Source organism: Megascapheus bottae, chromosome 6 (assembly GCF_031878675.1).
Source record: "Megascapheus bottae isolate mThoBot1 chromosome 6, mThoBot2.hap1, whole genome shotgun sequence".
NCBI classification, from domain to species: domain Eukaryota; kingdom Metazoa; phylum Chordata; class Mammalia; order Rodentia; family Geomyidae; genus Megascapheus; species Megascapheus bottae.
In genome coordinates this window covers 37,834,700-37,978,878 of record NC_143514.1, presented here as the reverse complement: position 1 = coordinate 37,978,878, position 144,179 = coordinate 37,834,700, and positions in this window count along the sequence as shown.

Here is a 144,179-nt window from a genome sequence, read left to right as displayed (position 1 = left end):
TTTTTCAGACCTACTGATTGTTTCTTTACCATTATTCAGTGTTCATTTTGTAAGCATGTCACTGGAAGCTGCAAAGTTCTGTTTAGATGACTCCTGTGTACTAATGGTCACTTTGAGCAAAGTTTAAAAAAAAAAAAACAAGAAAAAAGAGACAAGAGGCTATAAAGCAACAGGAATATGCTCAAAGCCCAAGGCTCACTGTATATATCTGAATCTATGCAGTTAAGGGTAACTTACCATTTCATGTGGGAAAACTACAATAAATTCAGAACTAATCCTTTCATGGGAGCTTTTAGATTATGTCATACTGAATAATTTATTGGCCATCTATAAGCCTTTGTAAAGGGTTATTTAAGAGTATAGAGTGTTTTATAATTTTAAAAAAGTTTTCACCTCTCTTGATTCTCCAAAACCCCACAATTCAAAGAGTGAAACTTTTCATCTCTACCTTTCTAATTTACAACTGAAGGGCAAACTAGGGAAAGATGTTGATTGACTTAGAGCATTGAATCTAAAAATTCTTCATTTTTCTAATTCCAGTGATATTCTCCATCTGTATCTTTGTGTTCCTTCATGTGTCACTAGTCTTTTAAAGCTTATTTTTACTAGGAAAAACCTATTTGCCAATGCATCTTACAACATGGGCCACCAGTATCTATCTCTGCATTTAGAGAGTTATCTTCTAATTCTTCTGTGTGCTTTCCTCTTACAATTGCCATGGCTTTTCTTCTTAAAAGGATACAAGGCTTCAGAATCCAGAAGGATGGGGTGAGAACATTTCCACTGTGTCTTGGATGTCTTCCAGATCTAAGAAGGATATTATTTTCAGTGTCATGCTTCCAGTTTCCCTGGAAAGATCTCACGTCTTTTCTCACATGCTAGCTCTGCCTAATCTTGCTAGCTGGACTCTGAATGGTCTCTGTCTTTTCTTTTTGGGAAAATGTAAATCCTTATCAGAGGTATACTATGATCCTTTCTTTTCCAATTTTAACATTGATACTAGCTCCTGCTGGTTATCAAGATTGCAATCACACACACACACACACACACACACACACACACACACACACACACACACCTCTGATTCCCAGTTGAAAGTCTGGATACAGAAATTGGATACCAATCTTATTTGCCATCCTTGTGTTGCTTCTAAGGTACAAAAGGCCACACATTGATGTTTACTAAAAATGCTATAATTCAACATGATTTGCATAATGGAATTAATTTCACTGCCATAGCCTTAGGTCAAAACCCCATTACTATACTGTTGACAATTGCTTCCTAACTGGCCCTGCTGGCTCATTTAAAGGAGTATTTCTCAGGAAGATAAATAGAATTATTTTCCTGAAATGAGAATATCTCATTGTTTTCTTATTTAAAACATTTCAGTGTCTCAAAACCTTTTAGGATTTGATTGCACACCATGTAGAATTCTATCAAATTTCCCACTATGTGATCCCTGGATACCTCTTTAGCCTTCATCCCCTCCTTGAATTCTTCTTTTCATCTCTGTGTACTTGTAATTTCCTAAATATAACATGCTTTCTATTTTACTCTAGGATTTGTATTGGCTCTCTTGCTTCTCAGGATACTTTTACATTTGCCTAGTGTGGAGGAGTTACCTTATTATTTTTTTGCCAATCTTGGGGCTGGAACTCTGGGCCTGAGCACTGAGCTTTCTCAAGGCTAGAGCTCTACCACTTGAACCACAGCACCACTTCCGACTTTTTCTATGTGGAATGGAACCTGGGTCTTTGAGCATGCTAGGCAAGTACTCCACCACTCGGCCAATTTACCTGCCCCAAAGTTGCCTCAGTTTTTATCACCAAAACTCTATGGATTTGGGGAAGGTTTTCCTTACCTGGACTCCTGCATTGCCACAATTTGTCCAGGTTGAGCTCAAAGGCTCTCAAGTAGTCATCTCTGTGTCCTACAAAGTAAGTGCTTATGAAGTAAGCACTCTGATCATATTGAATTATTTACTATCTATGCTCAGTATGTGATAGCATACAGCAAGGTGACCTTCTCAGAGATAAGTTTTCTTCTTTAAAAAAAATTATTTTATTGTTGGAGTGGTATATACAGGGATTACAGTTACATTCATCAGGCAGTGGGTGCATTATTTCTTGAACATTGTTACCCCTTCTCATATTTTTCTCCCAGTTTCCTTCCCCCACCCCTTCTCACTTTTCTTGTTTCTCCCTTAACCTCCCATTTTCAAATTCACAAATAAATGTATATACAATATACAAAGTACCAAAGTCAGATACAGTAACAGCATGAGATAAACCTTAAGGGGAAAAGAAGAAAAAACAATAACTTCACATAGTACACTAAAAACAACAATCAGAAAGCTGTACCACTTGTTTCCATATCCTGGAGTTCATTTCCCTTAGCCTCATCCTATATGGCCATAAGTATATAGCTTTTGAGCTATTGTGATCATCTGCTAGGAGAATCCTAAATGTATTGTTACAAATGAGGGAAACCATGGAGCCTATGTTCCTTTGAGTCTGGCTTACTTCACTTAATATGATTTTTTCCAAGTCTTTCCATTTCCTTACAAACTGGGCAAGGTCATTCTTTCTGATGGCAGCATAGAATTCCATGGTAATTAAGTACCACATCTTCTTGATCCATTCATCTACTGAGGGGCATCTGGGTTGATTCCATATCTTAGCTATGGTGTATAATGCTACAATGAATATCATTGTGCTGGTTGTTTTAGTATAGCTTTGTTTCTGGATATTTGGGTAGTTGCCCAGAAGTGGGATGGCTGGATTATAGGGGAGCTGTATGTTTAATCTTTTAAGGAACCTCCATACTGCTTTCTAGAGTGGTTAGACAAGTTTACAGCCCACCAACAGTGTAGTAGTGATCCCTTCTGACCACATCCCCATCAGCATCTGTTGTTACTAGATTTCTTGATAATGGCCATTCTAACTGGGTGAGGTAAAAGAGTTTTCTACTAGTACTGATCAAAAAGTTTACCATCAAGCTAGGTGTGGCCTAGAAAGTCCACTTCTTATTACTGATAGTACAACTCATTGCCTGAATCCTTATTTTAGTGACAAATTTCAAAGCACATATACGTGATTTTACTGACTATAATAGGTATTAGCTCTGCTCTCATATCCTGAAATTGTATTATGGGAGACCAAAAAAAAAATCAAAACCCAAAACCCAAGACAAAACAATGAAATGAATAGATTTATGATGCAAATCAACTTCTTATAAGCATTATAAAAATGAAATTGATTAAAGGGGTTAAAGAAACACGAGTATGAAATTTTAAATGCAAAGCTCCCTGAAAGCATTTTTGGTGGGGTATTTTAATCAAGACCTAACAGAGGCAGTAGAGTGAGCCTACACTGTTTTGGCTAGAAAAATATGTAGAAATATTAAAGAGCCTGCTATAGCTCACTCTCAGAGTAGCATAGGTACAACCACACTGCCTGTGGTTGGAGCACAAAAGTCATATTCATGAGATGGACTTGGTACTTAAATATGTTGCTAATTCAGAGCATTTGTGTTCAGTCCAATAGGCTACAAAATGAATTGCCTGAAATGTACTGGAATTTTCCTTTTAGGATTCAGAGAGCATTGCAGCTTCCTGAGAGCCCGAGGGCCACTTGTGCCTGCATCTATTTATCTGTGCAATGCAGAGCCGATAAAGTGACAGTTCATAGAATCTTAGGTGACAGATTCTTGAGTTGTAGCAAACTTCATCCTTCCCTCTGTTTGGTGTATCACTGATCCATCTATCCTCACATCTATTCATCCAACCATCTTCCTCTTACTCATCAAAGAGTAGAGGAATTAAGATCTCAATAACCTCTGTCTGTTAGCTGACAGACACTGCTGTGTGTCTGCTATGACACTGCTATGGAATATTTCTGGATCAACAGAAGAGGCTCCCAAATTAGGTTACATTGGACAGGTCAATGTTATAAACTGATAAGAAGTGATAGGAAAAAAAGCTGAGGAATTATAGTCAAAAGGCCCTTAAATGTTAATATGATGCTGTAAATGTTGTTTAGAGAATCATTAAACTTATCTACATACATATATACATACATACATACATACATACATACATACATACGTACACAAGAAACATGATGCCAGTTACAGCTAAAATCCTAACAACTAAGGATGCTAGCATCTTAGAATTGAAGTTTGAAGCTTAGGCACACAAATACAAGATTTTCTATTCCCCCCTCCAATTGGCTAGAAACAAACTGGAAGTGGATGTATGGCTCAAGTAGTGAGCCATGAACAAAATAGCTGACCCAGAATGTGGGACCCCGAGTTCAAACTCCAGTACTGGAAGAAGAAAATAAAGGAGAATTTACACATTGGGAAAAGTAGTTACAGATGAGGTCCCTATACAAGATACTAAAAGCCAGTTTCTGTATTATAAACATTTATGGATAGGTAGAGGAGTGATAGGTGGAGGTTGTATACAATACAATCAATCATAAAAGGGGAAGTAATGAAAGCCTTGCTTTTTGAAAGGTCTGGGTAAGAAATAAAAGAACAATTTTTCCTTATTTCCTTTACTTCCTCTTTTCCCATTTTTCTTCTCTGAATCTATCCTTTTTACTTGCATGACCTAAAGTGAAACAGGATACAATCCACAGTGATAAAGCTTAGAATACAATTTTCTTTCTTTAAAACATCATTTGGAATTTAATATAAACTAGGCCTTCTCTTTTCTTGTAATCTTCTCTTTTACGTTATCCCCCCATTTTCCCCAGGTGACACAGATATTTTTCCAACTGTGACATTCTTAACACTTTCTCAATGGTCAGAAAACACAGTACCGTCTGATATTTTAAGTGTAGTCTTCCACATAGCAACCCAGATAAACACAATGAGTACAAAGGAGAAAGCAAACTAGGAAAATGGGCAATAGGGTTCTTGTTCCTTTTTTTGCCTACTTCAGCAGGACCAGAGAAGTGATTATTAGGCTTTATGTGCAAAGGTTCAGAATTAAAACCAGTTAAGCAAAGTGAAGTCAATCTATCAGCTGGAGTGGCCCGTGGCTACCTCAGAAATAAATGTTCCCTGCCAGAGGAAAGAAGATCCTGATACACCTGACTCTCTCCCCAGACACTTAAGACAGTGGGAGCAGTGGAGCAGATGTGCCTGGAGATACCAAATAGATACACTTGATGGAGGGGGCCATGGAGCAAGACAGCTTCTAGTTCTTGAGGAAAATAAGTTACAGCAATCAATGAAACTGAAATGACTCATTATGCGTGACATTTGTTATAGGACAAGGACCATCCTGAGGGAATTCTGTGCCAGAGCCTTAAGACTTTTACCCTTCTCAGGCAGTGTCTGCATCTTAAAATTGATTTTTTTTCCTTCCCCAAATAGATTAAGCTTTCTATCCTGCTTTGGAAAAAGAAGTTCTAGTGGCTATGACAGAAAGGATGGAAGATACATATATATATATATGTATATATATATATTCATCCCAAGAATTGCTTCTGAATTACAAGGAAAATATGTGTTTGCTCAGTATACTTGCCTAACTTCTAGTACTTTTTCACATTTTCTATAAACAGAAGTTAGTATTTTCTAATGGAAAGATTAGACTGTTAACCATTTTAGAAATAAAATGTCTGGCCTGGCACACACGCACGCACGCACGGTGGCTCATGCCTGTAACACTAGCTACTTAGGAGGCTGAGATCTGAGGATCAAGGTTCAAAGCCAGCCTGGGCACAAAAGAACCTGAGATTCTTATCTCCAATTAATCTCTAGAAAACGGGAAGTGGAGCTTGGCTCAAGGGTAGAGTGGTAGCCTTTAGCTGAAGAGCTCAGGGGCAATGCCCAGGCTGAGTTCAAGCCCCATGACCCACAAAAATAAATAAATACATAAATACATAAAATGTCTGCTAAATTCCGCGGTGTATGACAGAATATTTTCAGAGCCTTGAGACATTGTCCTAGTGGCATGATGTTGTCCAGTACAATGGTACCCTTGAGTCCCAAATTTCAACCCTCTCAAATTATATTCCTGAATTTATAAATTGCCTTCACCTAGACAGTGGTGGCAATTCTGCTTAGCTCCCAGTTTTGTGGAGAAGACTATATAACACTCATTAACAATAGTTAAACTGTTTCCTACTATAAAATGTTTATGACATCAGCTACATTTTGGTTTCTAAATTAGTCAAGAACAACTGTCACCAAATTTCTACATCATGGATCATTTAAAAATATGATATAAATACATCTTAAAATGAATGCAAGAAATTATTGTTAGGATTATTCTTTATAAGGATTGATTTTAGTGTTTCTGTGTCCATACATTTTTAATAGTTTCAGTTCCTGATGAACTATTCCTTATTTCCTACAATGAGCTATCCTGGATATTTGTCAACATGATGTATGGAGCTTGGACTATCTAAAATGATACTTACTAGTCACATGTTCCTACACAGCACATCAAATGTAGCCAGGGTAACTAAAAACTCAAATTCTTATTTCTCCTAGTTGGATTGTTAAAAATGGCAATCAATTCAGTATGAGAAAACTTTAAGTAAGTTTGGAACATATGAATAGATAAATCAGCTTTTATCTCTCTTTTATTAAATTCAAATATTAGTCTGTGTTTCTGAAGAAAATTTAGAATCCATTGAGATGTGCTAGATATGAAAGACAATATTTGCAAAAAGAATGCAAACATCTTGATACTATGTTGAATTGATACTACTTCATTTATTAGATAAAATATGATTAACTGCTAAAATTAATTGAGCCTGTCCCTTTTTATCATTTTTAAACACTTCTAAATATAGATACTAGATAAGTCAAAAGTAAATATGTGTCATACACTGTATTTGTGTTGGACTGCACTGTTCCATGGAATTTCTGATAAGGGTCAGTTGTTTGCAACTTTCAGTCATTACTCTGGGTTTTAAATTCAATTTAGACTAGTTGAGATGATGATGATGTTGTTAACTAAGACAACAAACATAAAAATCTTAAATTTTTATGTTTTTACATGATTTCAGTTTATGAAGCATTTTTACCTTGGAAATAATATTAAAATGTATAATTCAATGTACTATCCTAAAAATACATTAAAGTCCAGAAAAGTGCAATGTCTTATTTAAAGTTATTGTATTCATTGTTGGCAGGGTTGGTATTGGAATCCACATGCCCTGAACCTACAATGTGTTTTGTTTTTTTTTTCCCAGCACCATAATCAATTTGCCCTTTTATTTCATGTAGGGTACAGTATTGGCTGTAGTTGGATATATTTAAAAAATGTCCACTGAGCTTAATAATTATATCGTATAGATTAGTGACTGAATGTTACAATTGCTAATTAGCTGTTGGTTAAACTTTCTAATGATTTGTTTTTTTAATCTGGTCCCGGGGATTGAACTCAGGGCCTGGCTGCTGGCCCTGAGCTTTCTTTGCTTAAGGATAATACTCAACCATGCAAGCCACAGTTCCATTTCCTGCTATTTTGTTAGTTAATTGGAGATAAAAAAATCTCATAAATTGTTTCCCAGACAAATCAGCCTCCTGAATAACTAGAACTACTGAACTACAGATGTAAGTCATGAGTACTGGACTTGGTTCCTCTCTCTCTCTCTCTTTCTCTCCTTTCTTCTTTCTTTCCCCTTCCTTCCTTCCTTCCTTCCTTCCTTCCTTCCTTCCTTCCTTCCTTCCTTCCTTCCTTCCTTCCTTCCTTCCCTCCTGTCAGAGCTCCTGAATGATCTGTTGTTGTTGCTGTTGTTATTGTTGTTAGTGATTTGGTTATTTTAATTAAAAATGATCTTTACAGGGTCAGGATGTAGCCTTGCCTAGCTAGGGAAGAGTGCTCTCCTAGCATGCACAACGACCCAGATTGGATTCCTCGGTACCACATATACAGAAAAAGGCAGAATTGGTGCTGTGGCTCAAGTGGCAGAACCCTGGCCTTAAGCAACAAATGTCTAAGGACAGTGCCCAGGCCCTGAGTCAAGCCCCAGGACAGGCAAAATTAAGAAATCTGAATTTTGTTGGCTCATTCTTATAAAGTAGGCACCCAGAGGGCTGAAATTTGGAACCTTACAGTTGAAATTAACTCAGGAAGAAAAGAGACTTTGTCTAAAAAAAAACCATTAGAGTCTGTCTTCATGAAATTCTGTCTCCAAAATAATCAGTCAAGCAAGCAAGCTGAGTGAAAATGAAGCCTTGAATTCAAGGCCTATTACCACCAAAGAAAAAGTAAGCAATTTGAAAATGACAAAACGAGAAAAGAAATTCTATAGCTTACCACCCAGAAAAAAACTCAAAGGAAAGCTACTATGTATGATCATTTGTTATCTGTCTGCCAATAAATAATTGGGTGGTGGAACTGAGTTTATGATTTGTGTTTATGATTTGATATTTGGAAATTTGTAGATGGAGTATGAGGAAGGAAAATATCAGAAGTCTTACTTCATCATCTCTAGGAATAATTTAATTACCATATCCTGTACAGTTATTTCAGGAACTGGTAAGAGTGAAAAAGGAAAAGAATTTGCTACAAAGTGGTACAGCAGATGATCATAACAGATTCCTTAAACTTGTGCCCGATATATTTCATGTGTTGGGTCTGGGTGTATTGACTGTTGTGTAGGTCAGAGCCCTACCAACAAGATTTTCTGAACAAAATGAAACCCAGGGCCTGTTCTACAGAGAAATGAATGGCTGCGCAGAGCACCAAATCATAGAAACCAACTGAAAATTCTACACTGTAAGAACTGAAGACGTAAATCCAGACTTCTGAGTCATAGATCTCGTGTCCTCTTCAAAGAGGAGTGAACTGCTGTGTGGGATATATAGGACTGAGATCTACAAGCAAAGTGATTACATCTCCTCAGGCTCTGTTGCATTTAGGGGTCACCCCAAGGCTTGGACACTTATGTGTAGTGACATAGATCAGGATATCTAGAGAGAGTGAGTCTCTCAAGCTCACAAACTATCCCACAACAAACAGCAACTCCATTATACAACAAACATCCACAGTGATATCCATCAACCCATCCCCTATAGACATTGGCTAGATTTTTGCAATCTGAGCAGTGCTAGTGATCATGTTCAGTACCTGGAGAACTGGACAAAGGCTTGGTACCTGAGCCACACTGTAAAGTCCAGTGATGAGAAATAGAGCTTCCACCCAGCTCTTACATTGTCATACCTTTCAGCCGAAAGATAGCAGATGATTAAATTTCCAACAAAGATTTATTTTCTTTTTTATTACATATTATTTTTTATTTTTTTATTGTGATGTATAGAGGGGTTATAGTTATATTCGCCAGGTAGTAGATGCATTACTTCTCACACATTAATACCCCTTCTCATGTTTTTGTCCCTATTTCCCTCTCCCCACTCCCTCCCAATCATCTTGTTTTACCCCCTTCCCTTTCCTAGTTCAAATAAACAAATACACATGTATATAATATACCAGGTAACAAAGTCAGATACAGTAACAATATGAGATTAACCAAAGGGCAACAAAAGAAAAGAGAAATAACATAATACATTAAAAACAACATTCACACAAGATAAAATTTCTCCAGGATATGTATACAAGAGCAAAGACTTATTTTCAAATGCAGAAGTGCAAGCATAGAAATACACCCAATTTAAAAAAAGGCAACCTGTCTCCTCTGAATCAACAAAGTCTATGAAAGTAGAATTTGAATTTCAAGTGGAACTTCAACTGGGATTCTATCAATTCCAATGAAAGATATAAAGGATATAGTGAAATAAAAGAAATTCCAAACAATGAACTCAAAGAACAAAGCTAAGAACCATTAATGAAATTTATAAAGGACATCTCAATGTTGTTTGGATTTGCATTTCTTCTTTTTGTTTTCTTTTCTTTTTATTTGGGGGGGGTGAGTCATGTGGCTTGAATTCGGCCTGGGCGTTGCCCCTGAGCTTTTCAGCTCAAGGCTCCTGCCCTACCCTTGAGCCAAGCCCCACTTCCTGTTTTCTAGAGGTTAATTGGAGATGAGAGTCTCAAGTCCTTTTGTGCCCAGGCTGGCTTTGAACCTTGATCCTAGGATCTCAGCCTTTTGAGTAGCTAGGATTACAGGTGTGAGCCACCACACTCAACAATCTGGATTTGGATTTGCCTTTTTTTATGGCCAAAGATGTTGAACATTTCTTCATGAATCTATTGGTCATTCTTATTTCCTTTTCAGAGAAGTCAGTCTTTAAGTCTTTAGCCAACTTGTTAATGGGGCGGCTGTTTCTTTTGGGATTGTTTTTGGGGAATTTACTTTATTGAGGTGTAAGCATATTTTATATATGAGGCCCTTGTCTGTTGTATGGCTTATGAAGAGCTCCTAATATATGGGGCTGTCTTTTTTTGTCTTTTAAAATTTTAATTGTCAAGGTGATGTGCAGAGGGTTACAGTTACATACTCACATAGTAGAAGTGAATGCATTTCTTGTCCAACATTGTTATCCACTCGCATTGTTTTATATTTCTCCTACATTTCCCCCCCCCGAATCACCCCGCCACCTATAAAGTTCATTTCCAATATTTTGTCTTGTGAGTATCCCTGTTGTATTGATTCAACGTGTGTCCTTTGTCTCACCATTTTGTTGTTCCCTTCCATTTCCTAATTCAGACAAAGATATGTACAATATATCAGATACTAAGATCAAATACAGTGACAACAGAGAAAAAAATGAAAGAAATAACTTCACATAGTACATTAAAAACAACAATCACTGAGGCCATGAGTTTGGTCTAATGGGAGGGTGCTTGCCTAGCATGCACAAAGACCAGTTCCTTGGTACCACATACACAGAAAAAGCCTGAAGTGGTGTTGTGCTTAAATGGTAGAGCTCTAGCCTTGAGAAAGTCCAAGGACAGTGCTCAGGTCCTGAGTTCATGTCCCTGGACTGGCAAAAAAAAAAAAACAAAAAACCAAACAACAACAACAACAACAAAACAACCACAAAGAAAACCCTGTTGTTGCCATATCGTGGAATTCATTTTCTTAACATCATCTTATATGGTTATTAGCACCATGCTCTAACCAACTGAGCTAACTGGCCAACGCATCTTATATGGTTATATGCAGAAAATATTCAAGCACATGAAGACTGAAGTACATGTTGTTGAATGATGAGTGAGTCAATGAAGAAATAATGGTGACTATTAAAACGTTTCTAGAATCCGATGCAAATAAAAACACAATCTACTAAAACCTTTGGATTTCAGCAAAGGCAATGTTAAGGAAAAAGTTTATCACTTTTAAATAATCCTCCAACCCACTCACACATACATAGATTTCTCACTTGAATAGTCAAATGGTATATCTCTTGATCTTAGAAAAATTAAAATAGGATAATTGGAAAATTAAATAGGTGGAAAGAAATAAGTTTAGGACATAAATTAGTGATATTAGGACTAAAAACCAATAGAAAGAATCAATGAGACAAAAGTTGAAAATAATAATGAAATTGATTAATCATTTGCCAAATTGACTAAAAGAAGGAAGGTAAAGGCATCGAGTAGAAACATTAGAGATTTAAAATTGTACATAAAAGCTAATATGAATCAAATCCAGTGAATCATGAGGGAATACTTTTAAACCTATGTTCTAGTCAACTGTGAAATCTAGGAGAAATATGTAAATTTCTAGATATATTTAACCAATAAAAATTGTACTAAGAGCATCCAAAGCCAAAGCACTTAAACAGTAATATACCAAATAAAAACATTGAAGCAGTAATAAAAATTCTCAAAGAAAGAAAAGTCCAGCTATCATTCAGAATTGACAGAGAAATAAAAACCTCCCATGATAAACAACAACTAAAGGAATCTATGATCACTTTCACAATAAAAATTACTTAAGGGATTCCTAGCCCAAGAAGAGAACAATAAAAATCCATGAAATACGTGAATAAAGTAACGTGCTAGAAAAATGGAATTCTGAAAACAGAAAGAAAAAAAGAAGCAAGTACAAGCAGAGCATATATCTCAACACTCAGGTGAAACATTAATGGACTCAATCTTCCAATCAAAAGATGTAGAATAGTAGCCTGTATCAAAAAACAAGAGCTAATTATTTGTTATCTTCAAAATACATATTTCATCATCAAAGATAAACACAAATTCAGAGTGAAGAGATGAAAAAACATCTTTCAAATGCATTCTGTAAGAAAGCAGGTATAGCCGGGTTCAGTGGCTCACACCTACAATCCTACTCAGTAGGCTGAGATCTGAGGATCGCAGTTCAAATCCAGCACAGGCACTAGAGTCTTATCTCCAGTTAACCACTAGAAAATCAGTAAGGGCACTGTGGCTCAAGGGATAGGGCAGTAGCCTTGAGCTCTTGAGCTAAAGAGCTCAGGAACAGTGCCCAGGCCAGAGTTCAAGCTCTACAGCTAACAAAAAAAAAAAAAAAAAAAAAAAAAAAAAAAGGGAAAGAAACCAGGTATAACCATATTGATACTTGATAAAATTGACTTCAGGTTAAAATCAGTAAGAAGAGGAAGAAAGGATCCTTTCCTATTAATAAAGTGAAGAATCCATGAAAGAAATTACAGGTGCCTAATCGTGGCACATTCAAACTCACTGAACTCTTCTAGAGTTACATGCACTGACAGAGCCCAACACAACAATATAATAGTGGGAGATTTTATCTCTATATTGTCACTAAAAGGCAACTCAGCCAAACAAATTGTTGCCAAAGAAATGTCAGAATTAAATGACATCATATCATAAATGGATTTAATAGACTTCCACTGAATATTTTCCCAGTATTTCCATAATACATATTCTCAGTAGTGATGAGACTTTCTCTAAAATAGGTAATATTTTATGACATGCAGCAAGCCTGAGAAAATATAATTGCAATAAAACCATGTAGCTTATCTGACCAAAATGGAATTACAATAGAATTCAACAGCTAAACATACTACAGAAAATATTCAATCACATGGAGACTGAACAACGTATTGTTGAACAACAGCTGGGTCACTGAAGAAATAGAAAAATCAAAAAGGTCTTGAAAGTCAATGAAAATGAAAACATATCCCACATAGTTCCTGGGATATAGCAACACAATGTTGAGAACATTAATAGCTATCAGTGCCTGCATAAAAGGAACTGAAAGTACTTGAATAAATAACCTTATGACACAACTAAAACTTCTTAGTAAACAGGAAGAAGATAAACCCAAATTTATTAGACTCAGAAAAAATTCAGGACAGAAATGAATGAGATAGAGATTGAACAAAAAGCTACACAAAAAGTAAATAAAACAAAAGGCTGCGTCTTTGACAACAAATTAGTAAGATTGACAAAATGATTTGACAAAAAAAGAGAAGAGACCCAACTAACAAAAATATTAGAAATAAAACCGGAAACATCACAAAAAATAGCAAAGTAGCAAAGAAATCCAAAATTTCAAAGTTTATATTCCAATAATTCGGAAAAATCTAAAAGGAATAGGTGTATTTCTAGATTCATAGCTGAACCAAGATGATATAAATGTCTTAAACACAGTCATAACAAGCAATGAGATTAAAATAATAATAGTCTCTCAATAAAGGGACATCTCTTGACAGATTCATTTGCAAATTATATTAGGCCTTTAAATAACTAACATTATTACTCAAACCATTCCATGAAAGAAAAAGGAAGGAATCACCACAAAATTCATTCTATAAAGCCAACATTGCACTTATCTCAAAACCAATTAGGAACAATATCCCTTCCCCAAAAGGAAAAAGATAACTCTCAACTAACTTCTAGATACAAAGATCCTTAATAAAATACTTGCTAATCTAATTCAACAAGTAATCAAAAAATTTAATATCATCCCAAAAATTGAAAGATGGTTATATACACACATATATGTATACATATGTAATTATAGGTAAAATATTCAATCTCTTCCCATCAAGATTTACAATTTATATTTTTCATTTGTTAATTTATTAATTTAGCAAATGATTTGCTGCCAAACTCCATATTAAATGCTTGAATCTGAGTTTAATGAAGTATACTGATAGAAGTACTTTATGCATTCTTTAACATATTTGCTTAACAGTGTTCATTTTTTCAGGCACTAGTGGCTTATTCCTGTAATCCTAGCTAGTTGGGAGGGTAAAATCTGAGGATCACAGTTTGAAGCCAGCCTGCATAGGAAAGTCCATTAACTATGAATTAAAGTCAAATAACCACATTAAAAGCCAGAAGTGGAGGTGTGGCTCCAGTGGTAAAGTGAGCATAAAGAGCTCAGAGACAGTGCCTATGCCCTGACTTCAAGCCCCAGGTCTGGTAAAACTAACTAACTAAAGTGTTCTTAGGGTAGGAGGAGGCAAGGAATTTCCTCCTTCCTTAATTCTCATAATGTCTATAGCCTTAACGAATTGACATCTGACAATTTATCTTTATGCCCATTACCATTGGTTTAGTTTTTTATCTGTTTGAATTGGCAGTTATGATGTTTTATACACATATTCATATACCTCAACTTGACATTGCTATGATGGTAAGACCCCCTATAGTTGTGACTTAGAGATGGTGATATACCTTTTTAGTTTCTTCATATCCCACTCATTCACCCCAGAACTCTAAACTTAGTCAATTTCTGCAGCTTCCCAAATCATATGACAATTCCTGGACAAGATCATGCTTTTATTTCTGTACCTAAAATGCACTTGCTGGACTTCTTTCCCTAATGAGCTCCAATTGACCTTTTCAAGGCTACTTGTTTAACTTGGAATTTCCAGTTGCTTACCTTCAAAGTTGACATTAAATTGGCCTGTCTTTCACCCCTCTTTGCTATTCTTTAGTATAAGCAATAGGCATAAAACATGTTACTATGGCACTATCAGTGCCTAGCTTGACTTATTTACACGAGGGTTTTATCCTACTAAACACCACAATTCTTAGGTAGAAAACTGATAAGACTGAATAATCACTTTTAGTGATTGGTATACAGCATGTTCTTTACCTGTGTCTACTGTACAATGAATTAATAATTTTACTATCACTGCTTCACATCTTTTAGTGAATACTCACTGTAAACAAAATAAAGTATACATTCACTACTGTGCTTTATACTAGGTCATTCTTCATAAACTCATTGCATAATGTAGTCTGAACGCTTGTTGTGTCTTGTACACTTATTCATAATCCTGCTATATTCAAATAAAAGGCAACTCCAGTAATAAACCTTAGAATTTCAGGCTTCCACACCTTGACTCATCTATATTCACGGTGGAACTATTTCAGGGTTTGGACAGTCACACCATCTTTGTACTGAAGGCCAGATGAGAAAGGGCTTGGGGGAGCTCTTTGTTACCCGTGGATCTAAAGAGCGTGGGTGTGCTGAAATGTAGGCCAGCTTCAAAAGCAAAACCTAAAATGTTCTTGAACTATTTTTTCAATACCCCAGCCCATGTCAGTTCACTCTCTTTATAACTGAAAAATCCTCAATCTCAAAAGGTCCCCTTCCTTCCCCCCACATTCAGTCCTTGGTACGTGTGACTGTGTGCTTGTGTATGTGTCTGCACAAAACACTCCAGCTAGCTTCTTGCTTTCCTCTAGTTGTACCATAAAGGCCCTGGCTGTAACCTTCAGTCGTAATTGTGTCCTACTTTTTATTGCTGCTTCTTGAAAACTGACCTGTCCCTTCAGTGGCCTGATGGGAAGAGTGAGGACTGGTCAGCTCATTTTTCCATAAAACATGTGTGAGTGCTTCCTTACCCATTTTCTCACTCCATTTCTTATGAAATGAGAAGGCCTGTTTTCCAAGAGAAAAGGCTGTGCATGAGCTTTCTGCAACTCCCTCCCTGTCAGTAAGTTTACTTGTCATCCCCCACTCTACGTAGGCTGGAGCTGGCACACAGCAATGCCAGCATTTCCTCTGCTATGAACATGTAATTAAATGCTTTGTGAAGCATTTGGGGACATTCAGTTACGCTGAAAACATCCCAGAAAATGAAAGTTGACTTGGTCTTTGTTCTGTAAGGCAGCTTGTTTCTTGTATTCATTCAATGATTCTTTTTATTTTTTTCTTCAGGTACTTATTAGTCTCTGTAAGGCCCTAGTTGGACATTAGGTTATGGAGATTTTGTTTTCTAAAGTGAGAAGTTATTAACAAATAATTATATTAGTGGTAAAGGATATGCCTTTAACTTTAAAAGTGGATCAATAGTTATTCCTTATTCAGCATCTAGCTTCTGTTCTCTACAATTACTAAGTCACTAATAGTTTCAGGTCAACCTAATTTAGCTAACTCTGCTTTTCTCAGTCCTCTGTGCCAGCTTCTATCAGTTAATTATGGCAAAGTCAGAGGTAATGAGACTGTGAAGATGATAGGCTTAGTGTCTAGTTTGGTGTCAGTGGAAATGAAGTAGATTCTGTGTCATAGCATTCACTGTTACCCAGTATCTGAGCTGTGTTGTTGCTTTTATTTCCAGAAAGAAAGTTCCTTCATTTCTCTGCCTATGTTATGTGTAGCTGATAAAACACCTTTCTGACTAAACTGCCATGAAGCCTGTTCAGATCTTACCAGCTGATTCTTCTCCTTAGTGTATCCTTGATTTCCTGTCAAGGACTGTGTGATATATGTCTGCTTTCTCTGAACACTGCCACCCACTGGGTCATATTAGCTGCCTGCCAACCCACACTTTCTCAGGCCAGATTTAATGCTTCCTTCCACCTCATTGATCCCCAGCACAATAACTGACATTTTCCCAAAGTCTGCCAGGGCTTCTATGCCAGCTAGACCAAGTCTAACAAATTCAGATCCTGTCTTCTTTCATTCTACTTTCTTCCTTTTCTCCATACTTGCCATGGCCTAAATATGTCATTTAGTGAGATTAGTGGAGTCCTGGCTTGCAAAATCTCTTACTTTTTCCAATGAGAAAATATATGCCCTTTTCATACAGTTTTTTATCTTTGATATTAAAAAGTACTAGCTGAATTTTCTTTTCTCTGTATTTTTTTAGATCTAGGAACAATTATAATAGTGTTCACATTTTAAAACCTATTCATTATTTATGATTTTGTTGCTTATTTGTTGAAAAGAATATTAGAGATGGCTCTGCTTTTCTGTCCATCTACAGTCAAAAATATTAAAATATATCAATTACCTAGATCTATATAGCAATAATATATTATTTATTATATTTGTAATATAATATTTCTAATATAAATAAACTAAAATATTTATTTTAAATATAGAGGCAGGATGAAGGACATAAACATTTCATGTCAGAAAGCATAGTAATGTTTTTCATTAAAGCAGCTTTACATATTTCTTTCATTAAGGGACTGCCATACCAACACTTGGCTGTACTACATCGTACATGAAACATAAATTTCATCCAAGGATGTTCTAGTACTTGAAAATAAAGGCAGCAAAGGGACCATTGTTTTCTTAGTCATAAGAGGATCAGAAAAAATTGTAACAATGCTTAATTATATCCTTTGCCTCAATTCAGTCTAGATTACATAATGAAAATTGCCCATGTAATAGATAACTCATCTAAAAACAGTGTCCTTCTATTCAACTATCCAGGAGGTTCAAGAGTACTTACCTGTTCATATGAGAGGACAAAGATGACTCTCCCACTGCCAGTAGTCATATGCACACTGCATTCTGAAAAATCAGTAGAGAAGGGTGCAAAGGACACTTTAGGCTTCAGCTGTTATCATGTTTCATAGCACATTATGTATCATTTGATTCATCAAGAAAATGGCACTGCTCCGTAATCACACTGGAAATGGCATTAACCAGGGCAGATGCTCAAGTCATTATTTAATAACATGTTTTTTAGGTAAAAACTTCCCTCTCCACCACTTCTGTGTGTGTGTGTGTGTGTGTGTGTGTGTGTGTGTGTGTGTGTGTGTGTGTGTGCGTGTGTGTGTGTGTGTGCACGCATTCTTTTACATAGATAACACACACTCATATATACTTCTGTTGAGGTACAATAACTCATTTTCAGATTATCAGATTATGTTATTATAAATCTCACATAGTTATAAGATACAACTTTTCTAAATCTCTCAATGTTTCTGTGACTGGGAGAAAAGAAGAATAATGCTCATTTATCTATATGGTATAGAAAACACTGAATGAAATAATTTGTGTGAAACATCTAATACGAATGTAGCAACAACCATTCAATAAATTTAGTCTATCTTTCGATTCTCCTTTCCATAAAATTTGAAGGCATCTGTAAAGTAGCCCTCTCTACATGCAGTGATATATCCAAGAACAAGTCTGGATTGGGTAGATAGATTTACCACCTTATAGGCTACAAATATTACTTTATTAATCAAATTATCTAAATTGATTCTCCAATCTGATCAATTTAAAACAATCCTGGCTATACTCTCATTATCTACCTATAGTATCATATCTCACTGAGGAAAATAACAGTTCTCATTTATTAATAAACATTCATCATCTTTACATTGTAACAATTTTCTTAAGAGAATTTACTCTCCTCATTTTGCAAATGAAAACACTCAGGTACCATCAAGTAAAGAGGTATATGTAAAGGTCAAGAGCTAGTAATGCCAAATCAGGCAACAAATATTTTGCACTACCTCTCAAGGAAGGTCATTTCCATGGCATTCCATGACCTCTTTTAATATTTCTGCCTCCCTCCATGACACAAGAATTGTATTATATTCATGTTGCCTTCCTAAATGGTATAATCCTAAATGGTATAATAGATCAGATTCCCCTAAATAATTTTATAAAGAAAAATGATGATGTAGTCCAACTAATCATATAATTCATTTTAGCTCAATACACACCTCCCAAGATGTTACAACACATTCATGAAATGCTTGTATTACAATACAAAATAAAGAAAAATACCAGAGTTGTGATTTATCTAAAAATGTGAGATTCTGGGATTCTTTTTCCTGAAGAATTTGGGATTCTTACATGTATAACACTAAAGTCATGTAAGACCAAGCCTGACAAAAGAAGCAGCATCAGTTTAGGGATGTACATTTGTGTCATCTCCCTGATTTGTACTTTGGATTAGAAGTGGAATTTCAGGAAATGACATTTTTGAGCTGTAATAGATGCAGTAGCACCACTGAAAGAGCATATATATACATATATATGTGTATATATATATGTATATATATATATACACACTTACATCAGGAACTATCCAGGAATGACATACACTTGCTCCAGTGAAACCCCAATGAAACTTCAGAAGACTATCACTTGAGCTAATATTTAGAATTCAAAAATAGTGGCCAACTTTCATCAAAAAGTTTACTTTTATCTATGCCCCTGCAAGGCATGACAGGATAAAGTCAGTTATTATCCTTGACGTGTATAGAACTAGCTGAGTGTAAATTAAATGAGAGGAGCACTAAAAGATGAACCCAAGGAGAAGGAAAAAAGGGAGATCAAAGAAATCCTTGAAGTGTTAATTGCAATCACTGAAAAAGAGGTAATATGAAGCGGAAAGTAAGATGATTTGCTATAAATAGAATTTCAGTGAAGAATATTAGAAGGTCAGCAGATGGAGTTCTAGGGGTTGAAAATTATACAGAATTTCAGGCAAAGAAATAAGAGTATATGATAAAGGCCAAGAAAGGTAAGATAAGTAAATCTCTAATTCTGAGATAAACTTTTACTTTGTGGGTTAAATAGAATGACAACACACTTCACCAGCTCTCTTGCAGAAATCATTGGTGATGAACATAACTCTCAAAACAAAAGCAGGGAAAGTAGAGATTGTAGGAATGGAGTCCTAGCACCTGAGTGTGATCCAAAAAGCCAATAACATATAAATGGAAATCATCTGATTTGGGTTGAAGGCATGTGGAAATCTGCAAGCTATCTGTAGCTATTAGTGATTCTGCCACCTTGCCATAATCAGTAATAGCTTATCACCCTCTTGCCTCAGTTTTTATATCAATATAATTTCCATCATTATTCCACAGAGGATACTGTAAGAAGAGTGCCTGCCTCAGAACTAGACTGTCAGAGAACAAAGTCTTGACAATTCACCTCCTGTGAAACTTAGATATGGCAATCACCTGTCTCAACTTGTCAACTACAAGGTTTCAAAAATGACCCACACTGTCACCATTCAAAAAAATTGTGTCAAGCAGTAAATGTACAACGGCAATAGAAATAGCTGCAATATAGAATAATATTATGATTTCTGGATTGAGCAGGATTCTTAAACAATAAACAAAATGTTAAATCTTACAGATGTAAATGATGCATTGAAATGCATCAGAATTTAATCAAAGTTAATAAGGGAGTGAGAAGAAATACCAGAACCTGGGGGAAATATCATTTGTGCTACAATCATAACAAAATCAATATTTATAATAAATTGTAAAAACAAATGTAAAACCATAAATCAGATAAACCAATGGGAAGGAAAAGCAGTTATTAAGAAACCATTTAAGATCATCTTCATTTCAGTTATATTAGGGGAGTGAGAAGTTGTAGGTTCCATTTTTTAGCATGAATGATGGATATTTCAGGATCATTTTTATAATGATAAAAAGATTTTCAGATCTGAGGATGGAGGTGTTGCCAGCCTATAATCCCAACTACCCAGGATAGCAGCTTATCAGGAGGATTTTGATATGAGGCCAGCTCAGAGAAACGTAAGAATCAATCTCCATTAATAAGCCAGGTGTGGTAGTACACATCTGGGAACCCAGCTATTTCCAGGTAAAAATGATGACACCCTACCTGAAAATAACTAAAGGAAAAATGATTGGTAGTATGGGTCAAGTTGTAGAGCACCGATCTAGCAAGGATAACTAAGCCCCATTACCACCAGAAAAACAATTTATACATTCTTTGAGAACAGTGTATATTACTTAGCATGTTTTTGAAAAGGAAATTGTAACATAAAAACTTATGTCATAAGATTTCTATGAGAATAATTGAGTTAGCCTGGATAGTGCCTGGAATGGAAAGCCATATAACAAGCCATATACGGAAAAGTACCTCGGTGTCAATTTTGCCCCTGCCGTGAAAATGATTTTGCACAATATCATGGGCCTATTATTCCAGTCTTTTTGGTTCCCTGTGGACAAAGGAGCTCAGATGATTTACATAGGCTCAATGTTTTCCCTCATTTGTAATAATTAGTACTAACCTTGGACTCTCCTAGCAGAGGATTATAATAGCTCAAATCCTAGATACACAAGGCCATATAGGATTAGGCTAAATGAAATAATCTCCAGGATATGGAAACAAAAACCATATAATGTGTGTTTGTTGTTCTCAATGTACTATGTTATTTCTCATCTCTTTTGCTGTACCTTGGTTATTCTCATGTTGTTATAGTATATTACCTTGTTGTCTGATATGTTGTATATATGATTATTCGTTTATTTGAAATAGGAAAGGGAAGGGGGAAAACAAGATGAAGGGAGAGGGTAGGGGTAGGGAAATGGGGACAAAAACATGAGAAGGGGTATCAATGTGTGTAAAGTAATGCACCTTCGATCTGGCGAATATAACTCTAACCCTTCTATTAATTACAATAAAGAAGAATTTCAATTAAAATAAAAGAACTCAGATGATTTATAGCTTCACATACATATAGCTGCTATCAGAAGAACAGTGCAAATGAAACACAAATTATCTATCTATTGGCTATGCTTCCCTATTTGTAATCTAGAAATAGAGACATATCCTATTCAATGCCTCAAACCCTTGTCACTCCAGTTAGTATAGGCTTCTCAATTCAGAAAGCATCAAACTTTGTTTCTAGACCAATGAAGCAGAGAACCTAGGTCATGATCCAGCCCTGGGCTGAAGGATCTTGGTGCAGACTTTTCCGAAATCATTTCCTAACTGGAAAAAGAAAAAAAAACTAAGTTAAACTTATAAAAAAATTTACACAACTACCACATCTGAATGATACTGGAATAGTAAATAGATATCATCTACTATGAACATTTCAGTGGACTTCAATGTCCCTGTAGAACCATGCCGAGAGGAGAATTTAGAAATATTAGTTGGCAATGCCAGAGAGTTAACCACACTATGTATGTAAGTCGCATGCTTTATACAGTGGAATGATGCTTCCAACAGACTTTTCATCTATAAATAATCTTCAGATCACTAACCACAAGGAAAGGAAAGACATAAGAGAGCAAGTACTCCCTGAAGTAATAGGAGAGCACTGAGCACCAAATCAAAAACAGGAGTGATTATTTTGTATGCATTTGTTTTGGAAAGACAAATTTCAAAAGTACAGATACACTAAAAAAATGGATACTAGGTGTAGGAATGAATGCTCATTATAAATATAAGCAAAGACAATTTTCTAGGGATCAAACACTTTGTGCGAGTTAGAACATGAAATGTAGAGCTAGTCTAATTGTAGGAGCTAGGCTTAGAAATAAAATATTATCAAGCTGGGCATCAATGGGCTCAAAGTAATCTATCTATTTAGCAGGTTGAGTTCTGACAATTCTGGTTCAAAGTCATCCTGGGAAGGAAAGTCTATGAGACTCTTATCTGCATGTAAACAGAAAAAGTCAGAAGTACAGGTGTGGCTCAAGTGGTAAAGTGTTAATCTTGAGGGGAAAAAATCCCAAGGTGTGTCTAGAATCTGAGTTCAAGCCTCACCAATAGAAAACATGAGTAAAATAACATAATGAGATGTGATGTGATTACAGAATCTGGATCTGAGTACCTGTGCTTGAAAGTGGACGTGTGAGGTAATTCTTGAGATAACTGAAAGGGTTTTCTTATATGTTGAAATTAAGTGAGACACAATATGTTTTCTTACCATTATGTGATACTAGTTGAAATTAATTTCTCAAAATCTTGAGAATTTGACAGAAATAAATGGATGTTGATCAAATTCCTATTGGAGCAGATAAATTGCTCTTAATGATAAGCAGGTTGATAAACAGAAGATTTTCCCCCTCAAAATAGTTCAATGTAGTAATATTCTGTAGTAAAAAATGTAAAGAGCTTTCAGAGAATGAAGACAACTCTGGATCCTAATGTACATGCACTAAGTATGAGTATGTGAAGAAACTACAGTAAAGGGTACCTGTATTGCAAAAAGTAAATGAGGCAAGCACAATTTCAGAGCCATGAAGGAAGAGTGATGGAAAAACATGACACAGCTTCTGTAGAATAATAAGAAAACCAAAACATGAAGAACATGTTAGTATAAATGATGAGTAAGAGAATAACTTTTCATGGAAAAGTTTTAGGCATGAAGCACACAGAATTATTCATTCAGCCAGTCATTCTTAGTCATGATGCAGAAGCTAAATGGATCCTGACATAAATTTTCTATGAATATTGACTGATATCAAGACTGATCATAAACACACACACACACACATACACATGAACACACACACACACACAAGAACACACACACAAACTAGAAAGGGTTTACAAATACAAGATTATTTAGAAGACCAAGATCAGTTCCTCAAGCTGGTTCACAGAAATTTGATGAAACAGAACAAAAAGACTAATTGTGATTTTTTTCTTTTTCCTTTCTTTCCCTTCCCTTCCCTTGCCTTCCCTTCCCTTTCCTTTGCTTTCCTTCCTTTCCCTTCCTTTCCCTTTCCCTTCCCTTCCCTTCCTTTTCCCTTCCCTTCCCTTTCCCTTTTCCTTCATTTTCCCTTTCCCTTCCCTTCCATTTTTTTTCTTTTCCTTTTTGCCAATCCTGGGGCTTGAACTCAGGACCTGGGCACTGCCTCAAGCTTTCTCAAGGCTAGCCCTCTACCACTTGAGCCATCACACCACTTGCAGCTTTTTCTGTGTAGGTGAGTCAAACTCAGGGCTTCATGCATGCTAGGCAAGCACTCTACCACCAGGCAACACTCCCAGACCCTAGCTCTGATTTTTATTGCATTGAGAGTAGACTGCCGGGGCCTCCCGGCAGCAAATTGGGGTTCCTGAAATAAGGGGCAGGGACTGGAAAAATTAGAAGAGAGACAAACACATCGGGTCCAGGAGGTCTGCAGCCCAAGCAAAAACTGCCCCCTCGTTTATTCTTAACTCAAAGTTTTTATCCCTCCTTGAGACCAGGGCACTCCCAGGTGTTACATCCAGATGGTTAATCAGGGAACTGTTGGGGGTTACATTCATATGGTAAATCTCAGATCAATTGAACAGGAGAAGGCCAAAAAGCAATAAGACAATCAAGCAATTATCTGATGCAAATCAAAGTACAGTTTGATTCCACTCTTGCTCCCGACAGTAGACGAGGGTCTCCATGTGGGAAGATTGTTGCGTGATTTAAATCTGTCTGCACAAAGAAAGAGGAAGGTGTGCCTTTTATTTAGTTTTTCAGATGTTTGCTAGAGGATGAAGGGTCCCAGATGTAGACCCGTGAAAGGAAGTGAGATTTTATTTGTTTATAAAGGCAAGGTAATAAGGAGTTGGCAGGGTTTTGAGCCTTTAGAATATGATGTGACACATATGTGTAAGTTTGACTCCCGTATGTTGAAAATGGAATGGACACTACTGGAAGGATTCTGCGGCCGTTTAGAAGCTTCTGAATTGAAGAGTTATAGTGAAGGTAGGAGGAAAAGCTTATACTTTCATTTTAAAAGTATATTTAACTGGACTTAATGACAGATTGTATTTAAAATGCGATGATAAGGGTAGAGTACAGAATGATCCCTAAATGCAAAGTGTGCTCAACCATGTAAGTATTGTCTCACTGGAAGCAAGCAGGGAAGGCAGCTGTTGGAGGCAGCATGAGGAGTTGTGCTTGGATATATGTTTCTGGTACTTGCAAGATTTGGCAGTGCAGGTATCACATGGCATCTGAATATACAAGAGACAAGCCACGATGTGGGTCTAAATATTTTGAAGATGTCACTGGATGAATAGCAACTTAAAAACAAGTTAGATTTGGCAAGTCATGTAGATTCTAGAATTCTGCTTTATTTCAGCAATATTAATCAATAAAAAATGTATTCATATATTTAGGGTGAAGCTAAAATTGCTGCTCAGGCCCATTAGCCAAATAGTATAGTCTGCCTGAATTCTTGTTGAGTTCTTCAAAACATCTCAGAATATCTTTGACCCCATCTTTCTCTGTACTTTTAATAACATATTGGCTAGTGACATAATGACCGAACTGAAAGGTCAAGAGACGTTAATCAAGAATGAGAGAAAGATTTTAGAAAGTAGAGGCAATTCGCCTTACTTATTGACTGCATAATTTTAGGGTAGGATCCTTTTTACAATCTGGCAGGAAAACATGAGTTGATAAAGTTAACAGGTTACCATAAAGTTAAGATTAAAAACATATCAATCACATGTGAGTAGACTGGGCAAAATTTATATACTTTTGTTTGATTAAAGAATTTTTTTAATATTTTTATTGTAATTAATAAAAGGGTTACATGATATTTGCCAGATAGAAAGTGCATTAATTCACATACATTGATACCCTTTCACATGTCTTGGTACACATTACCCTCCCCTCCACCCCCCCACCCGTCTTGGTTTTTACCCCCTTCCCTATGATTAAAGAAATTTTTAAAAATTATTAAGGTTAAATAAATTAAAATGTTTCTAGTAATGATGGAATATGTAAAATGTCCTAATAATCACCTCTTCTGAATTCTTGGGCATTTAGAACAGTAATTTAACTTGGGAAGTGACATTTTCTCTTGAAAACTTAACACCAGTCAACAGATACTCTCATAGGAAATTCTCCACCTGAGAGCTTTCAAGCCATACTCCACATGTGGGCAGAACTGTCATTCAGAAGTCAAACACATGTGTTATTGCTCCCATTTCTCAAAAATACTACCCATCTCCTCCTTTGAAAATTGCTTTTTAAATTCAAAATTCCATTAACTTTGCCTCTGTGTGTGTCTCTGTCTCCCTAAGTTTTTTGAAAACACTTTCCTACACTTTTTTTTCTTACCTTTCAAGGGCCAGATTCCTAGATCTTCTCTGAGAAACGTTCCATCAAGTACAATTTAAACACAGCATTTTCTTCCTCTATTTCTCTTCATGATATCAGAGCGACTACCTAGTTACTAATATCTATTTTTTTTCCCAGTAAAGATTCAGGCACCACAAAGCTGAATACAGTAGCTCAGCTCACATTTATTTTGGTATTTCTGCAACCTTCAGAAAAGTAAAATGCCCAGAAGAAGATATATAACTGGGTGCTAGGACCTCAAAGCTGTAATCCTTAGCTACTCAAGAAGCTAGAAGAGATCTGAAGATCATGGTTCAAAGTCAACAGAGGCATGAAACCAGAATTAGAACTGTGGGTCAAGTGTCAGAGTGATAACTTTTAGCAAACATGGCTCAGGGACAAAACTCAGGCCCAGAATTCATGCCTCATTATTGGCACCCGAAACAAAAAAAAACTATATATAATATAGATATTGTATTTTTATATGTTTACATATAATTTATATATACTATGTACATATATATATGATATGGGAATGTGCAGAAAATAGTGTTTACTGAGCTCCACTCTCAGTCCTTTTCTTTTTTTGTATTTTCTTATTGTGACAGGATCATGGCAATTTACTCAGACTGGCCTCAAACTTCCTATCCTCCTGTTGCAGTCTCTTGAATATCTGAGACTAAAACAGGTACCATTACACCTAGAAATACAATGGATTTTAAAGCATAGCATCACTGACTAGCATTAAGATTCAATTTCTCCTTGTATTTGATTTGATATTTAAATAAATAATGGATAAATACTATAGTTTTGTGTATGTGTGTGCACACATATGTGTGTGTGTTTTCTGTGTTGCATTTTTCATTATTTAGGGAGGAAAATGAAATTTAAAGTTTGGGGTAAAGCGAAGTCCTAACTCTTCTTATTTGTCATATTTAAGGAGAAGAAAATATAGGTACATGCCCATGAATCATGGAATTTCTGAAGAAATTTCTACTTCATTCTGTTCCAGTCACATTGCAAGATGTAAAGATATTAGATTAAATGTAATGATGATTTTTTTAAAGTGAAGTGCATCAGATAACCTAACTGATAAGCATTTATGAAGTTCTTGATGTCTTCACCATAAGAGACCTATAAAAGAACAATTATAATATCATTTAGTTTCATTTCATTCTGTTTTTTGTTCCAAACCTAGAAAGCTTTATCTTTATTCTTATTTTCTAACAGTATTCAGTTTTATTAAAACAACCTGTACTTCAGAAGTAAATTATTTTAATGGGATTCCTTGAGCTGCATATCACACAGAAATATAGCAAAACAAACCTTTGATAAATGCAGTCCTTTCAAATAAGAAACAATTTTTCTATCTTTTTATTTTTATTGGCATTTGGGAAATGATTAGCCTCTTTGGAACATTCTGAAATTACTCAGTTTAATATGCTTAGCAAGAAACTAGTGTCATTTTAAGATCAGCTTGAAAATACTTCATTTTGTCTGCCTCTAACATGATAAGCTTTGGGCTAAAAGTTTGCTATACACTGAAAAAGTACCTTTGCAATGTTTTCTCTGTGGCTCCTATAGAAGATATCTTCAGAAGCAACATTTTATTTTCAATGAAGAAAAAGAAATTAATGACATGTTAATTCAATGCAAAAATCTTTTGTCAAGAACTAAGAAGTTGGCAAAAAAAAGAACTATGAAGTTGGGGAAATAGGTTTTTTTTTTTTTTGTTTGTTTGTTTATTTGTTTTTTACCACTCCTGAGCTTGAGCTCAGGTCCTGAGCACTGTCCTTGAGTTTTCTCAAGGATAGAGCTCTACCACTTGAATCACAACACCACTTCTGGCTTTTTTCTTTTTCTTTTTTTAATATTTTTATTGTAATTAATAAAAGGGTTACATGATATTTGCCAGATAGAAGGTACATTAATTCACATACATTGATACCCTTTCACATATCTTGGTCCCCATTACCCTCCCCCCACCCCCCATCTTGGTTTTCCCCCCTTCCCTATCCAATTTCAAAAAACCAAATACAAATATATCCAATATATCAGATAAGAAAGTGAGATACTGTAACAATATGATATAACCAAGGGACAGCAAAAGAGATGAGCAATAACATAGTACATTAAGGACAACAATCATTCATTATATGGCTTTTGTTTCAATATCCTGGAGGTCCTTTCAATTAGCTTCATACTATATGGCCTTATGTATCAAGGTTTTACTCTATTGCAAATCTCTACTAGTAGAGCCCAAGGATTCTACTGATTTTGACAAATGAGCAAAACCATTGAGCCTAAGTTCCTTTGAGTCTGGCTTACTTCACTTAATATGATTTTTTCTAAGACTTTCCATTTCCTAACAAATGGGGCAATGTCATTTTTTCTGACAGCAGCCTAGAATTCCATTGTGTACAAATACCACATCTTGTTGATCCACTCATCAACTGAGGGACATCTAGGTTGGTTCCATATCTTTGCTATGGTGAATAATGCTGCAATGAACATTGTTGTGCTAGTGGATTTAGTATGCCCTAGTTTCTGGATGGTTGGGTAAATGCCAAGTAGTGGAATTGCTGGGTCATAGGGGAGCTCTCTGTTTAGTCTTTTGAGGCACTGCCATACTGCTTCCCATAGTGGTTGAAGGAGTTTGCACTCCCACCAACAGTGTAGTAGTGATCCCTCCTGGCCACATCCCCTCCAGCATCTGTTGTTATTCGTTTTCCTGATCCTGGCCATTCTAACTGGAGTGAGGTGGAATCTTAGTGTTGTTTTGATTTGCATTTCTTTTCTATATATGTGGTACGGAGGAATCAAACTTGGGTTTTCGTGTATGCTAAGCAAACACTCTACCACTAGGCCAAACTCCCGGCCATAGGGGAAAGAAAGTTTTATGGAAAATAGTCCCCTCAAAATACACACATTGAAACACTGACCCTAAAGTATCTCAGAATTTGTATTTCAGAATATGGCCCTGAAAGGGGTGATGCAATTAGCAGGATGAAATCATCAGAGTACATTCTAATCTAATCTGTTTGGTGTCCTGATGCAAGTTGGACACTATGACAGGAGAGATTGGGAGCCAACAGTGGAATGACTGTGAGAACCCAGAGAGAAGGAAGCTATTCGTGAGCCAGGAAGAAAGACCACAAAAAGAACTGAAACTTGCCAGCCCCCTACAATTCTGATTTCCGGAACCATAAGAAAACACAATTCTATTGATTAAGCAACCTATTCTGTTATTTTGAGGTAGAAACCCTAGCAAACTATTACAGATCCTTCTCAATTCCTGACAGAGTTACATGCTGATAGATACTTCATACATGGAAACTACCTAAAGTCACAATTGCATTTTTGTCATTTTTAGGAAAACTTTATCTTTAATAGCAGCAAACTCATTTGCAAAAGCATGAATACTATTATTGATGTGATTTTTAAGCTATTCTTTTTTTTAAGGTTTCAGACAACTTTATTTTAAAAGACCAAGGCAGGAAAAATATGATCTTGAAATCTGTGAGTGAATGGAAAGGGCAGAAGTGAGGCAATGGGGGTGGGGGTATGAGGTCCTTAGGCCAGCTGTATGGCCAGCCGCCTTCTGCGGCCAATGTAGAAAATTATTCTTAAGTTTTGTTTTTTTCTGCAAAGAGGTTTCAATTAAATGTGTCAGTTTATAAGTATGATAGAGCTTGATCAATGTCATCCCTTTCATTCTTCTGCCCCATCTGTCCTAACTGCATCTATCTCATTTACCTAATTCCACTTCCACACAAGTAGACTGAATATTATGGATCTACCCACCTTCCTCTCTTTATTCATCTGTCCTATCCTCTTCTTTACCTATCCAAACTGAACAGCACATGTTCCAGCTCCCTGCCTTTCATTTTGTAAAGCTGTAAGTCATTTGTTCAAAAAGTTACAACTTTGAAGTCCTCTCCTGACTATATCGTAAACATTCACACACACGCACACACAATTTAGCTCTAACTGCCACATATGAGAGAAAACACATGTCCTTTTATCTCTCTGAGCTTGACTAAATTTATTTAACAGGATTTTCCCAGATCCATTCATTTTCCTGAAAACAACAAAATACTCTTCCTGATGGATGAGTAAAATTCCATTATATGTATTTGAGGGTGGGCGGTGTCAAACTGTCTTGATCCTTAGTCAGTTGAAGGGCACCTGGGCTGTTTCTATAAGTTGGTTACGGTGAATAGCACAGCAAGGACCATGAGTGTGCAGTGCATTTAATTCATCTACCCCACTGAGCACTGTAGCTCAGCCATGTAGTTCACTGAAGTAGCATCACTGGGAGAACTGCATGGCTGATGTGAGCTGCTGTTGACTGATCCTACCTAACATCTCCTGAGTATGGTGTCACATATCACTAGCCCAGGAAGAGATCAACATCCAAAACCGGAAGCACAATTTACACTTAGTGGATGCACTTGTGTAAATCGGGGACGCTGTTTACTCATAGTGTATTGAGGTAGAGGAACAAAGCAGAATATGATGTCTAGCATCATTTCACTAGCTGTGCGTGTGGTCAGTGATTTGGAAGATAAGAAACTGAATGAATATACTGACTTCTCTACTTATTTTTCTTTTTGTTGTAGTCCTGCATCCAAAAAACAACAGCAACAACAACAACAATGTATGTTCCTGTTCTGTTATTGGCCAGAGCAAATCTGGATATAAATATGATTCTCTGTCCCTGTGCCCCTGGAAATTGCCTGCCTTCTATGAGAATGCACTCTGTTTCCATGTTACAAGATGACAGTGGTCTGATAAGAATAGCTGCTATTTTTCAGTGTTATGTTTAAATTTGTTGAGTAATGGGACAAAGCTGTTAAGATCCCATTATTTTAAGACATCTTCCTAATTTACTAATCCCTTAAGCCATTATTTCAAAAAAATTATCTTCCTCTGGTTTTCTATTTTTTTTAATTTCCTTTTGGTCCAATTTGTGGATTTGGAAAGACATCATATACTTGTACATTTAAATGTCAACAAACCAGTAAATAAATCAAAGTATTCATAGGTAATCCAGATTTATTTATGACACATTATTTATTATAGAATAATTGACTATGTGTAAACACAAGAAAAGACAGAAAATGCCCCCACTTAACCCACACAATAATTCACATCAAACCCAGATGGCTTGTTGGTTAATTTATTTGACATCCCACCCCTAAAATTAAATTTCTCATTTGTGTTCACTTTTCCCTATTTCATAATTTTGGAATATTTTTACTTAAAATCCACTTTTCCCAAAGATGAATGAAATGTTTGGAAAGCAAAAAGAGAGCTAAAATCAGCCCAGTATATTTCTGCTTAAGTTCGAGAGACATATCAACATAAGTGGCATTATCATATTTATCCAAGCTATAAAATTAATGAATAATATGATGATGTTGAGAACAATTCACTGTATACCTAATGGCCAGTATGCATGTGTTCCAATACAAGGCTAGTGCTGCACATACATTTTCTAATTTAATCCTCATTATAACTTCATAGGAAAAGCATCTGCAGGTGTAAAGTACTGGATGAGTATCACTCAAATGGTAGTGATGGAGCTGAGAAATGAACCCCAGCTCTCTGATTCCACAGACGATGCCTTCACTATTACCTTGCTTCTTGCTCTATGCCTTAAAAAGGCATGAGAAGTATTAAGGAATCTTTGTAATGAGAATACATACAGACAATTCAAGGAAAATTGGTCAGCCTCAAAGACTGACTGCTAAATTAACATTTCAATTCATATAAAAACCTGGGAGATTCTTTTTTTCATATATTTTTATTGTAATTAATAGAAAGGTTACATTATATTTGCCAGATAGAAGGTGCATTAATTCGCATACATTGATACCCTTTCTCATGTCTCGGGGAGATTCTGAGACATAATCCAAACTGACTTTCTCTCATTTTCTTCTACAAGTTAACCTCCATTCCTTCATTTGGTAGAATAAAAGAAGAAAGTGCTTTGGCTAGTACTATAACAGCTTAAAGCAAATGGATGGCTTTTTAATCAAAGTTTTCATAGCTCTTGGAACAAACCTGAAACTGAGTCCAACTGATTTTGGCAGAAACACAATGTTTTAGAGCTGTAAGATTCCTAAGTAGAGTACCTTCGATAAACAAACACTAAAAACATAATACTCAGAGTCTATGGCTGTGGTTCACATCTGTAATAACAGCTACTTAGGAGGGTAAGATTAGGTGAATCATGGTTCAAGGCCAATTTGAGAAAAGTCTGTGAGACCTCACATTAGCAAATAGCTGCCAACCATTAGAGATTTCCTTAATTGCCATTGCAATCTCCTTTATTAAAAAATATACATGTGGTTTGTGAAAAACAAGAGTGCAAGTAGAGTGAGTCTTCTTTCTTGTGCTCAATGAACTAAGTATATCAACAAAATATGTATTCTCTGACCAGCTGGTCACTCACTAAAAAGATCTCCAATAAGATATGAAGATCCCCAAAAGTACATACAGAGAAATTTAATGAACACTAATGGTATTCTGAAAGAGATGCTAGACTTGTTAGTGGTAACTAGGATGCTTAGATCATGCTAATGTTAAAGCCTAACAGATTTCCTAAATGCCTTTCATGTCCAGGCGAGATTCCTGTTTCTATGGCAACCTGCAGTGAGTTAAGAGGGTACTGTTAAACTGTACTGCAATTTTGCTTAGTCTCTCTGAAAGAAAAATGTCAGAAGAAACCACTTTATCTATGATTATAGAGACCCTCCAACCCCACCCACCAATTTCTATTACTGCTCCTGAAGAACATATTAAATACAGTAAAATAAAAAAATTATTTAACAATATACTATGTTCTACATGAGCTTCAAACCCTTTTCTAGGCCCAACGATCATATTTGTAGCAATTGACACTGGCATATCCGTAGGAAGAGATCAAAACAGATAATGGTGCCAAATAACGAGAAAAGCATCTATGATGCCTAATTCCTAGAGGCGGCTTTTAAATTTGTTAAAAAACAAAACAAAACAAAAAACAACTTCCTTTAGGGAAATGCCTTTCTGTTCTTCTTTTGAAGCTGCACCATTCTTTGCATTTTGAAAGGATTGAAAATATAATGAATATTTCGGTTGTTTTGCAAGGAAACCAAATCAAAGCTCTGGCATGGGATACCCACCCACATGTTTGCTTCAGCTTTTCCTAATTCATTCATTATCATGCTACAAGCTCAAGACCAGGCCATCTCACACAGGGCGACAGAAGCAGCATGTCCACTGGCAATTATCCCAGACCATTCAAACAGAAAAATCAAAGTTCCTGATACAGAATGTCTTCAGCAGATAGAAACACACAGCCAACTGTTAGGAGCCCGTTTATTTTTCATGTCATGGAACACTTAGAGCTAACATTTACTGTGTTCTAGGAATTATGTTAAATTCTTTAGGAGCATCCTTTGGGTAGTTGTAATAAAATTATAGAACATATGAACTGTGGATATTATCTCATTTTATGATGAGAAAATTGACTAAGTAAATCACCTAAGATTACCCGTAGAAAAAAAAATTGAAAGTTATCAGAGGAATACTTTGGGCTGCCTACCTCTCTTTTATGCATTCCTCTGCTCTTTAAGTATTATATATGTATATAGAGACACATTTAATGTACCAACAAACTTTATATAGTATTGGCAGAAGTTTAAAAGCAAAGCAGACAGTGTGTTGTGGAAAGAAAGTAGACCTCTGGTGCGTCATGGGTCCATGGTGCCAGGTCCTGTTGTCATTTGTCACGAGGAAATGTTATCTCAGTATGGCCCGAATTTTTTTTGTTCAAGACAATCCACTCATCCCAAGTGTCTTACATGAACTCAATACATTTTAAAAGATGGATCCAAAAATAAGCCTGAGAATCAAGAAAAAGATTTTCCCCACCTGATTGATTTTTATGTATTACAAATCAACCAACAAGAGGTTTATCTATTGTGAGTATTGTTCTTAATATACTATGTTATTTCTCTTCTCTTTTTTGTGCCCTTATGGTTAATCTCATGTTGTTACTGTATCTGACTTTGTTACCTGGTATATTGTATATATGTTTATTTGAAATAGGAAAGGGAAGGTGGGAAAACAAGATGATTAGGAGGGGTAGGGGGAGGGAAATGGGAACAAAAACATGAGAAGGGGTATCAATGTGCGAGAAGTAATGCACCTACTACGTGGTGAATGTAACTGTAACCCCTGTTTGCATTATCTTGTCAATAAAACAATTTTTTAAAAAACAATCAACAAACGAGTGTTTGGAGATTGGCTTAGTGGTAGAATGCTTGCCTACCATGCACGAAGACCCAGGTTCAATTCTTTGGTGCTACATACACAGAAAAAGCTGGAAATGATGTTGTGGCTCAGGTGGTAGAGATCCAGCCTTGAGAAAGCCCAAGGACCATGCTCAGGCCCTGAGTTCAAGCCCCAGGACTGCCAAAAAATATCAACCAACATTCTATCCAAAAATAACAATGATATTGAAATAGGATTACCTGCAGTACCAGTGATACTTGTAGTAGTACTAATAACAGTAATAATAAATAATTCAGAACAAAATTGAAAAGGGAATAGAATGGTAGACATTAAGGAGTAGATGAAGCATCCAGGCAAATAAAGGGGAGAGTATAATAATGGAAACAATATCTGGATATCCAAGTTCCAAATTTGACTCATAGACAATGCTTTTTCTTTGATTCAGTGTTGCATCTTTATATTAAGTAGTTAATATTAGAACCGAGTTCTACTTACACTTTAATTAAATGAAATAATGTTTATTGTAATAATGTTCCTGAAACATGTATTCTATAATTTTGTCCTCTATGGTGGAATGAGTGGCATGCTGAATTCTATTCAGTTACAGGAGCGATGACAGTAAATACATCCTGCTGTTGAAGTTAGTGTCAAGTGTAGGCACGGATCTTTTTAAGACATATTCCTCCTAGGGCAGTAGCTCTGCTGTGGTTTGAATATGTCCCCTCAAAAATTCTGGTGTTAAAATTGAACAGATGTTATTACAATGTAGAAAACTAAAGGGGAAATTTAGACAATGAGGACTCTCTATCTATCAATAGGGTTAAGATACTTATAAAAGTATCTTTATTCAACATCCAACCACAATTCACTTTCATCTTCTACCACATGAGAACAAAATATTTGTTTCCTTTGGAAGATGAACAAAAGGAGTCATTTTGTGGTAGAGAAAACTAAGTGTTCTATTATGTTTATCTTTGACTTCCAAGACTCCATCATGGTGGGAGAATAAATATTTACTTCTCATAAATCATCCAAACTATAGTGTTCACTTATAACACTGAATAAGATATCAAGAAAAGCTCATGTTGGTTATCTTTTTGGCAGTAACTGTGAGACAGTTACTGGCATAAACCACTTCTAAACATGAAGTACTTATTTAGGTTCAGGTCTTTAGATGTTCCAGACCATAGCTGATTTATGTAGTTGCTTTAGAGTATAGGCAGCACAGCACACCATGGTGGGGGCATATGACAGAAGAAGTTGCTATTATCAGCTAGAAAACAAACAGATAAGAAGAAGGAGTATTAATTTTCTCTACGAGGCCACACCCCCACTCATCTCACTTCTTATAAGACCCCACACTTTTCCAGCTGCACCACAAGATAGTGACCAAGCCTTTAACATATGGGCTTTTGGAGGAGTTTAAGATCTAAACACCACACAAAACCCCTTTTGTACAGCAAGAAAGAAAAAATAGTGAAGATTACACTAAAAATATCCATAGTTGATTCTTGAAATCATTTACTTTTGATGACAGAACATCAAAATACATTATTATTTGTATAAACACAAAAGAAAGAAAATATCCAGTTCTCTGTTTTAGCATTCTCATTAATATGGATATGAACAATGCAACTCTCTTGGGGAGAGGGTATGAAAAGGGTATGTATGTGCAATACATTTCCTTGAACTTGTCCAAGGCAATGTTAGCCTTATGAATTTTGTGAAGCAATGTTATAATGTAACATGAAATACCTACACATCATTTTGTTGAAATAATGATACAAAGCAATTTCTCATGTACCACAATAATTAGTTGGCCAAATAAAAGACTCAAAGCTACATGAAAGTGAGCCTGATCATAAAAATAAATCTGAGTCCTCACTGTGATCAAGTAATATATATATACATATTATATATTTCATAAATATGGCTCCACAATTTTACAATTTTTTTCCTAACTTAATAAAGGTTTCAGAAAATACAAACTCAAGTTCTAGCAGCATTCTGGTGTCAATTGCAATTCATCTAACCTAATGAGTCTTGGATATGCAAGCACATATGAATGTAAAAAATAACTTATTTTCTGAGAATCTGAATTTGAGGTCATGGCAGAGAGAACAAATATCCCAATCTAAATATTTCTTTATTTGAATGCCACATTTCCATTATGCACTGTTGCTTATGAGGTTAGAGAAGAATATATTTGGCACTTATTCTAGACAGATACCCCTGTAAGGTCAAATGACCTAATTTTAGGTTGAAAATGTCTTAAATCATGAATATATTTAAAGCCAGAAGCCAGGTGCTCACACCTGTGATCCTAGACACTCAGGAGGCTGTGATCTGAGGATCTTGGTTTGGAGCCATCCCAGGCAGGAAAGTTCTTGAGACTCTCATCTCCAACAAACTACTCAGAAAAACCCAGAAGTGATTCTGTGTCTCAAATGGTAGAATACCTAACCTTGAGAAATAGAAGCTCAGGAGAAATGCCAAGGCTCTGAGTTCCAGACCTTGGACTGGCAAAAAAAAAATGCATTTCATAGAAATCACACAGAGTGGGAGAAGATCTTCACTAGCCAACAACTGACATGGGCCTCATATCTAAAATATACTTACAGCTCAAAAAAATTAAATCTCTCAAAAATAAATTCTCAAAGAAACAGCATCCCATTAAAAGGTCGGCTAAAGATTAAAGAGAGACTTCCTCTGAAAAGGAAATAAGAATGGCCTATAGACACATAAAGAAATGCTCAGCATCTGCAAATCAGAACAACTTTGAGATTCCACCTCACTCCAGTTAGAATGGCCATGATCCAGAAATCTATTAACAATAGATGCCAGGGCTTTTGGGTCAGAGAGAAACTCTACTGCATTGTTGGAGGGAGTGTAAACTGGTTCAACCACTCTGGAAAACAGATTAAACCTAGATGTGGGTGATGAACTCTACAACTTGGGAGGGAGGAATGGAAAGTAGGAAACATGGGAAGGGGTAAAAAATATTCAAGAAGTAATGTACTCACTAGTATATAAATGTAACCTTAATCCTGCTTTATATCACTATGACAATAACAACAACACAAAGACTCAACATAGAACTCCGCTATGATCTGGCAATCCCATTCCTGGTCATTCCCAAATGGTCATAAACAAGGCCACTTTAAAACTACCAGAACAATTGTGTCCATTGCAGCATTAATTAACATAACTAAGAGAACCAACCCAGATGCCCCTCAGTAGATGATTGGATCAAGAAGATGTGGTTCTTATACACAATGGAATTCTATGCTGCCATCAGAAAGAATGACATCACCCCATCCATAAGGAAATGGAAAGACATGGGAAAAAATCATAGTAAGTGAAGTAAGCCAGACGCAAAGACACATAGGCTCCATGGTTTTCCTCATTTATAATAATTAGTATATGTCTAGAATTTTCCTAACAGAGGACCATGCTTGCTCAATATGTATGGCCCTACAGGATGAGGCTAAGCAAAATGAACTCCAGGATATGAAACAAGATGTATCTTTGTGGTTGTACACTTACTATGTGGATTTATTTCTTTCTCTTTTGCTTTTTTTCCCCCTTGTGGTTTATCCCCTATTGTTATTGTATCTAAATTTGGAACCTAGTGTATTGTATATATGTTTATTTGTTTATCTGAATTGGGGAAAGAGAGGGGAAAAACAAGATGATGAGACAAAGGACTAAGGATGAACCAGTGTAATAAGTATTGTCACAAGACAGTATGTTTTAAATGAACTTTAAAACCTTAGAGGGGTAGGAGAGGGAAAGTGGGAGAAAAATCATGGGAAGGGGTAACAATGTTCAAAAAATAATGTACTCACTACCTTATGAATGTAACTGTATTCCCTCTGTACATCACCCTGACAATGAAATAAAAATTTTAAAAATGCATTTAATATACCTAACCAAGCCAACATCAGATGATGTGATCATGTGGCTAACTGGGCAGTGCTGATGCCTAGAGTCTTACCACATCATTAAGCCAGGAACAGTTGAACATTCAAAATTCAATGTGGCACTGCAGCTTAAATGGTAGAGTGCAAGCCTTGAACTAAAGAGCTCAGTGCTCAGGCCCAGAGTTCAAGCCCCACAACTGATCAAAACTTAAAAAAAAATGCAATGTCATGTTCCTACTGAATCCATATCACCTTCACACCACATTGAAGAATAAAATTCAGTAATTTGAACCACTCTAAGGTGAGAGATATCTGCATTGTCAAATGACAGTAGTGGTTCCTTCATTAAATTAGGAGAGTTCTAAGTAACATTCCATTTTCTTTCTCTTGTGTGTGCAGGAGAAGGTGACAATATAGAGGAGGTAGGGCATCCCTAATTAACTCTGTACCCTATACAGAGCGAAATCAAATTTATAGAGACCTTTCTTAATAGTGCAGAAAGAGAAAACCCTCCACTGTAGGCTTTCTGTTTATTTGGGCTTTACCTGACATAAAACCATGGCCACAAATCCATCCAGTATCAATTTTTGATAGAGTAAGCCTGAAAAGATTAGGGGTAAAGTCTTCCAATATAATTCAGCATAGTGAGCAAGGGCTCCAAACAGTAAGCATAATGCCAATTGGTGTATCAGTTGGGGGCCACAAACCACCCTTTTAAGTTCAATGAAAATAAACAAAACTCTGCACGAAGACCTGACTAAAGCAAATGATGAGACCATGATTCAAACTGAAAACAGATTTTGCTTCAAACAAAACATCATGTGTTTTACTATTCAGCTAATCCCTGAAGTTTCCTTTTACATTTGCAGATACCACTTATTCCCAAACCCATTATACTACACAACATTGGCCAAGCACCCCAAGTTGTTTCATATATGCAATCTTTCATGCATTTTTCACCTCGTACTTGCTGTAATGTCTCATTAGTGACCAGCAAAACCTTGCACATTTTCCAAGATTGAACCTAAGGGTTACTCCAGCAATGAAGCTTTCTAGAACTTCTAGACAAGGAAACTTTCATGCTCCTCAGATACCTTATTCATTTCTTTATTACAGCATCATGTTATGAAGGTAGCAGAATGCCCTGAGTTCTAAGACAGTCTGTGTGCATTAAGAAGGAGTCAATGTATACTTCTCTTGAGATTTTGGGTTTTGGAAAGGAGGAAAGGAAATATTTGGGTTTATCGGTTCATTTCAAGCTCTTAAGGGACACAAATAGAAATGAAAAATAGTGAAGCATGAGCACCTGTTTCATTGATCCATTATTCTTTGGTTGCATAGTTGAAAAAGAAGCAAGAGTCATGTCTGGAGACTATTTCTGAGTGTCTCTGATAACCTGGCTCTGACAGGCACTGTGTCAGAATACCCTGTTGACTAAAAGTAATTTGGATCAAATCAAGAGCTATTTCTCCATGGTCATTTGAGGCAGAGGATTGGCTTAAAGACATCATCACCAGTGTCATAGTAAAATTCACCTACGCCATTTTATGAAAATAATTGAGGTTGTTCCTCTGCCCATGTGGCTTACCACAACAATGTGTCTACACTAAAGGCCCTGACTCTGGAAGATCAGTCCATGCACCACAGGAAGCAATAACCGAGTGTACCTAGGAAACTTTTTATGCATTTTTGTAGCAGTGGTAAATGAGCTGTCAGGAAAACAACAAAACTAGGAATATTTGGGACCCTGAGTTAAATATTTCAAAAACTTTTAAAGAATAATATGCAACTGGATAGCTTCCACTGCCAAAGCAATCACCATCACTATAATTATTGTCTGGTATGTGTTCTTTTGATTGTGAACATTTGATCAAGAATACCTTGATAAACAAGTTTATAGCAACTCATGTAACAAGCAGTACATGGATGATCATTCAAGAATGAATAAATGCAGATTAAGCCTATGTGTAACACTATGTACTTTGTATATAATAAACCTTTATAAGGTTTTCTAAAATAATGAAACAGCAAAAGGAAACTGAAAATATCTTACCCAAGCAAAGCAAGTTAAACTAGTTGGTATTCATGCTTTGCAAGGTGCACAAATGCTATAAAACTATTATTAGAAAAGGTGTTTAGCCCCAGAACAAGAATAGTGCAATGGTTAAAGTATAGTGTAAGTAATTTTAGCTACTCTCAAGATCTGAGGACTGAGATTCTAATCCAGCCTAGGCAAAATTCATGTGACTCTTACCTCTAGTTATCTGGCAAAGAAAGAAAAAAAAGAAGTGAAAGTATGACTGAAGTGATAGAGTGCAAGCCTTGAGCAAAAAGACTAAGAGAAATCACCCAGACCTTGAGTTCAAGCCCTAGCACCAGAAAAAATAAGTGCACTTACAAAGTCCAGTTACCCGTGCTAAATCTTTGGTATGTTATTATTTTGTGTGTGTGTGTGAGAGTTATGGGGCTTGAACTCGGCCTGGGCACTGTCCCTGAGCTCTTCAGCTCAAAGTTACCACCCTACCCTAGAGCCAAGCCCCACTTCCTGTTTTCTAGAGATTAATTGGAGATAAGAGTCTCAGGTTTCCTTTTGTGCCTGGGCTAGGCCAGATCCTCAGATCTCAGCCTCCTGAGCAGCTAGGATCACAGGCATGAGCCACTGAGCCTGGGTTAGTATGTTATTCTTAAGCTGTGATGCTGTTCTACTGTATTTCAATGTGCTCCTTCACAATATGATAAGAACAACAGCACCTTACAGGATTGTTATATAAAATGAGGATAATAGTTTCTAGAATATACTCAATATTTATCAAGTTATTAGTGACAGCACTTGTATATCTAATATATATTCTGCTTTCTATAATTTTGGATTGGCCCAAAATATAATTTTAGCCACTTACTCTAATTCTGGGTTCCTGTATTTCTTTTTTCTTTTTCCTTTTTCCTACCTTTTGTATTTCTTATATTTCTTCTTCTCTTTTATAATATTGACACTAGATCAAGATGGACATAATGTCCTGTTTCTTCTAGCCAGAAATGTTGGGCTAAACAATTTGTCCAACTTAAGATAGATCTCTAACATTCATCTAGAAAGTTTGTTCTTTTCTTTCCTACCGCCATATTTCCTTAATGTTGACTTGCAGAATTTGTATCATGGAATTAGATTTGGCTCAACTCTACAATCCCATTTTGAATCTGCAACTCATTTTTTTCATTTTTAAATGTAATTAAAAATGCTATAATTTAAAAAAGATTGACATAATGATTATTAACAATAGTTTATGCTTAATATTCATAGCAAGTTGTTTAAAAATATCTAAAATATATTCTACCCATGCTCCTGCTCTTATGAAAAATTGTTAAATGCTCAAACTTTATTCTTGGCTTCTCTTTCTCTTGCATTTTAGCACTGCCCCTGCCATACATAGTTATTGATCTCCTGTGGAGACAAGTTTCCTGGTGCTATGTGTATTCACCCAGTTGCAAGCACACAAATTGACAGATCAGTAGGTGAGGACAACTTGTTCCAGTTTAACCATTACTCTATTCTAGAGAGTTGCAATTGGAATTCTAATCATCATATATGAGTGCACCCCCAGGGAAAGGGTTACAGAAAAGGAGGTGGGGATAGGGGGCATTTAGGAAATGCACAGCTTCATAATTAAAAACAGGAACTTTTGTTTAGAAAATGAACATTAAACCAGCTCCTTGGCCATGTGTTTGTTTCTTCTCTTTCATGGGATGCTGTTGATTCTCTGATGGATCATGTTCTAGAAATAACAGTGTTAGTCCATTTGCTATACCTTGCTGTGCATCAAAGTGAGGTAGCCACAAACTCAGCAATTACTGCCTTCTGAATGAGTCGGGCACAAAAAGTGCAGGCTTCCTTGAGGACTGGGTTGCCAGATTTCAAAGGAGGCAAAATGAGTATGCTCAGCTTTGCAAGTAAAATTACTGTGTTTGTCAGTCACTATTGTGTACTGCCTCTTCTTCACAGAACATGAATGCCAAGAGAGAGAATCCCAATTCCCATTTTTGTTGCAAGTCAGCTTTGTGTGCCATGGTGCTGAGACTGTAATTTATCATCATCGGGCTGTATTTACATTATTATCCTAAGTTGCAGGATACAACAAGACTTTATTATTGATTTTTATGGCAAAGCCATGGTTGGAAGCAAGACTTAAGAAAATTAAACACATTTGAAAAGAGATGTATCATTTGCACAAGACTATTTATTATTTTGATAATTTCAAGTCATATATATCACATTAAGGTTTTAAAATCTTCAGTAGTTTCCCTAAGGTACAGTTGTGAGTTAAAATAAACACTATTAAACTTGAATTTTAGATAAACAAATAAATTTTAGTATTAGTATTCCACATATGTTGCAAATATTGCATTAGACACTCTCATAGTTAAAATATGCTCCTCTTAAACTAAGAGTCCTGTAGTTTTATTTGCTTAAGCTGATAAACATCTCTTATGACAAACATCTATATATCCAGAGCTTTTATATGATATATCCTTTGTGTGCCTATCCAGTCCATTAAAACTTCTCATTTTGTTTGCTTCAGCCATATTGGATTTATGAGCACTTATTAAACATTTCTTGTTGGTTGTGTGACTTGAACTCTGGGTCTGGGTGTTGTCCATGTGCTCTTCAGCCCAAAGCTACCATAGCCATAGCACTACTTCCGGTTTTTTGGTGGTTAACTGAAAATAAGATTCTCAAGGACTTTAGTGCCCAGGCTGGCTTTGAATTGAAATACTCATATCTCAGCCTCCTGAGTACTAAGCATATTTTACATGGTCACATCCAAGCTTTTCATTTCTATTCTCTTAGCTCTGGACAATTCTTCCACTTATACTCTAGTCTTTATTCAGTTTTAATGAGGGCCATAAACAAAACAAAATCTTTCCTTGGTTTCATGAGTTCAGGGACAATGGAGAGATAGTACCTGGAAGACAGACAAAAGGGAATCAAGAGTGACTCATGGATGTGATTCCAAAACTTTAGGTGTATGGACTTCTACTATTGTTTTTATTAAACCTAAGTGTTCAAATTGCAGGCTTTATGCAATTGCTGCCACTGAGAAAGAAGGCAGAAGGTTGAGTTGACTATTTCCTTTCTTACTGGAGAGTTCAACTTGTCACTCCTCCTCTCCTGGGATAGGCAGAAACCGGAGTCTTCCTTTGAAAGGGTTTTTTCCAATAAGGTCAAAGAAAATTCTTTCCCCTCTCCAAAACCCAAATAAAAACTAAGAAGATGAAGTGAGTGTCTGCACCCAATGCTTCCAGACTTTTATTCTTAACTCCCTGAATTGAACCTATTAAATCTATGAGGAACTATAAATGTGTTCTGTGGGAAGAACACATGAAGTTGACATTGATGTGAAAGCCTTAGCAGAAAGAGTTAAATGGATCATATATAAAATTGGACTGATGGCCATGTATTCTATTCTGTTCAGTAATTGATATGTGATGATTTGGATTCAGTGTGGAGTGGCTTTCCTTCTTTTAATGATAACATTTTATTTTATTGTACAGGTGATGTATAGAGGGGTTATACTTATAGAAGTATAGTAATGAGTACATCTCTTGTCAGTATTTCCCTATCCCTCATTTTGTCCCACTTTCCCTCCTCTCACTTCCCATCAAGTTGTAAAGTTCATTTCCAACATAGTGAGTTGTGAGTATCGCTATTGTATAGGTTTAGACTTAGCCCTTTGTTTTACTGTTTTGTGATTCCTTTTCCCTTCCCCAAATCAGATAATATATATACAAAACATAGAGTACCAAAATCAAAAAGTGACAACAGAGGATAAACACAAGGGGGGGAAATGAAAGAAAAAAGAAATAACTTCAACACAGTACATTAAAAAATAACAAACAAAAACACATTTTTCTATAACTTGGAGTTTATTGTGATTAGAACCATTTTGTATGGTCATATATACAGAGCTATTGAACTAATATGATACTATGCTATGACTATCCTAGACATATTCTATTTACTATAAATGAGGGAAACCATGAATCATATATTTCTTTGGGTCTGACTTACTTCATTTAATATTATTTTCCCCAAGTCTTTCCATTTCCTTTTGAATGAGGCAATGTCACTTTTTCTGATGGAAGCATAGAATTCTATTGTGTATATATACCACATTTTTTTGAATCCATTCATCTACTGAAAGACATCTGGGTTGGTTCTATATCTTATGGTAATTAACGCTGCAATGACCATGATTTTATGGTAGCTTTAGGGTGGCCTTGTTTGTGATCATTTGGGTAAATGCCCAGGAGTAGGATTGCTGGATCATAGGGAGTTCTATCTTTAGTCTTTTGAAGAGTCTTCATGCTACTTTCCAGAGTAGTTGAACCAGTTTACATTACCATCAACAGTGTATTGGCCTTCCCTATTGGCTACATTTCCCCCACCCCCAGCATCTGTGATTCTAATCAAAATGAACTTGAAGATATGGAAGCAAGAGGAAATTTTTTGTTTTTTAATGTATTGTGTGAATTTATTACTTTTTTCCTTTCGCTTTGGCTTTTCCCCTGTTGTCACTGTTTTTAAATTTGGTACCCTTGTCCTGTATGTGTATTTATCTGATTTGGGTAAGAGAAGGGGAATAACAAAATGGTAAGAAACAGGACAAAGGGTGAACCTGTGCAACAGTGATACTTATTAGATACTATGTTGGAAATGAACTTTACAACTTGGTGAAGGAAGAGGTGCTGGGAGAGGGAAAGAGGGAGGAAATGAGGGAGGGATAACACTGTTTGACAAGAAATGTACACATTGCTTTCCTTATGTAATTGTAACTCCTCTGTGTATTTCCTTTACAAGAAAAATTGTAAAAATCTAATGCCTTTATTATGTATGAAAGTATGTCTGACTAGGAACACTGCAATATTTTATTTGAACATTAAATTTTAAAAAGTTTGAATTTAAGAAAAAAAGTCTTTGCCTAATGTACTTGGAGCTTGCAAGACAATAATATGCAATGTGACTCTATTTCTTCCATTAGCTATGGTAGTAAGGTACTCCTCAAAAAATGAGGTATAGCATGTTCATGGAGAAAGTTACAAAAACAAGTTATCAGATTTCATGCTGATTTTGTCCAGCTCTCTGGTGGCAGTAAGCTAGCAGTAGTGAAAATTGCACAATTGCATAGAGTTTCTTCTGCTATGATATGCACAAGGAACAATGATGGTAGCAGTAAAGATGGTACAAATAGAGCAGATCTTAATACTGGAAGACTTCAGCAGGATTGGAGAAAACAGGAATCAAAATCTCTAAGTAGAAATCCACTAGCACTATGATATTCACTGCAGAACTATTTACCATAGCAAAGATATGGAACCAACCCAGATGCCCCTCAGTTGATGAGTGGATCAACAAGATGTGGTATTTATACACAATGGAATTCTATTTTGCTATCATAAAGAACGACATCGCCCCATTTGTAGGAAATGGAAAGACTTAGAAAAAATCATATTAAGTGAAGTAAGCCAGACTCAAAGGAGCATAGGCTCAATGGTTTTCCTCATTTGTCATAATCAGTAGAAACCTTGGGCTCTCCTAGCAGAGATTTACAATAGAACAAAACCTAGATACATAAGGCCATATAGTAAGACACTAAATGAAAGGATATAGAAACAAAAGCCATATAATGAGTGATTGTTGTCCTTAATGTACTGTTATCTCTCATCTCTTTTGCTGTCCCTTGGCTATCTCATATTGTTACTGTATTTTACCTTGTTATCTGTTATATTGTATATATGCTTATTTGGTTATTTGAAATCAGATAGGGAAGGGGGGAAAACAAAATGAGGGGTGTGGGTGGGGGAAAGAAATGGGGACCAAAACATGAGAAAGAATATCAATGTTTGTGAAGTAATACACCTTCTATCTGGTGAATATAATGTAACCCTTCTATTAATTACAATAAAAAATAGATGAGAGAAAAAAAAGAAATCGTGTAAATGAAGTTGTCTACCTGTCTGCTGAAACACATGCTCAATATAGGGTCCTCATGTGTCAGAGAGTGGTCGTTGGACCTTCTTCCTTGGAAATTCCCAAGGGAAATGGAGAGGCTCAAGTGAGGTGAGCTGATTTGTAAAGCTTTTATTGCATGAGTTTAAATGCCTGTGAGATCCCATCACAAGTACCATCTGCTTATAGACTTCATGTAGATATGATGCCACAGTGACTCATCTGATCTCCATGAAATAAGGCTTATCATTCTCTTTTAATTATTAGTTTTTCTGCTTCTATCCTCATTGAATTTTACAATGTTGGACACATGGACATACCATGCCTATTTGTTTTGAAATATTCTTGTTTTGAGGCTGAATTATAATCTAGATTCTTATGTGAACATGAAATATAAACTGGACTCAAGAAAACATATTTTTTGAAAGAGACATGTCAAAACATCATCATCCAACTGGAAGTCTGATGTAATTCAGAATTTCTTTGTAACAGCATCTTACATGTATGGTCATATAGAACATTGAAAACCCTGTTTCAGTCCCTGAAACAGCCAGTTCATTTTGGATCAGATATGATCACTAAGAACATTCTTTCTTGATTTTAATTGAAAACATGCCCATTATGGCTTAGAAATTTGAAGCTGAAAAAGTCTTTTTACAAATTCATTTTGCATAATCACTTTGTTATATTGAGAAAGTCATTGAGTTTAAGAAGTTCTGTGACTCTATTATTTTCCCCTTATTGTTAGAGGTACTATGGATGTAATATTGAATGCAACATATAAAAGTTCCTAATTTGGAGAATATACTCCTTTGAATTTTTTTTTAAATTATGCATTTTTAGAAGACAATGAAGGAAAATTTGAGGTATTTAATACTAAACATGTTGTCGCCTTTGCTGAAATTCCACTTCTCTCCTTTGCTCCCCTATTCATCCTAATAACTCTCAGAGCATTGAATCAGGTTAGCCATAATTCACAATCCATCTCCTACTTATAAATAGAGTCCTTTATTAATAATTCTGTTATGGTATGTTGAATGATTTAATTATATTTCCATTTATTCATCTTCTGCAGTAGACTCTGAATTTCTGAGTTAATCAAAACATGTTAAGGTAACATAAATTCCTGAGTATTTTATTTGAATACAGTGGTAAATTGTTTAATATTATCCCCCTTTTATTCATTTGTTGAATCAGTATCTTCTAATATTGCCCATTATTACATTTATTATACTTTTATGGAGATCCATAATAGCTTACAATACATGTGATATATTTAATTGTCATCTGGGGATTTCCAAAAAGCCATTGAATATAGGATGGAAACCTGAAAAATCAATTTGGTAGGTAGATCTCCCCCCGCACCTCTCTCTCTGCACGAGTATATATTTAGTATCTGAATATAGGTAATCAGTGGATCTATGAGTCTGAATATACCAAAGCCAAGTCCAAGGACATATTTACAAAGGCTAAAGAAAGATAAAGGTTGGTGTTGTGGTGTTTTAAAAAGACTGGAAAGTGTGTCATGGTCATTTAGGAGAATGGAGAACAGAAATGAATAAGGAAGCAATATGATTCCACCTAGTCTTGGGACATGCCTAAAACCCAGGGTCTTCAGTTCAAAGTGAGACCAGTCAGCATGGATTTTGTTTCCTTCCAGTCATGGATGCAAAGACTAACATTTTAGGCATCATTAAATCCAAGTGTACAAACTATAGCTACATAGTGGAAAAAATACACTGGTAAATATTATCACATTTGTGCCTAAGGAGAAAATAGATAATATTCAGCTAATATATTAGTGAACACTTGGATTTCAAGCATATGGCTTAAAAAGATAAGTATATGTGAAATAAAATCTACTGTAGAGAAACTTGTGAAGTTTTCCTGATGAATCATTTAGAAAATGGACAGGATGTTGCTGAAATAAATGATCACAGCCAAAGGGAACATAGCCAAGGGAAAAATTCTTAAGGCCCCACAACCAAGGACATTTTATAACACAATGCCTAGTTTCTCATTATAAGTTATGTCTAATACTTCGGTGTATCACAACTCAGTTAATTTGCTTAATACTTGGTCATCATACAAACAACCTAGTGCATGTGCCTGAAATCAGACAAAAATGACTTAAAACAGAGCCCAAGAGGAGTAAAAACCTGGAAGAAGAAAACATCTAGTAAGGACCTCAAGAAGGTAAAGATATATGAATTATTAGTCATGATATAGTTTGATGATCTGAGTTATTTTATAAAAATATAAAGCATTGCAAAACAACATAACTATTTTTTTCTGAATGCTTTTAGTTTGCCACAAACACTAACAATCCTGCTCTGAATATACGCATACACACACACACACACACACACACACACACACACACGTGTGCGTGCGCACTACTTCTGTTTTTTGCTGAGTAGTTTATTGGAGATTAAGAGTCTCAGCCATCTTTCCTGCTTAGACTGGCTATGACTTGTAATCCGCAGAACTCAGGCTCCTGAGTAGCAAAGATTACAGGCACCAGCCCCCAGCTATGAATAGATTTTTTAATTAAAAGACCCTGCAAAAGAAGTATTATTAAGATTTGATTATAATAAATTCTTATTGACATACATTTTTATAGTTGAGTTCTTCACTGGGTTTGCTAGAACTCATCATTTTTTGTAAACTGCAGTTATTAAATTGCTGTCATGTCTTTCACTTATATTACAGTTAAGGAAATACAACATTTGTCATTTAGGTATCAAAACTAATGTGTAGAAAGATTAAATAGATTACCTAGTTTCCACAAATGCATGAGCTAAGGTATTAAATCTAAGTGTCTGAGATTTCTATTTTCTGTAAATTAGAGTTACTTCTACCATTTCAGAACCAAGACCTGATTCAGCCTAGTGAGCCTATCTCCATTTGCATACCCAGGAAAACATGTTCTTGTCATAGCAGAGAACATTTTCACACCTACAGTTCATCAAACAAACAAACAACAAAAAAAAACTATCTGGTTGTCAGTTTCACAGAGAGCTTCTCTGTAGTAGAGACAAAAACAAGTAGTGTATCTATCTGATTTAGTAAATAGAGCAAAGGGGTCACAAAAATAAGATAAATTTTGAAGGATGGAAAGAAATCTTATTGTCTAAGAGAATCAGAGATTTTTTTTAAAAAAGCAACCAAAAGTAATAGCTGAATTTGGAATAGGAAAGTTTCAAATTAGAAATTAGACTCAGCAGGGTGAATAGGGGGTTGGCTCTGAAACCAAAAAGAAGTGATGAAAATATTCAACTGAAGTAATTGCGCCATGTGGTAAAACCACTAGTCTGGATACAGTGTACAGCCTGTAATCCCAGCTACTTTGGAGGTAAAGGTCTGGAATATCACAGTCTGAAACCAGACCAGGAAAAAAAATAGCATGAGTATATCTCAATAAATAAGCTGAGTATGGAGATTCGTGCCTGTAATTTCAAATACTTGGAAAGCATGGAAAGGAGTCATGTAAGCTTGAGATCAGACTGGGCTGAACCAACAAAACCTCTATTTGAAAAATAAGTAAAAGGAGCCAAGTTTGCAGCTCAAGTACAACATTTTCCTAGCAGGTACAAGTAGTTAGTTCAAGTCCCTGGACAATTAAAAAAATGATACTCTCCTGTGTATTTCAATCATCACATACATTTATAAAAATATTCCTTTATTCATATAATCCATTCCAGAGAACTTAGAATTCTTAGGTTTTTCCTAAAACGTACTCCTACATTTTGAGTCTGAAACTGTTGTGTTCCAGATCTGAAGCTGTGGCAACAGAGGCCAGGAGTGTCCCCAAACTGGTATGAAATGTGTGACAGCTAAGTTACTAGAGAAAAGAAAATGGCAAGCTATACTTGTTGAATTATATCGGTGAAGCAAGGAAAGGAAGCAGCATATAATAAAAACCATCTACCCTAAGGAAAAATTGTTAATGAATTTATTATGCCAAGGAAATAAGCAACATTTTTAATCATAGAAAGTCCTCAAGAGAAAATTCTGGTTAAGCTTGCAACAGAAACTGGCAACTTCTGGATTCAAAAGGACATTTCAAGTCAACGGATAAATAAGGGCAAGTGATCTTATAACATCAGTTGTTTTTTCTTCTGTTAATACAATCATTTTTAGGAGCCTCTATGATCTGATGTTTAGATTTTCAGTTGTTAAATTTTTCTGATATGTGAAATTCTCATATATCACACAACATCCTGAAGAGCTTCGCTCCAGGCTATTAACAATGTCACCTGGACTTTGTACTGTTCTCAATTTGCCATTCTCAATTCACATCTCACTTAAAAGTTTATAACAGCTGTTTCTACTTTTCTGACTCCTAAATGATGATTGGTGTGAGTCTTCTTTTTGTTTGCATTTCTGATGACAGTGATAATGGGAAATTAATTCTTCTTTTATTTGTTTAGCTTTTGCTTTCCATTCATATTTATTTTCATCCATTTATCTACTGGGTTGTTGGGATTGTTGCTCCTGTAGCTTGAATGTGAAGTATCTTTCCAGAAAGCTTCTGTGCAGAAGGCATGATCTCCAGCTGGCAACAGTAATGAGGAATTATAGAATCATGAAGCCTTTGACCTTATCATTGTATTTTTTAAAATTTATTTTTAATGTCAAGGTGATATACAGAGTGGTTACAGTTACATATGTAAGGTAGTGAGTACATTTTTTGTCAAACATTGTTACCCCTACCCACATTTTTCTTCTACTTCCCCCAACCCCCAATGAATCTATCATTTCCTCCAAATTTGACAGCATTATTGGGAGTGATGGAAGCTGGGAAGTAAGTCTGATTGGAGAAATTTGATAATGGGGGAAGCATTTTCAAAGGATTTCCATGGCGCTTGACACTATGCTCTTGCTTTTTCTTCCTGTGTGTTCATCATGAACTAAATTACTTTGCCATATGTATCACATGCTCCATTGATAATCTGACTCACCACACACAGGCCTACAAACCGCAGAGACTAATGACCATAGACTGACATTTCTGGAAGCACAGGCCAAAATAAATCCTTTCTCCCTTAAGTTTGCAGGTATTCTATAGCAACAATGAAAACCAGCTGACATATTTGCTGACTTGAAGCCTATCAGCGTTGAATACTAATACTGGTTACATGCATTGGCAATGTTTTCTTTTAGTATAAGGTTTCTCCTTTAACCTCCAGTGAGGATAAATTTAATTTAGTACTTTCTTTGATGCTTTTACAAATTTATTTAAAATATTCTTTTCTGACAAGATATTGTAGAGTCTTTTCTCTTAAAATTTGAACATTTAAAGTATGATTTCTTGTTTAAATTGAATGACACCATCTAGAATCAAGTAAGGGATGATGGGCTCTTGAGTGCCCATTACATATAGCACTGGACTAATAACCTGAGCTGAGCAATTTACAAAAGGCTTTCAGATTTTCTGAGATTTTCATCCATGGCTCTTTGACCCTGTTGCATTGGTTTATGGTATAAGTATATCAGAGACTATGAATCAGGATAGAGTAGTGTCCTAATTTCTTCTTGAAGATGAGTCTCCAGGAATGTAAGTTCCTTCTATAAGGCATTATCTTTGAAAGGCTCTAGGACTTTCCAGTAATACTACAAGCTAGTGATTAAGCCCAGAACATATGGAAAATTCAAGGTACAAGCTTTAGAATTATGCCTCTGTTCCTCAATGGCCCATGTCTCTCTCACAATGAAAAATGGATCCAGCATTAACAGTCTTAGAATTTCCAATATTGCTTAAAAGTGCAAGTCTGAAGATCCCTTTAGGAAAATTGAGCCATGAACCCTTTCTAAAGATAAAAAAGAAGTTACAGATATACAATGGCACAGAGTAAACGTTCGTATTCTAAAAGAAAGAAGTAGAGAAAAATATAGATGAATCAGACACCAAAGTAAGACCTAACTCTAGCAGAGCAAACATTAAATGCTAAATTTTCATGTCTAAGAGAAACTCAGTAGAATAGTGTGAGTGCCTTAATACCCTTCTCCTGTCCCCTTGCAGCTTGCAGTTCACTTGATCATTGTCTTGGACTCCCTCTGTTTACACATGCAGCCACGCTCAGCTGGTGTTTCTGGCATCAAACTTTATTTTTATTTTCATAACTGCATCAATTTTCTACCAGCAACTATTTGAGGGACTCCATAGATGTCAAACCCTTCTTGACCTTCCATTTCCTTTCCACAAACTAGTTAATATAAGGCTAATTACTTTATTTATTCATTCATTAACAAGGTATTTATTGCTTGGTACTGGTTGCTCATGCCTATAATCCTAGCTACTCCAGAGACTAAGATTTAAGGATCACAGTTTCAAGTCAGCTCAGACAGAAAAGTCTGAGACTCTTATCTCCAATAAACTATACTCCATTCCAACAATAAACTAAAAACAAAAACAAAAACCTCCAGAAATGGATCTCTGCCTCAAGTGAAGAGCAATGGCTTTGAACAAAAGAAGTTCAGGGGCAACACCCAGGCTCTAAATTCAAGCCACAGTCTAACATGTGCATGTGTGTGTGTGCACACACATACACACACATACACACAGAGAAGGTATTTATTGAGTATTTTGTTGTACATTGTGCTATGTGCCAAGAATGCAATAAAAATAAGGTAGAATGGAATTCATACAGTGTCTTAGTCCCTGTAAGCTGCTTTAACAATATTCCATATATACCAGTGGTTATTTTTGGTTGTTATTCTGACTGAGAGCTGTCTTAAAAAAATGGCATTAAGAAATTACTCAGGATATCAATGTTTAAGAAGTAATGCATCCCGGGGCCGGGAGTTTGGCCTAGTGGTAGAGTGCTTGCCTAGCATGCACGAAGATCCGGGTTCAATTCCTCGGTACCACATACATAGAAAAAAGCCGGAAATGGTGCTGAGGCTCAAGTGGTAGAGATCTAGCCCTGAGAAAGTCCAAGGACAGTGCTCAGGCCCTGAGCTCAAGCCCAGGAATGGCAAAAAAACAAAAAACAAAAAAGAAGTAATGCATTCACTACCTGATGAATGTAACTGTAATCCCCCTATACTTTACCCCAACAATAAAATAGAATTAAAAACAATAAAAATAACTTGTTTTTCTAACTATATCTAATAATATGGAAAGGACTTTGAAATTAGTTTATTAAATGGGTTAGAAAAATTTAGAGTACTATGTAGAGTAACATGGTCCCAGATCAGAAGGCTGCAGTGCTGATAGAATTGTAGACAGTAGGGCTAGTGCTGACAAGGCTTCAGACAGGACTAAGTTCTTTTCATTTTTCTAATTATGCTAGAGGCAATCTTGTTGTTCAATGGCAAACAATTTGCATGCTATGCCTTGAGTTTGGAATGCCAAGCTTTAAGATGATAGACTAATTTATCTGGCAGAGAAATTTGATGGAATCAAAGCATTTTTGCCATTGTATTGGTATTATTAGATGCTTTCAGCCAAATTTACAATATATATAAGTGGCAAAAAAGGAGCAGAGCAAAAAGATTTTTCTGGCCAACTGGCCTGACGAAGAGCTCCTATAAGATATAGGGCCAAAGGAAAAACAGTTCGGTTGTTAGCACTTATTATTTTTTAGTCTAGTGTTTTTAAACTAAACAATAGGAATAGTGCCCTTGAGGGTATCTCAAAAAAATGGCAAGCGAATTCCAACTATCATAAGTTCAAAGATGAAGAATTCATATTTGTTTTACAGACTTTCCTGGAAAATCTTTTGAGAAAAAGAGCTCAAATGTGGTCTGGTCACCTAGGACTAAGTACAGATTCAATTTTCCTAGGATTTGTTTCCCCAGGTTCAGCTGGCAAGGCATTCAGAGGCAGTTGCAGCCATGGATCAAGGTGGGTCAGGCCTGATTCAACTCAGTACAGCTTGCACTGGTGACACACCTTGACCTCATCTGTAGGGTGCTGGGTTTGCAACCTTGAGACATGTGATAGGTGTAAGTCATGGAGGTGTCTCCAGCTATTCCAAAGGTAAGCCTGAGAAACTACGCAATACCCGATAGCATCAATGGCAAACCATTTGAGATAGTGTAGTATGATAACGGAATTTGAGATAGTGGAGTGAAATTGAAACTACTATGAAGAGTCTAAGAAGTTAAGCATGTGAACAATCTGGAAAATCTACAAAGACACTGCAGGCAAGCATGTAAAATCCGCTTGGGATAGTGATCTAATGGGCTGAAATTGGCAAGGCTACAGGGATAGGACCTTGGTAAGCTCTGAAGAGTTCACATACTGCCACAACTTACACTGAATACTTTGATCATGGGGCTTTGACTATTCTGCTTTTCCCTTTTGGAATGAGAATGTGGAGCACTGCTGTTTGGTCTACCATTGTACCTTGAAAATATGAAACTCCCTCTTCATGTTTTATAAGGGATCACAAATGAATATTCTTTTACTCATTTGTGGATGAGGCTAAGGCAATTTATTTGCTGTCCTTTCTTCAGAGCTAGTTATCAAACCTAGGACCTCTTGTTTTATCCTCAAATGACAAAGGTTCTTGACAACTCTTCATGTCTCTTTCATAAGGGCACTGTGCTAGGGTATTGTCGTATATATAACTAAACATCTTTGGTGCTGGACAATGGAGTTGAGAAAAAAAGATTTATTGGGTCTACAGCTCTTGAAATTTATGCACACAGTCATCCTGGCTCTCTAAAAGGTAGCATGTAAGATGGTAGCACATATTTGTAGTGCATGAAATAGAAATAGTTCACATCCCTAGACTTGATACAAAAAAGTGGTTTGAGAGATAGAGCTAGCTAATATTACAACTCACTCTTACAAGGGCAATCTCAGGGTTCCACAAAAACTATCCAATCAGGACAGCATCCCCAGTTATCTAAGGATTTCTAACTTGGCCTCACCGCTCAACAGCATTCACTACCTCCAATCATGACCATCATAGAGACTAAACTCCCACAGATGAAATCTTAGAGACAAGATGAAAATATACCCTAATCACAGTAAAAAGTCTTTCACAAGGTCTTTGTTTTCATAGCTAGCCTTATTATTTCTTGAAAGTTCTACTTCCTAACATCTTCATCTCAACTGAATTGTGGGGGAACTCGGCATTTAGTCAATTTTGTTCTGCATTTGGCCCCCAAAATCCTGCTCTCCCATGGAAAAAAGTTTAACTTATTTTATCAGTATGAAAAGACTCAACTTAGAGTCTCAACTAAATTTCGTCTAAATCAGATCTGGGTACACTAAAGGAAGAATTTGTACCATGGAAAATCACTCTCTGTGAACCTGTGAAAAAAACCTGTTATGTGCTTTCAAAATACAATCGTGTGACAGACGATTTTATTACAAAAAGGAAAATAGGAGAAGAAAAAGATCTCAAGTAAGACTAAAACTCACTAGTGCATCTTGAGGCAGGACAATAATTTTTTGATTTGATGTCTGTCCCCTAAGCACACTGGGTTGATGGCTGGATACTGCAATGCTGTAAGTACTCCAATCCCCATGGCTTTGCTGAGAGTAATACAGCAGACAGCTCTCACAAGTAACAGGTAGATACCTGAAGTTCTTTTCTTCTAGGGTGAAGAAGGGTTATTACCATCTGATGTTACTTCTTACAATAATCTCAGATAGAAGAAAATATAAGAAGAGAGTCTTAGAGGCATGGGTCTGTTTTACAAGGGCATTAATACTAGATAGGAAGTTTCATCCTGGTGACCTAACCAATTTCCGAAGCCATATCTGCTAATAGTATCACCTCGGGTTATAAAGAGTGTTCACAGAGGGAAAATGAGCTGAGAACCACAAAGAGCACAGAATTAAGAGAATAAGCTCCAGAAAGTCACATTATGACACAGAAACCTTCAAGTGTATAGCCCTCATACTGTTTATATAGCAAATGTATAGCTAGTGCATAATAAGTGATCATTAAATTCATCGGATGTGGAAGCATTGATTTCTGTGGGACAGAGTAGAAAACGGAGATAAACATGACTCTGACCATTTCAGATAGAGGAATTAACTGATGTTTATTATACAATTTGACATTGGAAATACAGGCAGGGTTCTCCAGAGAAATAGAATCAATAGTAAATAGACAACTAATAGCAGAGAGATAGACGATAGATAGATAGATAGATAGATTATTGTGAGGCATTGGATCAGACAATTGTGAAAGTTGAGAAGTACGAACCTTATAAAACTGGAAATGAAACTTTCTAGAAAAGTTCCATTTCAATTTTGAAACCTTTGAACCTCAGGTGCCAATAGTTGGAGACAAATGAAAGTCTGAAAGCAAAATAACCCAGAGGAACAGGCACCCACGTGTTTGAGGGTACAAGAAGATGGATGCCCCAGTTCAGTTCAGAAGTAAATTCTCCCTTCATTTGCCTTTATGTGACATTTAAATGCATTGGATGACACACATTTTTTTGAAACTCTGCTAAGTCTGAATGTATTCATGAAACCCACAGAAATGGTATTTTATCATCTAGCTGGTCCTCACTTAGAGGCCCATCATAGCACTCAAGAGAATTTGAAGTTGAACTAATAAAAGCAAATTTTATTACAGATGAAATATGATTGAGAAGCTGGTGGAGCTCAGGGCAAATGATACAAAATGCAGTATCCAGACATTGGAGAAGATGTAGAAGCAAGAACATGTCTCTAATCATTTTCTGCTTTCTGATCTCTCTCTCTCTCTCTCTCTCTCTCTCTCTCTCTCTCTCTCTCTCTCTCTCTCTCTCTCTCCCTCCCTCCCTCCCTCCCTCCCTCCCTCCCTCCCTCCCTCCCTCTCTCTCTCTCTCTCTCTCTCTCTCTCTCTCTCTCTCTCTCTCTCTCTCTCTTTCTCTTTCTCTCTCTCTCTCGCGCAGGACCTAAAGCCTCATTACAAAAGTGTTCTGGCTGTACTTAGAACAAATATATCCTTGTCCTAAAAGACAGGCATTTACCAGGAAGAAGCTAACTAAAAAACTTAGCTTATATTGCTACCAACTTAAGCACTCTTTTCCTAATGATCATTTATATAACATACTGTTTTCAACAAACCTCAACATACTATTACACAGATTTCAGTGATCCTTAGAGTGTTTATTTCTGAAGATTAAAATATCATTGAAAGCTCATATAAAGTAAATCATCATACTTTTCAATTGCCCATGATTCCTTTTTGTAGGAAATTCAGCCATGAATCTTGCAATGAATAAAGAATAGTTATCATTAGTTTTGTTCTCTCTACAATATCTGCCTGCCTTCTCCTTGCCTCGGGGAGTGGAAATATTTTGTCTAGAGCTGAAATGTCACAGTGTTAAAGGGCAATCCTCAGGAAAATCCTATTTACCACACCACTGTGTAGCAATTTTTCTTTTGCATGGCAAGCAAATGGAATTAACAAATGGTGAATATTTTCTATTCTTCTTACGCAAGAGATTGTCAATATGTGGCTGCCCTTTCCAATAAAGGTTGTTTGCTCCTCTGCATTTAGATAACATGCATCTGTAAATCTCTTACTCCAAGCCTTTTTACTTAATCTTTTAAGGCATATTCCTACATTTAAAAAAAAACTTGTAGAAAAATATGTTCCTTTGAATATTGAATAAGTCAAAACAAAATTATGTTTAGATGTGTCTTAATTTTTGCACAAGGAAGATAATGAAATGAATCAAAACAACTTCTCTTCTGTTGAAAGAGCTGCCCGAGGAGCTTTTCTTTAGATGCCAACAGAGATCATTCTGTGCCCACAACTTTCACTCAGTGGCCATTCCAGTGCTTCTCAGAGCATTAACAAATCCCACGTCTAAGACCGCAAAGCAATTTTGCTTGGCTATTTATTTAATGGAGAATAAAGAGAAAATGTAAAACTTGAAGATTCTGGCCAGGTGCAGTGGCTCACACCTGTAATCCTAGCTACTCAGGGGGCTGAGATCTGAGGATCAAGGTTCAAAGCCAACCTGGGCACAAAAGGACCTGAGACTCTTATCTCTAACTTCTAGAAAATGGGAAGTGGGGCTTGGCTCAAGGGTTGGACAGAAGCCTTGAGCTGAAGAGTTCACAGAGAGCGGAGGGAGCCGACAACCGAGGGGAAGTGTGAGTACCTCACTAAAAACATACTCCTCACAGAACGGCATTGGGGAGGTAGCCCCTCCCCCATCAGCAGAGAGCAGCACCATCTTGGCTTCTGGCAAGAACCCTGCCAGACCAACTAGCAGATAACTGGAGCCTGAGAAGTGGTGTCAGCAAGGCCATTTCTTCAAAGGGCAAAGGAATAGGACCAGTGTCACCATAGCTGGGCAATTGGTTCCTTGCCCTGGAGAGAGCAATTTCTCCGTGGGTGGGGCGGCTTTCCTTTCCTGGTAATCAAAGCCAGAGGCAGCCTCACCCCCCAGGCCACTCTGGCCTAAACTGGCAAGAACAATAGTGGCTCCAGGCTGGATCACGGTGGGTTCTGAAGCTCACCATAGATTCCAAAAAGAATACAACTCCATGCTCATTCAAGCTATCCCAAACAGCCATCTTTCTCCTGCAGGACACATAAAGCTCTTTGCCCTGCCAGTGAATAAGCTGGAGTGGGCAGTCACAAAGACCCTAAGCCTGTAAGGCAGAATTTTTTCTGCCGGCCAAAGCAAACTGGAAAAAAACAACTAAGCCAAAGGAAAACAAATCCTGACAGGAAGTAACAAACTACATGAAGAGCATGAATTCTGAATTTAGTGGAGACACAAGTTTCCCCCCCAAAAAACTGAAAAATACTTTTTTTTCTAATCATAAGTTTTAAATAAAACTTCACTACTCTTTTCATTGTTTTCATGTTTTAAAGTGGATTTATTTTTCTCTGTTTTTAATATTTTTTGAATTTTATTGTCGGGACAATGTATAGAGTGGCTACAATTACATTTATCAGGTAATAGGTGTATTACTTTGTTTGTTAGAAATAGGGAAGGACAAGATGATTGGGAGGGGGTGGAGAAAGGGAAACAGGACCAAAACATGAGAACAGGTGTCAATGTGCGAGAAGCAATGCACCTACTACCTGACGAATGTAACTCTAATCCTTCTGTTCATTACCCTGACAATAAAATGAAATTTAAAAAGTGTAAATGCACCTTCTATCTGGTGAGTACATAACTCTTCTATCAATTACAATTACAATAAAAATATATGGGAAAAAAGAAAGTGCAAAACTTTCACTGAATTTGGTTTATTGATGTTCTGAAACAACCAGAGAAATCAAATTTAGTAGAGAAAGGGAGAGAAAGAATTGAAATATTAAGATAGAGTATTTGAAGCCATATATCATATTTATAGTTATAACATTTGAGTCTGTATGAAGGAGCAATGAAATAAAGTCAGAAAAAGGCATAGCGGAAAATGGAGAAAGAGAAAAAGGAAGGCAGAAAAAAGGGGACAGATGGAAGGAGAGGAGATAAAATGGTCAAGGTCAACATAGAGAAAAATACTGCAGAGTCACTGTGATGCTAGAAACCTTGGAAATATTTTGTTCTGCTAATAACCATTTGGATGTTTATAAAATCACTCATGAGCCACAATACAGGCAGCCAGCCTCTCCAAGAACCAAGATCAAGCATATGTGTCGTTACTGAGAGGTATCAAATAATTTCTCAAGCCATGTTTCCTAAGCCTGGAAGAAGAGGCTGAGGTAAACATATTCTGTCCGAATATTTGCCAAACATTGGTGGCTCATGCCTGTAATCCTAGCTACTCAGGAGACTAAGATCTAGAAATCAGCATTCAATGCCACTAAAGGAAGGAACATCTATGAGTCCCTTATCTCCAATCAACCACCAAAAAAACCCAGACCAGAGCTATGACTGAACTTTGAGTTCAGGGCCAGCACTCAGTTCCTAATTTTAAGCTCCAGGGCTAGCATAGCACAACCTCACCCCCACAAAAAATAAATAAATAAATAAAAATTTCAGATTGAAGAAGCCAGTTAATGGACAGTGAGGATAAATGATTGAAAGGATAGAGACAAGGACCATTGGGAAGCAAGATCATGGGAGCACTGGGAGGTGTGAACACTGGGAAGTGTGAACACAGAGAGGTGTGACCACTGGCTCTAATTACTGACCATAAAAAGTTACTTGGTAAGCATGAATGAAACTCCTGGAACAAATATTCCAAGAGTGATTTCACTTTTTCCCAGATAATGTCAGATGCCTTGTCAAACATGAGATGACATAGAACTGTGTCTGGATGAAATATTTTTTAGACTTAAAGAAAAATCTGTTTTGCAACATCAAGTAAGAGGGTAGTGTTAGCATAATTTCCTTAGTGTCAATCTCTGACAGGTGTGGAAAGATCACAAAAATAAGCCTTTGATGGAGCCTTTCTATTCCTCAATATTTTTAGAAAAGAAATTAAACATGCAGGGTTAGTGCATTCTGGTCATAGACCTTATACTTTGAAATCAGATGTATTAGACAGATAGATTACACTTATTTTCTATCATGTTTCAAGTCCAGTTAGTCTTTAATCCTAGTTATGCTTGACCTGATTTAAAGTGAGCAAAAATTCATTTTCAACTAAGTAAATAAGAGCCATAGAGCTTCTGTTATTTGTTAGAACAAGCTTTATTAAACACCAAGCCTCTTTGCTTCTCCATTTCAATTACTGTTCAAGGCTTTAAGGGTCTAGGTTAAGTAGAGTTGTCAGGTTTTTCTTTGATGACTAATGAAGTCAGAAAAATGAATTAATAGTAACAGGTCAAATTTATGTCACATTTCCAACTTGCTGATGTACCCATTAGTTTCTTTTCTTCTGATGATGCTATACAATAAACACATCTACCTTCTCATCTGAGCAATGGGAGTCCACATTATCTTCTCCTGTAGAGTTGCTTTGAGAATTAAGTATGAATTAAGTTATTAAATTCAGGGAGTTTAAACTATGCCAGATATTGGAAAAACTGCTAAATAAATGTTGGCTGTTTTTCTTAGTACTATTGCTGTGATGAGTGAGCTCAATGTACTTTATGTCAACAGAATCACACTGAAAGGAGAGAAAAATAAATAGGGGCAGTGTCAGGAGGGCAGAAAAGTAAATGGAAAAAGAAATAAGGGATTAAATGCCAACTATACATTTGAAAGGAGCTGAATTCTGTCTGTTGGAAAGGCCATTGGGGATAGTGCCTTGTCATTAAGTAAAATGAGTTGAAGTAGATATATGAAAGTGATATTGATTAGTTTTGTAAATAAGTATTCTCCTAGTCAGCAGTTGGAGATCATTTAAATTAAAAGGAAGTATGAAAGAATAGGGCATTCTAGAGATTAAACTGAAGGTCTAAGACCACTGAACATTTGTATGGGCCTACATGCAATTATCTATCCAGGCCTGAGCTGCCTCCTCTATAGTGAGGAGCTAAATGATAATTTCTTGTGTTTATTGCATTAGAAAGCATTTAGAATCTTTCATAACTGCTGAATGTAATAAGGAAGAATCTCAACAAATTGCTCTCTGGATTACTTCATTATTTAAATATATAATGTTCTATTTTTATTTGTTGTTATTTAGTTCATTATGTTCTTTGGGGGAGGGTGATTATATTGCTTGTTAATCTGAATTTTTCTTTCCTCTATTCAGCTGCCATGATATAAAACAAATGCCCAGGGACAGACTGAAGGTGTCCTTCTTGCAGTTAGGACAGAAATATATCATGATTAACAATCTTGAGATTCTCCCAAGATACCTACAATATTCCAAGATAAACATTGTTCTGAGGCCCAGGATTTGATTTATCTTTCTCAGGTTTAAATCTCAGTTCTGTTATTTCTGTAATGGTTTTCACTTCAATTACATTTGTTATGCTTTTATTCTCTAATCTTAAAGAAAGGACACCAATTCATACACACATAATATGCACATACCGAAACATATATATCTTTTACAACATTTTCAAAGAGCAGATAAGAAAAAAAATACATGGACTGGAATAAAATCTATCAAGCTAATGGCCCCCATAAACAGGCTGGAGGTGCCATTCTCATATCATATAAAATAGGCTTGAAACTTTCTTAATAAAGATCCAGACACAAATTAAAGAAAGTTTGGATAAGTGGGACTGCATTCAACTGCAGGGCTTCTGTATGGCAAACGACAAAGCTAGCAAATTAGATAGAAAGCCTACAGAGTGGAAGAAGATCTTCAACAGCCATATAACAGAAAAGGGCCTCATATCTAAAATATATCTACAACTTAAAAAATGAATCTCTCCAAAACAAATCTTCAAAGAAACAACCATCCCATTAAAAGGTGGACTAAAGACTTAAAGAGACATTTCTCGGAAGAGGAAATAAGCATGGCCTATAGACACATGAGGCAATGCTCGACATCTCGGTCACAAAAGAAATGCAAATCAAAACAACTTTGAGATTTCACCTCACTCCAGTTAGAATAGTCATGATCAAATAATCTAATAACAACAGATGCTGGTGGGGATATGGCCAGGAGGGATCACTACTTCACTGTTGGTGGGAATATAAACTCATTCAACCATTATGGAAAGCAGTATGGCAATTCCTCAAAAGGCTAAACATAGAGATCCTCTTTGACCCAGCAATCCCATTCTTGAGCATTTATCCAAAGTCCATAAACAAGGACATACTAAAGCCACTAGCACGATGATGTTCATTGCAGCACTGTTTACCATAGTGAAGATATGGAACCAACTCAGATGCCCTTTAGTAGATGAATGGATGAAGATGTGGTACTTATACAGAATGGAATTCTATGCTGCCATCTGAAAGAATGACATCACCCCATTGGTAAGGAAATGGAAAGACTTTGAAAAAAAATCTTATTAAGTGAAGTAAGGAACCTAGCCTCAATGGTTTCCTTCATTTGTAATAGTACTTATTTAGGACTCTCCTAGCAGAGGATTACAATAGCTCCAAATCTAGGTACATTTGGTCACATAGGATGAGACTAAAAGGAACTCTAGGATATGCCAACAAGAGCTTTATCTTGTGTGATTGTTGTTGTTAATGTACTATGTTATGCCTCTTCTCTTTTTTGCCATTATGGTTAATCTCATGTTGTTACTGTATCTGACGTTGTTACTTGGTATATTGTATATATGTTTATTTGTTATTTGAAATAGGAAAAGAAAGGGGGGGAAACAAGAGGATTGGGAGGGGATCAGGGGAGGGAAATGGGGACAAAAACATGAAATGGGGTATCAATGTGTGAGGAGTAATGCACCTGACAAATGTAACTGTAACACTTCTATACCTTATTCTGACATTAAAAAATAAATAAAATAAAATAAATTCCCCAAAATATATTTGTAAATACTGTCAAAGTAATTAAAATATTAAGATAATTATTAGCTATTAAGGATTTCTCCTCGTATTCCTTATACATGGTATAGTCTAGAAGAATGATTTCGGGGTTTTACCACAAAATACATTTCTTATAGACTTAACACACTGACTCAAATTCAGGATACAAAGTCTTGTATTTGAGAACAAGTGATTATCACCAAAGTTTTTTTCTATAAAAAAGAAAACCAGCAAGGCAAGGTTTCGTTCTGCAGCAGGATGCCCCATCCATGGGAATCTGACAAGAAAGTATATGAAGCATGCCAGCTGCTCTTTTATCCCTAATGTGACAGGGCTTTCCCCTTTACCTGGATTGGTTAGGTTTATGGTTCATAGTCTCTTTCTATTGGCTAATACTCAGGATTTGAATCTAGGACAAGGAAGTTCCTTGGCAAGCTCTTAATAAACAAAGAAACAAAAGACCGTATATGAAATCTTGAGAAATATCTGGCAGGCTTACAACAGTCTGGCAACTGTCACTGACACTACATCTCAGTGAGTAAGTTTCACAAAGGGATGAGGGTTTAGCAAAGTAAGAATTTGAAACAAGAACCCAAGAATAAGTAAAACATGGAGTCATACAAATGAATGAACCTTGATTAAAAAAAGGATTGTCGCTCCAGAAGACAGAGTGGAGCAGCCCGCCAGCCAGGAGCAGCCCGCCAGCCAAGAGCAGCCACGAAGATAAAGTTTCTCTTCTGAATCTGGGCAGAGACAGCACTTCTCGGCAGCGCAGACCGGCCGGATGCAGACAGAGCCACACAGAGCCTGCGCGAGCCCAGAGCAAACACCCGCCGAGCACGGACCTGCCAGCTTCATGGAACCAGAGAATCCAGCAATTTGTGAGTACCTCTGAGGAATGGCATTGGGAGGGAGCCACTCCCCCACCAGCTGAGAGCAGCGCCATCTTGACTGCTGGCAAACACCCTGCCAGACCAACTGGAGCCTGAGAGGAAGTGCTGGAAGCGCCATTATTCTAAAGGGCAAAGGATTTCCCAGAGATCCCTTAGCCAGAAATCTGTCCCCAGAGCTGCTGAAGTCCCGTTCCCTGTGCCCACCACAAACCTTGGTAAACAAAGCTGCCCGGGAATCTTTCAGCAAGCAATCTGATCTGAAAAACTCTATGCTAAATCACAAGAGAAAAAGACTTTGTGAATTGTTTGGGTGCTGAATTTAGTGGAGACACAAGTCTCCTATCCTGCCCTCCCAAAAAAAAACCTGACAAATACCCTTTTCTTTTGTTTTGTTCTTCTTTGTATTTTTTTTCTTTTACCCCTTTTCATTTGCATTTTTAGGTATTCTTATTTTTTCTTTGCCATTTTACCTACACCTTTTTTTGTTAATGCTATTTTTTCCTTTTTCTTTCCCTCTTTCTTTTCCCACATTCCTTCTGTCACTGTAGTCATTCCTAGAAACACAGTGACAGCTCTGGGTACTTTCTGAATAAAAATGATATCTATTTGATTGTCACCTGCATTTTAATCTCCTGGTTCTCAACACTAGTATTTCATGGGTAAGAACTCAAAATAGTGAGGAATCGACTCCCCCCACCTTTTTTTGTTATTGTTCTTTTTTTTCTAATTTATTTTTGTTTGTTTTTTGGTTGTTGTTTTGTTTTGTTTTGTTTCTTTTTTCTTTAAAAATTTTTATCATTGAAATATCCTATGTCTACCTTCCTCTTTTCTCAACATATTCTTCTTATTAGTCTTCTTATTTTCACAAGTTTTATCTAAGTTCTTCTAAATTTGTACTCAAATATTCTACCTGTATATCACCTTAGGTCAGTTATCCTTACATGATACCTTTTCTTCATTACTACAATAATCTTACACTCCTACATTACTCTTTTCCTACCTACCCTGTTGTCTTTCATATTATTTTTCTATCTCTAGTCCTCTGTTCATCCTTCAACTCTTACAATTCATGGATCTACATTTGATGGTCATTGAGCAATGCTGTATATCTAGGTGTTCAATTATACTCTCGGTCCAGAGGGACTTAAATACAATAGAGATTGGATTGAGGGGCTTTATTGTTTTGGTCATAAATTGGTAATCTGTGGTTGTATTAGATTTGTATGTAAGTGAACACAAAGAAAGAGAAAGTGATAATACCAATCTAAAATTGTGAACATCTATTGTCAGCCATCTAAAGAGGTCTAGGTTGGGTATATCTGAAAAATTATGATCTTGTTTAGTATTAATCTTGCTCCCATTTTCAAATGGGAAGAACAAGTAACAAGAAAAATGTCAAATCAAGGAATAGCATCTCCCACCCAATATAAACAGGCAAAGGAGCAGTCAGTGGCAAACCTAGGAGAGTCTTCCAAGTGCTATACAAATGCAATTTATAAACATCATTAATGAAAAGTGTGGAAACATAAAGAAAGAGATAAGGGAGGAAGCCATAGCCAAACTAAAGGAAACCATAAACAAGGTGATATATGAAAAAGGGGAAGCCATAAAGGAGGCCATAATAAAGGTTTTTCAAAGAAAAATGGACAAATTCATAGATCCACAAACAAAAAGGTGACTGAACTCCAACAAATGTCCAAAGAGAATAAAGCTGCTGAGCTAACCACTCAAATGTAAATCAAGGAGATAAAGAAATCCATGCATGATCTAAAACAAGAGATGCAAGGCATCAAAAATGAGCAATTAGAAGCAAGGGAAATGAAGAATGAAGTAGAAATCTTTGAGAGCAGGTTAGACAATGTAGAAGAGAGAATTTCCGGGCTTGAAGATAATTTAGTTGTTATATAGAAAGAACAGAAAATGAGCCAATCCAAATTTAGGAAATATGAGAAAACGCTACAGGAGGTCTAAGATACAATAAGGAAGCCTAATTGAAGGCTAATTGGTATTGAGGAGGGTCTGGAGGTAAAGAGGTCAATGGTATTGGAAATATACTTCAGGGAATCATCTCAGAGAACTTCCCAAATATCCAGAAGGGCAGGCCCATCCAGATACAAGAAGCTTTTAGAACCCCAAACAGACCTGACCATAAAAGGACATCCCACCGCCACATTATAATCCTAACTGGATCGATAGAGACCAAAGAAAGGATCCTAAAAGCAGCCAGGGAGAAGAGAACAATCACCTACAAAGGAAAAGCAATCAGAATAACCCCAGATTTCTCAGCAGAGACCATGCAAGCAAGAAGAGATCAGAAGGATATATGTCATGCCCTTAAGATAAATAACTACCAACCAAGAATACTGTACCCAGCTAAGCTTTCATTCATAACTGAGGGAACAATAAAAACATTTCATTCCAGGGAAAAGCTGCAACATTATGTAGCAACCAAACCAACATTACAGAAAATTCTCAAAGATGTTCTACACATAGAAAACCAACACAAATGTAACTCAGAGAAAGAAATGGCACCTAAAACTCATACCATCTAAGAACCATAAGAGCTGTCAAGACACAGGCCCTAATGAAAGATTTTAAAAATGGCAGGAACTAATAAATATTTCTCAATAGTAACTCTCATTGTCAATGGACTTAACTCTCCAATTAAATGTCATAGACTATCTAGTTGGATCAAAAAGCAAGATCCATCATACTGCTGTTCTCAAGAGACACAGCTTGCCCCCCCAAAAAAACATTTTTTTTGAAAGTGAGAGGTTGGAAGAAAGTTTATCAAGCTAATGGCCCCCATAAACAGTCTGGAGTTGCCATTCTCATATCAGATAAAATAGACTTCAAACTAAAATTAGTGAGAAAAGGCAAAGAAGGTTACTACATACTAATAAATGGATCATTCCTCCAGGAGGACATAACCATCCTAAATATCTACACACCTAATCCCGGAGCACTGAACTTCACCAAGCAAACTTTACTTTCACTGAAATCATAAATGGTTCTAAACACAGTGATTGTTGGTGACTTTAACACACCACTCTCACCTATGGACAGATCAACCAGGCAAAAACTCAACAGAGAAAACTTAGAATTGAACAACTGTATGGACCAACTAGATCTGTCACACATCTGCAGATTATTCCACTCAGCAATAACACAATATACGTTTTTTTCAGCAGCACATGGAACATTTTCCAAAAGAGACCATATTTTAGGCCATAAAACAAACCTGGCCAGATTCAGAAACACTGAAATTATTCCCTGCACTCTCGACAACAAGGGCATCAAATTGGAACTGAGCACCCATCTCCACTAATGAATCATCAATGGGTCATTGAGGAGAACAGAATAGAAATCCAACAGTTTATGAAATTTAGCAAAAAGAAGCACACAAAATACCAACTCCTTTGCGACATGGCAAAGGAGGAAAATTTATAGCCCTGAGTTCCTTCAATAACAGATTGGAAAAATCACAAACCAATAATTTAATGTCACACCTTAAGCTCCTGGAAGAAGAGCAACAAACCAACCCTAATCCCAGTAGAAGGAAGCAAATTATTAAAATCAAAGCAGAATTAAATGGAGTCCAAAGAAAAGTATAGAAAGAATCAACAGAACAAGGAATTACTTCGTTGAAAAAATTAACAAAATTGACAGACCCTTAGTAAATCTTACCAAAAAAAGAAGGGAGTATACCGAAATAAACAAAATCACATATGAAAATGGTAATATCACAACAGAAATTACCAAGATCCAGAGCATCATGCAGAAATACTTCCCAAACCTTTACGCCAACAAATTTGAGAATCTAGAAGAAATGGATGAATTTCTAGCCAATATTAACATATCCACACTAAACCAAGAAGTACTAACCCACCTAAACAGGCCTATTTCAAGCACTGAAATAGAAATGGCAATAAGAGAACTTCCACCTAAGAAAAGCCCAGGGCCAGATGGATTCACAGCTGAATTCTATAAGGTCTTCAAAGCAGAGCTCACACCCACCAATACTCCGCAGGCTCTTCAACGAAATTGAAAATGAAGGCTCTTTACCAAACTCATTCTATGAAGCCAGTATAACCCTAATCCCCAAACCAGACAGAGATGCATCAAAGAAAGAGAATTATAGACCCATTTGTTTGATGAACATTGATGCAAAACTTCTCAACAAAACTGGTCAACCATCTACAATAACTCATCAAAAAATTATACACTATGATCAAACAGGATTCATCACAGGGAGGTAAAGCTGGTTCAACATATGCAAATCAATTAATATAATTCAACACATCAACAGGAGCAAGGACAAAAATCACATGATTGTCTCAATACATGCAGAAAAGGCATTTGACAAGGTCCAACACCCCTTTATGTCAAAAGCTCTGGAGAAACTAAGAATCCATGGAACATTCCTCAGTATAATAAAGGCTGTGTATGACAAACCCACAGCTAGTATTATACTTAATGGTGAAAATCTAAAGCCATTCCCTCTAAAATCAGGAAAGAGACAAGGATGCCCACTCTCTCCACTCCTCTTTAACATATTACTAGAATTCCTAGCCAGAGCAATAAGGCAAGAAGCAAGCATAACGGGGATCCAAAATAGGGAAAGAGGAAGTAAAACTTTCCCTCTATGCAGATGACATGATTCTGTGTTTAAAGAATCCTATAGACTCCACTCCCAAGCTTCTTGAGCTGATTCAAAACTTTGGAAGAGTAGCAGGGTATAAAATTAACCCGCAAAAATCAACTGCCTTCCTCTATGCCAACAGTGAGAGGAATGATGCAACAATTAGGAGAGCAACTCCTTTTGCAATAGCCTCAAAGAAAATAAAGTACCTAGGAATTATCTTAACTAAGAATGTAAAGGACCTTTTTGATGAAATCTTTAAAACCCTGAAAAGGGAAATTAAAGCAGAACTGAAGAAATGGAAAAACCTCCCATGCTCCTGGATTGGAAGAATCAACATCGTGAAATGACAATCTTGCCAAGGGCTATCTACAAATTCAACACAATACCCATCAATATCCCAATGTTATTCTTTAACGAAATGGAAGAGGCAATCCAAAATTTCATATGGAATAATAAAAGACCCCATAGAGCAAAAACACTTCTTAGCAGAAAGAACAGCACAGGAGGAATTTCAATATCAAACTTTAGACTCTATTACAAAGCTATAATTATCAAAACAGCTTGGTACTGGCACAGGAACAGGCCTGAAGACCAATGGAATAGAACTGAGGACCCACATATTAAACCACAGACCTATGGCCACCTAATCTTTGATAAGGGAGGCAAAAAAATATAATGGAAGAAAGACAGCCTCTTCAACAAGTGGTGCTGGCAATACTGGTTAAGCACCTGCAGAAAACTAAAGTTGGATCCTTCTTTGAACCCTGCACTAGAATTAACTCGCTTCTGTAAGGGAAAGGACATAGCTAGTAAATTAATTAGGAAGCCTACAGAATGGGAGAAGATCTTCACTAACCATACAAAGGACAAAGGCCTCATATCTAAAATATATCTACAGCTCAAAAAATTGAATCACTCCAAAACTAATCTCCAAAGTATCAACCATCCCATTAAAAGATGGGCCAAAGACTTAAAGAGAGTCTTCTCTAAAGAAATAAAAATGGCCTATAGACACATGAAGAAATGCTGAACATCTCTGGTCATAAAAGAAATGCAAGTCAAAACAACTCTAAGATTGTACCTCACTCTTGTTAGAATAGCCATCATCCAGAAAACTAATAACTGCTGATGCTGGAGGGGATGTGGCCAGGAAGGATCACTAATACACTGCTGGTGGGAGTGCAAACTTGTTCAACCACTATGGAAAGCCGTATGGCAGTTCCTCAAAAGACTAAACATAGAGCTTCCCTATGACCCACCAATTCCACTACTTGGCATTTACCCAATTGTCCAGAAACAAGGACATACTAAATCCACTAGCACAATGATGTTCATTGCAGCACTATTTACCATAGCAAAGATACGGAACCAACCCCGATGCCCCTGTTGAGTAGATCAACAAGACGCAGTATTTATACACAATGGAATTCAATGCTGCTGTCAGAAAGAACGACATCACCCCATTTGTAAGAAAATGGAAAGACTTAGAAAAAATCATACTAAGGGAAATAAGCCAGACTCAAAGGAACATAGGCCCAATAGTCTCCGGCATTTGTCATAATCAGTAGAAACCATGGACTCTCCTAGCAGAGATTTACAATAGAACAAAATTAGAGACATTAGTCCAAATAGTATGACACTAAATATAAGGACCTCCAGGATAAGGAAACAAAAGCCATATAATGAATGACTGTTGTTCTTAATGTACTATGTTATCTCTCATCTCTTTTGCCATTCCTTGGTTATCTCATATTGTTACAATATTTCACCTTGTTATCTGATATATTTTGTATGTGCTTAATTGGTTATTTGAAATTGGATAGGGAAAGGGGTAAATCAAGATAAATGGGGGGGCAGGGGGGAGGGAAATGGGGACCATGTCATGAAAAGGACTATCAATGTTTTTGAAGTTATGCACTTTTTAGCCAGTGAATATAATGTAACCCTTCTATTAATCACAATAAAAAATATTTTTTCATGCATTAAAAAAAATCTGTATTCTGAGGGGCCAGGAATTTGGCCTAGTGGTTGACTGCTTGCCTAGCATGCCCAAAGACCCAGGTTCAATTCCTTGGTACTACATACATAGAATAAAGCCAGAAGTGGTGCTGTTGGTTAAGCGGTAGAGCTCTAGCATTGAGAAAACCCAAGGACAGTACTCAGGCCCTGAGTACAAGCCTGAGAATTGGCAAAAATAATCTATATTCTGAGTGTTTTAAATTATTTTATTTAATCAAATGCACAATGCAAGCATGTCTTACATGGACTTACATCCTTATGTTGTTCCTTTCTTCCTCCATTAAGTAATCTCATACTAACCAACAACCGAATAAAAGAGATGTCATCAAAATCAGTAGTAAATAAATTTTACTATTTTATGCAAAAAATAAAAATAAAAAAGGATTGTTTCCTACAAACCCTGCTCTTCTATTATAATTCTTCTTCAAACTTTGTTTTTGTTAGCATTATTTGAAGCTCATTATCAACTTTGGTCTAACTTAGTAGCAACTGATATGATGCAAGGAAAATGCTCTGTCAAAGCAGTGTCTGTAGGTCTGAGAAGCCTCCTGACACACATGACACTATAACATACCATCTAATCAAGATGGTTCCCCCAATTCTGACACTAATAGTCAACAATACTAAGGTTGTTATTCTGGTCCATTTTTCAAACCATTGTTCTACCCATCCAGTTAATAGGTCATTAATTCCATTTTTTTTTACTAATTTTGACAAGCCCTGTATGCTGTATTTTTAAGAATGAAAATACAGCATTCATCCTCGGTCATAAAACCTGCATACCATGCCAGGATCATATCTAACTCAACTCAGTTTCTATCTCATTCCTGGGCCTCGTTGCTCTGTAATTCCATGAACTGCCTCTCTGGATGCAGATTCAGGAGGAAATCCTTATGAGACCCTGATGGCATCCATGTAAATCTGGGAGTCAGATGACCAGCCCAGGTTGAGGTCTCATTTTTGTCTATGCTTTATTAGAGAAGGCTTTGGTTATGGAAAGGTCAGTGTGAAAGGAAAAGCCAACTGAACCACCAAAGCACAGGTTTTCCACCATTCACACAGAAAAGCCTCACGCATCTTAAGTTCAGAAAACCATTGTTTTCAGGGTCATTCATCAATATTTGCCATGAGGCTGCCCTTCTGTCCAACCTCAGAGTGGAGTATGGCATCAATATTTGTTCTATAGAAACTTCACCAGAATATTAGCCAGTTCTGCTCTGTCACTCTTCATTTATGACTATCATCTTCATGGACATAGATACAAATGATGAAAGAATGTTTTTGTTGACTTTGCCCACTCATATCTTTGATCTTCATAATTAGTTTTCTAAATTGTTTTTTAATAATAATTCCAATTCACATAATTATGCTTCCTTATATGACCCTTAGAAAGACAGCCAGGTCCAACCAATATAGGGGCTTTGCAAGCTTATGTCAACTGGATGATAATTACAAATCTATAGAACTGTTATTCTGAGTGCAGTGTATTGCTGATATTTAGCTTAGAATTATAGGTGGTCTCTGTGCATCTATCAGAGGAACATTGAGACCATGTGATAAAATTCCTTGACTTAGAAATTCTGCATGCTAATTTCTATCAAGAGTTTTGAAATCAACTACAAACCAATGTATGTGGTAGATGCTTTGCAAATGCAGTGCCTCAAAGTGAAATTTACAAGGCCTATTATCCTTCTGGATCATCAGTTGTTCATATAGTTCTCTAACAACATCTGCAGTAGACTTATCCAGTTATTACTGCAACTTGGACTCCTGCCATAGCCTGTGTGAAGGCTGCTGGAGAGGCAACGCGGCTAAACTCATCCATATAACTATTAGGCAACCTCGCACTCATGATCACAAATGGAATTATTTTATTGCAGCTCTCTTTTTGGCTAATTTACTGGTACTGAAAAAATAAATTGCCTTCATTCCAATGCAGTTCCTTGAGCTTCATTCCCTAAGTTACTCTAATTTGCAGTAAAATGAGTCAAAAGAAGTTGTAGCAAAGGTTGATTTTCAGGCTCAAAAAAGAAGTCTTATCAAGAAGATTTTATTTCATCCTACTAATCAAAAGAAGGAGTGTAAAAGTGGATATGAAAAACTTTGAAAAGCTAAGCTGGAAATTAAAATAAGTATAGAGTATAACTATCGACTGAACCAATACAGGTGAATACTTTGCATACAGACCTTAGAAACAAATTACTCTTTGAGGGAAGGTTAAAATTTTCACAGTTTAAGGATCTCAACTTATGTTGATTAATGTCCATGTTTACACTGATAACATCAGGGTCCAACAAAGAATTCCTGAATCATCTAAGTCTTGGAATCCAATAGCTGCTGAGAGACCCAGCACTATTTAGGTGGAACATTATACATAAAAAAGTGAATTAATAAATGTCTAACATAATCAACAGAGGTTGTTCAACTAGAAAGGCAGTAAAGAAAATCACAGAAAAATTAAGTCCAACTAGCAAAATGGCATAGGAAAATTGTGTGGTGGTTCTTGATATTTTTCTAGCAGAAATAAAAGGGGAGGAGGTTGTGTGTCTTGATTAAGAGTGGAAGGTTGTACCTTCAACTTCAGAAATACTGCCCCTCATGGGACCATCAACTGCAAGTCCAGAGGTTAAGAAATTACTCCCTTGCTATGGAAGTAAGTGCAAGCCTCAATTCTAATGTCTCTTGTAATTGAGACTATGGCTTTTGGGGGGTATTGTGGGACTTCATATGGAGACTAATATCCAAAGAGTTTGCAAAAAAGAATAAAAAACAAGAAGACAGCGGACTTGTGAGGGAAACTGGCTTTTCTTTTGAAATGGCTTGCTTAAAAATTCTTACATTGGGGGCTGGGAGTTTGGCCTAGTGGTAGAGTGCTTGCCTAGCATGCACGAAGACCCGGGTTCGATTCCTTGGTACCACATACATAGCAAAAAGCCAAAAGTGGTGCTGTGGCTCACGTGGTAGAGCACTAGCCTTGAGAAAATCCAGGGACAGTGCTCAGGCCCTGAGCCCAAGCCCAGGACTGGCAAAAAAAATAAAAATAAAAAAAAATTCTTACATTGCCATGGCCTCTTCTTGATTATTCTGCCAAGAGAGGATCAGCAAGTAAAAAGGGGAAAACAAGGAACTCTTTGGGGATAAGAAGTGATTTCTGAAATAGAGGAGTTCGTCTTAACTGGTCGCATCAAGATGGTAGTCAGACATTTCTCAGAAAGCACACCTCAGATTTTTCAAGATTAAGAGGGAGAGGGTATATTTGGAGATTGCTTCTGTACTGTTAATCTTACTTCAAAGTCTTAATGGTCACTTTATGTAAATACATCTTACCCTAACCAAACCAGCCAATTGAGAGCCGATTATGAACCTGAGTTCAAGTGATCTGAGCAGGGCCTACTGTATTAAGGATAAATAGAGGAGTCACATGTATGCTCAGTGTGCTGGCTTGTCAGAGTTTTTGGCTGGTAGCAATACAATTGAAGAGAAAATATGCAAGTACAAATAAAACAAGAGAAAAGCTCCTTATTTTAAATATCCAATTTAAAAACTGGACAATTTCATGTCTCATGCTATCATCTCACATAATATTGTGCAAATAGCTGTAATCATTGTTTCTACCCTCATTGTTTCATTAATTTATTTATTCAAGAACAATTACCTGTCCAGTGTCAACTCTCTGCTGTGATCTCTTTCTGATGCTTATGATACAAGAGTAATAAAAACAGCACTCAGTAGGTAGTATGTATCTTAGATGATAATTGGAAGAAACAGAAAAATATAATGAACATGTAAATAAAATAATTTGACAGTGTTATTAATTACATAGCTACATGAAGGAGTTGGTAAACAGATGGAAATTGTAATCTGAATGTGGAAAAGCAAGGGTTGGACTTAATGCTCACTAATCAAGCAATCTGCTGAGCCATTTGACACTATTTCAACAGAGCCTTGAATATTAGGAGTACTCATTCATTCCATCAGCTTCACCCTCCTCTGAAAAATGAGGATACGAACAGAGCATATCCTGGAGAGTGAGACATTCATTTTTGCATTGGAGATATATACCAATGGCACATTTTTTTTTTTGCCAGTCCTGAGCTTGAGCTCAGGGCCTGAGCACTGTCCTTGGATTTTCTCAAGGCTAGAGCTCTACCACTTGAGCCTCAGCACCACTTCCGGCTTTTTTCTATGTATGTGGTACCAAGGAATCGAACCCGGGTCTTCATGCATGCTAGGCAAGCAGTTTAACCACTAGGCCAAACTCCCAGCCCAATGGCACATTTTTTATACTCAGTTAATGTTGGTGTTAGATATTGCACTAATGATAACTGCATATATATTTAAATAGCAATACAAATACCAGGTGATCTCTAGAGGGGAGGAAATTAGATAGGCATTAATTCAAAGATTAGTTAGGTAGAATAATTACAACAGAGTAGGAAAACAACCTATAAAAATCCAAAACCATGGTGCTGGAAATATGGCTTGGTGGTAAAGTGCTTGCCTAACATACATGAAGCCCTAGGTTCAATTCCTCAGTATCACATAAATAGAAAAGGCCAGAAATGGTGCAGTGGCTCAAGTGGTAGAGCATTAGCCTTGAGTACAGTGAGGCACAGGGATAAAGCTCGGGCTGTGAGTAATATTAAATTGAAAAATAATATTGTATGTAAATCATATGTTTTATCAGAGTATCTTAACAGATTTGAACCATATTTTGACTAAACTGGAAATGATTAATCTCTGTTAATGTTTTATACAAATACATTTTGTCAGTTGCATTATTACAAAGTTGAATCAGAATTACTGATGAATTAGAGAACTTTGGATCATATACACACACACACACACACACACACACACACACACACACACACACACACACACACACACACATATATATATATATATAACGGTTTTACCCCTTTCATGTAACTAAATGTCCCAGAATATACATTCATTTGAGTCACAAAGAGCTGCATACCACTCATTAGCTATGTTACTTTAAAGAGGTTTTGTTTTTTTTTTAATACCCTGAGCTTCAGTTTTCCTATTTGAAATACAGAGATAATCATTTCAAACTTCAGGCTACTTGTGGCATTTGTGATATATATATATATACATATATACATATATAATATGGATGATAGAATGCAAAACAAATATGGAAAAATATGGTCCTTGCAAATTAATCTACTAGGGAAAACAGACACAAATAAATATGATTACAATTGAGCAAAATACCATGAAAAATAAAATAGAATAAAAATGATGGAGTACTTATCACTAGTATAATCATGGATTCTAGCAGCACCTGTGTTGGAAATACACTTTAAGAAGGCAGAAGCTAAGTTTCCTTAAATTGCTCAGTGAAAACACAAAGAATATCATATTAAAATTGATTTGATAAAAGTGATTGATTACTCCAATTTCATAGCATAAGCAGGTGAGTCACTCCAGTTAATGCTATAAGTAAACAAAAAAAGGAAATATGACATAGTGCTCATTCTAAACATCAACATGTCTAAAATTGATCAAGGGATTAAAAGAAGAAAATATTATATTTTGAAAAACAGTCCACATGTGTATTCAACAGCTTCTACAGAATGAAGGAAGACAAAGGAATGCAAGAAAGAGAAAAAAAACTTGTCAACAAATCACAGAGTCTGCTCAGTCAAACCAAAAGATGATTTGTGTAGGGCTGCTATCTTTCTAATGGATGCAAAACAAGGCAGAAGGTTCTACCACAAGAGACACAAGGTAAGTTGGCCTTACTTCAACTTATGAAATGAAAAGGAATGCAGACATGCTCCTTGATCTTCCTAAATTTATGATTTAAAATTTCAATTCCAATCCACTGAAAACAAGTTGCAATGTACCCTGTAAGTATAGACACAAGAAAGATATAACAGCAACAAAAAGTAACTTGGTCATCAGACCAAGTCTTTTGACAAACTGAAATCAAACTCAGTGTGTGTTCCTAGACAAGGAGAAACATAATAAGCTTACCAAGTTAGAAAGAACTAACTTGTATGACATCCCAACCAATAAAAGATTTTTTTTCCTTTCTGTTGTTGTTTCTTGAAATACCTTTTGATTTTTTTTTTCCTGCTCATACCTCATCTTATCTCCTCCAGTACAGCCAGGGACAACTTTGGGTTTGATGACCCCATTCAAGAATGACTGTTCAAATGAACTCTTTCCAAATTTTAGTGAGCCTGAACTTTCCCTTTAATGCAGTAGACTCAAATAATGTTTAAATCAGGATTAAATGGTCAAGTAAAATCAAAGAAGTACTAAGTAGACATTTTTCTATTTCTAGTTTCTTCTCTTTGTCATTTTCCCCTTGGATTTCTACCCAATTAAAGAGTAAATGTGAGAGTCAATCAAACCCAATGTGAATTAAGTACCTGGTCTCATTGGTGTAAAGCAAACACAATGATTTTGCTTAAATTACATGAAAATACATGCCAAAGAATTTAAGAGACATTGGCAGTCAAGAACATTTTCTATTTTTTCTTATATATAGGAAGAGTTTAAAGATCAGTGTTGAATTATTTTAGGTCTTATTTCATAAGGACTATTTGTCAAAAGGCATGTTTACACAATCTCTAGCAAACCTTTTATTTCTCTACCTCTGCAATTGTGGAAACCAAACAGAAAAATCAGTTAAAATGAGAATTTGTTTCTTTTTGATAAAGGTGTAGTTTTTAAATATTAAATTGCATTTTCTGTAAGCAGATTTACTGGCTTCTGACATTCAATGAATATCCTCATTTCTTTAGAAAATAAACTTACTGGGAGAGATAAGCACTTTACAGTCTATGTAAATATGTAAAAAAAACACGCACACTAATTGAGTATGGCAAATGCTTCATTAACAATCTATTCTTATCCTTATTGTAGAAAGAACAATCCATTAACTTTATTATTTAAATAAAATATGAAATTGGGCAGATATATGTAACAGCAATGCTGAGATTCTTTTGAATAATGATTCCATTAAAATATTATGTCTTACAGGTTTTGAGGATAAATGAGATTTTGAGTAGTATGGAGTGATTCGGTCAAGTTTATACCTTGTCAAATGTAGAGCAGTCAGTTTTCTGACTTCTGGCAATATGCCTTGATCTTGTGAACATGCTATGTATAGTTATTAAATCTTTAACATATGTTAAAGATGTGTACGAAAAATCACTGAAGATGTTAACCATGTACTTTTAAAGCTTAGCAAGTTTCTTAGGCTTGGAAAATTGGTTGGTAAATCTTAAAGGTTCATAAGAATAAAAGTATATAAATATCTTTTTTTTTTGCCAGTCCTGGGCTTGAGCTCAGGGCCTGAGCACTGTCCTTGGACTTTCTCAAGGCTAGAGATCTACCACTTGAGCTTCAGCACCACTTCTGGCTTTTTTTTTTCTATGTATGTGGTGCCAAGAAATGGAACCCACGTCTTCGTGCATGCTAGGCAAGCAGTCTACCACTAGGCCAAACTCCCGGCCCTAGATAAATATCTTAAAGAACAAAAGATGGAAGAGATCAACAGTAGCAACAGAACCTCCCTTTCCAATGTACTGGGCAGAGAAGAAAAGCTACTTCATATTATCTTTCTTTTCTTACACTTGTGTTGTCTGAAGAACACTGTTGGAGAGAATGCTTCTGGATACTGTACTAAATTCAGGCATATTTGACAATCTGAGATGATTATTCTAGTGTGTGTGTGTGTGTGTGTGTGTGTGTGTGTGTGTGTGTGTGTGTTTTCATATTGGGTATTGAACTCAGGGCTTGAACACTATCCCTTAGCTTTTTTATTCAAGGCCGGTGCTCTACCACTTGAGCCACAATTCCACTCCTGGCCTTTTGCTGGTTAATTGGAGAGAAAAATGTCATAGGGTTTCCTGCCAAGAGAGACTTCAAATTATGATCAGGCATGCTATTTCAGAATCCTTTTTTTAAGTTTTATTTTTTATTATTATAAAAGTGATGGCATTACAATTACGTAAGTCAGGTAAAGTGTACATTTCTTTTCTTTTTGGATGATATCACCCCTGCCCTTGTTCTCTCTATTCCAGAATTTCAAAGATTTCTAAAATATTAGAAGAAGTTCCATAAATAAATACTTAAGCTTTTAAAATTATGGGTGAAAAGGCCATCAACTCATAACAATAATATGAAAAGAATCAACTCCCTTCTCTTAATCATAGCTAGATGGGATTTGAAAATGGACTATCTGTAGGGACTTTGTTTTCTGATTTGATGTAAATAACTTATATTTTATACATATCAAAATGTACATACTTATCAATTAGTATGATAGGCTAATAATGTGAAGAAACTAAGGATTTATTTTTTCATTTCTTGCCCTCTCTATTTAGGATTGCTTTTTAGAAGTAACAGTAAGAATTTTCTGGGAAAAAATCCATTTGGAAATATAGGAGATTTTTGATTTGGAGACCAAACAGCCAGGCCTTGAGTGCAGATAATGTCACCTTAATTCTACTCTCAGCTACCCTGATTACTAGCTCTACATTATACTCCATTAAATCTCCACACCACCATGAATCAGTGCTATATAGAGTACTTACTTGGCACTCAACATCTATTTCCCACCACATTCACTTACTGAGGCTATGAAGATGAAAAAATGCATTTCCTTAAGTTCCTTGTAACTAGGGTTCTGGATACAAATGAAGTCCACCAAGTAGATGTACTCAGGGAAGCCTTGAACCATAGAGGAGAGATCATAGCCACTATCTTATTATTGTACATAGTTTTTCCTTATTTGACCAAATAAAACCCACTCTGAAACTAAGGACTTTTGCTGAAATAGTGGCTTAGTGTCTGTGAATAGCAATAGAAAATAGTTTGAAAAGTTTACCAGGTCCCTGGTTTTATTTTTCATTTTTCTACTGAGCAGCTACTACCTGGGTGCTCTCACATCCAGTATCTCAGCAGGGTTCTACTGATGCCCCACTAATTCCCTTTCCCTGGGCATATCAGTCTTGCCTGTTCTATTTGCTGGGTGCTATCCTTAGATGTCTAGCCTAAAACAGGCCATCTACTACTCAGTAACTAAATATCCAAATCCATGTGTTAAATTCGTATCTCCCAGAATTTCCTGAAGGGTTTCTGTTTCCTGCATTAAAACTTGGCTGGTCAATCTCCTTGAGGACTAAGCTTCCCCATTTGACAATTGAGAGCAACTGAGGATTTAACCTAGAAATGAGGACACGGAAGTTAAATGGCTCAGGTAAAACTGGCTCAATACAAATTCAGTAAATACACAAAATATACAAGTTATTATTATTTTAAATATCAATTTAATGCTTTTCTTGCTACTGATATTCTCTCAAACTGTCTCACTTAAAGATAATAATGTTGGCCTAGTGGTAGAGTGCTTGCCTAGCATGCACTAAGACGGGGGTTAGATTCCTCAGTACCACATACATAGAAAAGAGCCCAAAGTGGTGCTGAGGCTCAAGTAGTAGAGGTCTAGCCTTGAGAAAGTCAAAGGACAGTGCACGGGCTCTGAACTCAAGTGCAGGAATAGTTAATAATAATAATTATTATAATAATAGTAATGATGATGTTAAAAATGGAATGCAACTTGGCTTAAGGATGCTTTAGTACTTGAATATTTTTATTGCAACAAAATTAGGATTTAAACAAATTGCCCACCTAATCTGTTATTACAAATTTAATAGGTTAACTAACTGACAATTTAGCATAAGGATGTATTTGTGTGACAAATAGTTAAGTCTCAGCCACCACAGAGCCAAGCTGAGATCTATCACACGTCATCTGTCATTGTTCAACATTTTAAGAAGGCAATGGGTGATCTATTTGTCAAACCAATTGACTACTACATCTGTTTCTTCTCATTTTTTTGTACATAAATGCTTCCTTCTTGGATTGAAGAAGAAGCTTTCTGAATCTCTTCTGGTTCTGAGAATTTTCTGATCCAAGAGGAGTTCTTTTACTTAGTGACAGACTGCTAAATTTAATTGTCCAAAGTTTTCATTTTGCAGTAAGAACAGTTAAGATGAGAAAAAAATAACCATGCAAAAGATCACCAGATTATATTAGTAACAATGTTACAAAATAGCCTGGTTTCATTAGATCTGGGGTTGGAAATGGCTCTGGAAAGAGAGGATCCCATAAACAGAAGAAATGTATCCTTGACCAGCAAAGAAAATTCTAGATGATGTAGCAACAAAAGAACAGATGACAGTGAATGGGGTACAGGGATGTGATAGGCCAGCTCTATCACAGTATAATCAACTATGAAAACAGTGAAAATTAGCATTTACTGGTGTTGAAACCTCCAGTGTAAAACTCTTATCACCAGAAAGTCAAATGTTTTAGGGAAAAACAATTCTGCCTTAAGTACTGAAAATGCCTATTGCCAAGTTCTATGTCTTGGCCTAGAATTCTTTCATGATTATTTTCTCATTGACTTAAGGGAAATCTACTCAGAAGGTTAATTTTGAGAGATATCTGAAATAAGAATTATGAGAGTATTTATAGCATACTTCTTAATCATGTTCACCATCTTTTGGATGTTCTTCAAATTAGGCAATTGCTCCCCTACCGCTGTCAGGTTCAGTCAATCAATCCTGCCTGTAAGTTGAAGTAGTTCTCTTATGCAAATTGGAGGTCACATCAGAGAAGGTAAAATTAGAATAGTCTCTACAAAGAGACTTTAATGAAAGCTATTGATCTGCTCATGACTTAGCCTTTAGTTTTTAGACATCATTAGCAGGAAAGAAGTTCCCTGAAAAGTTTCATTAATGAAAGGGAGGTGTGATGGCATGAGAACTCTATGAAAGTGGAAGCAGGTATTAGAACTCTTTAAATGTGTGTAAAGTATTTCCCAGATAGCTGAAAGAACAGAAAAAACTGTCCTCTCAAAAAGAACTCTGCCTTTGCTTTCTGATGTAATTATAAATTAAGAACTGAATATATTTTACGTCAGGAGGCATCTCTTCCTGTCAATGATAGAGTCTTTGAAACTTTAGAAATGACAAAATCTACCCTACAGAACTTAAGATGCAAACTGAAATAGAACTGAGATTTCCTGATACCCGATTCATATGGCTTTTCTAATATGATGTACTTCCTCCTCCTTTTCTAATTCATGCAATTGATGCTCCCCAGTGTTCTAATTTCTCTATATTATCTGATAAGGTTGAACATGCTTTTATTTTAGGTTTCATTCTCTACTTTCCAATATTATATGAAGATAGCATCTAGTGTCAAAAACATCCACAGTTTTTTTTAAAAAAATGTATTTTTCTTTAAGTAGCTGAACAAAGGAGTTGTCATTTAAGAAAGCAATTTGTGAATGCAATGCATCTGGATCGGTGTCACCCTTTCAACATTCTCCCATCCCTCCCCATTCACCCCTTCCCTCACTCTTGTTAATTTTGTCATGCATACATTGAATCACATGCACCTCATTCTCAATATTTACTTTATTAAACAAAAAAAACTCCTAATGCAACTTCTATCTGGCAAATATAACTGTAACCCCTCTATACATTAAAATTTTAAAAAAGTAAAAATTAAAAAAAACTCCTATAAGGAGGATTCATAAATCTTCGAATGAGTTACAGAACTCATGGAAACTAGGTTTTGGGAAATTATAATTTATAAAATTCTGTTGACAAAATATAGTAACAATTTTGCTTTAAAGGAAATAAGATAACTGTTTATTCAAGTCTGACTATGAGTTACTATAAGATAGCAATATAGACATAAGTTATCCTCAATAACAGGTTGCACTGTGGAGATTACATGAGTTTTTATAGCTAAAGGACAAAGAAACTGGTAAGTCAATATATTTAACAAATACGTTGGTTGGGGGCATTGTGTAGGAGCACTACAGGATGATGTAGCTAATTTCAGATATTATAGCCGTAAGTCAGCTGATCCTGGCAATATTTCAGGGAACTTCAGCGTCACAATTCAATCAACTGGTCTCATGAGTATGATGAAAATCTGAAGAAAATACATAAGACAGAAAAAAATGCATGAAACAGAGAGGAAACCTGTGAGAATGGTGGAGAATAAATTACCATTTATATGGTATGAAAAAACTGCAATTTGCTTCTAAGCAAGGTATACCAAAATCATTAGAGAAAATCCCATAGAATTCTTGACTGAATGCTGATCTTGTCAAAACTTCTATAACAGGCATCTATCCAAAGTGCTTTATTTTTGGGAACTTTAGTGTTTTGTCATCTAAATAAGTGAAAGCATTAAATATGGCACAATGATTTTCCAATGGGATCTCAAGGAGAGTTACAGGCTTCCTCTTGAAAGTGCTGGAAGTGAGGGAGCAGTCACCTGGGTAGTACACAAAGAAAAATAAGACAGCAGAGCTTTTGTCTCTTTAATTAATTTCATTTATTGTTTTATTTAAAAATAAGGGAAAGTAAAGAAAGTAAGCCCCGATTATTTGTTCTCATTTCCAGCTCTGAAATTCTAATACTTTTTTAAATTATACTTTATTTGTTTTTTTATTGTAATTAATAGAAAGGTTACATTATATTCACTAGGTAGAAGGGGCAAAAATTCTAAGATTTTTAAATGGCCAATTTATTTACCAGAACTCTCTTTTAGTAGTTGGGTTAAAGCATGTCAGAAGAAATTTTCATTAGAAGCAGAAATAAGGAGCATAGTTCGTGGAAACTGAAGGAAAAGACACATTTTCTCTTATGTGAAAATACCTTGGAAATACAAGGAAATACCTCGTGAAGTCTCTTCTTATGCCCATGAGGTATTGACTTTATCCTGCTTGAGTAGAATTTATTTTTTGTTTGGAGTATGCTCTTCACTTCTATGGTCTCTGTTTTGAGATTGAGTCATAGTATATATAGCCTAGGCTAGTCTTATACTCAATATGTAGCCCAAGCTGGTTTCAAGCTCAGGATCTTCCTGTTGCACTTTAGGCCCAATTTTATTTTCAAATTAATAAACCCTACACCCTTGATCCAGCATCTTCAGTAGCTGGTATTACAGATGTGTTCTACAATGCCTAGTGTTTTAGTGTGAATATAGATTCTGTTACATTCAACAGACAGAAAATACAATTCAAGTTCACATCATACTGAGAGGAAATGAAGTATCTTTTATGAGATCTTGTCAGGAGATATTTGAATTCTGGGCACAAAGAAATCTAGAACCTTGGAATTTACAATGCTATGAGGGGAAGAAGTAGAGATATATCTATACATAATAAATATGTTCAAATTTTTAGTTATTTTATTCTGAAACAAATTTAGATTTTCAGATAAGATAGTACACAAATTGCCAATATATTTTCCCCCAGTTTTCCATAAAAACTATCTTTGATGTAACCATGGTACATTTGTTATAACTAACATATTGAGATTAGATTAAAACATCTATTAGATAAAGAATGTATTTTTTTTCCTACTATTATTTTCTATACCAAAATCTAATGTAGGATATCACATTGTTTCTAATTGTGTCTGTTATGGATTTTCAACTTTTTCTTCTTTTAATAGCTTAATTATTTTGGGAGAATACTAAGAAGGTATTTTGTAGCATGGTCCTCCATTCAGCTATAGCTGTTGCTTTTGTTATTCCAGTGCTTAGAGGAAGAATACTGCAGACATGTTTTATTTCAATGCATCATGGTTGTATGCTAGGGGCAACTACTGTGAGCATACATTACAATTAGAAATGAACAGCTTTCTGACCCTCTTTTACTATTCCATACTCTGTTCATTAAGAAGAAGTGACAAGAGGGGCACAGTGCCTCACGCCTGTACTCCTAGCTACTCAGGAGGCTGAGATCTGAGGATCAAGATTCAAAGCCAGCCTGGAACAAAAGAACCTGAGACACTTATCTCCAATTAACCCCTAGAAAACAGGAAGTGGGGCTTGGCTCAAGCGTAAGGAGGTAGTCTTGAGCTAAAAAGCACATGGACAATGCCCAGGCCTAGGGATAGGGCTGTAGCCTTGAACTGAAATGCTCAAGGACAGACCCCAGGCCAAGTTCAAGCCCCATGACCCACAAAAAAGTAAAGAAAAGAAAAGCAGTGATAGAGGCCAATCCACACTCAATGTAAAGAAAAGTAAACTTAATTTCCTGAAGAGATGAGGTTTTATGCTTAAAACTTATAAGAAATACAATTGTTATTCCTCTCTAAGGAAGAGTTGTCACTTCACTCCCATGTACAATACACAGTTCCGCAAATTATGATAAGAACAATGTAGGGAAATAAATGTAAAATGTGGGATGGGAAAAAGGAAAAAGTTATTGAGATAGTTCTATAAATAAGACATCAGCCTTTAGGTATCCTAGAATGATGCACATAAAATCATGGAGAAAGTAAAGTGAACAGGACAAGAGAAAAATATTTCCTAAGTTCCCTAACTCATCTCCTTTCCTCCCACCACTACTCATCACCACTCAGGGTATACACAGAGATTTAGGACTGATGGGTGGTGCTAGGAGATAGTTAAACAAAAATTGTCTGAGCCAGAAATTGAATTTACATACTTCAGTGATAGTTACTATTAAATCATAGATTGTCTTAAAGGAATATTTGAAGAAATAGTTTGAGAATAAGAAAAGAAAAAGGTCACAAGTAAATATTGCTACCTAAGATGATGTTATCATATATATATATATAATAAATTATATATATATACATCCCTTTACTTCCTTCTATGTCATGTTTATTAAATCCTGCAGGTATATAAAAGTCAGAAAGTATAAAGTGAAATGTGACATATAGTATTTTAGAGAAATATATTTCAAGTAACTAAAGAAAGTAATTGGGCTAAGTGTGATGGCCCGTATCTATGGTCAGCTACTGAGGAAGTAGAGACAAACCTATGGAGTTGGAAAATGACTTGGCTGAAGTTTCAAAAGAGACCATGTCTCAGAACCCAATCAAAAAAAAAGAGGGGGGTACATAACTCATACAGTGCTACCCTACCAAGCATGATTCCTTGATGATTCAGCCCCCAATACTTCAAACAAAACAAAACAATAAAAGAAGGAGAATGAGGAGAGGAAGAAAATAATTGAAACAAGGATCTCTGGGCAGAGTACAGAGCTGATATTTATAGCTGAAAGAAAAAAAATGAGTTCACGTGTTAGATGAAACTGAGTGACCTTAGTTACTTGGCTTGAGAAACTGGGAGATGTAGATATATAAATCCAGAATCTTGTCAATTTGCAAGCACTATCAAGGGAATGGAATAGAGAATGTAGGAAAACCAATGGACTACAAAATTTAAGAAAACCAACATTTTTTGAGAAGTTTAAGAAACAAGGCTAGCACATTATGAAATCAAAGAGAAAACAGATTGATTAGGTAACCAGTCTCCTATTTGTTCAGCACAGTAGATGAAATAAGTAGATAAAAGTGCTTTCTAAGCTTCTCTGCCCTTATTTTGTGTGATTTAACTTTCTTTCCACAGTTCTCAATCCTATGCCCTATTTCAGAGTCTTTTTTCCTACTCATCTTGTGAACCTCAGGACACTGAGCAAATTTGATGTTCCAACATTTTATTTTTAGGATATCACATTATATAATATCTTAGGTTGGTGTCATTCATTCCAAAAACTGCTGTTTTGAACAAGAACTGAGAAAAATGTACTCAGTAGATATCAGCCTTTTACATCCATGCTGTCTTCAAAATGCCTCATAAAAACTCAGAAATCCTTCCTGAAAGCATTTTTCTTCTTTTGTCTAGTAACAAATGCATATGTGACTTTAGGTTCATTTTCAAAGTTTCATGCCCCGTACCTCTATTTTTGGCTGCATTTTTCTATTAATTAACATTCCTGGGAGCTCAGTTAGGCGCAATATTGAAAAGAGAGAGTTTATTTATTTGACTTGCCTACTGAGTAGCAAATATTACAACTCCAGTATGCATCATCCTTCAAAAATATCCCCCTGTTCTCTTAAGGAAACCATGAAAACAAGAGAGAATAAAAGTTCCAAAGGTAAAGAATAATGAAAGCTGTTGTATAATTCACTAAGGCTGAAATATTCCTACCACATATCTGCTCACCGATGAAAGTGTGTGTTTTATTGGAAAGAAAAACATTTTGTGGAGTGTTGCTGACAAGAACAGTATCCATTGAAACTTCTTATATGGCAAACAATAATGAGCTAATCTGCAATGATCATAAAGTCAAACATCTGATTGTTTTACGCTGCATTTGTGGAATTGCATTGGTATGGGATTTATCTGAAAAGACCTTTTCTTGGGGCTATCAATCATTTTTTCAGTGTATCCTGCTAATGGAGCTAGTGTGATGTTTAAACAGGAGTGAAGTGGGACTGCAATCCTACAAAACTGCTGAAAGGCCCATGCATAAACCAGTCTAGTCATTAGCTTTATTGCTAACAAAGGGGAAAATAGTACATATAATTATAGCGATTGTAGCACCAGCGACAAGAGCTGGCATCAGGGAATTATTGCCTTGCCACCATTACTTCATCAGGATCAAAATTGCCTGGATTCCTACAAACAAGTCTGGGATTAGGAACAAAATAAACAGATGTTCTTTTACTGTGGGATTTTTTTTTTCAGTAAGCAAGCCTCTCTCTAACCCTGGCTAGCTCATTTGTTAATGAACTCAATGAGTCTGTGACTTAGGCTTCTTATAATGACTTTAAAGTCAATAAATATTACTGGTAATACTAATAGTAATGAATAAAAAACTAATAATGAGAATCAGGGTATGAGAAGTGAGGTACAGAGTGGTCTCAGGTGTTCAAAGTTATTAGACTAATAGTATGTATATGTGCGAGTATATGTGTGTATGCTGTTCAGTGCCTTGAGTACAACAGAACACATACAAAGGCAGTTATGGTTAAGTGCTTTAAGTGCCATAAATGCCATGATAAACTATAACTCAGGACTAGATGGCAGACAGACAGGACCAAATAGGCTAATTATTGATTAGCCTATTAAAGGTTCATCCTTTATCTCTTTAATGAACTAATATGCCCTTTAATGAGATAATGTGCATTATTCTCGAACCATTCCTGACCTAAAGTAGAAATTCTCCGTTCTTTGGCTCCTTTTCCATTCCTCTGCTCTAATACATAGTAGAGTGACACTTCAGAATCCAGAGCACCCCAAATGACGACGATTGAGGGCCTCAGAATCCTCACTTTAATCCTCAGGCATTACACCTCTACTACTTTCCCCCAAAGAATGGATGTTAAATCAAATGAGGCAATGCATAGAAAATTATCTATAATGGATTGGCTAACTTTATTTCAAAGTTCCACACAACTGTCATGAAGCGTCTTTGATTGAAGCCCCTGGGCTTTACTCTGTGAATGCGGGCTTTGTCATCATCTTTGATTTTGCTTGGCAAATCAAAATGCTGATTGATCATAAAACTTCTTTTCCATCTGTACTGTGGCCAGAGATTTACAAGCAAAGAAGAAACACATTGTAAGCTTTGTCAATCTGGGATGTTGGTGAGATGAAATATTACTATGCAGAATGAAGATAAATCACAGTTCCAAATGGCCTTATGGTTGGAAGCTTCTCAGTGACCCAGCTCAGCTTACAGCTGCATCTGCAGCAGATAATAGCCAGGGAGTGATGATCCTCATGATTTTAGCCCATTATTACAAAAAACCTGATATACATAAAATGTAGGTCAAAGCATTCCGTTTAATACCATATTTATCTTCAGAACATGAAGCATAAGAATGTTGTTCCAGCATTGAAATATAGAGATGATAAATGAGTAGTCTAAAGCACTATTTAAATGACTACATTCAATTTCCATCACTTCACTGAAATACAAATTCCATGAGGGAGACAAGACTGAACTATCATTGCTTACCACTGTGTCTGCCTCTTTCCTATCGGTTCTTAATCAGATACAAGTAGAAGATGTGATCAGTTCGCTGTAGATTGAGAACAATTTTGTTGCATTTATTTTATTTATTTATGACTGATTTTCTTTACTGAATTAGTACATAGCCTGGGGAAGGACAGCAGTATATTCTTTTTCTTAATACTTTCTACTTCAGTACTTGCTTACCAAGTGAAAAAGTTGGTACATGAAAGGAGACTGGATGAATAGGACTTGCTGTTAATTCTTGCGTTCTTCCCTGGGCCTTGGGTATAAGTTAGAAGACCACAGAAGATACGTCAATAGGAATAAATCTTCAAGGATTAAGGCAGGGGGTCTAATCAATTAAGGATGACAGAAATTATTATAAATAGAAAAAAAACTAAAAAAGACAAGCAAATTAATGGAATGTTCTGTGCATAATCTGATTGGCCCAGAACACAAAAGGAAACTCTGGAACAAGTTAAGGAATCAAGGGAATCACAAAGTCAGAGAAGCTAATAGAGGTAAACAGAGCATGCTGTTTTTTAGATGTCAGTGTACAAAGAAAAGAAATCAGAGTTAAGTTATAGTTTCCAATAATAAGAATCAGTAAGAAACAGCATGGAGACAATTGTTGGTGGGCTAGTAATGTGTTTAGATTCAAGTATGTGAGAAATGTGTCAGTCTTTACGGTGAAAAGCTATGGTGAGGAATATACTAAGAAAGAAAAATCAGATTGTTGGGAGTTGACCCGGCAGTGCGCTGCATAAAACTTTCTGTTTGTATCTCAGAGACTAATATTTGTTCTGTAGTTAAAAATGACATATTTGTACTTTCTCAGAGAAATGATATAAAATTTATCAAAATTATATTGACTCATTGGAAAATTCTACAGGAAATATCAAGAAGTAGCTGCCCTTCATATGTACTTTATTAATTTTACCCTTTCATATAAAGGCAAATTTGAACAAAGTTTAATACTAATGAGTTTAATATTTAGTGTTAATGATAAGAGTTAATTTTGATCTTGATTTATTTCTAACAAGTCACACATAGAAATATAACAAATATATAATGCCAATATTTAGGCTTGCACTCTAGTATACACCCCTGGACCTAGTACAAAATGATGGCCAAATTCACAGCCAAAATTGATGAGTCTATAAATAAAATTAGTATTTTTGTAGGTGGATTTAGTTTCCTCCATCTTATGAAAATCAATGCCACAAATCAAATGATCTTCAACAAAGAAAAGCAGTAGGTTTTGGAGCACATTTCTAGTATTTATACAGTGAGTTAACATCATCCTTCATCTTCTGTTTTGAGTACAGAATTCTTGTTGGAGATCCATAGGGAGCCTAATTTTGTTTATATGTAACAAAGAAATCAAAATAAATTTTCAAGAAAAGAGTTGGTCCCACAGGAAGTTTTCAGTAAACAACTTTCAACTCAGTATATGACTATTTTCCACACTCTGTTTAGGCACAGGGTCTTTATAAGAATAACAGCATAAAATACCTGTTTTCCAATACCTTGTCTTTGACCATATCTGAGATCACTGCAATTCAATATTTTTCCAGTATTCATTTTTTTTGTGGGTCATGGGGCTTGAACTTGGCCTGGGCACTGTCCTGGAGCTCTTCAGCTCAAGGCTACTGCCTCACCCTTAAGCCAAGCCCATTTCCCATTTTCTAGGGGTTAACTGGAGATAAGAGTCTCAGGCTGTTTTGTTCCGGGGCTAGCTCTGAACCTTGATCTTCAGATCTCAAGCCTTCTGAGTTGCTAGGATTATAGGCGTGAGCCTGTGCAACTTCTAGTATTCATTTTTGAGAGATAAAATATAAAAGAATTATAGCAGAGTAGTGTCCATTAAACTTCCCAGACAGATAAATGAAGAGATTCAATCCAGTAAAAGGAAGAGATAGGCATGTAAACTATATTAATTTTTAATTTAATTTTTACTAAATTGTCTACTGATGTGATGATACCCTCAGTGTCACTGTCATTCATGTTAAGCAATAGTAAGTGAAATTCACCTCAATGCTACAAACAAGTGACCATTTGTTAAGTGTTAATCATTATGATATGGAGACAAGTTGACAGTAATAAACAGGAAAGTGGAACTTGAAAGGTTTAGAGGAAGTCAGGAAGAGAGGGGTTATAAAGGAAGTGAGAAAGCGGGGGAATGCAGTCATAGTATTCAATACATGTTCTATGAAGCTAAGGAAGTTGAAGGAAGCAGGTGTGTTAACAGGGATGGTGACAGTAATGGAAGTTGTAACATGGATCAAAATGAATTGCAAACTGATTTTTGAATGGTGACTCCTTTGCACAATTACTTACAGATACTAAAATGTAAAAAAATAACAACAAAATAAAAACAGTTGTGACTTAGTGGGGTAAACAAGGAAGAAGAGAAAGGAAACTAGATCAGGAATGTGAAACCTAGACTGGGATATGTTAGGAAGGATTACTAGATAAAATCGCGCTCTCTCTCTCTCTCTCTCTCTCTCAAATCTTTCTTTCTTTTTAGTCTGTCATGGGATTTGAACACTGGGCCTGGGCATTGTTTCTGAGCTCTCCAACTCAAGGCTATTACACTATACCCCTTGAGCTACAGCGACACTTCCGATCTTCAGAAAAAACAAGATATGCCAGAAAAAGAAAAAAAAGACAACACAGAACGCCAGTTAAAAAGAAAAAAAAAAAACCTCTCACCATAAGAATATTGTAATTCCAACTTATAGAGATAGCATTGTCTATGTTAAAATGCTATTTTTTTTAAAGAAGCTATAAGAATAATTATTGTGGGGCCGGGAGTTTGGCCTAGTGGTTAAAGTGCTTGCCTAGCATGCATGAAGACCCAGGTTCGATTCCTCGGTACCACATACATAGAAAAATGCCGGAAGTGGTGCTGAGGCTCAAGTGGTAGAGCTCTAGCCTTGAGAAAGTCCAAGGACAGTGCTCAGGCCCTGAACTCAAGCCCAGGACTGGCAAAAATAAATAAATAAAAAAAAAAATAAAAAAAATAAATAAATAAAGAATAATTATTGTTTGGCTTCAATATTATGACTGGTTTCCTCTAGAACATTGCCTTCTTCTTTAGAAAATGTAGTCAAGTTAATTATTAACTCATATCAAGACATTAGGTCATTTTTGAGACACATATTTATTTAATTTTCAAAATATTTTTGTTCTACTTATATAATCTCTCATTTCTCAATCAGTTTATTTCATAAAATATTTTTTCTGGTTATGAAACCAGGTCATGTTCACTGAAGAAAAGTTGAATCCAGAAGTATATACAGAAGAGTCAAAGTTGAAAACACTTATCCAAGAATAACCTCAAAGGAATGTCAAAATAAGAATATATATCAAATGTTCAGAAAGAAAAGGATAATGATAATGGTTTATAAATTGGGATGTACTATAGTCTTTAAATGCATATGCCAGAAATACCATCCCACATTTCAAAAATTATTTTGCAGTATTTAAATGGCTACATAATACCTTATTTTCTAACAAGGCTATAATTTATTTATGTATAATATTTTTAGATGTATGTTTTCTTTCCACAATTGCTCCTATACCGAATTCAATCATTCTCTTAACAATCATCGATTTATATATTCTCTATTTGGTATTTTGCTTCTTTCTTGCGTAAGACTGGCCAGTCTGTCATGTTGGCATGAGATGGTTCTGAGAGCAGAATGGGAGGGCAGAGGTCAGGAGAATCTTTTACTTGGCCTGGTAAAGTAGCTCCCTGGAGTGTGGCAGTGACAGAGGTGGCAAGTAGCTGTATCTTCTTTTTTAATTTTAGATATATTTATACATTTTTTTAAGTTTGAAGGGTTAGCCAATAGATTTTTTAAAAAGCAGTGTATTAAAATCTTACCCTGAAGAAAAATTCAAAATGATATTAAGGTGCATCCAAGGTAGAAAAAAGAAGAAGATAGACAATCAGCAATGTAAGTAAAGATGTAACCCTATGTGAATTTGTGAACACTGCAGGCAAAAGTATAACGTCCAGGACCACTTAGGAAAACAGTGTAATAGAATCTACTGAACCTGAGCACATGTACCCTCTGTGACCTAGTAGACCTGCTGCTAGATACATGCTTGATGTATGATTTACTGAAAAGGTTTACTGAAAGACTTTGGGATCTATAGATGTATTGTTTATAGGACCCAAATCCAAAGTCCATCAGCAGTAGAATATAAATGCTATGTACATTGAAATGGAAAATTACTATTTTTCAGAAGGAGTTATATATTTTATCATAGACTGAATGAAGTCTGAGAGAGTAGCAAATGTTCTTAATTGAGTATTGTAACCAATGGAGTGACTTTAATATCATAAAGGTGTACCTTATATTATTATGAGATTAAAAAAAGTTGTTGAAGACATTCAGAAATGGCACTTTTATGGTTCCCTCCTAATAGAATATAGTGCACCCTTGAGGATATATGCATTGAACTGTGTCACTGTCAGTTTAAAATTATGTCTATTTCTGTATTCATTGAATTGAAAAGGATATCAACATACAGTCAATTTGCACTTGCCCTTCAGTTTCCAATTTTTCATAATTCACACAAAGAACTACAGAGATCTTTTCTTTAAAAAATACTTGTATTTACTTTGCATCTTCTATTTTGATGAAAAATCCAAATGCTTTGATTTTAACACTTCTTTTTGTTTATATTCTCAAGTTAACATCCTTACATTATTTCAGCATTGTGTACCAAGAATTAACAATTTTGTAATCTCAAAAATTTTGAGAAGCAATTGGGAATTTTTCCCCCAACCATAAAACACAATTGGATGTCTTTTATTCGTACAGAAATACATTCAATAGAAAGGCTAATTATTTTGGTTCAATAATGTATTAATGTAGCATATTATAATACATATAGTTCATAAAATTGAATGATTGATATCCAAATTCAATCATCTAATGAGGTAAAAAAAAAATACCAGGCCTAAGCTTACAAGACGCCATAGTGAAACTGAAGCTGTAACCAACATACCATTTTTTTATCCCTTGATTCTCTAATCAAAATGAAAGTACCCACATAGGATAATTTTAAATAAAATGCTTACTCTCAAGATCTCACTTACCCATGCCATCCAGTTTTACATGGAAAGATTGTTTTGTTTTGTTTTTTTCTTTTTGTCAGTCATGGGGCTTGAACTCTGGGCCTGGGTACTGTCCCTGGGCTCTTACAGGCAAGAGCCACCAGCACCCAGTGAGAGACCAATTTCTATAGCATCCAGTTTGTTTTGTCAGCCTGGATATACTGGGTTGGTTAATTACATCATTCACAAAAATGTTTTTATTATAGGCAGAATATGTCTGTGGCTGACATTGTGGTAAAGGTCAGAGATATTTGAAGTTTGTTATTCTCAAAAAAGTTCCGCTATAAATAACAATTACTATTATCAATGTTAATCTATCAGAATGAATAAAAACAGACTGGTGAAAGAGTAGATTGTGTTCCACTCTCTGCCAATCTTGTTCTCATTGCTACCAAGTACATGTGTATAGGAGAAATAAACTAGGATGGATGAATAGGAGGGCTTTTAAATGGGGCAATACTAAGGAGCTTAATCAATGTTGGTCTTATGGCTGATGGCACTGAAAAAGAAATAAAAAAACAGTTTGTAATCCTTATAAGAAACCAGAATTCCCAGTTTGCTAGCAGGGAAGAGAATTAACTGAAAACCAGTATGAGATGAGAGATAAGGAACACAGAATCATAGTCGTTAAAAAATGCAGTTGATTAAAAGCTTTGGGAGTGTGAACTACAAGAGCTGTAGCAAATATCTGAAACAGAAGCTTGAGAAGCACTTAGCTGGTAAAAATGAAGCTGATTTTAGTTTTGATATAATACAGATGCCCACCTATGTATGTGTATTCCCACACTCATTTATCTCAGAAATGTCTCTTGAGAAGTCTTCATGAAACTGGACCAGTCACCATTTTCCCTCAGACAAAACTGCAACACAGAAAGAAAGGAATAGCATATTTAAATAAGAGAAAGAAAAGTAAAAGTGTATAAACCTCTCACTTGAATTAAAGGTGTGGCATACACAACAAAACCCACTTAGAAACACAAATATATATACACATATCCATATATATTCTAAAAACACTTGTTATTGATTAAATTCAAGGTGTAATTTAGCAGTTTTCATTTTTTTTGCCTTCTAGGAAATGTGCTTTTAATTTCAATAAAAGTATTAAAGCTTCTCTTCCTGGAGAGACTATATAGTGACACCAAGAGAAGCTTATGGAGGGAACACAAAACCCTTCACAATGAGGAATCAGTATGAACAAACAAGGGTGAAAAGCAGATGGTTTTTATGAATTGGATGATTAGGGAGGAATAGATGAAGGGAGAAGAAAAAAAGGAGGAGGAGGAGGGGATGAAAGAAGGGAAGGAGGAGCAAGAGAAAGGAAAAAGGGAAGAAGGAGGAGGACAAAAGGGAAAGGAGGAGGAGGAGGAGGGAGGAGGAGGAGGAGGGAGGAGGAGGAGGAGGAGGAGGAGGAGGAGGAGGAGGAGGAGGAGGAGGAGGAGGAGGAGGAGGAGGAGGAGGAGGAAGAAACATGTACTTCATCACACTATGGGGAATGTTGAACTATACAATTGGGAAATGATAAATGGAAGATAATCAAATGTCTGTCATTTTCATAGTTACTCTGATTTAGGAGGGAAGCTGACATGAGTCTTCTTCATTGATGGTTGTGAGAATTGATGAAAATGATAACGTGTCAACATCAGGAGAGAAATCAGATGAATGTGGCTGAGACAAGGTCAGTGGAATTGGGTGAAGTCAGTGTTGTTTTAGAGAAATAGCGGCAGAAGTGGGATGGTTATTGAAAGACATGGTTCTCTTACCAAATGGAGAACATTCATCAGGATGATGAAAACAGATATTTCCCCATCGCTGAGGGCTTATGATTTTCCAGGCAGTGCTGTCAGAAGTTCAAGTCACATTTTCATTTAGTCTACATAATTATTTTATGAATAATCATTGGAATCAGCCTACCCATTTTAAGGAGGAGGAAATTTAAACTCTCAGTGAATTTTTAGTCCAAAAGATTAAACTCAGTTGTATTATAACTCTTTTCTTAATCACAAAACTACATTGCATTTCACATATATACCAAAATTTTTAGAAAGGAAAAATAAGTAACAAGGCTTCTAAATTGTGACGTTAATATTATTGAATAGTTTTGTTGCCATTTGGTAAGTGTTACTTATGACTACTGTTTGGAATAATGTCTTTATACTTGTGAGGATAGGGTTGCATATCACAAGTACACACTTATGAGGGTGAAGCTGCATTATCACAAGTGCAATAATGTGATGCCATTTTGTTTAACTATGAGGCTAATTATGAAATGTGATGCCATTTTGGTTAACTATGAGGCTAATTATGAAAGAAGCAGCAGGATTTTGTTGAGAGCTGATGGGATGGCATCTCTGGCCCCTCAGCTTCCTGTCTTGTATAATTAGGTCAGCAATAAATCACATGACACATGACAAGGTGAGCTTACAATATACCTGACAAGGAATTTTAGAGTACAATCACTCGCAGATAACCTGTTGTTTAAAGAGTTCTAATCATTTTTTTAAGGTCCCATTTATTTCACTGCTTGGTAGGGGTATTAATTTCTACCTGAATTTTATAGAAGATAAACCATGTTCATTCCCTAACCCTAAGCAAGTGACACCTAAGTTTTGTTTTGTTTTTGAAGATTTTAATTTGTTGATTTTGGTGGGATTTTTTTGCTCTTATTTTCAGATTTGGAATTAAATGCAAATTTTTTTGCAGTTCAACGTGTTGTCTATATATGAAAAACAAAGGTACATTCCTACATTAATTATAAGGTAGATTGTAAGTAGTAGATAGACTGGTTATAATTTATCTTTTGTTTGTTTACTAAAAACTTGGCTTTGAATATTGTTGATATATTTAAGTATTAGAGACAATAATGTTCTTACTGTGAAAGTGTAAAAAGTGCTGCTGTTTATATTGTTACATTTTCTTTAAGTTTAATTTAATCTCATACATTTTTTAAATTTTTAAAACTTTAAAATAGATACTCTCTTGGTCTTTTTGAAGACTGGTGAAATGTAAAGGGTAGTTAATGGACAAAAAAGTATCCATTATCCCTAAGTAGTGCCATTGTTTCTTCTCTCTCTTGGTCTAGGTAGGAAAACAGTCATGTAGAGGTCATAAATTATTTATATTTGTTTAAATATATTTCTCATTCATATGTGCATAGTTTTGGGGGTTAGAATTTATGCAGAGAACCTTAATTCTCAATATTTAATCCCTTCAGAACTCTAGCTGAAATTTCATTGAATGCTTTTTCATCTATTTAATCAACATAATAAATTCAAGCATTTTATTAAGGCTTTTATTGCATCAAAATTATGTTATTTTCCATCACTCTTAAGAACTGCATAATGGATTTCTCATAGTGTTGCTGAGTGTTTTTCTCAGACTTATGGAGAATTAAATGAAATAATCCTATTCATCATCAGCAGTTGCTTTAATAGTTCTTGCAGGTCCTAAATAACACTATGAAATGAAAATAACTCAAAAGGGTAACTATGCAGAGTGACAGCTATGATAGGGCTTGTTTAGAAAAGGAAAGTGAACTGTCATCATTCAGATCAAGTCTCTATTTTTCATATATTTTTGGACTTAATCATTCTTTACATTCAGCAAGAAACATTTATCAATCAGATCAAAAATGTATTCATTTATTTATTTTGTATTTGAAAAAAGTTCTTTATCTTTGAAGAGCATCCTCCTACAGATACATTAGCCTTAGCTTCTGGGTTGTTACTACTTGGTAGTTAGTAGAAGTAAAAGATGTTCAATAAACTAAAGAAAGAATATATTTCTATAGTCTTGTATATACCTTTAAATTTTGTTTAAATTAGTTCTTCATAAAAGGACAATGTTTTGGGGTGGGGTTGGAGGAGCAGGGACTAGAACTTGAACTCCGAGGCTCTGTGCTATCTCTGATCCTTTTGGAGCCAAAGCACCACTCCATTTTTGAATAGCTTATTGGAGACCAAAGTTTCATGGAATATCCTGTCAAGGCTGGCCTTGAATGGTGTTTCTCAGATCTCAGCCTCCAGAATAGCTAGGATTACTGTCATGAGCCACTGGTCCCTGTTTTTTTTTTTTTTTTTTAAGTTTTTTAATGTCAGGGTTTTTGTTGTTGCTACTGTTGTTGCTTGTAGCCATTCCCTTAATCTACCTAATAAAGTTCTTATAATTTTCAAAACCTGATAATGCATCTTTACAGGGATAAATAATCTTTTGCCCCAGCTTCTTATACAGAATTACTTTACCGTTTATGTTTATGGCTATCCTCATGTTTATGACTTTATCATTCATCTACAGAATAGGCTAGTGACAAGTTTTCCAAATCTTTTTATTGGTTTTACCTCCTGAGTCAAATCCATTTTTTGATTTTTTTGTGATACCATGTCAAAGTTACCTTTTATTGATACCTTGAAAATGCTAAGTCAGGTGACTTATTGTCATATCGGCCCATCCTTTCACTGCTTGGCTTGTTCTTTTCCCAGGTCCATGCCCACTTCAAGTTACAGTTCTTTAGAACTGCTTTTCTCTGAGTCCTTATTATTACCATAGTAATCATTTTGTACATGATATTTATATCTTAATCATTGTGAATGATTATTAACAGTATGAAGTGTAGAATGATTCTTCCTGCAATGATTATTCACATTAGTTTAGCATTTTCAAAAGTCTAGTGCAAAACTGATCACATTACCAAAGCACTTCTACTATATTGCTTCATTTTTTTTTAATTTAATTTTGTTTCATTGTAAGGGTGATGTCATAGGGGTTGCAGTTACATAACTAAAGAAATGAGTGCAATTTTTGTCTTATAGTTACCCATCCCCTGTTTGTTCCCCCTTTTCCTTTCCTCAACTCCTTCTCCCTCCCAAGTTGTAAAGTTCATTTCCAATGTAGTGTCTTGTGAGTATCACTGCTGCATCATGAGTATCACCATTTTGTTATTCCTCTTCCCTTCCCAAGATCAGATAAACATACATACAAGACACAGGGCATAAAAATCAAAAATAGTGACAATAGGGTATAAACCAAAGGACTGGGGAACAAAAGTAAAAAATAATTTCACACTGTACATTAGAGAACAAAAATCCCCTTTGTTTCCATATCTTGGAATTCATTTCAATTATCATCATTTTATATAGTCATATGTACATAGCTATTAAGTTATTGCCATCCTCTGATAAGACTGGATACTAATTTTATATTTAGAGGGACAATGGGGCCTATGTTTCTTTGGTTCTGGCTTGTCTGTTTTTACTCTGTTCCTGAATTTACATCTAATTCTCTACTGGATTCAGTTTCTCTGCCTAGTTGCTCTCCAGCTACATTAAAACATGTATCTACCTTCACATTCATCACATTCATATTGGTGACATCACACAATCCTCTGAGGCACTGTCCTTTGCAAGTATCCATCACTGACCAGTAACCTCAGAACTTACATAATCTCTAGTTTTTTTGGTTTTCCTGGTACACAAAATAAACAATTTTGTTTCTCCCTCACATATGCTACTCACATACAGAACTGCACATAGAAAGGGATTGCCAAAAGCAACTACTAGAGATCAGTAAGCTACTTCTAGAACATTATACTTTCATGTGATGGAAAAAAATTTAATGAATTTTTTTAAATTAAAATGTCATTTTTAGAGCCGGGCACAGTGGCTCACACACACCTGTAATCTTAGCTACTGAGGAGGCTGAGATCTAAGGATCATGTTTCAAAGCCAGCCCAGGCACTGAAGATGGTGATACTCTCTGATCTCCAATTAACCTCTAGAAAACCAGAAGTGGTTCTGTGGGTCAAAGGGTAGGGTGGTAGCCTTGAGCTGAAGAGCTTAGGGACAGCGACCCAGAGTCCCAGTCCTACGATTGACAAAAGAAAGTCATTTTTAGATAATACACAAAATTTGCACTGATCTATACAGTCACAATCTAGTATTAACTTACATCTTGTTTAATGCCCTTTTATTTGTTTACCTGTTAGGAGAGTGAATGTGTATAAAGCCAGAAATGAATAACTAATGATCTGACTTTTATATCTACGTACAGATATAAAATATAGATATACATATATCTATGTATAGATATTCAATGGTATGAGAACAGATCTTAATAGACCATTTTTAATAAATATAAAATTAAGTCAGATCATTGTCATGTTTAGTAGAAGTGAGATTCAAGAATGAGAAATAATTTCATGAAGCAAATCTCTAAATTGATAAGCTCCACAAGACAACAATGCCCGTCTGTAACTAAGTATAATTGGTCCCTGGACTTCTCTCTATACTAGTGCATGGCCTCATAGGTGCTAAAGGGAAATTAGAAAAAACAAGGACTGGATGGTTCTCAAACACCTGGGATTTGTTTTTGAGCTATTAAAAGTGATCAAATCCTAATTTAAATCAAACTCAGAGAAAGAGATTTCATCAAAATCTTTGTTTCAAGATTCAAGCTTTTCTCTAGTACACCCCCCCATTTTTCCCCTCCTATCATATCCATCAGTCTGAAGAAGAAAAAAAAAGTAGTGTCTAACTAGTTTTTGTTTCTTTATCTGAGATCACGCAGTAAAGTTTAAAAATTCTAGTTTCAAATTCAGCCATATGAATTTGAAGATGTTTTATATACTATACAAGAGAAGAAAACCTCCAAAACATAATAGACAAGAAATAAGAGCAGTGGTTTTAAATAATCCACTAACACATAGGGAAAAATGAGATTATGGCTTTTACACATTGGAGGTAATGGCACATCCTGCTGATAGACATTAGTAAATGTTTCCCATTTGTTTGCTTAATATTGTTAGGAAAAATATTCAAAGCCTCTAAATACTGCTATAAGATGCTTGTAAATCTTTGCAATATCACAATGAAGAATTGCTCAGCATAATTAAGGAACTAATGGCTAATTTTGGGGGGATAACAAAAAATTTATTTAATACTAACAAAGAGTTAATATTATACTATTTCTTGTGAAACTGGGGGGTTTTATCTGGTAGAGATACAAATAATTTCTGCTACATAAAATTGAATATTAAGGTTAACTGTAGGACATTTACTCTTTTTCCAGTCTAACCTAATAATGTTTTCCCTAATATTTTAATTTAATATCTATTTTTTGCCAGTTGTGTGGCTTGAACTCAGGACCTGAGCACTGACTTTGGGCTTTTTCCTCAGGGCTAGCACTCTGCTACTTAAGCCACAGCACCATTTCTGACTTTTTCTAAGTATGAAGTACCTAGGAAACGAACCCCGGTCTTCATGCATGCTAGGCAAGCACTCTACCACTAGGCCAAACTCCCGGCCAATATCTTATAAGTTGTCTTGTTCCTAAATACCCTTTGAACTACCTTATCATATCAGTTCCTTAATTAGTGAGTTGAATACATCTTTTGACATGTGCTTATGTTGTGCTTATACAGAGGCCATGATTATACCTTTTGGAAGTTATTCTTTATTAATTTTGCTTCAATTCTAGGCCTCTTTTGCAATTAATATTAAGCCTCAACAGCAAATACTTCCAAAAACTTAACTCACTAATTCTTAGCAGTTAATAAAATTGAAAGGATTCTCAAAAACAATCTGATTTCCTGGGCTTCGTTACAGAGGAATTATCTATATAGAATAAGGTGGAGGTAATCAGCCGACATGACTTTTAAACTCTCAGACTAGACAATGATTAACATACTTTCTAGGCAGCTTCAGATTGCTAGCTTCCTGCTGAGTTTCCATGTGGCCTGTCTTGTAGACAGTGTTTTTATTAATCTCTCTTCCTTAAGCAAGCCCTATGATTTTACATCGCTTTTACTGCGTAAATACCTTGACCACTTTTGGTCAATTAAATAGAAGGCCAAAGAAAAACCCCCAAATATCATAATGTTCTTCATGTATTCTATTCTATTTTGTAAAGTGAAAGGATTCCATAGAAAAACAAACCACTCAAAGACAGAAACAGCAGGTGCATACAGGTTACATGTGAAATGGATTTAGAACTAAGCAGTTGTACTTATTTTCTGCTTTCAAGACCAAAACACTTGAGAGTAGACATCAAAAGGCCCATATCATTATTACAAAATTCCCAGGGATGAGTAAACACAGCCTTCAACTGTGATGCGGTAGGCATTTGGTGTAGCCAGTAAGTAGACTTCAAAGAGCAAAGGAGGTAGGGGGTTATAATAGGAGTCTATTGGAAGATCCTAAAAGTGGTTTGTCCATCAGCAGTTTAAAGTTACAAGGGGTTTTGTGAAACCTCAAGATAATAATTTGCGTGAAATGGAAAGCAAGCCTTTTCTTGTAGGTTACCTGTGTGGTCCAAGTTCTTTTAAATGTTTGCATCATCAGACAGTAAGAGCCATTTAGTCCCAATTTCCTCTGCAAGAAATATTCTTGTTATTCTTGTTTTCATTTCACTGAGGGGGGCATACCCTTTTTGCTTAACACAAAATGAATATTTTTTTTTTACTTACTAGACTAGTAAATTCCGTAAAAGACTTGAATATTTAGTCAACTTCGGAAGTAAAATTGTGAGACACTTTTAGTTCTTGTTGGTTTGTAAAATGTGGGGGTTATATCATGACCTGAAATAACAAATGAAAATAGTACTATTTCGTGTTCAACCAATCAAATTAATTATTCCAAATTGTTCAGACTAAAAAAGATTTCCTTGGACCAGTTTAGCTGTGCTTCTTTAGAATATATTTAAAGAATTTTATATGCTTCTCTACAGCTACAAAACCCATGCAATGGAATTGCAAAGCTCATTCAAGAAATCTGACTTAAAAATTCCGACATCTCTCTGAGGGAGCCTAGTAGGAAATCCAGCATCTGCCTCAGCAACAGCAGAAATCCCTTGGTTCCCAAACTGCCTCTGTCTTAATTTCCTGTCCTCTTTTTTTGTCAGCTTATTTAACCTGTAATTTTATAATTAAAGTACAAATGCTTTCAGATCACTGAAAATAATCTTATTCAACCTCTCTCTTCTCCTGTGGATCTGAGAACCCTGGTGGATTTGCAACAGACTAGAGGAATGTCTATGTTTTCTAAGCTTCTACCTTATGCACAGCTCTACAAATTCAATGCTTTCTTTATAGCACAAAAGCAACCAGGGCATAATAAGTGGTACTTATCAAAGGTCTTGGCTTTTATTCCTCTAAATCAGCAATGAAATGGATAATGATGATAAAGATGTTTTATATGATGCCCCAACAAATCCTTTAAATGACAGGCCTGACAAAGAAAGCTATATAACATATTGATAATTTAAAAGAAGAAAATCCACACTCTAGAATTAGTATGACTCTTCATATGGAATTATTACTTGTTTGATGTTAATTCCATGGTTTAATTATTGCATACAAACAATTTTCTAATTTTAAGGTTCTTAGCAACACACCAGTGGCTTTTATATGCAAATATGTGGCATATTAGTGTTTTCCTTTCAACTTGCTTTTTGTTTTTGCTAAAATTATTTCTCCACCTAGCAATCAGAAAAAAAATGTATTACCAATGTTTTAATTGGGATTGTTTCAAAAATTAGGACGGTTTCAGGTATGAATGATACAAATAAAACTCAAAATAGCTTGATCACAAACACATAAAGGAAGGAAGTAAATACTATAGGACCAACCAAGTATTTACCAGCTCTCAGGATCTTTCAGTAAGAATCTTATCCATTTCCTTGCATAAAGATGGGCATTCGGCAGTACATATCTCATCAAAAAGTGCCTCTCCATTTCCTTCACAGGCGATCCATGCATATGATAACTCACAGTAGTTTCAAAATATCATCACCCCATCTTAGCAACCACAAGAGTTATTAAGATGGGCTCTCCATCCTATGGTTGTAGATCTGGTTCTTTGTCAACCCAGGCTTTTGTCATTGGCTTACCCTAAAGCTGATAGGTAATGATAAAGCAAGCTCTAATATTATCACTCAAACTGAGAGAGTAGGAGAAATATATAAAACTTTATATTCAATAAACAGAAAGAAGCATAAAAAATTTTCATTGAATACAACAACTTATGTTTCTTGAGGGACATGAATGCACATACTCAAATTTTATCTCATACCTATAATTTAAGAGAGCTCATAATTAATACATGGTTAGAAACCAATATAACTAGAAATCAATATCCTCCCTTCCTCAAGGGATAACCAAACTGCATCTTATCCCCAATTCATGAATGGTGAAGCTCATGATATGGACTTTCATATTCTGGAATCTATTGTTAGAAGATAAATAATTTTTTATCAACTGTTAGTATTATTTATAAACACTGAGGTAGAGGCCAATAAAAACAACTATTGTAGAGGAAAAGAAAAAACAGAAATACTGTAGATAGTATACAACAGTATTAGGCTGAGGAGGATAGGTTAGTAGATATTTGAGGTTCAGAGAATTGTTCTGGTGGTTAACTGATTGTGTGTGTGTTTGGCGGTGTGTGGTATGTACTAGGTATTTGAATGTGGAGCCTTGCTTCAAGGTTAGTTTTCTACCACTGAAGTTACAGCTCAGCTCTACTTTTGGCATGTTGCTAGACTTTCTTTCCCATGCTGTCTTCAAACTGTTACCCTCAAGATTTCAGTCTCTTGAGTAGTTAGCACTTCAGGAATGAGCCACTGGCACCTGATTGGCTTTGACCTCTCCTTTTTGTAGTTGTGGGGGTCTAATTAAGAGACTCAAACAACTAGGCAAGTGTTCTACCAACCACTGAACTACATCCTTAAAATAAGTTTCTAATTTTAAAGCAGAAAATCAATCTGCCTTAAAACTTTAGGTAGAAGAGAAGATATGTAAAACACAATACTTAGCTCATGACTTCATTTGAACCTACTGTCCTGTTGAGGGGAAATAGAAAATTAAAAAGAAAATATATTTTTACTTATAATAAAGCTATGAAGCTAAGTCTTGCAAGACTAATATTTTTTGAAGAAAATAATCCAGAGAGACCATGCAGAAGAAAAGCTAAGTAGAGACACCACAACTCAAGTGTTGACAGCTACTAACAGTTCTTCCTGTAAAGATTTAACAAAACAATAATGGTAGATTATTAAAATATCCTTTAGCATTTACACTTGTCATATATCTATTGGTATAAGGTATAAAGTTCACTTTATTTTTATCTTAAGTTGTTCTTTTATTTTGAAATTTTAGAATTTCAGTATGGAAAGGAATATGGATCATAAGTTGCTACCAAGTATGAGAAACAGGTCCACAAATTCTAGCATTTTCAGTATACAAGTACACATATCTTGAATTTTTGGGTTGTTATACATATTATTACTTATTTAACAATTACTTGTAGCAAAGTGCGGGAATTTAGAGTTTAAGTGTGGAGAATTGTCAGTCATCTCTGTTTTATATGTGTGAGCATGGATAGGTTGATTTGCTTGTGAGAATTCACCTTTTACTTTATCTTCATGTGTAAAATGAAGATAAAATAATATTAATCTTACAGAAGCATCTTTTGAAAAATAAATGAATTAACCTATGTAAATGATGGAATTTGGATTAATGCTTTTTTTTTCCTTTCTTCCTCTGACTCAAAGTCACTTTGAAGCCAGGAAAAGACTGTGGCTATTTGAGGCTATTATTTTATGAAATGATAACATTTATCCTAAAGAGCTTTATTAACATTTTTAATCCATGCAATAATTCATTCTGACCATATCCATTTAGGTATTAGACATAGGCACTTGAAGAATCAAGCCATGGTCAAACTGACTTGGCAGTCAGATTATTGAGTGCTACATTTCCTGTCCATTAATTACCAAGAGTTCCTATTGTTATTTTTCCACTTCCTCAACATTTAGGTTCAATATAACAGAACAGCTTCTGAGCTTTTCTGAGTACAACCTTTAGAGACACTAATCAATTCAGTTTTGTTTAAAATATGGACAGAGTTCCACAGAGGTTCATAAGGTTGCCAGGCAGATAAAGGTTTACAATTTTTCTGCAATATAATGTGAATACAGTTATGAAATAAGTAGACACCAATGCCTGCTGGTACAAATATTAATATTTTGATGTTTCTTCTTGATTTTGTAATGGTTTCCTAAATAATTTTGAGTACCATCAAAGTAAATCCTACTTTCATATTTGTGATGATTCAGAGAATATTTTTTTCTATTTTGAATCACGAAGATTGTTTCAACTCAAAATGTTGGTTGAGCACTCATGTCATGGAATATTACTGAAATGAAATATAAATATATACAAACTTTTATTATCTTAGCATACATAACCTTGAGTATATCGAGTTCCTGGACATATACTTGCCAACCTGAGAGTTTGAAAGGAGCTTGGAAGGGGCAAGTGTTATAACTGTATACCAGTTCTTGAGTTTCAGATAACCAATGTTAACCAATCTGAAGCACTTTATTTAATAAATGACTGATAACTATACAAATAGTCTTACGCTGGTTTTCATGAAGCTAGTTTAAAAAAGGACAAATTATTAGATGCTAAGTTTCTAAAGATTATAATTAAGAATGTGACATTTATTTAGTATTTACTTGGGCATGATATATTTGAGTGATTTACCATATCAGTTTCTCACTGTTATTGAGGAAGAATTAATTTACTGTGAAACATAATTTATTTCACTGTAAATGCTAACACTGAACACAGCAGATTTATTATAACTATATACAGTACATAGAACATTACTGATATCATGCAAACTGTGTTCTGTAAAACATTGCTTTATACCTGTGTACTCACTTATAGAAGAACCATGCAACAAAATTCCCATTCCAAAGGCCTTAACAATTTACAAAATATTTGATGAATGAGATTTTAAGAAAAATGCATCAGTAAATGTAAAATTCCTCTAAATTATTCCTGTCTTTAACAGAATAAGTTTCTGGGCATAAGCATTAACATCTCAGTACACAAATAAATCTATGGAATGATTTGTTTATAATTACATTGCACTTTGTTAAGAATTATCCAATAACCACACAGTTTGTAAAGTTGCTCATGTTCACCAATAATCACCCATGTAATATTTTAAATAATTCTTATTCTTTTGGAGTTATCAGTATTTGAGGTACATAATAGAAGTGAAAGGGTTTATACAGGTTATTTTCCCATTTTGTAATTATTCTCTCAACATTAATATCCTTATTTTTATAGCTTAAACTTTAATGTTTCTATATTTATACCATAACTTCAAAATGTTCTCAATTTAAAATTGAGATATATTCTCCTCCAAAAATTTGAAAATTATAGAAAAACACAAAAGAAAACTTGAGCTTTAATGCTATTAAGTTTCTACATTATAAGTGTGTTTCTGGTCAGATTCCTGTAGCACATCTCTATAGTCCTAGCTGATCAAGATCTGAGAATCATGTTTTGAAGCCAGCCCAGGCAGGAGAGTATGTGAGAATTTATTTTTTTTTGCCAGTCTTTGGGCTTGAAGTCAAGGTCTGAGCACGGTCCTTGGGCTTTTTCCTCAAGGCTAGTGCTCTACTACTTGAGCCACAACAGTACTTCCGATTTTTCTAAATGGTACCGAGGAATTGAACCTGGGTTTTCATGCATGCTAGGCAAGCACTCTACCACTAGGCCAAACTCCTGGCTCCATCTCTGAGATAATTTTATCTCCATCTAACCAACAAAAAGATGGAAGTGAACCTGTGGCCCTAGTGGTAAAGTGCTAACTTTAAGCATCATAGCTTAGACAGTAGCCAAGCCCTGTCCAAGTTTGACTAGCACACACACAAAAATATGTTTCTGTATATGTGACATATTTGCACAAAGCAAAACTTTCTGTAGTTTAGGTCTGCATTTCCTTTAAATTGGTCATTATCAAGAAAACAAATAATCACAGATTCTAGCATTGACAGAGCCCAAATGGAACCCTAAAAAAACTGTTGATAGAAGTATAAACTTATTCAACTATTCTGGAAAGCAGTATGGAAGTTCTTCAAAAGAAAATTAAACACTGAAATAACTTAGGATTCAGCAATTCTACTACTAGGCATTTATCCAAAAGAATACAAGCCAGAATATAGTAAAGCCACTGGTACAACCATGATTATTGCAGCACTATTCAGCAGAGCCAAGCTACAGAATCAACCCAGATGCCCCTTAATGTATTTATCAAGAAAATATAGTATATATACATAACGGAATTTTACTCCTCAATTAGAAAGAATAACATAGTACTATTTATGAAGAAAATTTAGAACCTGGGGGAAAAATACATTAAATGAAGCAAGGTCCAGATAGACAACTTATGCATGTTTTCCCTTATACGTGAAAGCTAACTTTAGCTGTACACTTGTAACTAAATACATTGGGTGGTACAAAAGTGACTATAAACATACTAACTAAAATATAGTAGATTCAAGGAGAACTCAAATAGTATAATTCTTAGATAAACAAAGTCAAATTTCAATAAAATAAAAATCAGGAAGTGAGTACTTGAAAAGATGTGGGGTGGGATCTTTCTTTCCAAGTAATAATGCTGTGGATTTTTGCACTAAAATATGTGTCTTTATATATTTCTTTAATTTATTTTTCATATTTAAAAGATTATACTCCTTTTTAGTTTTCTGGACATTTCATTTTAGAGCAAGTAAGGGAAGAGTTACTAGTAAAATTCATCTATAAAGCTAATTTTTGAGTGACAGAATCTTCACTTGGCATTCACACTACTTTCTTGTCTACTATATTAAATAATGAAAAATTGAATAAATTTTGCTTTCATAACTATAGTTACATACATATCACACATAATATTTTCTGTGCAATTAATCAGAATACTCTGATTCATTCTGATTTTTCCTTGAAAGATGGACATATATGTATTATATATGTATATGTGTATCTGTGTGTATGTGCTTAGGAATTGGACTAACAGACTAATATTTTATCTTGTCTTTTATTAGTAAGATTTCAATACTTTTTATGTTTAAAATAATATAAATAATGCCTACTGACTAATAAGAGTGTTTGGGTTAGAACCTAATAAATCAATAAATAACATGTATAATATTAATTAATTTTCCTTTCCATTCTCTACATAGTGCCATGATCAGATTTTCACAGAGTGTCTATCAGAATCTTAATCAGTGCTACATAGGGTTGCCAAACCATATAATGTGGTGTTAGGTTTAGAAAATCTGGTCAATAAAAATTCCGATATATCGTTTTTTGTATGCGGTAGAAGCTTAAGAGTGAGTATCACCCTAAAAGAAATGTGAATCAAACCAACATTATGATTTCACCTCACTCTAGTTAGAATGGCCATTATCAGGAAATCTAATAACAGATGCCAGTGGGGATGTGGCTATTACATGCTCAGGAAGGATCGCTACTACACTGTTGGTAGGAATGTAAATTCGTTCAATCACTATGGAAAGCATTACGGCGATTCCTCAAAAGACTAAACATAGAGCTCCCCTATAACCCAGCAATTCCATTCCTAGTCATTTACTCTAATGTCCCAAAACAAGGACATACTAAAGCCATTAGTATAACCATGTTCATTGCAGCTCTATTTACCATAGTGAAGACATGGAACCAAACCAGATGACCCTCAGTAGATAAATGGATCAAGAAGAAGTGGTACTTCTACACAATGGAATTCTATGCTGCCATCACAAAGAACGACATCACCCCATTTGTAAGGAAATAGAAAGACATGGAAAAAAAAAACATTAAGTGAAGTCATACCCAAAGGACCATAGGCTCAATGGTTTCCCTCATTTGTAATAATGAGTACACATCTAGAGCTCTCACAGCAGAGGATTACAATTGCTCAAAACCTAGGTACATAAGATTATATATGATGAAACTAAATGAAAGGATCTCTAAGATATGGAAACAAGAGCTTTATCTTGTGTGATCATTGTTCTTAATGTACTTACAATGTTATTTCTCTTATCTTTTGTTGCCTATGGTTAATCGCATATTGTTACTGCATCTGACGCTGTTACATGGTATATTGCATACACGTTTATTTGTTTATTTAAAATGGGAAAGGGAAGGGGGAAACAAGATGATCAGATGGGGTGGGGAAAGGAAATGGGGACAAAAACATGAGAAGGAGTATCAATGTGTGAGAAGTAATGCACCTACTATCTGGCGAATGTAGCTGTTACCCCTCTATACATTACCCTGACAATAAATTTTTTTTAAAAAACATGAGAAAGGGTATCACTGTGTGAGAACTAATACACTCACTACCTGACGAATGTAACTGAAACCACTCTATACATTATCCCGACAATAAAAAGAAAAATAAATAAATGAGGCAAAAAAGTATGAGTATGCCCATAATGAGTAATTGAAAATGCCATACTAATGGGCATTATATAAGCCCAGGAGATATATTTTCATTACTTCTCCAGTAACGTTGCAGAAAAAATTTGATGTTGGGTATGAAGAAAATTTTCTTCTCATCCCAGCTGCCATTTCTATTGAATGTCAGGAGCTCACTTACTTTCAGCTTACATTTTTTATGAACTGTATTTCCATTCAATTTCTGTTCACCTGAAGTGGAAATATGAAGTACTTATCTGAGAGTAGGGCTTTTCCTGACTTATTATCATGAAACATTTCTGAAAATTAATGTGGAGTCCTACATTAATGGCAATAATTTCAGTGCCTGCATGAATGCTACATATAGGAATAGGGGATTTAAGTTATTTCTGTTGGTTTTAGTAGTATTTGTAAAACCCATTTCAGAAAATAGCTCATTTTTTCAGTTGGACTTTATTTTAAATATTCATCTGCAAAATAAGTTGTCAGCCATGTAGGTGTGACCAGGTTTCTGGGGTGACAGTCTAATTACTAGCTCATTTGTGTCAAAGGAATATCTTTCCCAAAAGGAGATCAAAGACAGCTGTAGAAATAGAGTAATTTAGGTCATTAGGGTCAATAGAAGAAACTTGTCTATAACTAATATTGAGAGAATGGGTCTGCCTATGGAAAATAGAAATCCCAGAGTGCTATGAGTCAACAAGTGCAGAAAATTATAGAGAATAGAACACCATTCCAAAGAAATAGTCTATACCCCCAATTCTGACAAAAAATAAAAGTGATAGAAGAATTTGAAAGTAGGAAAATTTGTGAGAGGGATAGGGAGCAAGAAGAAAGGATGAATCATTTCGAGAGTGATACTCATAAGACAATATGAACTTTACAGTTTGGGGGCCAGTTAGAGGAGAAAAATGGGAGAAAACAGGCAGGGGTAACAATGTGCTACAAGAAATGTATTCACTACCTTACATATATAAATGTAACCCCTATGTACATCACCTTGACAATAAAATTAAATTAAATTAAAAAGATAACATCAGATTGAAAGGGAGATTTTGACAAGTAACAAAAAGAAATGAGGAGGGGTGGACTTATTGCAAAATATAGGAATCAACTTACATGTTTTTAAGTAAACATTATCAGATGTGAAATATATTCAGACTACAGGATGAGCATATCTCATTTAAGAAAAGTTGATGGTTAAGAACAACAATCACTCAAGAGAAAGCTCTTGTTTCCATATCCTAGAGAGCCTTTCATTTGGTCTCATATTATTTCTCTTTTCATTTGTTGCCCTTTAGTTAATCTCATATTGTTATTATATCTGCCTTTGTTAACTAGTATATTGTACTTATATTTATTTTTTTATTTGAAATAAGAAAGGGAATGTGGAAAAACAAGATGATTTGGAGGGGTGGGGGATGAAAATGGGGACAAAACCATGAGAAGTGGTATCAAGGTGTGAGAACTAAAGCACCTTTACCTGCCTATTGATTGTAACTATCACCCTTCTATACAATACTGAGACAATTAAAAAAAAAGAAAAACAGGGTTTATTTATCAAATAGAATCTATAGTTGGACATAAAACTTCACATTTTACACATGTAAATGTAAATCAATTTTCATCTATCATCCTAATAAATCGAGTTTTCTTTTTCTTAATAAGAGGAATTAATTAAATTATAAAGTATTAGGACTTCCTATTGAGAAGCTGCAAACATATAACTCAGCATTACTCTAGCCCATATTTTTTCTGCGTCCATTTAAATGATTAACACTCAAGAAAATAAAATATAGGGGCCAGGAGTGTGGTCTAGTGGCAGGTGTTTGCATAGCATGCACAAAGTCCTGGTTCAATTCTTTGGTATCACATACACATAAAAAGTGGTGCTGCCACTCAAGTGGTAGAGCTCTGGCCTTGAGAGCCTTGAGAAATTTCAAGGACAGTGCCCAGCCCCTGAGTTCAAGGCCCAGGACTGGCAAAAAGGCAAAAGGAAAAGAAAAGAAAAGAAAAGAAAAGAAGAAAAAGAAAATATAAAGGATTGTAGGAAACTTTTGCTTCCAGTCACAAAGTGGACTGAAATTGTTGTCCTGGTGTAAACAGTTATAAAACCAAGCAAAAATAGCCAGGCACGGTAGATGACATCTGTAATCCTAGCTACTCAGGAAGCTGAGATCTAAAGATTAAGGTTCAAAGCCAGTCCAAGCACAAAAGTACCTGAGACTCTTAAGCCAGTTAACCTCTAGAAAATGGGAAGTGGGGTTGGGCTGAAGGAGAGGGAGGTGGCCATGAGGTGAAGAGCTCAGGGACAATGCCCAGACCCAGCGGTAGGGTGGTAGCCTTGAGCTGAAGAGCCCAGGGACAGCACCCAGGCCTAGTTCAAGTTCCATAACCAAAAAAGAAAAAGAAAAAAAAAGAAAAAAAAACAGGTAAAAATAAACAAGGCAATGACATCAGGCACTGAAAACCTTGCAGTGAGGGAGGGAGGAAGCCCCTTGTTCAATTCATAGCTCTCTCACTACAATAAAAGTAGGCCTATAATTTAGAACTAGGAGAAAAAAAACAATACAGAACACAACAAAACTAGAGAACCATAGGGCTACTGAAATATTTGTGATCTGCAGAGCAGAGAACTAGACACATGAAAATTATAGAGGTAGTTACAGGAGGTCAGAAATAAACACTATGTAATTTCTCGCTACTCACAGTATTGCACATCATAGATTCCATGATGCATTTCAGTGAGCAAGAGATTTGTGATTGATGGGAAGCCAGAATTTTCACATTGCTGGAAAACATATGGGATCTAATGTAGCTGGTAGAAAGGAAAAACTTCACTATGAGGAGCAATCTTCCAACATCCCATGTGTAGGAAGGAGTACAGGGCAATAAACAAGTAAACCATAGCCTGGAATCACAATACAAAAAAAGAAAAACTTCAATAGATTTATTTTGTAAATAAGAAAGAAACCCAAATTTAATGGCTCTGTACATATCTGCCAGCAACTCAATTATTTGCCTGAATAAAAATTAATACCAATTAAAAGAAAATACCATAATTCAGACTTTTCACAATGTATCATCCAAAGTCATTCAACAGGATTCCTTGTCTAATAAAATTTGAAGGCATCTTAATATATGAACTAGAGATCATGGACTGCATTCTCAGTGCATTAATGTGATAATGCATGCCAAATAAAAAAAATACTAAGATGAAATGAAATGTCACTCAATGGAAAAAGCTAAAACATTGAAATCACTAACATTGAAATTAAAATTGGGATAACTCTAAAGACTTTTGCAGACACTAAAATATCATAAAGGAGTATTATAAACATGACTGTTTTTTGTTGGTCCTGCTACTTGAACTGCAAATATAACTTCTATGAAATGAACACACCCTTGGACCACTGCACTCAAAGATTTATATGATGATGAAATGGAACATATTAATAGCCCTTATGTTAAAAGAATTCATTATCAAAATACTCTCAAAATACCTTGAATATTTGAACAATATGAAATATGTTCAGTATTTAAAGAAGCATCTTCATTAGTTATTTTAGAAAATACATAAGCAGCAAATGCTTTCAATTGTTATTTTATAAGACCAGTATATCTCTATAATCAAAATCTAGCAAAAAAAATTCCCAAATTGAAAGTACAATATAACAAATTCCATTATTAAATATGCATCTTTCATATCTATGGCCATGAACTTTTTTTTTTGGTTGGGTTTTTTTTGCTAGTCCTGGGCTTGAGCTCAGGGCCTGAGCACTGTCCTTAGACTTTCTCAAAGCTATAGCTCTACCACTTGAGCTTCAGCACCACTTCTGGCTTTTTTCTATGTATGTGGTACCGAGGAATCTAACCTGGGTCTTTGTGCATGCTAGGCAAGCACTCTACCACTAGACCAAACTCCTGGACCCTGGCCGTGAACTTTTTAAGAAATTTTAGCTAGCTAAATAAATGAAAATGTATTAGGAATAAGTTGACTAGAATTAACTCATTGACATGGGAATGGATAAAACTAAAATTGAAATGTCACACACCAGTAATGCATGTGGAACAACTGGAACTATTGTGTATTTACCTGAGGTAGGAAGACAGTATAAACTCCTTTCCAATATAGTATAAATACTTGGGAAGTCACTAGCAGTTTCTCTTCTATGATCAGTAATACCTTTTAACATTTACTCAATGAAAGCAAAACCTTGAATCCACTTCTAGATATATTATGAAAACAGAAATCAAAGCATGTATGGAAACAAAAAGACAAACACATGAATAGTTACAGCAATGTTATTCATAAACAATCAAAAACTGAATGAAAAACTCATTCCTACTGAGGAGAACAAACACAGTGTTGGATCTGCAAGCAATGAATTCTACTCAAACACAAATAAACAAAGAACTACTGATAGACACAGCTGTAAGGTCCATGCCTGGAAGGTACTGCTCCTGAGCCTCTGGTTTGGCCTGAGGCCAGCAGCAGTAGATTCAGATTAAAGCTTTCCTTTCAACTCTAATACCTCCTGATGCTCTCTTATCTCTCTGGCTTAAATTTTACCTAACAACAACAAAGTGTACAAATCTTTAAAAACCTACCTTGAACAAAAGAAGCTCGACACAATAAATCTTGGTCAGGAATATGCCATAGGATTCTTTTTTTTTTATTTTTTATTTTGCCAGTCCTAGGCCTGGCTCAGAGCCTGAGCACTGTCCTTGGACTTTCTGAAGGCTAGAGCTCTATCAATGGAGCCTTAGCACCACTTTGGGCTTTTTTTTCTTTCTTTCTTTTCATATTTATGTTTTTTAATATAATTTTTATTGTAATTAATAGAAGGGTTTTATTATATTCAGCAGACAGAAGGTGCACTACTTCACAAACATTTGATACCCTTTCTCATGTTTTGGTCCCCATTTTCCTTCCCCCACCCCCACCCCTCATCTTGTTTTCCCCCCTTCCCTACCCTATTTCAAATAACCAGATAAACATAGAGTCCCCTATGACCCAGCAGTTCCACTACTTGGCATTTACCCAATCGTCCAGAAACAAGGACATACTAAATCTACTAGCACAACGATGTTCATTGCAGCACTATTTACCACAGCAAAGATATGGAACCAACCCAGATGCCCCTCAGTTGATGAGTGGATCAACAAGATGTGGTATTTATACACAATAGAATTCTATACTGCCCATCAGAAAGAGTGACATCGCCCCATCTGTAAGGAAATAGAAACACTTAGAAAAAAAATCACATTAAGTAAAGTAAGCCAGACCCAAAGGAACATAGGCTCAATGGTTTCCCTCATTTGTCATAATCAGTAGAAATCTTGGGCTCTCCTAGCAGATATTTAACAATAGAGCAAAAACTAGATACATAAGGCCATATAGGATGATGCTAAATGAAACAAAAGCCATATAATGAGTGATTGTTGTCCCTTGGTTATCTCATATTGTTATAGCATTTTACCTTGTTATCTGATATATTGTATATATATTTTTCCAGCTTTTTTTTTCCTATGTATGTGATTTCAAGGAATTGAACCCTGGTCTTTGTGCATGCTAGGCAAGCACTCTACCACTAGGCCAAACTCAGAGTTGACTATGCCATATTATTCTAAGAACAGTATAAAGGCAATGCGGACTGACAAAATATGAAGAGAGCATTTGCCTGGGATTGAAGGTGCTGGTGGCTAATGCCTGTAATCCTGCCTACTGTGGAGGCTGAGATATGAGGACTGAGGTTTGAAGCCAGCCTGCAAGAAAGTCCAAGAAACCCTTATCTTCAATTAACCACCAAAAAGGCAGAAATGGAACTGTATCTCACATGGTAGATGCTTGCCTGGCTTAGAGAAGCTCAGGGCCATAGTATCAGGCCCTGCATTCTAGTCCCCAGCACTGACACGCGCATACACTTCCAGAAATTTCATCCTTAACAATTTATTTTTATTAATAGACTCTCCCTAAACATGACCAATCAGGACCAGTTATCTTGTTTTATTAATATTATATTTCTTTTTCATCTTTTTATTAATAATCCTATATTAAATAATTATCATTGTTTGTACTGATTTCATTCCCTAAAACAGCATGTTCATGATTTTCCCACCTCCTTTGCTCATGATGAGCTTGTAAACAAGGCAGACACATCTCACCATATCCATTCTGTGAGAGCAACTGGATATCTGTAGACTAGCATAAGGTCTCCCAATAAGCAAAGTGCAAAGTTAAAGTCTGCTGACTTCCAGCCTTATGGTCTTCTTTCAAGATTGCTTTTTTCTCCTTTTTATCACTAACATTTTCAAATATTTTCTTAGTATGTGGCTCCTTTCCTGATTTAGATTTCTAAACTTAATTTTTTTCCCCTGGAGATCATGATCTCTATATATCTAGAGCTGGAGCTTCTCATCTTTCTTTCGTTCAGCCCCAGGGCTTCCTTCTCTGCCTTTAGATGATTAAAACATCTCACTGCTTGTAGAGATGCCCTTTGTAACACCACTGTAAACTCAAACTTCAAACCTTCTCAGATGAAAATTCCTCAAGCTCAACTCACAAATAGAGGTATCAAACCTTAAAACAGGTGACAGAGGATTAATAGTTCTTTCTTTAAATGTGGTTTTTATAAACATTATTTCATATGTTCACATTAAGGGATAAAATATTTTAGGTAGTAAAAATGTTTGTAGTTATTTAAGGAAAAACATGGCATTGATTTTAAAAAAGGATATATTATATCTATAAAATACTCAAAGCATGACTCATTAGCTGGGTCTGGTGGCGCTTGCTACTCAGGAGGCTGTGATCACAGTTCAAAACCAGTCTAGACAGAAAAGTACTTGGGAGACACTTATTGCCCATTAACACTCAATAACCGGAAGTTGGGCAGAGGCTCAAAGTGGTAGAGCACTAGCCTTGAGCAAAAGAGCTGGGGACAGGGCCCAGCCACTTGGTTCAAGCCCTAGGACTGGCAAAAAAGTAACAACACAAAGCATGACTTATTAATGTTAATAATCCTTAGAGGAAATGTCTTAAATCAAAAACAAACCATTCTTAATTTGTAACATTTGTTCTTCAGAAACATGCAGGAAGGACTAGGCTTTGTTTGGTTTTATGACAGGTCCCATTTGATTTGAAGATATGTAAAAAGAAAATTTTATTTGGCCTTTGACACTTTATACTCTAATGAGATGAACAAAGTTTCATATTTTTAGTCCAAAAGAAAAATGATTGTAATAAAAATTGGCAATAGCTTTAACAAAAATTGGCAGATGCTGCTAAAATATAAAAGAAAGTAATTTTATTTTTCTAAATAAAAAATGGTTCTTCTCCCAAAAAAGAGGACAGAATTATTCCAGTCAAGAAATATGTGGGACCACCTATCTATGTGAATCACTGAAGCGGAAAGCGCATTTGGAAACACTGGGCACAATCTCCACACTTGGGTTTAATCTTTTCTTCCCAGTCCTTTTCAAAAAGAAGGGGAGAAAAGGTAGGTGGAAGATCTTAATAAAAAGGAACATCATTATAATCAAAATGGATATTCTCTAATAGTGCCAGATTATACACATTTGAGAAAGACTTTTCTAATGGTCATGTTGAGTTGGGAGCAAATAGAAGGAACTTTCAAGCATAGACAGTGAGGATAGGGTTTTTTATTCTGGTCTGAGGTATGTTGAGATATAAGAAGATTCTGAACATGGAATTAGTAGAAGTAATGAATGGTAAAGATTGACTAAAGAATTTTCTCAAATTTTAGTATGAACCAAAAGATTGTTCATTTGAAAAAGAAAAATTGGAGAAGAATTTTTTTCTTTTGCATAGGACACTAAAAAACAACTGGAAATATAGAAAATTAGATACACAGTGTGGGAGGTTAGAAGGATTTACGGTTATTTATTTATAACTTATTTACAATCATTTATTATTTAAAATTAGTAGCATAAAGGTGAGATTTATAACTGGTGCATAAATAAGACCAGCTAGAATAAAAACATAGATAGACCACTGCAAGTACTTTGAGAATACATAAAGCAAAGGTGATTATTTGCACAAAATAACTGTCAAAGAAACTAGTCTTCTTTTACTTCCTTTCCTTGCTTAATGAAATTTGAGAATACACCTGTAATATAAACAGAATACTCCTGGTACAAGAATTAAGGTAAATAGAGGCTTGAGGTCATTGGTTTGTGGATATAGAAAGTAAAGCAAATAAAGTGCTTTGACAACTTTGATATAAAATTTTTGTTCTTCCTCTTGTACCTATACATCTATACCTATAGATCTACTCCTTCAGGATTAGAATGACCTCCTGTTTCTCTTTCTTCTGATAGATGCTCATTCTTCTATTCAGTTAACTGTAAAGCTAAGGAGATCATTATTTTAACTGTGTCCCTGTGACCAGCCAAAAGCAGCAAAGCACTCAAGACATCAGATATTTCTCCTTTAATTAACCCTGACATGAGGTTTTGATGATCTGTGGTTCCCTTGAGTGCTGGCAAGATTCTTGTTTTGTTACCTGTTTCTTTCAAACTATTCAAGTAACAAAGAGTATAAAACGTTGCTTTAGTATATATAGAAACTATTCCTTGTGTTTCTGATGATTTCCAGGGGGGAAAATTGCTCTAATGGTAAACATATGGAAGGTATACATTTTCATCTTTTAAAACTTCAATGAATACTTCTGTAGATAACAATGAAAACCTCCCAGCAATTCTGAGATTAATGGGATAACATTATAGATGAAGTATAGACATTGTGTGATTCATTATATCTTACAGAAAAAGTAACAAAATAAAAACTCAAAATAAGGCCCTCTAAAAGAGTATATGAATAGCTAGGTGAATAAATGTGATTTAAAGATGTTAATTAATACCAACATACTAGTAGAAGTATTTTGTCTATAAAATAGGCAAAGTAGATTCACCCATTTAAATGCCATTCATACTTAGCATAATTCTTTCAAAGATGCTCCTTTGTTTTCTTTTCCCTTAATCTGCTTCATTTGTCACATAAAATTTGCAAAATAAAGTTGTTGTCCATAAGTATATCTGCTTCAGATCTCTTGTCTTCTCTTTCTTCCACCTCTGTGAAAGCAGGAGAATCAAGATGAATTGATTTTGTCTTCGTTATATTCAAGTTAGAGTGAGTGAACAAGAAAGTTTCACCACATTCATTTGAAATGCAGACCCCTCCCACCTAAAAAATAAATCCAGTGAAATGGGATTGGAAAACATAATTAAAAAAACAGAATAGTTGTATAGTTCTATAATATATATAGTTACATGTATATATTGTTACATAATATATAATATATGCCACTCTGAGAATTTGATTCATTTGATAGCATTGGTAAATATTTATGTACTTGACATCATTTGAATTTAATACAAGATCAATTTAAAATATTCCCAAGTGCAATGTAGCTGACAAATTGGATGCTGAATAAAATTACTGCTGTAAGGCGATATGGATTTGTCTTAGCTAAATGCATACTAGATGCATACTTCCCAATGGCAAATACATCAACATGTTTTCAATAGACAAATTTTTAAGAATTCCAATTTCAAATTATTCCTCTTTTCTAAATAGCCCAAAAGAAAAATCACAGTAAATTAAACAAATATCACGGCTATGATAATTATGACTTTTAGAGAATGGAAAAGAAACAATTTTCTTGTTCTGAAATAATAATGACTTAAAGGGACATGAAGCTTTTTCCTTTAAAAAATATTGTTGCAAGGGATTCCTTTTTTCATAGGATTTTTACATGCTTACCATGCTTTAGCGTGTTTGCTCGGTTGGTTCTAGATGACTTCAGCCAAGTCTACCACCTACCGAATGGGTAGTACATAGGACTAACTCCTTTCCTCTCATTTTTTTTCATTTGTTTTTGCAGTGGACCTTATCGTTAGTATTTATCTCTAATTATAAAACATATTGCAACCAGGCGCGGTGGCTCATGCCTGTAATCCTAGCTACTCAGGGGCTAAATTCTGAGGATCACGGTTCAAAGCCAGCCTGAGAAACCTGAGACTCTTATCTCCAATTAACCACTAGAAAATGGGGCGCTGTGGTTCAAGGGTTAGATTGGCAGCCTTGAGCTGAAGAGCTCAGGGACTGCACCCAGGCTGAGTTCAAGCCCCATGACCCATAACAAGAAAAAAAAAAAAAGGAAGAAAGCTGAATAAATATTCTCACGAATAAGAAAGTGTTATTTCTGATCATTCAATGTGCTTTTTGGTATAGGCCATACAGAGCTGTAACTGAAGATGGGATAAAAAGAGCACAGAGCAGAAATAAAATGAAAGACAATGTTCTAGCAAAGGTGATACTTTCAGGAAACTTAATTATTCATTCTTTAATTCAGGCAATTTATTTATTAATTCTTTAATTCAGGAACTGTATTTACTGTTTCCAGCACCTAGCAATTTTATCTCTTTGTGGTATGGATATGGAAAGAGCTTTGTCTTTTGAATACACAGTCCAAGCATTAATTCTCCCAAGTACTCCTTCCTATTATGTAGGTAGTCATGCATAAATAAATGACTTTGTCATTCAGAAATTGCTTCTTATTTATAAAATAGAAGTGATGACACCTTTATTATAAGCTTAGGAGCATTAATTGGCATATTATCAAGTAGCTGGTAGACTGACCTCAAATTTAGTAGTTTTGGGGAATTTTGTTCTGCTGTATGCTAAAATAGCTACAGGATGTTTGCAAGATGATCAAATTCCTTTCATTTGCTTTAACCTCAGCAAGACAATGCTTTATAGGTGATCTATGTAGTTCTGCAAATCAATGTAGATTTTTAATGTAAGTTGAAATATTTGGTATGCATATTATCAAAGAATGCTAAAGATTTACTTCAAGCACTTTAGTTATTAAACATTTTTGGAACTCAGACACCATAATGTTTGTTTAATAACAATAGTAAAATGCCTAGTTTGTGCTTAAAGTTCCTAATGTTAAATAGACTGGGATGGCAATTTTATGAATCAACTTGGCTAGACTAAGCAATGGCTAAACAGCTAGGAAAACATATGAAAGTTTGTTTTTTAAGAGTATTTCCAGTGACTAAACTGAAGCCCAATTTCTGGAGGCCCCACAGAGAAAAATGTATGAAAGGCCATTTGAATTTTTCTTCCTCAGCAAGGACATCTATGCTCTCAGACTATGAGCTCTGTGCCTTCTCAGTCCATCAGACTCAACCATAATTATACAACTGACTGTCTTGGTCATCCACTTTAGAGAGATCAGATTGTGCTGTGCTCTGCTGAATAATTCTCTGAGCGAATTCCCTCAAATCACTTAGTCAACCAAACAATCTTCTGTTTCTCTGGATATATCTGAGTATTACATACGCCTTAGATTTGGAGAGTTTTAAAAAACATACTCAAAGTTAAATATTAACTAAATAAATAGATAGAAACCCACAATCAAAGTTAAGGGATAACATGATTAATAGTTTAGATGGCTTCTCTGTGCTACTATGCGTGTCCTCTGTAATATTAGCCTCATTCTCCTCAAAAAGAAATAGTCACTTTGATTTTCTGTGACAATACACTCATCAAATACCTTCATCGTTTTACATATGTATTGTTGGTTCTAAGGAATATAGTTTAAGCAACATCAAATTTTATTTTTTAATCAGTAGAATTATGCTGTATGTTTCCACAATGTGTACCCAATATGTTGTTTTTAAAAAGTGAATCCATCTAACTCCAAAGTCATTTATTTCCACTAGTGATTATCATCATACTGCATGAGTATATGACAAAGATTTTTTCTACGATGGATTGACATTTAAATGTTAATTCTTTTCTTAACAAAAGCCATATGAGTGATTCTTGTCCTTGATGTACTACTATGTTATCTCTCATCTCTTTTGATGTCCCTTGGTTATCTCATATTGTTACAGTATTTTACCTTGTTATTTGATATATTGTATATATGCATATTTGGTTATTTGAAGTCAGATAGGGAAGGGAGGAAAACAAGATGAGGGGCACGGGTGGGGGAAGGAAATGGGGACCAAGACATGAGAAAGGGTATCAATACATGTGAAGTAAGGCACCTTCTGTCTGGTGAATATAATGTAACCCTTCTATTAATTACAATAAAAATATATGAAGAAAATGTTAATTCTTTTCTTGTTACAAGCCTCATAAATTGCCTCCTGTACATGTGCAGTTTGCATGTGCAGGAATAGAATGCCCTTGTCAGCCTTATAGGCAAATTCACCTCGAAGCATTCACAGCAGTTTCCCATCCTGAGCATCAAGTTCAAAGTGCCACGGCCTGCATGCTTAGCAACACGTGGTGTCCCAAAACAATACTATTTAGAGACCTCAGTATGCACTGCCTGGATTACTAATGAGTTGGAACCACTGGATGTATTCACAAGTCATTCATGCAACTCCTGCTAGTTTTAATTGGTTGCTTTCTTTTATTTTCTAATTGATTAATGAGGAGGACAATAATGCTTTTAGATTCTCATGCATTGTGATTGTTTCTCAATTTTTATCTTTAATTTTCAGTCTTTGTGTGTCTTGTGATTATAAGAAGTTTTTAACTTTAACAGTATGTTTTTATAAATATATTGCTTTTTGATTTGCATTTTTTGTTTCTTGTTGAAACAGCTCTACCCTAAAAGGATAAACTAATAATAATTGAAGTAGTAGTAGTAATAATATTCATTTCGATTTTAATTAATTTGAAGGTGATTCTTGTCAGAGAGTTAATTTGATATTTTGCCCCATGTGGGTAAAGAATAATCCCAGAATTATGTACTGGAAACTTTATCCATTTTTATTATTGATATATACTGCAAATTGTTATAATTAAGTCTCATATACAAAGGTGATCATGTATGGAATGCCTCTTTTGTCCATGAACTAATAAATACCATTAAAATTTCTGTACTTTCACATTAATTTTTATTAAAGCAGGGAAAACAATCTTTATTCGGTCTATTTTTACCCATTTCTCCCTTGAGAATATTTCTCCCTTTGAAAATATTTTTTGAAGAGGCTGTCTTTCTTCTATTCTATTTTTTTTGGCTCCCTTGTCAAAGATTAGGTGGCCATAGGTCTGTGGTTTAGTATCTGGGTCCTCAGTTCTATTCCATTGGTCTTCAGGCCTGTTCTTGTGCCAGTACCAAGCTGTTTTGAGAATTATAGCTCTGTAATAGAGTCTAAAGTTTGGAATTGAAATTCCTCCAGCGCTGTTCTTTCTGTTAAGAAGTGTTTTTGCTATACGGGGTCTTTTATTATTCCATATGAAATTTTGAATTGCCTCTTCTATTTCTTTAAAGAATGCCATTGGGATATTGATGGGTATTGCGTTGAATTTGAAGAGAGCCCTTGGCTAGATTGTCATTTTCACGATATTGATTCTTCCAATCCAGGAGCATGGGAGGTTTTCCATTTCCTTAGTTCTGCTTTAATTTCCTTTTTTAGGGTTTTAAAGTTTTCATCAAAAAGGTCCTTTACATACTTAGTTAAGATAATTCCTAGGTACTTTATTTTCTTTGAGGCTATTGTGAAAGGAGTTTCTTTCCTGATTATTGCCTCGTTCCTCTCACTGTTGGCGTAAAGGAAGGCAGTTTTGAATCAGCTCAAGGAGCTTGGGAGTAGAGTCTATAGGATTCTTTAAATACAGAATCATGTCATATGCAAAGAGGGATAGTTTTATTTCCTCTTTCCCTACTTGGATCCACTTTATGCTTGCTTCTTGCCTTATTGCACTGGCTAGGAATTCTAGTACTATGTTAAAGAGTAGTGGAGAGAGTGGGCATCCTTGTCTCGTTCCTGATTTTAGAGGGAATGGCTTTAGATTTTCACCATTAAGTGTAATACTAGCAGTGGGTTTGTCATACACAGCCTTTATTACATTGAGGAATGTTCCATGGATTCCTAGTTTCACCAGAGCTTTTAACATAAAGGGGTGTTGGATCTTGTCAAATGCCTTTTCCGCATCTATTGAGACAATCATGTGATTTTTGTCCTTGCTCCTGTTGATGTGTTGAATTATATTAATTGATTTGCGTATGTTGAACCAGCTTTGCCTCCCTGTGATGAATCCAGTTTGATCATAGTGTATAAGTTTTTTGATGAGTTGTTGTAGACGGTTGGCCAGTATTTTGTTGAGAAGTTTTGCATTGATGTTCATCAAAGAAATAGGTCTATAGTTCTCTTTCTTTGATGAATCTCTGTCTGGTTTGGGGATGAGGGTTATGCTGGCAGAATTGGTTAAGAACCTGCAGAAAACTAAAGTTGGATCCTTCTTTGTCACCTTGCACTAGAATTAACTCCAAATGGATCAAAGACCTGGAGGTAAAAGCTGACACACTGAAAACTTTACAGGAAGAAATAGGAGATACACTAGGCCACCTTGGCACAGGTAGAAACTTTCTTAATAAGGACCAAGAATCACAACAAATCAGAGAAAGGCTGGATAAGTGGGACTGCATTAAACTGCGGAGCTTTTGTATGGCAAAGGATATAGCTAGTAAATTAATTAGGAAGCCTACAGAGTGGGAGAAGATCCTCACCAACCAAACAACGGACAAAGGCCTCATAACTAAAATATATCAACAACTCAAAAAATTGAATCACTCCAAAACTAATCTCGAAAATAACAACCATCCCATTAAAAGATGAGCCAAAGACTTAAAGAGTGTCTTCTCTGAAGAAGAAACAAAAATGGCCTATAGACACATGAAGAAATGCTCAACATCTCTGGTCATAAAAGAAATGCAAATCAAAACAACTCTAAGATTCCACCTCACTCCAGTTAGAATGGCCAGGATCAGGAAAACGAATGACAACAGATGCTGGAGGGGATGTGGCCAGGAGGGATCACTACTACACTGTTGGTGGGATTGCAAACTCTTTCAACCACTATGGAAAGCAAATGGCAGTGCCTCAAAAGGCTAAACATAGAACTCCCCTATGACCCAGCAATTCCACTACTTGGCATTTACCCAACCATCCAGAAACAAGGGCATACTAAATCCACTAGCACAACAATGTTCATTGCAGCACTATTCACCATAGCAAATATATGGAACCAACCTAGATGTCCCTCAGTTGAGGAGTGGATCAACAAGTTGTGGTATTTGTACACAACGGAATTCTATGCTGCTGTCAGAAAGAATGACATCACCCCATTTGTTAGGAAATGGAAAGACTTAGAAAAAATCATATTAAATGAAGTAAGCCAGACTCAAAGGAACTTAGGCTCAATGGTTTCCCTCATTCACCATAATCAGTAGAAACCTTGGGCTCTCCTAGCAGAGATCTGCAATAGAGCAAAATCTTGATACATAAGGCCATATAGTATGAAGCTAATTGAAAGGACCTCCAGGATATTGAAACAAAAGCCATATAACGAATGATTGTTGTCTTTAATGTACTATGTTGTCTCTCATCTCCTTTGCTGTCCCTTGGTTATCTCATATTGTTACAGTATCTCACTTTGTTATCTGATATATTGAATTTATTTGTATTTGGTTATTTCAAATTTAATAGGGAAGGGGGGAAAACCAAGACGGGTGGGGGGTGTGGGGGGAGGGTAATGGGTACCGAGACATGTGAAAGGGTATCGATGTATGTGAATTAATGCACCTTCTATCTGGCAAATATCATGTAACCCTTTTACTAATTACAATAAAAAAAAAGAAAATATTTTTTGAAAATTCACAAAATCACTACGGGAAATTGGTTGGAATAATTTTTGATCTTAGCATATTTTTAGTCTTCTATAACATCCTAACATAAACATTATTTTTTTATCTTTTTTTGCAACATGTTTGGCAATAGAGAGTGAATATCTAAAAATTTCTGTGCCATCAATGCTCTTTTTGCTTTACTGCAGTCCAAGGCTCACTTCTCAGCGTCCACCAATTCCTGTTGGTAGACAAAGCATCTTTCTACTTGCTTTTTATTTAGATTCCACAGTTAGCTTTATAAGAATACAACTTCTTTTCACACATAATTTTTACCATCTCTTCTTGATGATATCATGCCCTGCCAACAACCTTTTCTGCATCAGCATATTCTCCTTTCTACCATGAGTTATTTCCATCTGTTTAAAAACCTGTTTGAGTATTTCCCATTTTACAAAATTATTCCCTGCACTGGGCATGGTGGCTCACGCCCATAATCCTAGCTACTGAGGAGGCTAAGATCTGAGGATCATGGTTCAAAACCAGCCTGGACACTACAAAGCCGTGAGTCTCTTATCTCCAATTAATCTCTAGAAAATGGGAAGTGGGGCTGTGGGTCAAGTGGAGGGCATTAGCCTTGAGATGAAGAGCTCAGGGACAGTGCCCAGGCCTGGAGTTCAAGCCCCATGAACCATGCCCCACCCCCCCCCACAAAAGAAATTATTCCCTGCATCCCAAATCACCCTCATGGCACTCTAGATTTCTTTACTTTTTTTTTCCACTATAAAATATTTGGGAAAGGACTTCTGGTGTCTCCATTTCTTCACCTGATGTTTATTCTTCTCATCTTTCTAATCAGTCTTCTGCTCCTACTTAAACATATCTTTTCAAATATTTTGAGTTATATCCACACCATTTCTAAGTCATGAAGGGTGTTTTTTCTTTGGACTTTAGACTATCTTACAACATAATTGGTAACTATCTTTGATTGAATCAATTCTCAGTTTTCATAATACATTTACTATAATACCATAATGATTTTATAATGCTATCTTATATGGGATTTTTTCCAGATTTCATTTCTCTTCCTACATTCAAATACTGACACTCGACTTGTCAATGATTTTGTACTTTGTTATGTAAGGCAAGTGTATTAATTCCTGTCATTTTGAAAATCAACTGCCCTATATTTTAATCCACAAGTTGCACCTTATTCTAAGGTACAAAATTATTGTAAGGAGAGAAATAAATGAATAACAGTCACACAATTTATAAGCATCTCAGAGTTAACATGAACTGTACACTATTAGTTTTATCTAAGACCCATTTTTTTTCCAGTGTCCTCTACTAACTGGCTGTAGAATCTCATCTGCTGTTTAATTTGGAAACCTGGCAGCCCTCCCTGATAGTGCTACCTCTTGTTGATATCATGGCAAATCTACACATTTTCACTATGCATTTCCTTATATTTGCTTTCTACAATTTTTGTTCCCTGTCTCAGTACAAGTATCCACTCTCTCCAGTCTTATTGGAATTGCCTTCTCACTTCTCTTTTTAGTTTGCCTGGTACACTTACAATCTATTCATGATTACTTTATCTGGTCTTTCTGGGGCTTGAACTCAGGGCCTATGTGCTGTCCCTGAGCTTCTTTTGCTCAAGGCTAGCACTTTATCTCTTGAGTCATAGCACCACTTCTGACTTTTTCTGTGTATTGGTATCAAGGAATCAAATTCTGGTCTTCATGCATGCTAGGCCATGCTCCTGGCCTGATCATATGAGATCATACCCCAGTACCATCAAAATAAAGACAACAACAGCAACAACAAAAATAAAAGCCAAAGAAAATTTAAAAAATACATTTCTGTCTTTTGCTGTTGCTTTATATATAGATATTATTGTAATATATAGAGGAGTCACAATTACATTCACAGAGAGAGGGTACATCATTTTGCACATTTGACACCCCCTCTCATGTTTTTGTCTCCATTTCCCTCCCCCACCCCCTCCCAATCATCTTGTTTTCCCCCTTCCCTTTTGTATTTCAAATAAACAAATAAATACATATACAATACACAAGGTAACAAAGTCAGATACTGTAACAATATGAGATTAACCAAAGGGCAATGAAAGAGTTCTGTTGCTCTTAATAGGAAGTCTGTTATTTTTTTTTTTATTATATTATGATCTTCATTCTCTCCATAGTCTGCTCTCTATCCACTTGCTCAGATTTATATTTCTATCCCTTCCTCCCTTGTTTGATCCCTAAATTCAGGGATCATATACATATATCTATCTATCTATCTATCTATCTATCTATCTATCTATCTATCTATCTATCTATATATCTATATATATATATATATATATATATGTTAGGTCCCTTGGAACTGCAAGCCCTTTTCTGTTCAAGATTCCTCATTTCTCTCTGAAATCCGGGACTTCTTGAAATCTGATTTCTTCTTACAATTTAGATTGAAGTTTAAATATCATTTCTGAACATACTTTTTTCATTATTGAATTCTACTTATAAATTAATCAGCAGACTTTTATTCTTATGAACTTCCATCAGCAATCATGTTGCACAATTACCTTTATAGTTATGGCATTTAATACCTGTTACAGATTTTGTCTTGATTTCAAAGTAATTTTCTAGGAGAAGTGTTAATGAATAGAAAAGTTTGTGGATTTTTTTGATAAGTAAAACTTCAGCATAGTTATGCAAGGTGAAAATTAATGCAGGTTGTTTTTTTTCCCTCCTGATTATTCAGGTCAGAATCAAGTTCTAACTTGTGCCTAGCTGTGAAACAGCAACAAAATCCTCTCTCAGTGAAGGTTTGCTTACAACTATTAGATACTGTACTGTACTGTTTATCTATTCATTACAATTTCTCACTTCAGATTGAATGCTGCTGAGAACCCTGGGAGGCAGGTTTAAAGCCAATATGGATTAAGATCCTTTGAAAATAGTCATGACACAGAGTACAGAATTGAGCATGTGTTCTGTACAAAGAAGTATTAAAAATTCAATTTAATTGATAATATGAGTTGCCGAATGTTATTTGGAATGGTGCTGCTCTGTAATAATAATTAAATGTCGGCTTTACTTTTATGAAAAGCTTTGTAATTTGTTTGAAAAGAGCTATCTAAAGGTGAAACTGGATTCAGCAGGACGGTAATTTTATTTTACTGCCTTTCAGAAGCACGGTTAGCTGTTTGTTAAAAGGTGTAAACAATATGACAGCATGGACATGGATGCTCCAAGGGCTATTTTTACCTGAGGGAGTATTGTACAAACCCATATGAGCCTATATTTGTAAAGTAGTGAGAGATGTTAGAAACTACACCCATTTCTGGGGCTGGGAGTTTGGCCTAGTGGTAGAGTGTTTGCCAAGCATGTACAAAGTCCTGGGTTCAATTCCTCTGTAACACATACATAGAAAAATCCGGAAGTGATACAGTGGCTCAAGTGGTAGAGTGATAGCCTTGAGAAAGCCCCAAGGACAGTGCTCAGTCCCTGAGTTCAAGCTGGCAAAAAAAAGAAAAAGTAATTAAATTGCACCCTTTTCTATTGTAGTTGATTATAAGTAAACCATATGCTGTCAAAGACCTAGAAATACCCTATACCACTTTGCATAGTTTTCCTCTGCTACTTTGTAGCGTCTTATTCCATTGGTAAAAATCTGTGAGTTCTATTCTTTATTTTCTGTGCTTTACATAGTTTACCTACACAGATTCATTAATAACAGTTTCATGTCATATTAGCTTAAATAGCTTCAAATGTCACTTGAGATACATTTTAACAAAATTATCGTGAGGAAGTAGCTTCTATATTTTGATTTTCTCTCTCTCTAATATTTTTTCTTGTCTTGGGGTTTGAACACAGCGCTTGGATATTGTCTTTAAGCTTCATTTTGCTGTCACTTGAGCCACAGCTCTATTTCTGGTATACACACACACACACACACACACACACACACACACACACACACACACACAGTAGAGCTGTTTATGGTAGATAAGCATCTGATGGATTTTACTGCTCTAGTGGGCTTTGAACCACAATCCTCAGATCTCAGCCTTCTTAGTAGGTAGGATTATAAGCATGAGTCATAAGTGTGTAGACTGGTTTTCTCTTTCTGAAAAGATAAGTAGCCAATCTTAAATAATATAAAGTATATTTTAACTGGGATGTAATACCATGTGTTCTTTACTTTATGAATATATTAATATATATTAGAAGTTCAATTCTAAAATATTTGTCTCTCCATAGTCAATTATTTAATGAATAAACCCATTCGTTTTTATTCACTGATAAATGTAAAAACAATTATGTTTGTGTTTAAAGGTGATTACAATGCTCTGACCATTCTACTATTTTTATGGGGAAAATGACTTTTTCACTGGTAAAGTATAATTAGCATTTTATTTATTTCTGGGCCCAGGCCTTAAAAAGTGGCTCATGGCTGTAATCCTAGCTACTCAGGGGGCTGAGATCTGAGGATCATGGTTCAAAGGCAGCTGGGAGAACAATGTTTCTGAAATGCTTATCTCCACAAAGCCAGATGTTGAACTGCAGCTCAAGTGCTATGATTGAGTAAAAGAGAGAGAGAGAGAGAGAGAGAGAGAGAGAGAGAGAGAGAGAGAGAGAGAGAGAGAGAGAGAGAGAGAGAGAGAGAGAGAATATGAGAGGAAGACAACAGGAAGACACTGAGGGAGGAGAGACAAAGAGACAAAAAGAGAGGGATGGAGAGACAGACAGAAGAAGGAGAAGGAAAAGAAAGAGGAGGAAGAGGGAGAGACCCAGTCATAGTGCTATTTCCTGATAGAGTTTTCTTCCTCACTGTGTAAGTCACCACCAGAGCAGCTTTATGGGGAAGGAAATGAAACAGCCAATACTAATACACTAGCTCTGGTATGTGGATAGACTTTACAGTAGCACACAACATTCCCTGATTTCTAGTATTAACTGCCTTTTGTAGGTTCCTTCCACACTGAACTTGACTAAACTATGGAGGTTCTACACAATAATAGTGTGTGCCTGCTAAGTCTAATTAATATTTTGAGAATAGATTGTACATGGTTTCACAAACTCTAAGAACCATCCCACCATTAAGAGGTTTGTCAGTCATAATCTGCATGCTTCATCTCACTCCACATTATTGTTATGGTTTGGTAAGTTTTTTGCAACTTCTCAGTACATATTTTACTGTTCTATGAGATGTTTTCTTGTCATAGAAATGTTAAAGAACAATAAACCGAGGAATACAGATACTGTGCATAATCAGAATACTAAGCATTGGAATGGTGACATTATTTTCTCAATTTGTTGTGCTGGTTCTATACACTGGATCGAAGCTTAAGGTTCTGGGCATTATGCTGTGTGAGAAAAGTAAAGGTACATGTTGGGAATCCTCACATAGTCTGAAAGCACCATCACTGACTAAACTACAGCCAGGAGATATAATTATTGAAAAATATATACATATACATATTATATATGTACATTGCAATCAACATTATATTTCTCTATTTCTATATACAGTGTAGAAATGTATATTAATGGAAGATTGTCTAAAGAGTAAAACTATTGCTTCTAGAATCAAAAGATAAATAAGTCTGAAGCATATTCTTCAATATTACTATTTCTTTTTTTCAAAAGGCCTGGGCTTGGGCTCAGGGCCTGATCACTGTCCTTGGGTTTTTTTCAAGGCTAGAGCTCAACACCTGAGCCACAGCACCGCGCTGGTTTTTTCTATGATGTGATACCAAGGAATCAAACCCGGGTCTTTGTACATGTAAGGCAAGCACTCTACCACTAAGCCAAATTCCCTGCCCTTCAATATTACTATTTCTTGTAAAGTGATAGAAAAATCTCTAATAGTGTGGCTTGCCATTTTAATGAGAATTTAAATTGCTTGTCCTGTTTGATAAATTAAATTACAATTAATATCTTGGTCAATGCCAACTATTAAGTAAATTAGAAAATAATGGAACAAGTTGATTTCAGGTTATTGTTTAATGACTCACTTTCACCAAGTAGAGATATAGATCTAAATGAATTTATTATTGCTAGAAAATGTAGTTCCATTTTTTTCTTTTTAAAATATCATATGCTGGGCTGGATTTATGGTTCAAAGGATGTCTGCCTAAAAAGCATAAAGCCCTGAGTTAAGGCTTTAGTATCACCAGAAAAAAATAGAGAAAGGTTTATTGGCATTATTTACTACTTTTACTCTTAAATAATAGTTTTGATACTTGAACATAATGTAGGACATGGTTTCAAAAATTCCAATAAACCTTACTTTCAGAACAGTATTGTATTTACAGAAATGTTTATCAGCAAATACAAAGCCCCCTGCAGACTTTTTTTCTCAAATGACCTGCTAAGCTACTGATACTTCACCCCTACCCCAAGGAACCTACACTGATAGGTGATTACATTCAATCCATCAACTCCATTAGGGTTTATTATTAAAGTTCACATTCTATAGTACTAATCAATATGTAGTGATAGAAGTTCACTATTTACAGAACACTTTCCCTATATTTCTCTTTTTTTGTCCACCTGTCCCCTGATGACCACAGATTTTTCAGACTGTTTATAACTTTGACTTTTCCAACTATCATATGTTTGGAAAATAACAGTGGAGAAAGAACATTTATACGTGGAGAAAGAACTTTTTTTTTTTGCCATTTCTGGGGCTTGAACTCAGGACCTGAACACTGTTCTTGGGCTTTCCTCAAGCCTAGCACTCTACCACATGAGCCATAACTCCACTTCTGGCTTTTTCTACATCTGTGGTCCCAAGGAATTGAATCTGAGTCTTTGTGTATACTAGGCAAGCACTCTACCACTAAGCCAAACTCCTGACCCCGAGAAAGAACTTTTTATAAGAACTTTAATTTGAATTCAAATTTTCCCTTAGGTCTGATAGCTTATTTCTTCTTGAAGATAAATAGTATTCCATATAATATATATATATTATACACACATATATACATATACCCATAATTTACTTCTCTGTTTGCCTGTTACAGTACAGTACATATATAGCTAAGAATTATTAACTACACTTTGATTATTTACTTGTTTTTTCGATCAACAAGGAAATGAAATGCAGTTTTTTTTTAATTTTTAAAATTTTACCATCAGCTATTTATCCTTTTTTAAAAAAAAGATCAAAATTATCAGCCTTTATATTTTCCTTCTCACTGAAGAACTTCTTTTAACTTTCCTTGTGAAGCATGTCTACTAGCCAAAATATTATCATTTTTAGTCTGAAAAAAATTAATTTCTTTCCTCTTTTGAAGATAATTGAACAGGGAGGGTATGACATGCTAGTGTTGCTCTTTTCTCCTCAATATTTTGAAAAATTGTACTCCATTCTCTTTATGCTCTTTATGTTCCCAGGGAAAAAAATAAGTGTAATTCTTATTTTTGATCCACTACTTATCATTGCTTTCCCCATATCCTGCTACCAACTTGTTTATACTTTTTTCTTTCTCTTTGAGTCTCTGCAATTTGAATATAACGGGTATACTGATGTCGTGGCTTTCTATCTGTGTGCTTTGTTTGTTTTCTGAATTTGCTGGTTTTGTAGTTTGCTGTCTGATGATTAACTTTGGAGCATTTTCCATCATTAATACTTTGGATCTTATGTTCCTTTCTTTGTTCTGTTGTCATTTCTGTTCTTTGTAAATTACACATTTCACAATTGTCCAACTGTTCTTTGATATTGTTATATCTTTTCTATTCCTTTTTCTTTGCAGTTCTGGAAGTTTCTTTAGTTATATCCTCAAGCTCAGAGATTTTTTTCCACAATTGGACTGTCTATTAATGAGCTCCTCAAAGGCATTCTTCAATTCTGTCTTTGAAGTCTACCAAAAGATTCTTAACAATTTCATCTATTTAACATCATCTATGTTATTTTGTAAGCTGTATACTTTTTAAAATTGAATTTCTTATTACATTGTTAATAATTAAAAGCAACCCACTGCTGACTTGTGTCTGTAATCCTACCTACTCAGGAAGCTGACATAGAGGGTCCAGGTTTGAAGCCAGTGGGGGCAGGCTCATGAGACTCTTATCTCCAACTAATCACCAAAATAGCCAGAAGTGGAGCTGTGACTCAATTAGTTGAAGGCTAATTTAAGTGAAATAGGTTGGGGACAGTGCCAGTTCCTGAGTTCCAACCTAAGGACCAACACACACACACACACACACACACACACACACACACACACACACACACACACACACACACACACACACACACAATCTTGATCTGCCAATTCCAATTTCAATGTTTCTGCTTTATTTAATAGCCCTGGTTCTAAAGCTTGTTCTGTCTTTCTGATTTTTCATTGTGCCTTGTGCTTTTTGTTGTTGTTAGTAGATAGGAATAATGTATTGGGTAGAAGAAACTGTAGTAGCTATGCCTTCAGAGATAGGATTTAATGAAAAGGGCTGCATTCTATTATTGTTCAATTAGTCTTGGGCTTTTAGTAAGCTAATGTTTTTGGACTGTGAACTTTGCAAGTGCTTTACAATTCCTTTTCTCCCTCTTATGATAGCATGTCAGAGGGGCTTGGAATGGGGTATTTTCTTCCTCCAACTAGAAATTAAATGGTATTTCAGTATTTTCTTTCCCCCAAGTAGAGTACACTCAGGGAATAGCAAAAGACCAGGGTTTTAGGCAAATGGCTTGATCTAAGACCAGGAATCATTAAGAGTAATTACTGGTCTAATCCATAGCAGTTCTTTGTTTTTAATCCCTACCAAAAGGGGTTTTTTTTCCACTGGCATTCACTGCAAGGAACCAGTAGATTTTCTACTGTTAAAATCCAGGAAAGTGTGTATGCTTTCTTACAATAGGGTCCTACAATTATTTAATTGTCCAAATTTATGTACCCTGAGTCTCTAGAAAGTACTCAATTAAAATTTAGATTTGCCCATGGTAACCCTGTTTCTTCTTTCTATTGTATTTTCTTATCTGGGTAATGTATAATGGGGTTACAGTTACAATCTTCAGGTAGTGAATGCATTACTTCTCGAACCTTGATACCCTCTCTCATGTTTTTGTCCCCCTTTCCCATTTCCCATCCCTTCCCAATCATTCTGTTTTCTCCTTTTCTTTAACAAACATTTTTGCTTCTGAATTTCTGCTCCAGTCAGTTGTGATTTCCTATGCTTGTCCAATTTTGAGGACAGCAGCTTGACCAGTGATCTCATTTTCCTGATAGATAAAGGAGATATTATTGATTTTTTTTCAGCTTAGTATTTAATTTGTGTTAGTCTGTAGTAGAAATTTCATCCCAGACCAGAAGCTATAATTTTGTGATTTATGGTGATATTTTTAATAAATAAGACAAAAATCTTTTTTCAGCCAAAATGGAGATAATATTCTTTTAACTTAACAAATGCACATTTTAGATATGTGAGAATGTGTCAGAGGCATTAAGACAGGATTTTATTCTTTTGCAAGAATCAGAATCATACTTTAAAAAATTGTATTGTGAAAAGGCTACAGCATGTACTATAGGATTATATATCAACTTTCCTGTAAAGAACAGACTGAGCTCATGGTATTCCCTTTTGAACTTATAGAAGCAAAGCCATTTTTGCTTGTAGATGTCTGTATAGGATGATGAGTTTACTTTTTTATATATAGGAACTCTTGAAACAAAATCTCCAGTCAGTACAGCCTACTTCTCATGCTCCCGATAAATGTCAAGAACAAGAAAATGTTTTTTAATTATCAGGTCTTTGTAGTTATGAGTATTTAGTATAGTGCCTTAATATGCTTTTAACACATAATTATTAATTCAGGAGTAAACCAAAATGCAACTTAGCATGTACATCTGGATCACTTGTGAGACTTCTAAAGCTGTGGATATCTGAGAATACCTTGTATGATTTCTAACTGTGATTTGAAGAACAGCTCAGATATAGGATTTTAAGAAGTATGAGTAAGTAATACTGAAACACATGGACTGGGACAAATCAATTGGATAAAATACCTGTGCCACCTGCTTGGGAAGGTGTTTAGGAACTACTCTCTGAGGTATTCAGAGACTACATAAAGATACAATTACAACCAAGTGACTCTTGGGTAATGTAAAATCAAGGCCTGAGAAGGGCTGTGAACTCACTCTGATCAGTATTTCAATCTGGCTTGATTATTGAATTAAGTTACAATCTTGTCCTCTATAAAAAGGAGATAAAACCAACCACAGATTCTTGGAATGATTCAATACTATTCTAATGACAGAAACTCAATACTAAAAGCAGTTTGACGGTGAGCAAATAATGATCTCATGATTAAGGCTATGATACAATCACAATATAACTGATGATTAGATATTATGGCTCTGAAAATGGGGCTCACATACAGATACGCTAATTCAACCAATTATTTGTGTAGAATTATTTTTTGATAAAGTTAGAAAGAGAAAGTTTATTGTCATTAAGATGACTGATAACTAGATTATTATTATGAAAATGGTATTGTTTGATTCTAGAATTACCTAGTGGTCAGAATTTTTGTCATTTTATTGCACTTTCTAAAAATGTGTGACTAATCTTTTTTTGCCATGACCTGAATGCAAAGAAACATCTTGATTTTTCTTTCCAACTCAAGTGATGCATGCCAAGATATGCCTACTATTTCCTTTTACCCATGTTCTTTGATTTTCTAATCTTCATTCTGTCTTTAACCAAGTGTGATGCTTTGCTAAATTTTTCCTGTGTGAAAATGATTTTGAGCTTGTCAACCCATCAGGCAGGATGACTGAGAAATATTTGAAGAAGATACAAAATCTACTTACCAGAAGCCAAAAACACAAGGCAGTGTTTCATACTTGTCACTGTAAAAGAGCATGACAAATTTGTTGTTATTCTGTCTTCACTGTTGTCAGCTTTTCTACATACAATGGTCAGAGAGGTGCTATGTTTTCACTACCAGAATTCTTTGTGATCACATAAACCATTAAATATCATTGAACAAAGAAAAAGATATTATCAAAAGGCCTATGATATATTTACCATTTAGCTGAACAACTTTGGCAATGAACCTAGATCTGTGCTCACTTAAAATGTGTTAGTGATGGGTAAATTTGCTTCTTTCAGATTTCATCCTCCTTCTTGACTGTTTGTGCCTGGTTGTAATATGGATCACATTAAAGGATACTTACAAATTGTTAGTATAGGAAAAACAAAATTACCAAGAGCAAGGATATGGTGGTTGATACAGTACATCCTCTTTTTAAGATGCCCTCTATCAAAGGAAAAGTAAAATAAAAAGTCTAGCACAATTATGATATGCACCAAGATGGAGCTATGTATGGAATGAATAGTAGGACACACAGGAAACTGATTTGATGAAGCTTTTAACTGTGGTATATGCAGTTTAGGATTCTGATAAAATAGTGTATGTCAGGATTGACTCAAGAATGAGAAGTGGGGTTGAAGGAATAAGAGACCCCGTGTTGCTGTGATTTTGAGTTGTAACAGTCATGGAGAAAAATCCAACTGAGCAGCAGGAATGGTTCTTAAAGATAGAAAGATTTGTGATTCTCCCTGAAATGCACTATAAATATACACGATGCTCATGTAAGAGCAATGAACATATTTACACAGAAATTTGGCAGCAGAATGGAAAAACAAGGTAGGAATGCTATTAGAAAAACATCCCTTTGGGTAAGTGTTGTAACACTTACTTTTTAGTCCCCTAGAGTGATTTTTACAAATAGTACAAGAGGAGGATGTCAAATGACACAGGAACATTTTGTCCCTATTTCTGTAATCAGAGACAAATGACTCTCACAAACAAATATTACTCATATCTGCCTCAGGAAACTTCTCATTTGAGAAGGGCCACATTATTTTGGCACTTATGGGACAGAAAACTGTGTGGCACATGCAGTCTTCTGAGAGGCAATTTGAAAGTGAGACAAAACTTCAGCTGTGGGATCCTTAAGCCTAGTTCTAGGTGCTAACAAACAAAACCTCCTGGTGCTCTTGGAACAAAGTCCCTGACAATTGCATTCTACTAGCTTCAGAGAGAGCCAACAATATGTGAAGTTAACTTATCCTTTTACACTCAGAGCAAATAAAATATAAACTGATTAAACGTTAGTCCAACATTAGTTTTCTGCAGGTGCTTAACCAGTTCTGCCAGCACAACTTGTTAAGAGGCTGTCTTTATTCCATTCTATTTTTTTGGCTCCCTTATCAAAGATTAGGTAGCCATAGGTCTGTGGTTTAATATCTGAGTCCTCAGTTCTATTCCACTGGTCTTCAGGCCTGTTCCTGTACTAGTACCAGTATTGAAGTTCCTCCTGCGCTGTTCTTTCTGCTAAGAAGTGTTTTTGCTATACGGTGTCTTTAATTATTCCATCTGAAATTTTGGATTGCCTCTTCTATTTCTTTAAAGAATGACGGGATATTGATGGGTATTGCGTTGAATTTGTAGGTAGTCCTTGGCAAGATTGTCATTTTCACAATGATGATTATTCCAATCTAGGAGCATGGGAGGTTTTTCCATTTCCTCAGTTCTGCTTTAATTTCCTTTTTTAGGGTTTTAAAGTTTTCATCAAAAAGTTCCTTTACATTCTTACTTAAGACAATTCCTAGCTACTTTATTTTCGTTGAAGCTATTGCAAAAGGAGTTGCTTTCCTAATTGTTGCCTCATTCCTCTCACTGTTGGCATAGAAGAAGGCAGTTAATTTTTGAGGGTTAATTTTATACCCTGCTACACTTCCAAAGTTCTGAATCAGCTCAAGGAGCTTGGGAGTGGAGTCTATAGAATTCTTTAAATACAGAATCATGTCATCTGCAAAGAGGGAAAGTTTTACTTCCTCTTCCCCTTTTTGGATCCCCTTTATGCTTGCTTCTGGCCTTATTGCTCTGGCTAGGAATTCTAATTCTATGTTGAAGAGGAGTGGAGAGAGTGGGCATCCTTGTCTCTTTCCTGATTTTAGTGGGAATGGCTTTAGCTTTTTGTCATTAAGTATAATACTAGCTGTGGGTTTGTCATACACAGCCTTTATTATACTGAGGAATGTTCCATGGATTCTTAGTTTCTCCAGAGCTTTTAACATAAAGGGGTATTAGATCTTGTCAAATTCCTCTTCTGCATCTATTGAGACAATCATGTGATTTTTGTCCTTGCTCCTGTTGATGGGTTGAATTACATTAATTGATTTGCATATGTTGAACCAGCTTTGCCTCCCTTGATGAATCCTGTTTCATCATAGTGTATAATTTTTTTGATGAGTTGTTGTAGACGGTTGGCCAGTATTTTGCTGAGAAATTTTGCATCGACGTTCATCAAAAAAATGAGTCTATAGTTCTCTTTCTTTGATGAATCTCTGTCTGGTTTGGGGATGAGGGTTATACTGGGTTCATGGAATGTGTTTGGTAAAGAGCCTTCATTTTCAATTGGGTTGAAGAGCTTGAGGAGTATTGGTGTGAGCTCTGCTTGAAGATCTTATAGTATTCAGCTGTGAATCCATCTGGCCCTGGGCTTTTCTTAGGTGGAAGTTCTCTTATTGCCATTTCTATTTCAGTGCTTGAAATAAGCCTGTTTAGTTGGGTTAGTACTTCTTGGTTTGTTGTGGGTATGTTAATATTGGCTAGGAATTCATCCAATTCTTCTAGATTCTCAAATTTGTTGGCGTAAAGGTTTGAGAATATTTTCTCATGATACTCTGGGTCTTGGTAATTTCTGTCATGATATTACCATTTTTGTATGTGATTTTGTTTATTTCGCTATGCTCCCTTCTTTTTTGGTAAGATTTTTAAGGGACTGTCAATTTTGTTAATTTTTTTTAAAGAACCAACTCCTTGTTTTGTTGATTCTTTCTATAGTTTTTTGGACTCCAATTCCTTTAATTCTGCTTGGATTTTAATAATTTGCTTCCTTCTACTGGGATTAGGGTTGGTTTGTTGCTCTTTTTCTAGTAGCTTATGATGACACATTAAATTGTTGGTTTGCAATTTTTCCAGTTTGTTATTGTAGGCACTCAGAGGTATAAATTTTCTTCTGAGTACTGCTTTTGCTGTGTCCCAAAGGAGCTGGTATTTTGTGTGCTCCTTTTTGTTCAGTTTCACAAACTGTTGGATTTCTCTTCTGATCTCTTCGATGACCCACTGGTGATTCAACAATGTGTTGTTCAATCTCCATGAGTTACAGGGTTTTCATTAGTGGAGATGGGTGTTCAGTTCCAATTTGATGCCCGTGTGGTCTGAAATAGTGCAGGGAATAATTTCAGTGTTTCTGAATCTGCCCAGGTTTGTTTTATGCCCTAAAATGTGGTCTGTTTTGGAAAATGTTCCATGTGCTGCTGAGAAAAACGTATATTGTGTTGTTGCTGGGTGGAATAATCTGCAGATGTCTGTTAGATCTAATTGGTCTATAGAGTTGTTCAATTCTAAGGTTTCTCTGTAGAGTTTTTGCCTGGTTGATCTGTCCATTGGTGAGAGTGGTGTGTTAAAGTCACCAACAATCACTGTATTTCGATCCATATGTGGTTTCAGTGAAAGTAAAGTTTGCTTGATGAAGTTCGGTGCTCCGGGATTTGGTGTGTAGATATTTAGGATGGTTATGTCCTCCTGGAGAAAACATCCCTTTAGTAGTATGTGGCAACCTTCTTTGTCTTTTCTCACTAAGTTTAGTTTGAAGTCTATTTTATTTGATATGAGAATGGCAACTCCAGCCTGCTTATGGGGGCCATTAGCTTGATAAACTTTCTTCTAACCTCTCACTTTCAAAAAAATGTTTGTTTTTTGGGGGGATAAGATGTGTCTCTTGAAGACAGCAGAATGATGGATCTTGTTTTTTGATCCAACTAGACAGTCTATGTCATTTAATTGGAAAGTTAAGTCCATTGATATTGAGAGTCAGGATTGAGAAATATTTATTAGTTCCTGCCAGTTTTAAAAGCTTTCATTAAGCCTGTGTCTTGACAGTTCTTGTGGTACTTAGATGGTATGATGTTTAGGTGCCAGTTCTTTCTCTGTATTACATTTGTGTTGGTTTTCTATGTGTAGAACATCTTTGAGAATTTTCTGTAATGTTGGTTTGGTTGCTACATAATGTTGCAGCTTTTCCCTGGAATGGAATGTTTTTATTGTTTCCTCAGTTATGAATGAGAGCTTATTGGGTACAGTATTCTTGGTTGGTAGTTATTTGTCTTAAGAGCATGACATGTATCCTTCTGGTCTCTTCTTGCTTGCATGGTCTCTGCTGAGAAATCTGGGGTTATTCTGAATGGTTTGCCTTTATTGGTGTTTGTTCTCTTCTCCCTGGCTGCTTTTAGGATCCTTTCTTTGGTCTCTATTGATCCAGTTAGGATTATAATGTGGCGGTGGGATGTCCTTTTCTGGTTAGGTCTAAAAGCTTCTTGTATCTGGATGGGCATGCCCTTCTGGATATTTGGGAAGTTCTAAGATGATTCCCTGAAGTATATTTCCAATACCATTGACCTCTTTCTCCAGACCCTCCTCAATACCAATTAGCCTTAAATTAGGCTTCCTAATTGTATCTTGGACCTCCTGTAGAGTTTTCTCATATTTCCTAGATTTGGATTGGCTCATTTTCTGTTCTTTTTCTATAACAACTAACTTATCTTCAACCTGGAAATTCTCTCTTCTGCATTGTCTAACCTGCTCTCAAAGCTTTCTCCTTTATTCTTCATCTCCCTTGCTTCTAATTGCTCATTTTTGATTCTTCTAATTGCTCATTTGGTATATGGGAAATTTTTTGGACCTTATATCTTCTCAGTTGCTATTTTGTTATTGTCATTAACTTGACCAAAAGCATGAGTTATTAGGCTGCATTGGCTTCCTTGGATCCTATCATGAGCCATGGTACTCCAGAGCATAGATAAATGAGAACCAGGTCACTCATACATTGGATAGGTAAGAACAGAACTTAGCATTTTTCCAATCTAGAAAATAAACCAAATAAACATTCTTTTTAAGAATTAAAGGAATGATTTTCTATGCATATTTGGGTTCAAATAAAAATATTTTTCATTTTTATTTTATTTCTGTATTCCAAACTTATTCTATAGGAGAATAGATTTTAAAAATATGTGTATTTTCCTTTTTGAGTTCTTTTTAGTTAATAATTTTAATAAAGTTTAGCTTGTTTAGTATCTAAAAGATGTTAACATCCTTAATGTTTAGTAATTTAAGTGACTCTGTATTTAAAAACTAGAAGCAAATTCAATTAGAATATTTACAACAGAACAAATTATGCTTCCAAATTGAATTTAACAAATATGATAGTACATAAGAAAATGAAAATGCCTACCATATATCTATTTGCTTCTAAGGAAAATTTGACATATAAAGAATTTCAATATTTGGTGATGACACAAACAGTTTTGCTATGACTTCAATTTGTCTATAAATTTTATTTTTCTAGAACAGGTCATTGGAAATTGATAACTCAAAACCTGGATGATGATTACAAGTTAAGTACATTATCTTTGCTTACTGGTAAGAGTCTTTGCTTTATGGATGATGATTGAGCAAAAGTGAGTGTTTTCTGATCTAAAACTTTCCGACATGCTTTACCTAGCTGCCTGGAAAAATGTTCTCATTTTTCAAAACTTTGTCCTTATGTGCCTGTTCAAGTCTAGAAATAGAGCTGTGTCTTCTTTGCTAGTGTGTTACAGAGAAAAGGAAAAATCTACCAATAATGTAGAATAAACTGAAAACTTATTCCTCATCATGGTGAAATAGATTACCAAGAAGCATACAGAAAAGAAGTTATTAGACATATGGTAAGTGATTTAGGCAGAAGAACCACAATCTTGTGCCATATGCAACTAAACCTTTTAGAAATGGTATTCAAAGAATTGGTCTGATGTCATTGAAACTTGGAAGCTAGAATAGTTAAATTCATAAGGGTTTATTGGATACATTCTATGTTTAGGTATTAGTAAAACTTCTGAAAATATAAAGATTACAAACCACCAAACAACTTAGAAAATATATTTATATTTTGCTATAAATTCAGCCACTACTTCTTTTGACATAGTCTTTGAAACTATATTTCCATAACAAAATATGATTTGTAACTTTGTTAGTAAGTCAAAGGGCATTTAGAATGATTAAATAACCTCAAATCAAATGTTAACACGTTTCTTTAGTAATACAGAGCTTGTAAAAAAAGATCAGCAATTATATATTGTAGGTACTACACATTGAACAATTATCAAGAACTACATTTTGAGTACAATATATTGTTCATATTATTTAGAACATTAAAATAAGTCTTTCAACTAGAAATTTATTCAGAAAAAGTTAATTATGTAGGAAACAAGCTCCCCTGAACAGTTTAACATGAGATCCTCAAAATTTTACTACAGCAAAGGATATTGATGAATTTCTATTAAATATAAATACATTATATTAAATATAAATATATTAAGTATAAATACATTCTATTAAATATAAATATAATTTTTCACTATGAAATATTCACTACACATATTTCTCCTTGTAATATGTCTCACTATACTTAGAAGTACTTGCTAGTACTGCCATCCACTAGTAAACTAAAATTTTTAACCTGCAATGAATTTTATAACTCAGAAAAATTCTGCAAAAATCTGTAAAAATATCCTACATAATTTCTGAATTGTCAGGATGTGAGTGGTTGCATCCCAGGGAGAAAGGAAATTCATGCATTTATGTCCAACTATCTCAAGCACGTGCACATTTTCAGCATAGGTCATAAATCAGGCAAAATGGCCAAGAAATTGACCAGAATTAATGCTGGTAGAGGAGCAAAGAAGAATCATGGTAGTCTTTTTTTCTATGGTAAAATAAAGATTTGAATTATTATCTACCTAGATTTCTGAAGCAGCTCATATTTAAATGGTCAAGACCTCCGTGGGAAAATCACAAATGGAGATCTAACACAGCTAAGTATGAACTCTAAATATGCAAACACTTGATAAAATGATGCCTGCAATCCCAGTTACTTAGAAAGCTGAGATCTGAGTATTGCTGTTCAAAGCTAGTCTGAGCAACAAAGTCCATTAAGACTCTATTTAACCACCAGAAAACTGGCAGTGGTGCTATGACTGAAAGTTGTAGTGGGCTAGACTTGAGCAAAAGAACTCAGGGACAGAGTTCAAGCCCTGAGTCAAGGCCTCATGACTGACCAAAGGAAACCAAAATCCCCAACTCCTCACAAATTATATATATATATATATAGAAATGTACCTGTACAAAGGAAGGGAGGGAGGGATTTGGAAGAGAAATACAAAA